Source organism: Triticum aestivum, chromosome 6A (genome assembly GCF_018294505.1).
Source record: "Triticum aestivum cultivar Chinese Spring chromosome 6A, IWGSC CS RefSeq v2.1, whole genome shotgun sequence".
In the NCBI taxonomy this organism is placed as follows: Eukaryota; Viridiplantae; Streptophyta; class Magnoliopsida; order Poales; family Poaceae; genus Triticum; species Triticum aestivum.
In genome coordinates this window covers 81689283-81833461 of record NC_057809.1, presented here as the reverse complement: position 1 = coordinate 81833461, position 144179 = coordinate 81689283, and positions in this window count along the sequence as shown.

Here is a 144179-nt window from a genome sequence, read left to right as displayed (position 1 = left end):
CAGTAGTAAAAGTAATGTTTTGGTATTTTGTAGTGATGATAGCAATAACAACGGGAAAGTAAATAAGCGAAGAACAATATATGGAAAGCTCGTAGACAATGGATCGGTGATGGAGAATTATGCCGGATGCGGTTCATCATGTAACAGTCATAACCCAGGGTGACAACGAACTAGCTCCAGTTCATTGATATAATGTAGGCATGTATTCCGAATATAGTCATACATGCTTATGGAAAAGAACTTGCATGACATCTTTTGTCCTACCCTCCCATTGTAGCGGGGTCCTAGAGGAAACTTAGGGATATTAAGGCCTCCTTTTAATATAGTACCGAACCAAAGCATTAACACATAGTGAATACATGAACTCCTCAAACTACGGTCATCACCAGGAGAATTATGCCGGATGCAATTCATCATGTAACAGTCATAACATAGGGTGACACAGAACTAGCTCCAATTCATCAATGTAATGTAGGCATGTATTCTGAATATAGTCATACGTGCTTATGGAAAAGAACTTGCATGACATCTTTTGTCCTACCCTCCCGTGGCAGCGGGGTCCTAGCGGAAACTAAGGGATATTAAGGCCTCCTTTTAATAGAGTACCGGACCAAAGCATTAACACATAGTGAATACATGAACTCCTCAAACTACGGTCATCACCGGTAAGTATCCCAATTATTGTCACTTCTGGGTTAACGGATCATAACACATAATAGATGACTATAGACTTGCAAGATAGGATCAAGAACACTCATATATTGATGAAAACATAATAGGTTCAGATCTGAAATCATGGCACTCGTGCCCTAGTGACAAGCATTAAGCATAGAAAAGTCATAGCAACATCAATCTCAGAACATAGTGGACACTAGGGATCAAACCCTAACAAAACTAACTCGATTACAAGATAGATCCCGTCCAACCCATCACCGTCCAGTAAGCCTACAATGGAATTACTCATGCACGGCGGTGAGCATCATGAAATTGGTGATGGAGGATGGTTGATGATGACGATGGCGACGGATTCCCCTCTCCGAAGCCCCGAACGGACTCCAGATCAGCCCTCCCGAGAGGTTTTAGGGCTTGGCGGCGGCTCCATATCGTAAAACGCGATGATTTCTTCTCTTTGATTTTTTTCTCCCCGAAACACAATATATGGAGTTGGAGTTGGAGTCAGAGAGGCAATAGGGGGCCCACGAGGTAGGGGGCGTGCCCTAGGGGGTAGGCTGTTGGGATCTACGGTAGGGTGCGTCGACTGCAAATTAAAATTTTCTATGCGCAGAACAACCAAGAACATGCTACGGGAGATGGATCATAGTTCGTTACCACTAGACACGCAGTGCCGTGCAGCGGAAGAAGAGTTGGGGTAGCACGTCCGCGTGGATCATGTCCTCCTCATCCAATCTCCCTTGTACAACCGGTGGTCGGTTCCCACGTACAGGTTCGCTGGAGCGGCGCAAGTGCACCGCCTCTAACAGTATCCACGCATGCAGGAGGAACGTCGTGCGGCAGACTGCTAGGTCCGATCACACAACCGGCACTGAGTGGAGGTGTCTTTTCGCAACACATGCAAACCCTAGTGACAGCGCTGAAGCAATCAACCACGTGAGTGTGCGGTACCTCCACTACATATAGGCGTCCGTCGCGGGCTCAACACTTGGGCCTCGCATGGACCCTAAAGCCCATAAGTCTACTCGGTCACAATCCAATTATAGTTCGGATCACATCCGACCAGTGTCCTCGTATCCGACCTCGTAGGTTCTTTCCCTTAAGCGCGCGACCCCTTAGGTTCAAGTCGGCTTGGTCGCAGTTCGGATCACCTCTGAACTGCACGGTTGGTAGCGGCCTCTAGCAAGGCATGCCGAACACCAAGCAGACTATGAAGCTGGTTAGTGAACCAGTACATCACACTTCCATTCCTTTTGCCACACGATATATGTTGTCGAGCTCAAGGCTAGACTGTCATGCTTGTGCTAGCCCGACCTCTTTCTCGTTCCAGTGATGCCGACCACAAACCGGATTATCTCATAATCCATGTCGCATGGCCATGCTTATCCTGGACGGATCACATGAGGGGCCCAGAGTATATCTCTCCTGGTTGGAGGGGCAAATCCCATCTTGCTCGACCACATCTCGCAGCATGGTTCTGGACAAACCCGAAACCTACCTTTATAACTACCCAGTTACGGAGTAGCGTTTGGTCGGCCCAAAGCAAGTCTGTCACCATCCCGAGTACATGCGTCAGCTCAGGTCTTAGTACATAGAACATATGTTGTACTAGAGACTCATAGATGACATTACGTTGCGTCTCATAGTTGGGTCTGTCCGACTTGGACCTGATCTCAACTCAGATCCGACTACATCGAATCCGACCAGATCCTTCCAAGTCCATATTATCCGGTTAGCATCCAATGCTCCATGGCTAGTGAGACCAAGCCATCGACCGTGTCATATGCTAGTCTGGTTGGCTGCGCGTCCACACATCCCTTTTTACTAGGGACCTTTTAGGACAGTCATCATACAATGCATAGTCCCACAAACAAGTCACGTACTTGCTGATACACATCATTGATAATGTCCAAGGACTATTTTTATTCATAAACACATAGGAAATATCATCATGCATGATTGCCTCTAGGGCATATCTCCAACAATCTCCCACTGGCACTAGAGTCAATCAAATAGACATGGAATGCCCATAGCTCTAATGTGCCCCTCATGCTTGGGTTGTGGAAGCGGCTTAGTCAACGGATCGGCAACATTTGCATCCGTGTGAATTTTGCATAACTCTACATCACCACTCTTTACGATCGTTCATATCAAGTGATATTTCCGATATATGTGTCTGACCTTGTGGTGATTCCTTGGCTCCTTGGCTTGTGCGATGGCACCAGAATTATCACAATAAAGGTCCAATGGTTTTACCGAGGCTAGGAAAATACCAAGATCATCCAGAAAGTTCCGGATCCAAACACCTTCCTTTGCAGCTTCACAAGCCGCAATGTATTCAGCTTCTGTAGTAGAATCGGCCACCGTATCTTACTTGGAACTCATCCAGCTCACTGCTCCTCCGTTCATGACGTACACGAATCCGGACTGTGATCGACAAGCATCTCTGTCGGTTTGGAAACTAGCATCGGCGTAACCCCTTACGACGAGCTCTTCCTCACCTCCATAAACTAGGAACATCTCTTTAGTCCTTTTCAGGTACTTCAAAATAGTCTTTACCGCTGCCCAGTGACTCTCACCAGGGTTGGCCTGGTATCTACTTGTTAGGCTTATTGCAAAAGCAGCATAGGGACACGTACATATCATGGCATACATGACAGATCCGATTGCCGAGGCATATGGAATCCTACTCATCCTGCTTCGCTCATCAGATGTCGAAGGACTCTGAGTCTCGCTTAGCCTTATACCATGTGAGAGTGGCAAGAACCCTTTCTTTGCCTCACTCATGTTGAACCGCTCCAACACTTTATCTATGTACGCGCTCTGGCTTAAGCCGAGCAGCCTCCTTGATCTATATCTATAGATCTTAATGCCTAAAATGTACATTGCCTCACCAAGGTCCTTCATCGAAAACTTGCCATTCAATGAATCCTTGACTGAGTTCAGCATCGAAATATCATTTCTGATCAGTAGTATGTCATCCACATACAAGATCAAAAACACTATCGAGCTCCCACTTAACTTCTTGTATAAACAAGAGTCCTCTTCGCTTTTGATGAAGCCGAAACTAGTGATGACCTCATCAAAACAAATATTCTAGCTCCGAGATGCTTGCCTCAACCCATAAATGGATCTCTTGAGCTTGCATACCTTACTAGTGCTAGTCGGATCGACAAAACCCTCCGGCTGTATCATATAAACGTCCTCGGTTAAATTTCCATGAAGGAAAGCCGTCTTGACATCCATCTGCCATATCTCGTAATCGAAATATGCAGCTATAGCTTATACAATGCTCACCGACTTCAGCATCGCTACCGGAGAGTAAGTCTTGTCGTAGTCAATTCCTTGAACTTGTCCATAACCCTTAGCAACAAGCCGAGATTTGTGGATCTGAACATTTCCATCCACATCGGTTTTCTTCTTAAAGACCCATTTGCAACCAATGGTCGTTACGCTAGACGGCGGATCAACCAAGTCCCAAACTTGATTCTCATCCATGGACTTTAACTCGGATCTCATGGCCTCCAGCCATGCCTCAGAATCTGGGCTCATCATCGCTTCCGCATATGTGGCCGGCTCGTCACTTTCTAGCAACAATACATCACGCACTCTGTGCAATCTTTCCGACCTCCGTGGTTCCGGTGCCGCTTCCACTATGGGTTCCCTGACTGACTCCGGTATGATCTCATCACCAGCCAAGCCGTCCCCGAGTGGTCCTCAAATTTCTTCGAGTTGGACCGTCTTCCCGCTGGCCTCCCGACTGAGAAACTCTTTCTCAAGGAAAACCCCGTTCCGAGCAACAAACACTTTGTTCTCTTCCCGGTTGTAGAAGTTATATCCCAAGGTTTCCCTCGGATATCCCACGAATATGCATTTATCTGACTTGGGTGTAAGCTTGTCTGACATAAGTTTCTTGACAAATGCTTCACAACCCCAAATCTTTAGAAAAGACAAACTGGGACTCTTCCCGGTCCACATCTCATGTGGTGTCTTGTCTACGGATTTTGATGGTACCCTGCTAAGTGTGAAAACTGCAGTTTCTAGAGCGTATCCCCAGAATGACAAGGGTAAATCCGAATTTCTCATCATAGATCGAACCATGTCCAACAAGGTGTGATTCCTTCATTCTGATACACCATTTCTCTGTGGCGTACTCGGAGGTATGAGCTGAGGTATGATACGCCCATTTTGCATCATGCTTTTATATCGATATTTATTGCATTATGGGCTGTTATTACACATTATGTCACAATACTTATGCCTATTCTCTCTTATTTTACAAGGTTTACATAAAGAGGGAGAATGCCGGCAGCTGGGATTCTGGGCTGGAAAAGGAGCAAATATTAGAGACCTATTATGCACAGCTCCAAAAGTCCTGAAACTTCACAGAAGATGTTTTCCAAATATATAAAAAAATACTGAGAGCAAGAACTTCACCATTATTTGGGCCTAGAGGAACGAATTGGGGAGTAATAAGTAGATGATGGGTTGCTAGAGTGACAGAAGCTTAAACCCTAGTTTATGCATTGCTTCGTAAGGGGCTGATTTGGATCCATATGTTTCATGCTATGGTTAGGTTTACCTTAATACTTTCGTTGTAGTTGCGGATGCTTGCAATAGATGTTAATCATAAGCGGGATGCTTGTCCAAGTAAGGGTAGTACCCAAGCAGCGGTCCACCCACATACCAAATTATCAAAGTACCGAACGCGAATCATATGAACATGATGAAAAGTAGCTTGACGATATTCCCATGTGTCCTCGGGAGCGCTTTACATCTTATAAGAGTTTGTCCAGGCTTGTCCTTTGCTACAAAAAGGATTGGGCCACTTTGCTGCACCTTATTTACTTTTTTTACTTGTTTCTCGTTACAAATTATCTATTCACAAAGCTATCTGTTACCACTTATTTTAGTACTTGCAGAGAATACCTTGCTGGAAACCACTTATCATTTCCTTCTGCTCCTCGTTGGGTTCGACACTCTTACTTATCGAAAGGACTACGATAGATCCCCTATACTTGTGGGTCATCAAGACTCTTTTCTACCGCCGTTGCCGGGGAGTGAAGCGCCTTTGGTAGGTGGAATTTGGTAACGAAAAATTCATATAGTGTGCTGAAATTTACTACCATGGAAGGTAATCCTCTGAGGGGCTTGTTCGGGGTATCTTCACCCCGACCAGTAGAGAAAAGAGTTGCTCATCAACCTACTGAACCTACTGAAGATGAATATGAAAATGAAAATGTTTGCTTTGAAGTTCCTTCGGGTATGATAGAAAAACTGCTAGCTAATTCTTTTTTAGGAGATGGAACAAAACATCCTGATGAACATTTGATATGTGTGGATGAAGTTTGTGGATTATTTAAGCTTGCAGGTGTACCCGGAGATGTTGTTAAGTAGAAGGTATTCCCCTTATCTTTTAGGGGAGATGCATCGACATGGTATAGGATATGTGATGATATGAGGTCTTGGAATTACAAACGATTGAAATTGGAATTTCATCAGAAGTTTTATCCTATGCATCTTGTTCATCGTGATCGCAATTATATATATAATTTTTGGCCTCGCGAAGGAGAAAGCATCGCTCAAGCTTGGGGGAGGCTTAAGTCAATGTTATATTCATGCCCCAATCATGAGCTCTTAAGAGAAATTACTATTCAAAAATTTTATGCTCGGCTTTCTGGTAACAATCGCACCATGCTTGATACTTCTTGTGTTGGCTCTTTTATGATGAAGACTATTGAATTCAAATGGGATTTATTAGAAAGAATTAAACGCAACTCTGAAGATTGGGACCTCGACAATGGTAAGGAGTCAGGTATGACACCTAGTTTTGATTGTGTTAAATCTTTTATGGATACCGATATTTTTCGTAAATTTAGCACTAAATATGGACTTGACTCTGAGATAGTAGCTTCTTTCTGTGAATCTTTTGCTGCTTATGTTGATCTCCCCAAGGAGAAGTGGTTTAAATATCATCCTCCCATAGAAGTAAAATTAGCTGCACCTATTAAAGTTGAAGAAAAGACTATCACTTATAATGATCCTATTGTTCCTACTTCTTATGTTGAGAAACCACATTTCCCTGTCAGGATAAAGGATCATGCTAAAGCTTCAATTGTAGTTTGTAAAAGCAATATTAAAACATATACACTTCCTAAGCAAGTTAAAGTTGAACCTAATATTGCTATTGTTAAAGATCTCTTGTCTGATAATATAGATGGGCATGTTATTTATTTCTGTAATGAAACTGCTAGAATTGCTAAACCCCATGATAAAGATAAACCTAGACCTGTGCTAGGCATGCCTGTTATTTCTGTTAAAATAGGAGATCATTGTTATCATGGCTTATGTGATATGGGTGCTAGTGCTAGTGCAATACCTTATTCCTTATACCAAGAAGTTATGCATGATATTGCACCTACTGAGATGGAAGGTATTGATGTCACAATTAAACTTGCCAATAGAGATACTATTTCACCAATGGGAATTGTTAGAGATGTTGAAGTCTTGTGTGGGAAAACTAAATATCATGCTGATTTTCTTGTTCTTGATTCCCCACAAGATAGCTTTTGTCCCATTATATTTGGTAGACCCTTCCTAAATACTATTAATGCTACCATAGATTGCAAAAGGGATGTTGTTACTATCGGTTTAGATGATATGACTCATGAATTTGATTTTTCTAAATTTAGTAGACAACATCGTGAAGAAGAATTACCTAGTAAGGACGAAATTATTGGTCTTGCTTCTATTGTCGTACCTCCTATTGATCCTTTAGAACAATATTTGCTAGACCATGAAAATGATATGTTTATGAATGAAAGAAGGGAATTAGATGAAGTATTCTTTAAACAGGAACCTATTCTGAAAAATAATTTACCTGTTGAAATCCTAGGGGATCCTCCTCCACCCAAGGGTGATCCCGTGTTTGAGCTTAAACCGTTACCTGATACACTTAAATATGCTTATCTTGATGAGAAAAAGATATATCCTGTTATTATTAGTGCTAACCTTTCAGAACATGAAGAAGAGAGATTATTGAAAACTCTGAAGAAGCACCGTGCTGCTATTGGGTATACTCTTGATGATCTTAAGGGCATTAGTCCCACTCTATGTCAACATAAAATTAATTTGGAAGAAGATGCTAAACCAGTTCGTGATCATCAACGCCGACTGAATCCTAAAATGAAAGAAGTGGTAAGAAAGGAGATACTAAAGCTCCTTGAGGCAGGTATAATTTATCCCATTGCTGATAGTCAATGGGTAAGCCCTGTCCATTGTGTCCCTAAGAAGGGAGGGATTACTGTTGTTCCTAATGATAAAGATGAATTGATTCCTCAAAGAATTATTACAGGTTATAGAATGGTAATTGATTTCCGCAAATTAAATAAGGCTACTAAAAAATATCATTCCCTTACCTTTTATCGATCAAATGCTAGAAAGATTGTCCAAATATACACATTTTTGCTTTCTAGATGGCTATTCTGGTTTCTCTCAAATACCTGTGTCAGCCAAAGATCAATCAAAGACTACTTTTACATGCCCTTTTGGTACTTTTGATTATAGACGTATGCCTTTTGGTTTATGTAATGCACCTGCAACCTTTCAAAGATGCATGATGGCTATATTCTCTGACTTTTGTGAAAAGATTTGTGAGGTTTTCATGGACGACTTTTCCGTCTATGGATCTTCTTTTGATGACTGCTTGAGCAACATTGATCGAGTTTTGCAGAGATATGAAGAAACTAATCTTGTATTGAATTGGGAAAAGTGCCGCTTTATGGTTAATGAAGGTATTGTCTTGGGGCCTAAAGTTTCTGAAAGAGGTATTGAAGTTGATAAAGCCAAGGTTTATGCTATTGAAAAGATGCCATGTCCCAAGGACATCAACGGTATAAGAAGTTTCCTTGGTCATGCCGGTTTTTATAGGAGGTTCATTAAGGACTTCTCAAAAATCTCTCAGCCTCTGACTAATTTATTACAAAAAGATATACCATTTGTTTTTGATGATGATTGTGTAGAAGCATTTTAAATACTTAAGAAAGCATTGATCTCTGCACCTATTGTTCAGCCACCTGATTGGAATTTACCCTTTGAATTATGTGTGATGCTAGTGATTATGCTGTAGGTGCTGTTCTAGGACAAAGAGTTGATAAGAAACTAAATGTTATTCAATATGCTAGTAAAACTCTAGACAATGCTCAAAGAAATTATGCTACTACTGAAAAAGAATTCTTAGCAGTTGTATTTACTTGTGATAAGTTTAGACCTTATATTGTTGATTCTAAAGTAACTATTCACACTGATCATGCTGCTATTAAATATCTTATGAAAAAGAAAGATGCTAAACCTAGACTTATTAGATTGGTTCTCTTGCTACAAGAATTTGATTTGCATATTGTTGATAGAAAAGGAGCTGAGAACCCTGTTGCAGACAACTTGTCTAGGTTAGAAAATGTGCTTGATGACCCACTACCTATTGATGATAGCTTTCCTGATGAGCAATTAAATGTCATAAATGCCTCTCATACTGCTCCATGGTGTAACATCCCAAATTTTCAATTTGGAATGTTATACATTAGAGCATCATTGCATATCCTATTTTATTGCATTTTGGTTGATCCTAGAAATTCTACGCAACTCAAGGACCCTCTGAGAGAGTTGGGGTCTCGTTATTTTCATATTTGAGTTTCTCAAAATTTTGAAAATAGGATCATTTGATTTTATTTATTTTATCTCCAATTATTTCAATCACAAAATATGAGAGAGGGAATAAAATGGCTTTCCCAAAACAAAGAAATACTGTGGATTTTATAATAAAATCAAATAAGATTTTATTTTGGTTTTATTTGCTATTTTATTTGAATTTAGGAAAAATGCGCGGTTTCCAAAATTGCATTTAGGCCCCAAATAAATGGTCATCCTGTGCGGCTTGATTTTAGAAGCCGGGGAAAATTTATTTCGGGATTTGTGTAGTCCGTTTAGTATTTATTTTGTTTGTTTTTCTGCGCGTAATTATTAAAAAAAGAACCGACTTCGGGCCGGGATCGGACGGGACTCCTCCGGCCGGGCCCTTTATATAGCGCCACCCCGGGGCCCGATTAGCCCAAGCCGCCGCCGCCCCGCAAACCCTAACCCTAGCCGCCGCCGCCACCGCCGGAGCCGCCGCCGGACCCGCCCGCCGAGGTTGCCCCGCTGCCGTTTTTTTTGAAAAACCGTTGGTTTTCGCCGGTTTTCGTTCGTTTTTTTAGTTTCCATTTTTTTTCTTTGATCGGTTTTTCCCGGTTTAGGTTAATTAGCGAGCGTTCGCTCGTTCGTTTGTTTTAACGAATGCGTTCATCATTTAGATCCAGATAACGAACATTCGTTCGTTAATCTGTTCGTCGTTTTTCTTTTTCTCGGATTATTCCGCGATTATTTCTGATCGCGAATTTTGATCCGATTTTCGATCTAGTATAACTTTTCGATCGTTTATCAGAATCAGGCGATTCAAGCGCCCGGAGTTTCATCTCGAAACCCTCTTTCTGTTTAACCAACTCAAACAAGTTTTTGCTTCAGTAAAATTTGACCTAGATCCAGAACAGTAAACGAAGTTTGTTTCTTTTGCCATTTGTTTTTCGTTGCTTCGTTTGATTTGATTCTTTTTGCCAACCGAAGTTCTTAAGTTGAACTTTCTGGTTAGATCTCTTATTTGAGTTTTACATGTACATTAGTTGAGTACTTATTGTATGTTTGTTTTTTTGCGATAGAGTACCCGGAGTGCGTCGCTTGCTACTTCGAATCGCTAGGTTTCGCGGATCATCAGCAAGGCAAGTAACACTTTGATCATACCTCCTACTACCCAGTTTTATTGCATTAGATCAATCCTCACACATTGCATGATTAGGATCTAATTAAATTGTGGGTTTTGGGAAGTAGATGAGGTAGTACCTATTACCTGTTTCTTTATCAAACCTTTGGGAGTTACTTCTACGTTTGCTTATTGCCCTGCTATGCTAGTAGACGTGGATTGGGTGAGTGTTTCCATGACAGATGTGAGATTGTTAATTAATGGTTTATCTAAGGTGGCAACTTAAATACACATCTGGGTGGATTGAGGCACCTGGGTATTCCAGCGATTGCCTGTTTTTCTTTTGGACCGCCACCCAGGCTCAAAGGGATCATGAGATTATTCATACTAGAAACTTCCGTGTGTAGCCACAAGCTACTATGGGCTCTAGCATAGTTGATTAAGTCGTGCGAACTCTTACAGTGGTAGACTAGCAGATGTAGGGGAAAGTAGGTGTAACGGTCTACCCGATCGTAAGGTGCTAGCGCTTCTGAAAGACTATGTCTCAGTCACCCGCTTCTCAAACACCATGTAGTGCGAGAATCCCAACGGAGGAGATCGAGTCTTGTGGGGAAAAGTGCGCAAACCTCTGCAGAGTGTATAAACTAATCATGGTTAGCCGTGTCCCCAGTTATGGACAACTTGCGTATCTAGTACTTGGATTATCATGTGAATCTCATCATGGTACTTTAATTAATATTGTTGGGTTTTGAATGATGATGCTTAATTGGGATTGAGAGGGTGTCTACACTCTCAATATTTAACAACTACCATGATAGTTAAATAAAATTTATTCCTTTGCAGTAGGGAAAAATTGGCTTTACGCAAAACTGTAACCATAGAGCTTTCCACCAGCCAAATATGCATGTAGTATAGCCTATGCTTTCATTGCTATCTATGTGTTACTTTGCCAGCATATTCCATGTGCTGACCCGTTTCGGGCTGCAACGTTCATGTTGCAGACTTTTCAGATGACGAGTAAGGTGCCTTAGGTCGTGGTTCTATACTCAGTGATGCCGTTGGAGTTGATGGACTCACTTATCTTCCAAGACTTCCGCTGTTATCATTATTAGATGGCCTTAAGCCATATTTATTGTCATAAGTTCTCTTCTGAGACACTCGTTGTAATAAGTGTGTGATTGCTACTCTGTTATAAATCCTTCAAGTATTGTGCGGTGTCAGTATTACTGATCCAGGGATGACACTGGAACACAGAGATTGGACCGTTTGAGGTCTAGTTGCTACACATGGTATGCTGATTATGCTAATTACATTGTTGCTAAGTTTATACCACCTAGTTTCACATACCAGTAGAAGAAAAAGTTCTTCTATGATTTGAGGCATTACTTTTGGGATGACCCACATCTTTATAAAGAAGGAGTAGATGGTGTTATTAGACGTTGTGTACCTGAGCATGAACAGGAACAGATCCTACGCAAGTGTCACTCTGAAGCTTATGGAGGACACCATGCTGGAGATAGAACTACACATAAGGTACTACAATCAGGTTTTTATTGGCCTACTCTCTTCAAGGATGCCCGTAAGTTTGTCTTATCTTGTGATGAATGTCAAAGAATTGGTAATATTAGTAGATGTCAAGAAATTCCTATGAATTATTCACTTGTTATTGAACCATTTAATGTTTGGGGCTTTGACTATATGGGACCTTTTCCTTCCTCTAATGGTTATACACATATTTTAGTTGCTCTTGATTACGTTACTAAGTGGGTATAAGCTATTCCAACTAGTAGTGCTGATCATAACACTTCTATTAAAATTCTTAAAGAAGTTATTTTTCCAAGATTTGGAGTCCCTAGATATTTAATGACTAATGGTGGTTCACATTTTATTCATGGTTCTTTCCGTAAAATGCTTGCTAAATATGATGGTAATCATAGAATTGCATCTCCTTATCACCCTCAGTCTAGTGGGCAAGTAGAATTGAGTAATAGAGAACTCAAATTAATTATGCAAAAGACTGTTAATAGGTCTAGAAAGAATTGGTCCAAGAAACTTGATGCATTATGGGCTTATAGAACTGCATATAAAAATCCTATGGGTATGTCTCCGTATGAAATGGTCTATGGAAAAGCATGTCACTTACCTCTCGAACTAGAACACAAGGCTTATTGGGCTATTAAAGAACTTAATTATGATTTTAAACCTGCCGGTGAGAAGAGGTTATTGCTATTAGCTCACTTGATGAATGGAGAACCCAAGCCTATGAAAATGCCAAGTTGTTTAAAGAAAAAGTTAAAAGATGGCATGACAAAAGGATACAAAAGCGTGAGTTTAATGTAGGTGATTATGTATTGCTATACAACTCTCGTTTAAGATTTTTTGCAGGAAAACTTCTCTCTAAATGGGAAGGTCCTTACATTATCGAGGAGGTCTACCGTTCCGATGCCATAAATATTAACAACTTCGAAGGCACAAATCCGAAGGTGGTGAATGGTCAAAGAATCAAACATTATATCTCAGGTAATCCCATAAATGCTGAAACCAATGTTATTGAAACCGTAACCCCAGAGGAATACATAAGGGACACTTTCCGGAACGTTTCAGACACCGAAAAGGAATAGGTATGTGGTACGGTAAGTAAACCGACTCCAAAACGGTTTTTAAGGCAATATTTCTCCATTTTGGAATATTTAAAAGAATAGAAAAATAAGCATTAGTTCGGGAAGGACACGAGGGCTCCATGAGGGTGGAGGGCACGCCCTACCCTACTGGGCGCGCCCCCCTACCTCGTGGGCACCTCGTGTGCTCTCCGGACTCCGTTTTCGTACACGACACGCATTTTGGTCGGTAAAAATTCATTATATAATCTCCCGGAGGTTTTGACTCCCGTATCACGCAATTATCTCCTGTTTGTGTTTCGAGCTGTTGCTGCTGCAGATTAGAGCAAGATGTCTTTGCAAGAGTCAGTCGGGGAGAGCCGGGTGTCTCATCTGGCACCGAGATCAACGACAAACAATCATGTTGACCCCTTTGGGCCAGCAACAGAGGAAGAGATGGAGGCTGATTTGAAGAAGATAGATGCCATGGAAGAGGATCAAGAAGTCACTTCTCGCCTCCAAGCTGGATTCACAATGGGAGAACTGCAGAGCTCAGCTATTCCAAACTTGGTTATCCCTTCCAATGTTAGATTTCTTTCTTATGAGAATATTAAAAAGAGTGTCACTGGTTCTCCCACAGCTATGCAACACCCTTGGGTGCAGGGAGCTTTGGCTGTTACAGGAAAACTCCAAAAGGAAATAATGGACCTCAAGCAGCAAGTCAACAAGCTTGAGGAGGAGAACCGTATCTTGAGGGGCGTCATCGCCAAGAATATCACATCACCATCCCCGAAAAGAGAGACATAATCACATGGGTATGGGCACTCCACTTGGAAACTGCCAAGCTTGGGGGAGTGCCCCGGTATCGTATCACCATCACTTTTATCTTTACTGTTTTTCTTAGTTCGATCCTTTTGGTAATATCTTGATCTAGTAGAATAAAAGTTCTTAGTATGATCTAGTTGTGAGTTTTGCTTTATTATCCTTCTATGTAATCGAGTCCGTGAGCTATATAATAAAGATTAGTATTGAGTCAAGGGCTTGATTATTTTGCCATGATCCTAAGTGAATAAAAGAAAAGAGAAAGAAATAAAAAGAAACAAAGAGATCATATGAGTCTTATGGAGAGTAATGAGTTCACATAGAAAGAGTATGATGAATAAAAGTTGTTGAGAGTTGACAAACACAGTTTTGGTCATCGTTGCAATTAATAGGAAGTAATAAAGAAAGAGAAGTCTTCACATATAAATATACTATCTTGGACATCCTTTATGATTGTGAGGACTCATTAAAATATGACATGCTAAAGAGTTGACATTGGACAAGGAAGACAACGTAATGGGTTATGTTTTCTTACATCTGAGATAAATTATATTGTCTTGGATTTTCCAACATGATGAGCTTGCCTTTCCCCCTCATGCTAGCCAAATTCATTGCACCAAGTAGAGATACTACTTGTGCTTCCAAATAGCCTTAAACCAGTCTTGCCATAAGAGTCCACCATATCTACCTATGGATTGAGCAAGATCCATCAAGTAAGTTGTCATCGATGCAAGCAATAAAAATTTCTCTCTGAATATGCATGATTGATTGGTGTGGAGGAAATAAGTTTTATACGAGCGTGTGATATGGAAGTAATAAAAGCGACAGACTGCATAATAAAGGTATATATCACAAGTGGCAAGATAAAGTGACGTTCTTTCGCATTAAGATTTTTTGCATCCAACCATAAAAGCGCATGGCAACCTCTGCTTCCCTCTACGAAGGGCCTATCTTTTACTTTTATCTCCTACATTTCATAAAGAGTCATGGTGATTTTCACCCTTCCTTTTTACACTTTATCCTTTGGCAAGCACAATATGTTGGAAAGATCCTGGTATATATGGCTAATTGGATGTGAGTTTTCATGAACTATTACTGTTGACATTACCCTTGAGGTAAAACGTTGGGAGGCAAAACTATAAGCCCCTATCTTTCTCTGTGTCTGATTAAAACTCCGTACCCATAAGTATTGCGTGAGTGTCAGCAATTGTGAAAGATTATATGATAGTTGAGTACGTGGACTTGCTGAAAAGATCTTATACATTGACTCTTTCCTATGTTATGATAAATTGCAATTGCTTTAATGACTGAGATTGTAGTTTGTTTGTTTTCAATAAAGTTTACGATTCATACTTGATATTGTGATTGAATTATTACTCTAGCATTAGAGATCATATGACAAGAATTATATAAGTTGTTGTTCTAAGAATGATCATGATGCCCTCATGTCCGTATTTTATTTTTATCGACACCTCAATCTCTAAACATGTGGACATATTTTTCGATTTCGGCTTTTCGCTTGAGGACAAGCGAGGTCTAAGCTTGGGGGAGTTGATACGTCCATTTTGCATCATGCTTTTATATTGATATTTATTGCATTATGGGCTGTTATTACACATTATGTCACAATACTTATGCCTATTCTCTCTTATTTTACAAGGTTTACATAAAGAGGGAGAATGCCGGCAGCTGGGATTCTGGGCTGGAAAAGGAGCAAATATTAGAGACCTATTCTGCACAGCTCCAAAAGTCCTGAAACTTCACTGAAGATGTTTTCCAAATATATAAAAAATACTGAGAGCAAGAACTTCACCATTATTTGGGCCTAGAGGAAGGCATTGGGGAGTAATAAGTAGATGATGGGTTGCTAGAGTGACAGAAGCTTAAACCCTAGTTTATGCGTTGCTTCGTAAGGGGCTGATTTGGATCCATATGTTTCATGCTATGGTTAGGTTTACCTTAATAATTTTGTTGTAGTTGCGGATGCTTGCAATAGAGGTTAATCATAAGTGGGATGCTTGTCCAAGTAAGGGCAGTACCCACACCGGACCACCCACATACCAAATTATCAAAGTACCGAACGTGAATCATATGAACGTGATGAAAACTAGCTTGATGATATTCCCATGTGTCCTCGGGAGCGCTTTACATCTTATAAGAGTTTGTCCAGACTTGTACTTTGCTACAAAAAGGATTGGGCCACCTTGCTACACCTTATTTACTTTTGTTACTTGTTGCTCGTTACAAATTATCTATTCACAAAACTATCTATTACCACTTATTTCAGTACTTGCAGAGAATACCTTGCTGGAAACCGCTTATCATTTTCTTCTGCTCCTCATTGGGTTCGACACTCTTACTTATCGAAAGGACTATGATTGATCCCCTATACTTGTGGGTCATCAAGGTACTATACCTCTGCTTTTCAGATGATCATCAAACTCCTGGCTCATGTACTCACCTCCACGATCATATCGCAGAAGTTTTATAGTCTTGCCGAGATGATTCTCCACCTCGTTTTGAAACTCTTTGAACTTTTCAAAAGTCTGTGACTTGTGCCTCATCAAATAGATATATCCATATCTACTCAAGTCATTGGTAAAAGTCACGAAGTACTGATAGCCACCTCTGGCAGTTGTGCTCATTGGTCCACACACATCACTGTGTATCGGTTCCAACAGCTCGGATGCCCTCTCGCAACTCTTTGCGAAAGGAGACTTAGTCATCTTGCCGATCAAGCATGATTCGCATGTCTCAAACGACCCAAAGTCGGTCGAAGTTAGGAGTCACCATCATGGAGCTTCTTCATGCATTTCAGACTAATGTTTGCAAGCCGGCAATGCCAGAAGTATGTTGGATTTATCTCATTGGGCTTATGCGTCTTGACATTCACGTTATAGACCGGTTCCTGTTCTAGATTCAATATAAATAATCCATCAACAATGTGCGCATAGCCGTGGAACATACCATTCAAATAAATCGAACAACCATTGTCCTTTAAATTGAATTCATAACCCTGACTCATCAAGCATGAGACAGAAATAATGTTCTGACTAAGTGCAGGAATGTAATAACAATTATTCAATTCCAAAATAAACTGAGAAGGAAGTTGGAGGTGCATCGTGCCGACCTCCAACGCTGCAACTCTTGCTTTGTTGCCGACCCTGATGTCAATCTCCCCTTGTGCCACACGCCTAGTTCTTACCAGCCCCTGCATTGAGTTGCAAATATGAACAACCGACCCGGTATCAAATACCCAAGAGCTACTAGGTATGTCAGCAAGGTAAATGTCTATAACATATGCAACAAGTGTACCTTTGCCTGAAGCAGCATTCCCGGCCTTCTTGCCATGCTCTGCAAGCCACTTGCTACAGTTCCTCTTCAAGTGACCAGTTTCCTTGCAATGATAGCAAATGGTCTTTGAGTCCGGTCCAGACTTCGGTGCAGCGGCGGAGGTTACCATCTCCGTGCCCTTTGCCTTAGCCTTCTTCTTAGACCAAATCTTCTTGAACTTAGCCGATTTCTGCACCATCAACACTTGATGCGTGCCTTTCTTAATATCCTGCTCAGCCACTTTGAGCATCCCATGCAATTCAGTGAGCTTCTTATCCATGCCATGCATATGATAGTTCGAGATGAACGTCCCATAGCTGGGCGGAAGAGAACCCAGAACTGTATCAGTAGCTAGCTCATCCAAGAGCGAGAAGCCCAAACGATCCAAAGCTTGCACATATCCGATCATCTTTATCACATGTGGGCTCAGTGGATCACCTTCCTTCAGCTTACAATCCATCAAGGATCGCGAGACGTTGAACCTTTCGGTCCTAGCCTGCACCTGAAACATGCTCTTGAGACTCTCGATCATATCGAAAGCCCCAACGTCTTCGAAATGCTGCTGCAAATCGGGCTCCATACAAGCCAGCATGAGGCAGTTGATCTCGTTTGATTCATCAACGAATTTCTGGTAGGCATTCTTGGTTGTGGTACTAGCATTATCGGCAGGTTCCTCTGGAAGCGGATCCTCTAGAACATGTTCCTTTTTATCATGCTTGAGAACAATTCTCAAATTTCTATACCAGGTAGTAATGTTTGTTCCATTCAATTTATCCTTTTCCAGAATTGATTTCAATGCAAAGTTGGGTTGAGCAGGTGGTGCCATTGATATACAATAGAAAAATATGCAATCACTAAGCAATGTGTTTATGTAGAGTAATTTTAGCCTTAAACAAAAATACTCCCACTGAAGTCAGCATCCCTCCGCAAACTCTCAGTGATTCAGGATCCGACTAGCACATGCGACTAGTGAGCTTTAGCATCACTGCTGGACAACATGCCTATCCGGTAAGCAACTCCTTGCTAATCGTATCTCTATACGACTCCTGTCGGTCGGGTAGGTATCTCATACCCCGGCTCCCGATCTCTTTTGCCACAAGGCCCAAAACCGTTTTGATAGCCTTGTCAAGTCAACCTAATGCAGTGCATGTCCGTGTCCGACATGAACCCTTCAGTTCAAGGACACCTAGCAGCACCCCAATTTTATGAGCCCACTACTAGATGTACTTGACGTGCGAAGGTGCAACACCGGGGATGGCAATTCGCTTGATATTCATGAGGGATCTTTATACCATTCTAACATGCATAGAAAACAAGGAAGCATAACAATCACAAATAAACACATATTGTGAAATAGTATGGCTCCTTCATGGATGTTCTTCCGGGTTGGCTCCGACTCAGATGACCATCTAGGAACTCCATCTTGTTTGTCACGCCGGGACGCCAAGCCACCAACCTGATCTCTATTATCCAACTACTACATCTAGTAATGAATTTTACATAGAGTCACAAGTCGACACGCAGATCATTATACAATATAATGACAGCACTTTGGCTCCTGTCGGCTGACAAACATGACATGCAGGCCATGTATAATTTACACACATGCATCACATACACATGAGCGATACTATTCACATCAAACCCTGCAAAATAAAGTTATGCATAGAATCGCATTCTACCGGTTTGAGTGATCGTGTACGAAATACAAGGCGCTACGCACACGGCAGTCCCGCTAGCCGGTTAGCGGGTGGGGTTCAAAGGGGCAGCTCCCCTCGCAGGTGCGGGCAGCGCCCGACATTTTCGGAAATTACAGATCACATCTGAACTCCGATCACGCCGAATTCTCTAATCTGACCGATCTGATCGATTATCGCAAATCCGATTCAGATTTACGTTTCACTGTTAACCCAGATGGCGGATAACCGACCGGTAGGGGTAGATCGTGTCACGACCTCATCGATCCTAATCAACAGAAAACATAGCCAGATCGATCCACATGTGTAGTTGATCTCATCAACCGTGCACACAGCCAATCTTATCAATGACAACAGATCTCATCTATTGCCTCCACATATCTAATATGCATATGATCTGAATCCAAATCCTATAGCAGAGGCTCTGATACCACTGTTGGGATCTACGGTAGGGTCCGTCGACTGCAAATTAAAATTTCCTACGCGCAGAACAACTAAGAACATGCTACGGGAGAGGGACCGCAGTTCGTTACCACTAGACGCGCAGTGCCGTGCAGCGGAAGAAGTGTTGGGGCAGCGCATCCGCGTGGAACGTCTCCTCCTCGTCCGATCTCCCTCGTACAACCGGTGGTCGGTTCCCACGTACAGGTTCGCCAGAGAGACACAAGTGCACCGCCTCTAATGGTATCCGCACGTGCAGGAGGAACGTCGCGCGGCAGACTGCTAGGTCTGATCACACAACCGGCGGCGAGTGGAGGTGTCTTTTCGGAACACATGCAAACCCTAGTGACAGCGCCGAAGAGATCAACCGCGTGAGTGTGAGGCACCTCCACTACATATAGGCGTCCGTCGCGGGCTCAACACTTGGGCCTCGCATGGACCCTAAAGCCCATAAGTCTACTCGGTCACAATCCGAATACAGTTCGGATCACATTCAACCAGTGTTCTCGGATCCGACCTCGTAGGTTCCTTCCCTTAAGCGCGCGACCCCTTAGGTTCAAGTCGGCTTGGTCGTAGTTCGGATGACCTCGGAACTGCACGGTTGGTAGCGGCCTCTAGCAAGGCATGCCGAACACCAAGCAGACTAAGCTAGTTAGCGAACCTGTACATCACACTTCCATTCCTTTTGCCACACGATATATGTTGTCGAGCTCAAGGCGAGTCTGTCATCCTTGTGCTGGCCCGAACTCTTTCTCGTTCTAGTGATGCCGACCACAAACCAGATTATCTCATAATCCTTGTCGCATGGCCATGCTTATCCTGGTCGGATCACACGAGGGGCCCCTCGACCACGTCTCGCAGCATGGTTCTGGATAAACCCGAAACCTACCTTTATAACTACCCAGTTACGGAGTAGCATTTGGTCGCCCCAAAGCAAGTCTGTCACCATCCCGAGTACATGCGTCAGCTCAGGTCTTAGGACATAGAACATATGTTGTACTAGAGACTCACAGATGACATATCGCTGCATCTCATAGTTGGGTCTGTCCGACTCGGACCTTATCTCAACTCGGATCCGACTACATCGAATACGACCAGATCCTTCCAAGTCCATATTATCTGGTTAGCATCCAATGCTCCATGGCTAGTGAGACCAAGCCATCGACCGTGTCATATGCTAGTCTAGTTGGCTGCGCGTCCACACAGCACTTTCGACTAGGGACCTTTTAGGACAGTCATCATACAATGCATAGTCCCACAAACAAGTCACGTACTTGCTGATACACATCATTGATAATGTCCAAGGACTATCTTTATTCATAAACACATAGGAAATATCATCATACATGATTTCCTCTAGGGCATATCACCAACACAGGCGCGCCCCCACCCTCGTGGAGAGGTGGTGGGCCCCTGTCCTTCATCTTTTGCAGGTATTTTTCATATTTTCTAAAAAGTGGCTCCGTGAAGTTTCAGGTCATTCCGAGAACGTTTGTTTCTGCACATAAATAACACCATGGTAATTCTGCTGAAAACAGCGTCAGTCCGGGTTAGTTCCATTCAAATCATGCAAGTTAGAATCCAAAACAAGGGCAAAAGTGTTTGGAAAAGTAGATACGACGGAGACGTATCAGGGGGCACCGCACACGGCTAAAGATCAATGATCAACTTGTGTGTCTATGGGGTGCCCCCTCCCCCATATATAAAGGAGTGGAGGAGGGGGACGGGGTCGGCCTCTCTAGGCGCGCCCCAAGGAGTCCTACTCCCACCGGCAGTAGGATTCCCCCGTTCCCTTTGTTGGTTCTAGGAGAGAAGGAAGGAGAGGGAAGAAGGAAGGAAAGGGGGGCCGGCCGCCCTCCCAATTCGGATTGGGATTATGGGGGCTGCCCCCTACTTTGCTTCTTTCTCCCCTCTTCCACTAAGGCCCAATAAGGCCCATATACCTCTTGGGGGTCTTCGGTAACCTCCCGGGACTCCGGTATATTCCCGATTTCACCCGGAACCATTCCGATGTCCAAACATAGGCTTCCAATATATCGATCTTTACATCTCGACCATTTCGAGACTCCTCGTCATGTCCGTGATCAAACCCGGGACTCCGAACTACCTTCGGTACATCGAAACACATAAACTCGTAATACCGATCGTCATCGAACGTTAAGCGTGCGGACCCTATGGGTTCGAGAACTATGTAGACATGACCGAGACATGTCTCCGGTCAATAACCAATAGCGGAACCTGTATGCTCATATTGGTTCCTACATATTCTACAAATATCTTTATCGGTCAAACCGCATAACGGTATACATTGTTCCCTTTGTCATCGGTATGTTACTTGCCCGAGATTCGATCGTCGGTATTCCAATACCTTTCAATCTCATTACCTACAATTCTCTTTACTCGTTCTCTAATGTTACATTCCGTAACTAACTCATTAGCTACATTGCTTGCAAGGCTTATAGTGATGTACATTACCGAGAGGGCCCAGAGATACCTCTCCGACAATCGGAGTGACAAATCCTAATCTTGATCCATGCCAACTCAACAAACACCATCGGAGACACATGTAGAGAACCTTTATAATCACCCAATTACGTTGTGACATTTGGTAGCACACAAAGTGTTCCTCCGGTATTCAGGAGTTGCCTGATCTCATAGTCATAGGAACATGTATAGTTATGGAGAAAGCAATAGCAACAAATTAAACGATCATCGTGCTAAGCTAACGGATGGGTCAAGTCAATCACATCATTCTCTAATGATGTGATCCCGTTAATCAAATGACAACTCATGTCTATGGTTAGGAAACATAACCATCATTGATTCAACGAGCTAGTCAAGTAGAGGCAAACTAGTGACACTCTGTTTGTCTATGTATTCACACATGTACTAAGTTTTCGGTTAATACAATTCTAGCATGAATAATAAACATTTATCATGATATAGGGAAATATAAATAACAACTTTATTATTGCCTCTAGGGCACATTTCCTTCGGAAACTTCTTGAAGACATCTTATGTGTGCTACTAATCCATGCAACTCTCTCTCTCTCTCTCTCTCACTCTCATGGAAAACCCTCATCGCAATACAACCCCATGGGAGAGAACTTTTGCATCCTGGTGTTGTATAAGTTTTTTGGCTTTTCCTTATTTTCAGACATGTTTGAAATTTTGTTACTTTATTAATCTCATAAACACCACATATGCATTCTAATTATTATTTATGTTTTTTTCAAAGACTAATAATAAATCATCGTACCATCACTAAGCGTGGCTTCATATTGCCACTTGCTGATGTTGTTATGTCAGTCACTTTGACTATTAAAGGCAGTGGTTCTACAAAATAAGACATATTTCTTACTTTTGTTAGAAACACCTAGTATAGCATAGATGCATGTGCACACTCTTGCCATCATCATATGCATGTCTCATAACACACCCCATGGGAGAGAACTTTTGCATCCTGATGTTGTATACGTTTTTTGGCTTTTGCTTATTTTCAGACGTGTTTGGAATTTTATTACTTTAATAATCTCATATGAAACACCACACATATGCATTCTACTTATTATTTATGTGATTTTTTCAAAGACTAATAATAAACCATCGTACCATCACCAAGCGTGGCTTCAATTGCCACTTGCTGATGTTGTTATGTCAGTCACTTTGACTATTAAAGGCAGTGGTTCTATAGAATAAGACATATTTCTTACTTTTGTTAGAAACGCCTAGTATAACATAGATGCATGTGCACACTCTTGCCATCACCACATGCGTGTCTCATAACATGACAACTAGTCCAAACATAGCAGCTTAAGATCTAGTTTCTAAGCCCTCGTCGAGATGAACTCGCCAACGAAAAAGGATCGCTAATCTGATTAACTTTATGAGATAAATCAGCAGTAAAAATCAGATTTAACAGTTTATACTATTCCAGATTTTATTGTTTTGGAACGAAGGCTCAAGAAGAGCCCGGTTTTGAATTAACAAAGCCATCAATCGGCCAGGCATTACAAAGTACCAACAGAGCTAACAAAGATGAAAAAGACACAAGGGGTTGATGGAGTATCTTACAACGCAACACTCACTAACAAGCACAAAATAGGAAAATGGAGCACACCTTGCTAATGTTGCTGCCCACTACACTTAGGGTCAGGGACAACCATACAAAATAGATTGCAATGGATTGGCCGTTTGCTAAGGGACGGACCAAGATTGTGTCTGTATCATCGGGTGGAGAAGGGACAGCTTGTACCTCCTCAGATGCCGAAGAGGGCCCTTACCCTCTTGTCCTGGCTCGAGGACGCCGCACCGTCGGCAAGAGAGACGCTCACTCGAGAGCTAGGATAGGAGCCAGCTTCACGGCCACTCGTATAGAACACGCGACCTGACCTTCACGAACCCAAAAGCACACCACACCAGCTACAACGTCGCCGCCCGTGGACACTCAGCAGGGAGGGAAAGCCACCTGGGGCAATCGAATAGGATGAAACAACACCGAGCCAAGCCACATCAGCAAGCATCACAAGAGTAAAATCAGACGCCGAAGAGAAGAGTCGGGTACTCAACAACACGGCTAACAGTCACACCGGAGAGAATACCACCAAAGGGGACGCCGCATCTACAAATCATGGCATTGCTAGCCACTGTAGAGAGGACAAACCAGCTGCCAGACGCCTTGACACCAAGGCAACACTCACCCAAACCTGCAGCATCCTCAGGCGGCGTATCCTTGGAGAGGACGATGCGCACTGCGACGATGCTGCCCAATCCAGAGAGGATTTTGAGCTTTCGCTCGGGAGCAAGGTAGGGTAGGCAGGGAGGGTCCTCAATGCTGCCTCCAAGGATGGAAATCGGCGCCCTTGGGCGTCACCGCCGCTGAGGCTAGATCAGCCGGCCTAGGGTTTCCCCCGGACCCACTGTGCCAGCAGTACCTCACCAGCCAGAGCGCCAGCAACCAAGGCCATCAGACACCATGGATGGGGGAGGAGGAGTGAGCTAGAAAGGTGGAGGATTCATACCTTCAGTTCTGACGAAGAAGAAGGCCTCCTGCTGCGACCACCAACCACCAGGGGCCTCGCCGCCCGAGTGGCAGAGGAACCTGGCCACCAGCACCAATGAAGGCCGCTAGTCGTCACACCGAGCCTCGCCACCCGAGGCCACCGCCCCGATAATTGCTGCCCTCCACGAGGTAAACAGAGTGGCAAGATCCCGCCACCACTGTCACCGGCGGCCTCCTCGGGTGGCCGTGAGGGAGAGAGGAGGGGGGGAATGGGGTGGTGGCGCAAGGAATCCTAGTTGCCACCCAAGCCGGACGACATGGGGGCAGGGGGATTCTGGTCTTCAGATAAATGAATATTGGGGGAGGGATGAATATGGAGTTGGATGGTGGATGTTCAAGATGGCGCGGATGTAGTTTGATACATCTGGAGTTTGATATACTATTCCAGATTGAGGTTAAAGATTTTTCTTGCAAGTGCTTTCTCTCTCTCTTTCTCAGCAGGTTGAAGATTTTGCATGTAAGTGTTGTCTATCTCTCTCCCTCCTCACTCTCTCTCTCTCTCTCTCTCTATTATCGAAAAACTCCTTGCAATACCACAACATGGGAGAGAACTTTTGTATTTGTATGTTGTATATTTTTGGCTTTTGTTTATTTTTCAGACTTACAAGAAAATTTTCAGATAGATACGTGGAACCCTCAGCCCGACCCAGTGCAGCCGCCGCCAGGCCGCACCGGGTGGCCATCACCCAACCTCCCCTCGACCCCTGCACACCTTCCTCCATCTGCCGCCGCTGGAGACGCCGCTGAGCGAAGGCCCTGTGGCGCGGCGGCGGCGGACCTCCTCTGGCGTCCCAAGACCCGAGGAGGCGACAACCTAATCTGGATCTCCTTGCGACGAGGATGGCGGGCAGTGGCGGCCGGGGTGCGACGGGAGGCTTGGCTGCAACCGGCGGGATTAGTAGGAGATGACGGCAGCGGTGGCCAGGGCGCGCGCCAGGCTCGATCTAGGACCTTCGGGTCTAGGCGGGCGGCTGACATTACGTCCTCAAACTGCCTTATCTCATCGGATTCAGCGACGGCTTGCTGAAGCACTCCGGGTTTGCATCACATCACAAGGATTATGACAGTGGAGGTCGTCTCCTACGTCGGAGCTAGTCGGCCTGAGGCTGGGTGATCGGGTCTCGAGATCTGTAATCTAGTCCCGGCTACGAGTCAGGGAGACATAGTTGCCGGTGAAAACCGAGCCGACGGCGGATGATGGCGGCGTTTTGTGACGTTACCTTGATCAAGGCATCTTCCTATAACTACTGTCGACCCATTCGTGCTGCCCCGGGGAAACCCTAGGATCTGGTTTTCCAGATCGGACGATGGCAGCACTGCGGTGTCGTTTCTTTCTTGGGAGCATCGTTCATGTAGCAGCGCTGGAAGTCAGAGACAAGAGGTGGAGCGGCTTCGTCTTGTACAGAGCTTCGATGAAGATGTCAAGCCAGCCTGACTGACAGGTGCTACGCTTTGTCATGCCTGGTCGGCAGGTGCTACTCGGACTCGGATCCAGGCCGAACAGATTTTGGGCTTTAGGGTCCGTGTGAGTCCCAAGTGTTGAGCCCGCGACGGATGTCTATATAAAGTGGGGGTGCGGCATACTCATTCGGTTGATCGCTTTGGCGCCGTCACTAGGGCTTTGCATGTGTTGCGAATAGCCACCTCCACTCACCGCAAGTTGTGTGATCGGACCTAGCAGTCCGCCGCATGACGTTCCTCCTGCACGCGAGGATACCGTTAGAGGCGGTGCACCTGCGCCGCTCCGACGAACCTGTTCGCGGGATCCGATCGGCTACGTGGGAGATCGACGAGGAGGAGACGAATTCGAAGACGCGCTGCCCCAACTCTATTTCCGCTGCACGACACTGCGCGTCTAGTGCTAACGATCTGTGATCCATCTTCCGTAGCATGTTCCTGTTTGTTCTGCGCGTAGGAAAGATTTAATTTGCAGTCGACGCACCCTACCATAGAACCCAATAGTATGTGTGTCTTTGTGTGCATGTACTCGTCCGTGCTGCGTGTGTGTGTATGTGTACATGTCTTTGTACATGTATGCATGTGTGCTGCGTGTCTACACGTTTGCTTGTGTGTACGCGTACACATGTGAACACGTGTACACGAGTTGTGCTAGTATACGTGTGATGTGTCTATGATAAACTGTCCCAAAATATCATTGTGTGATTTGTGCAAATATAGCAATCCGATATACAAAAGCTACCAAAGCAAAAAAAACATGTTGGTTTTGTAAACCTTCTCTTTCCTCTTGCTATAACATGTTTTTAGCAATCCAATTTACAAATGCTGTTGGAGATACTCTTATGTTGTATAAGTTTTTTGGCTTTTGCTTATTTTCCAGACGTGTTTGAAATTTTGTTATTTTATTAATCTTATATACATTCTAATTTTTTTCCACTATATTCCTCGAAGAGTAATCATAAATCATCCTACCATCACTTCTAATTTTTTTTCTTGTGTAGATTTGTACCATTGTTCCAAATTCTAGCTGATAGTTATGGTTTATTCGGGTGTTTCGTGGCGATCAAAGGACTGTTTGTAGCTCTTTTGAGAGGAAGGGTAGGAAAAACATATAATTCAACAAGTACAGTATTTGTTTTCTCGGATACAACAATTACATTTTATTGAATTTCCCTGCATGAACTAAATCCCATCGTGCATAGAAAACTATCCCCCTCACTGACCAAATCTTTCTAGCACATGACAAAACATATCATCTTCATCCAAATTAAATGGATGCTTTCGATTGAAGGTTTGTATTAAATGGGTTCGCAGCTTTTGCGAGATCTGCTAGAGTTGCTCTTACTTTTGACAGCAGCAAATGCCACTAGAGTCTGCTGCGCAATAGCTTTTATCCTTGTCGTAACCTTGGCGTCCGCAATCAACCTTGCACACATGATCACCGTTGGGTTTGGTGCAGGCTTTCTGGGCTAGGCAGAACTTCGTCCACCCACCTGTTGTACCTATGAACAATGAAGCAGATCAGCGCACAGGGTCGACCACAAGGTTTTTTTTTTTGAGCATCCAAAAGTGTGTGCATGAAAGAGGAAATTGATATACAGAGAAACTAAGAAACATGTGTTTGTCGACAAATAGAGCTGCGACGCACACAAGGGTGTCGACTTGGCTGGCCCATTTGCAGCGCCGTGCTCGACACTGCAGCGTGATTTTCTACCACTGTAGCGGTCCGACTACTGTACCCACCCAATTCGCTGTAGCGGCTCGTCTACTCTAGCGAAACAGTTCATTTTGGTCTTCATTTCTATTTCAAATAGTTTTCGACAATTTAAACCTTTTTTAAAATTCCTGAACATTTTTCTAAAGCACGAATATTTCTAAAATTTGTGAAAAAATATCAGAAATCGGAGCACATTTTTTAAAATGTGATCATTTTTTAATTCCAAATTTTTTTTGAAAATCAAAAAATGTTTTAATATATCTATAAAATTTGAAAACTATATCATTTTTTGAAATTCTGAACAATTTTAGAAAAGATGAACATTTTTGAAATTCCCAAACATCTTGGAAAACTTGGACATTTTATTTGTTTTCAGAACAAAATTTGAAAACAGGACACTTTTTAAATTATGAACAACTTTCACAAAACTATAAATTTTATTAATTTCCGAATATTTTCTGATAATATGATCATTTTTGAAAATTTGAATAAATATTTCAAATTCCTAATTTTTTTGTAAAAGTTACATAAACCTGGAAAATAAAAAGGAAAAATGCAAACAAGAAAGGAAGCAAAAAAGAAAAAAACAAACCAAAATTAAAATAAAAGAAAAAAAACCATAAAAGCGGTTCATGGACCTTCTAGAAAGTTATTAAAACCGGCCAGGTTCCTTTCAAAAGGTTCCCAAAATCAAATTCCATAGAATTTACCAGTCGATGGTAAAATGGGTCAGCCCATCTCAGATGACTGCTCACTCGCATGTATGTCGCAGCAGCAGCAGTTTGGCAGCGAGCAGCAAGAAAATGCGGTCATCCCGGCCCTTGCCGACGGGAGGACTCATGCATCATTTAAGTATTTTTGGTCTGTTTTGGGTTTGTGTCTTATTCCATTGGAATTCAAGCTGGCAATGGGGTATATCCAGACGGGTATTAGACTCCCATATCTGTCCTCATGACAGCCTCCCCATGCCTATCCCCGTCCTCGTCCACACCCACGGGGATAAAAATATTCCCATCCCCGCCACCGTCGGGTTTTTCATCCCCATGGGGAAACCCATACTCAGAATGAGCAACAACATTCAGTAGCATTTCAGCATAAAAATATTACTTCACAACAATAAACATGTAAGGCCTTCTGGGGCATGTGTTGTGACTAGGTTAGGTTTTCTATGGTGTTTTTGGGCCAAATAGCTCGGATGGTAGAAATTTTGAATTACCTAGGGTGGCTATTGTCGGAACTACCTAGGGTCTAAGTTTAGGGTTCACATATAAGGCCTTCACAAGTAAGGCGGGTAACAGGGTACATGTAATGATATCTTGCTGGGTAAGGTATTTTAACCAACAACTTTCCATGGACATTAGAATTGTCCCATCCATGTCCCCTAATGAAGTAATTATCCATAGGGGTGCGTGTAACAGTTAAACATTGGCAGCTTGAATTAGAATGCCATCCCATTGGGCAGAAATCACCATTCTGACCTTAAACGTGAAGATTAATATGATTTGACCTTGGGTGGATTTTTTCTTCAGATCTAGCCTCTTTTTGGTCACACCAACATCCCTAGTGTTTCCATTGTGTAGGAAACACCATGGTTTGTGGCGTTTGGCCTCGGTGTTTCCTCCAAGAGCCTTGGTGTCTCTGTCTAGGGTGAAAGGCCATAGTCCATGATGTTTGGGCCAGGGAAACGCCATGGGCCATGGTGTTGGCCGATGGCTTTTTCCGCCCAACACAAATGCTAGTGATGTTGGTGTGTCCATGCAAAATCATGAAAACATTAGGGATTTTAGAACACCCGCATCTAAAGTTTACAAAGCTTGACTTTGATCAAAGCTAATATGCGAACTAAATAAAAACGGAGGCCAAAATCCCTATTTCCCTAGTCTAATATGAAACACCCGCATCTAAAATTCCCTTCACTAAATCAATTTAGTTGTATGCAAACCTAGAGAAATAGCATGATGACCAAGAAATCCCTAGGTCCTATTGTTAAGAAAAGGGAATTACTACTTATTAACAACATTCAACAATCTGGGCAACGATAGGCTTTGACCCGCATTGAAAATGGGGCCACTCATTGAAGATAAGAACCTATATGCCTTCTTGACATGAGTAGATTGTATCCATTCTGAAATATAGGTTCGATCAATATTTGTTTTCTGGAGTACCAAAATCAAGCATGAAGTCATTATGAACATAAAGGCCCAAGGTATGGTGTCCTAGAAATAGGCTAGAACAACTTGAATGAGATGTGATAGCTTCTTTGTGGTCTAACATTCTTGCCAATACATTACCCTCCGTTCTGTTCTGGATTGTAATCCCTACTCAAAAATTAGCTCCATGAGCAAAATCCCCATAATGAACCCTGCAATTTTTTGTGATGAGTATATAAAGCATCTTGAGTAGAGTAAAATGCATTTTAAGTATTATTTCCTGCTATCCTTTTCAGAGAATAGTCATGAATCATCCTACCATCGATTTGATTTTATTCTGATTTGTATCATTGTTCCAACTGATAGTTATGGTTTATTCTGGTGCTTCATGGCGATCATAAGTTTGTCCGTTATTCTTTTTATGAGTGGAGGGTAGGAAAACATATAACTAAATCAACCATTACAATCTTTGTTTTCTAGGATACAACCATTACGTTTTACTACTAATAGTTTCTGCATGAACCAAATCCTTGGGGGTTCATAAAAACTAGTTTCCCCTCTCTCTGAAGTATCGTTGTAGCAAATGACAAAACATATCATCTCCATCATCATGCACTGGTCCATTCGATCTACGGCGTAGAAAACCTGCATGCTTACATTACTTTTCGCAGCAGCAAAAGCCGCTACCGTCTGGTGTGCAGTGGCTTTTATCCTCGTCATAACTTGGTGTCCGCAATAAACCTTGCAGACATAGTTGCCCCAGGGTTCTATGGACCACTTCGGCTTGCAGGCTTTCTGGGCTACACACAACTTCTGCGAACCATCTGCTGTACCTATGAACAATGAAGCAGGTCAGTACGCAACAGACGATCAACAGGTGATTCGTTTTACACATCCAAAATTATGTGCAGGAAAGGGAGAATGAATACAGAGAGAAACTAATAGGACGCATATAAACCTGCTGCATGACAGGACGAGAGGGTTGTAGACATGACAAGGACAACCACCAAACACAAGGCCCGATGAGTGTTACTTCCGGTAGGAGCCATGATAAGCTAACCGTTGGGTATTGCTTCTTCTTTTGTTTGCGAGAATTTGTAGTTCGCTATTGCTATTTTTCTAGTGTCACTGGTAATAGGTGGTGTCACCGATGGAAGTATTATTTCATCATGCATGTTTCTCTTGTGTTTATATAGAGCAAAGAGCGAATCGGAAAATTATTCATGTATCAATGGGCAAATTCTAGAATCGATCAGTGCTAATTGTAAAAATACTGTATTAATGTTCATAGATATTGAGCATGGCAGAATACCTAATTTTGGTAAACAAATGAGTGCAATTAATTTCGGTGAATGATACAGATTAACCAGTTGGTTCGCTTTAGCCCCTTTGTGTGTCGTCTGCATGGTCTCGACCAATGGCCAGGATTACATGTCCCGGGTCCTCATCCTGCAGCTCTAGCACCACACAAAGCTACCAACTCCTCCCAGCAGGGACTCCTGCTATCCTGCGATAGCTCCTCCCCTTGGCGGTGTCTTCTCACTCTAGCTCTGCTCCTCTTCTCCTCCTCCTTTATCCCAGATGGCAGCCACAAATGCTTGTGTCATGATGAGCTCACGCAGTGAAAGTCGAGTGGAGACCTTCAAGGCCTCCTTCCCTCATGTTGCATAGTGAATGTTCATATAATACAGTAAAACAAACAAACAAATCTATTTGGGGTTTATTGTCTCCTATAGGTAGGGTTCGGTCGATTAGACGAATAGATGGGTTGAGGTGCCAAAAAATATTGCCACTTAACATAAAAATATATGTTTTGTTGTATTAACGAGTTTAATGAAAGAGGCTAGTACCCCGCTTTATAGATAAAACAAATCACCGCATACCAGCAAGTCCAATTGATGACGAAAGAGTAAAAGAAAATGTAGAAGCTCAAAGAGGAATAGAAATAGACTACATGCTGAAGCGTCAGCTTAATACAAGCCCAAAACACAGAACCGGCCTCAAGGAGGATCAAAGACTAAAATAAGACGGAAAGCTAGGTCCTTGTGGTTCCTAGTCAACGGATCGATGGCTAGTCAATCACACTGCTTGCTCAGGGGCATCCAATGCTGCAGGAAACCATAGATGTTGAAGATAGCATTAGTGGCATGCGTGGGAAAAGAGTGTTCAATAACTACGTTGTTTCCAGTACACCGCAACGTCCTTGCCAAGGCCCCGAAGTTCACCCACATCAACTTTTGGGCCTGCTAATTGCACGAAGCTGGCCCCTGGTAGAGGGAAGTTGGAAAGGCACTGCTACCTCTTGAGCATGCATTGGTTTTTTTCTTAAAGAGGAAACACCGGTAGAAAAAGGGTCTGTTGTTCCGGTTCGTAAGGGCATTTTGTCCCGGTTCTGGAACCGGGACTAAAGGGTCGGTACTAATGCCCTATCCCTTTAGTCCCGATTCAATCCAGAACCGGGACAGATGGGCCTCCACGTGGCCTGTGCGCGGAGCCCAGGCAGGAAACCCTTTGGTCCCGGTTGGTGGCACCAACCGGGACCAATAGGCATCCACGCGTCAGCATTTTTGTGGTTGGGGTTTTTGTTTTTTTTTTGAAAGGGGGGGGGGTTGGGGGTTTTGGGGGGTTAATTTAGGTGTTTCATATATTGTGTTAGCTAGCTATAATTAATAGAGAGAAGTGTCCTCTCTTATGTCCGTGCTTGGTCGACGCTACGTACTATACATACGTATAGAGAGGACTAGACACGCTAGCTAGCTAGTAAGCAAACGAAGGAAACAGAAGATCGTCATGAACATATATGCATACAGAGAGAAGTGATATCGACCACCTCTCCTTCTCCGAGAGATTGGTCGAACAACAAGTTCTCGTATATCTATCCGACACTACCGGCTACATATATACAATAATTATCTCTTACAAATATAATCATACGGACTCAGGGTCCACATAGTATTCTCCGTATTCAGGGATCACGTGGTCAAGAAAGAATGCCACCAATTCCTCTTGAATTGCTCGCATGCGAGCTGGTGCTAGGAGTTCATCCCGCTTCCGAAACATCTAATTTAAAGAAGGGGGTCAATACATATATATATGAATGAATGAAACTCAACACAAATGATGGTAATAAAATAAAATTGTGAATGTTGTTATTTACGTACTTCATATTGTTCGTCAGTGTAGCCCCGCTCACAGGTCGTGTGGCGGATGGACTCGCAAACGTAGTATCCACAGAAATCATTCCCTTGTTCCTGCCACAACCACTTTACAAGAAATAGAGGTCAATCAAACTGATAAGCAAGAATGCCAAATGGTATTGATGAAACTAGCGCTTGAATGACTAGTAGATGCGCGGAACATGCTACTATAGTACTTACTTTCGGGTGTCTAAATTGCAGCTCCTTCGGCAGTCCCGGAGCTTTTCTGGTGAATTTTCTCCAAACCCTGCCGGACAAAGAAAACAATTACTTGATATATCAGGAAATGAACAAAGTTGCTGATATGGTGGATAATGATCGATTTAACTTACTTCTCGAGTATTTGAGTCATGTCTGCATAGTCCTGGGGATCTTTTCGTCTTGAGTCTAAGACGGTTACTAGTCCCTGCTCAAGCTTAATCTCTAGGAGAATATAGTGGAAACTGCACACGCATGCATAACTCATCAATTACATTACTATAACCTTGACTAATATATAAGGGAAACCGAATACGCACAAGACAGTAACACTCACTTGAAGTTGTAAGGAAAGAGTATTATATCTTTGTTTTCATTTATTACCAACGATCGTAGCAAGTTGGCCTCGGTAGCTGCGGCATGAAATTTAACCTGAGTTGCATCTATGAGATATGTGTTAATGAACCCAATATCACTAACTTGTCTTTTCTTCAATTCGGCGATCTTCAATCTGCATAATATAGTGAGGATGATTATAAATACATGCAATGAAAGAGCTGAGCTATATAGAGAGACTTAATGACAGAAGTAGTACTACTTACAGACAATAGCAGGCGACCGTTGTTTTATCGAGGGCCAATTGATTGAAAAACTGATAGAACTCCTCAAATGGAACAGGCAACAGTTCAATTCCAACGAGGTCATGCTCCTTTTTAACTTTCACACACAAAGTACTCCTCCCCCCAGAGTCTCTGCAGATTTTCAAGTACCAATCATGCAATCTTCGCATCATCGTTGATAGAGATCTTTCATCTTTGATGAGAGGCTTTCCGTACTCGTATCTTTGTATCTGCACCTCCATGGGTTCATAATGTACATCGTCGGGTAGGTAATCTGCAAGATTGCTATAACCGGGCACCATCCTCGGATCATTAGCGACGCTGTGGCTAGGCACCTTGAGCGGGGGGCACGATTGCTTCGCTTGTTCGCCGAGCTGGGCAATTTGTTTCCCAGCTCGTTGTTCTTTCAGCCTTTGATCACTAACAATACTTGCCGACCGCTCCGCTTCGGCAAATTCCTTTCCAATAATGCGCTCATAGTTTCCTTTCGGCGGAGACTTGGGTGGTTTTGTCAGGGCAGCCAGAGTGCGCTTCGCTTTCACCGGATCTACCTTCTCCTCCGGAAGTGGATGTCTCTTTGCTTTCAACCCTTGAAACCATTCATCCACTTCGGTTCGTGCGATCTCGGTGTTCTCCTCCGGGGTCCTCTCGTATGGTAACTTCTCTGGAGTCTTCAAAGAAGGACCGAATCTGTATGTCATCCCGCCTCCCGCTGTACTGCTAGACGCCGGCCGAGCAGACGGAGCGGTTGTCTTCTTTACTTGCTTACGAGGCGGAGGAGAAGGACTACTACGCGCCGGAGTAGCCGGAGCGGCGGCAGGTCTCTTCCGCCCTTGCTGACGAGGCGGAGAAGGAGGAGGCTGGCTGCTCGGGCGCGTCGGCGCAGGCGGAGAAGGAGGCGGAGTGCCGCCACGCGCTGGAGAAGGAGCCGGTCGAGTGCCCTGATCGTCACTCGCCAGAGGAGGAGGCGGTGGAGGAGGCGGAGTGCCCTGACTCGCCGGAGGAGGAGGCGGTGGAGGAGGCGGAGTGCCCTGACTTGCCGGAGGAGGAGGAGGAGGCGGAGGCGTCCAGTTCGGAAGGTTGATGAGCTCCTTCCGCCATAGGCATGGAGTCTTCAGAGCAGACCCCAGCCTAGTCTCCCCTTCACCGGTAGGGTGGTCAAGCTGGAGGTCCTCAAATCCCTCCGTTATTTCATCCACCATCACCCTAGCATATCCTTCTGGAATCGGCCGGCAGTGAAAAGTTGCGCCGGGTTCAGTAGGATAAACAGAGCCAACAGCCGCCTTGACCTTCAAATTCATCCATTGCGTCATAAGGTGGCAATTTTGAGACTCCGTGATAGCATCCACGGGATAGCTGGCAGGAGCCGTCAAGGCATGCTCCGGCTGAAGCAGCTCGGTGGAAGCCACGCTGCTTCTCCGCTGAGATGGCGGGGTAGCTTCGGGGGAAGCTTCGGCAGTACGTTTGCTGCGATTTGCTTCTCGTTCCTCTATCGCTTGTACCCTTGCTTGCAGCGCCTGCATTTGGGTCTGCTGCACTTTTTTCCTCCTCTCATGGGATTTGTAACCGCCTGCGTCCGGAAACCCAACCTTCCACGGAATGGAGCCTGGCATGCCTCGTGTCCATCCAGGGTGCTCAGGATTCCCGAGGTCCATTGTGAGCTCGTCGTTCTCTCTGTCTGGAAAGAACGTCCCTTGCTGTGCTGCTTCGATATAGTGCTGAAGCTTCCTGACTGGTATGTCCATTTGATCGTTCGTCCAAATGCACTTCCCTGTTACAGGGTCCAAGGTTCCGCCAGCCCCGAAGAACCAAGTCCGGCAATGGTCTGGCCAGTTAATTGTCTCTGGTTCGATCCCTTTATCAACCAGATCATTCTCAGTCTTGGCCCAATTAGGCCGGGCTACGAGGTAGCCACCTGACCCCGTGCGATGGTGATGCTTCTTCTTCGCAACATTTTGCTTGTTTGTCGCCGACATCTTCTTACTCTTTTCCGATGTCTTGTGAGCCACAAATGCGGGCCAGTGATCTCTGATCTTCTCATATCTGCCCTTGAATTCTGGTGTCTCATTATTTTCGACAAACTTATTCAGCTCTTTCTTCCACCTCCTGGATAGTTCTGCCATCCTCTTAAGAGCAAAAGACTTGATTAATTGCTCTTTAACTGGCTTCTCTGGATTATCCTCTGGCGGTAGGGTGAAATTTGACTTGAGCTTAGTCCAAAGATCATTTTTCTGCATATCATTGACATAAGACACCCGAGGGTCTTCTATAGCCAGCTTAAACCATTGTTGGATGCTGATCGGGATCTTGTCCCTAACCAAAACCCCGCACTGAGCAACAAACCTCAAACTTTTCATCCGAGCTCAACTTTTTCTTCGGGCCTCGTCTCTTTACCGAAGTTGTGCTCGATCCAGAGGGCTAGAAAAAAGAACAAAGACTTAATTAATATGTGTACATACCAAAACAATGAATGCATCAATTAGCTAGTCAGCAGAAGCTTAACTAATATATATACCTGGCTGGACTCGGTTCGGTCACCGGAGACGTCATCACGGTCTCCTTCTTGCACCGGCATTGGGTCACCGGAGCCGTCCTCACGGTCTCCTTCTTGCACCGGCATTAAGTCACCGGAGCCATCATAATCAGCTGCTTCCAGACCATTGGTCTCATTGAGAAACAACGAGCAGATGGCATCACTTCCTCGTGCGATTATGTCCCCCAACAACTCTTCTTGTACTTCGCCTCGGGCGGTGTCCATAGTTTCTACAAATATTGACAACATGGCAATTATTATTCAAACATGACAGATGGATATATTAGTGGCAAAAACGTAGAACTAATATTAATTAGTGGCCTCGACGCTGCTTCTCTAGGGTTTGGGGTGGCCTCGACGCTGCTTCTCTAGGGTTTGGGGTGGCCTCGACAATGCTTCAAGGATAAAAAAAGAAGAGGAAGAAGAAAAAAAGAGGAGAGAACTCCTCTATTCTTTCTTCTCCTCTTTTTTTCTTCTTCTTCCTCTTTTTTTTATCGGGAACGAGGGTCGTCGAGGGTCACCGAGCGATAGAGGAAACCCTAAATAGCAAGTATCATGGGTGTGAGATACATGTGGCCGTCGGTGTTGGACACTACATCCACGTCCCACAAGTGACATGGGCGTCGAAGCCCGCGCCACTTGTGGGACGTGGATGTAGTGTCCGACACCGACGGCCACATGTATCTCACACCCACGATACTTGCTATTTAGGGTTTCCTCTACCGTTCGGCAACCCTGACCCTCGACGACCCTCGTTCCCGATAAAATAAAGAGGAAGAAGAAGAAAAAAAGAGTAGAAGAGAAGAAAAAAAAAAGAGGAGAAGCGACCCTGACCCTCTTCTTCTCCTCTTTTTTTTTCTTCTTCTTCTCTTCTTCTCTTTTTTCTTCTTCTTCCTCTTTATTTTATCGGGAACGAGGGTCGTCGAGGGTCAGGGTCGCGGAACGGTAGAGGAAACCCTAAATAGAAAGTATCGTCAGTGTGAGATACATGTGGCCGTTGGTATCGGACACTACATCCACATCCCACAAGTGACGTGGGCGTCGAAGCCCGCGCCACTTGTGGGACGTGGATGTAGTGTCCGACACCGACGGTACATGTATCTCATACCGATGATACTTTCTATTTAGGGTTTCTCATCTACCGCTCGGCGACCCTCGACGACCCTCGTTCCCGATAAAAAAAGAGGAAGAAGAAGAAAAAAAGAGGAGAAGGAAGAATAAAGGAGAATCTCCTCTATTCTTTCTTCTCCTCTTTTTTTTCTTCTTCCTCTTCTTTTTTTATCCTCTTCTTCCTCTCATGTTCGAGAGGATCGCCGAGGGGTCAGGAGGTTACCTAGTGTCAAAGGATTCAACAAAACCATGTCTTCATCATTAGGCGAAAGTAACAGGTGCATGATGGTACGAAGCTCTCCAAAGTTATTTTGGAACGGAGTCCCAGATAAGATAATTTGCTTTTTGGTACAAAGTTCAGCAAGAACCTTCCAAATATCATCATTTGGAAGGCCTTTGCTGAAATTCATACAAAAGGCAAATTATCCTATCCGGAACACCATTCCAAAATAACTTTGGAGGACTTCGTCATGCCCTGGTTACTTCCGGCTAATGATGAAGCCATGGATTTCTTCAATACTTTGACACTAGGAAACCTCTCTCGACCCCTCGGCGATCCTCGACCCCTCGAACCATCGACGACCCTGGAACCCTCGACCCCTAGACGACCCTGGAACCCTCGACCCTTGATCCCTCGACCCTATAGAACCCTCGAAGAAAGGAATAGCTAGAGGAGAAGATCGAAGAAAAGAAAGAAGAAAAAAGAGGAGAAGAAGAAAGGAATAGTGGAGAAGAAGAGAAAATAGAATATTCTATTTTCTCTTCTTCTCCACTATTCCTTTCTTCTTCTCCTCTTCTTTTCCTTCTTTTTTCTTCTTCTTATTTATTTCTCCTCTTCTTTTCCTCTCCTCTTCTTCTTTCTTTCCTCTTCTTATTTTATTCTTTCCTATCCTTCATTTTCTAAAATTGTAACTTTTGCATATATAAAACTTTTCTAAAATTGTAACTTTCTATATATGAACAAACAACTTTCTATGAACAAAAAAACATTTTTAACATATATATTTAGCAAATTCTAGCCACATACATCACATACACATATACATTATAGCCACATACACATAATCATCACATATGAACAAAAAAATAAACTAATAAAAATAAAAAAACATATTGCAACATATGAACAAAAACATATAGCCACATACATACACATACATTATATATATATATATGAAAAAATTAAACTAATAAAGGCAGGGGCGCGAGAGTGGTGGCGCCGGCGGGGCAGAGGGGCATGGCGGCAGCGGTGGCGCCGGTGGGGCAGGGCAGGGCAGGGGCGCGCGGGGGGGGGGGGGGTGGCCTGACAGGGCAGTGGCGGCTGGGCGGCGCGCGGTGCCAGCGCAGGGCAGGGGCAGCACACGGCAGCCGCGCAGGACAGGGGCGGCGGCACGGCGGCCGCACAGGACAGGGGCGCAGGGGGCGCGGGACGGGAGGGGCTGTGCTCACAGGGGGTGGCGGCGAAGGCGAAGGCGATCAGCGTGACGGCGTCGGTGGCGGCGGCGGCGGCGAAGGCGAGCAGCCTGACAGCGTCAGTGGTGATGGCGACGAGGAGGAGCAGGGGCGTCGGGCGGCGACGGCGACGAGGAGGAGCAGGGGGCGTCGGGGGAGAAGTGGGTGATTTGGTCGAAAACTGCTAAGTGCTGTATATATAGCAAGAGCATTGTTCCCGGTTCGTGAAACTAACCGGGACTAATGCCACCTTTAGTCCCGGTTGGTGCCACCAACCGGGACCAAAGGCCAATTTTCAGCAGCCCAAAGGGCGGGAAGCGGCGGCCTTTGTTCCCGGTTAGTGGCACCAACCGGGACTAAAGGGGGCATTGGTCACGGTTGGTGCCACCAACCGTGACCAATGCCCCTCTTTAGTCCCGGTTGGTGCCACCAACCGGGACCAAAGACCTTGTGCTGCCCCGCGCCCAAATGTTTAGTCCCACCTCGCTAGTTGAGAGGGAGCCGCACCTGTTTATAAGGTGCGGTGCGCCTTCCCTCTCGAGCTCCTCTCTAAAGCAGGCTTTCGGGCCTAACCATGCAATCTGTGCCTGTGGGCCTACTGGGCCTCCCGCGGGCCTGAATCCTGGCCCATGGTAGGGTTTCTAGTCGTATTCAGGCCGTGGGTGCCCAGTAGGTGGCACTTTTTTTGTTTTTTTGTTTTTTTGTTTCTACTTACAACAAAATACTTATTGTTGCTATATTTAATTTTTTTTCCAGTTTTTTGTTTTGTTTTCTGCATTATTTATTTTCTTTTGTTTTTTGCTTTATTTTTAATTCTTTTTGCTTTTAGTTTTAGAAAAATTATAAACTTATGTTAGTGCCATTAGTTTTCAAATTTGAAAACACTTTTTTTGTTTTTTGTTTTCTTTGTTGCTTTATTTATTTTATTTTGTTTCTACTTACAACAAAATACTTATTGTTGCTATTTTTATTTTTTTCCAGTTTTTTTGTTTTGTTTTCTGTATTATTTATTTTCTTTTGTTTTTTGCTTTATTTTTTAATTCTTTTTTCTTTTAGGTCAGCAAAATTATAAACTTTCTGTTACTTTATTTATTTTATTTTGTTTCTACTTACAACAAAATACTTATTGTTGCTATTTGTTTCCAGTTTTTTTGTTTTGTTTTCTGCATTTATTTATTTTCTTTTGTTTTTTGCTTTATTTTTTTTATTCTTTTTGCTTTTAGTTTTAGAAAAATTATAAAGTTTCTGTTAGTGCCATTATAGAATTTTTGCTTTTAATTTGAATTCTTTGAAAATTGTTTGAATCACAAGTTTGTGATTAACTTACTAAAAAATGAGAATAGATGCGCTTATAGAGAAAATTCAACCTAAATTCCTAGTAAATTTCTATGAATTTCAGAGAAATTCACTATGAATTTAGGTTAAACTTTTCTCTATTAGGGCATCTATTTTCACTTTGAGAGGAGCTCAACAAGGCAGAGAGGGAAGGGCTTATAAACCGGTGTGAGCCCCCTTCGGTTGGCGAGGTGGGACTAAACTCTGCCCGCAACGAGGACCAACCCTTTAGTCCCGGTTTGTGGCACAAACCGGGACTAATGGTCATGGGCGAGGGGCGAGGAGCAAAATTATAAACTTTCTGTTAGTGCCATTAGTTTTAGAAAGTTGAAAGTTGAAAGTTGGCATGGGCCAGGGACTAATGGTCATGGTATTACGAGGGCCGAACCATAAGACATGAAAGCATTTCAAATGAACTCTGAAAAAGTTGAAAGTTGGCATGGTATCATAATTTCACCCACATAGCATGTCCATGTACAAAATGGACAATGGTAGCATGTTCGTGTGTTACAAAGTTGGCATGGTATCATCATAATAGTTGCGGGAGAAAGTCTTCACTTTTTCTTCGCTTGTGTCATTTGCTTATTGCACCGTAACCATGGATAATCTTCATTGTTAATCAGGATGGTTGGGTCAGCCTTGACATTGAAGGGAGAAATTTCATGAAACTTCTCATAATCTTCAGACATGTCTGTCTTGCCGTCCACTCCCAGGATATCCCTTTTTCCTGAAAGAACTATGTGGCGCTTTGGCTCATCGTATGATGTATTCGCTTCCTTATCTTTTCTTTTTCTCGGTTTGGTAGACATGTCCTTCACATAGATAACCTATGCCACATCATTGGCTAGGACGAACGGTTCATCAGTCTACCCAAGATTTTTTAGATCCACTGTTGTCATTCCGTACTGTGGGTCTACCTGTACCCCGCCGCCTAACAGATTGACCCATTTGCACTTAAACAAAGGGACCTTAAAATCAGGTCCATAGTCAAGTTCCCATATGTCCACTATGTAACCATAATATGTGTCCTTTCCGCTCTCGGTTGCTGCATAAAAGCGGACACCGCTGTTTTGGTTGGTGCTCTTTTGATCTTGGGCGATCATGTAAAATGTATTCCCATTTATCTCGTATCCTTTGTAAGTCAATACAGTCAAAGATGGTCCCCTGGACAACAAGTACAACTCATCACAAACAGTGTTGTCACCTCTGAGACGTGTTTCCAACCAACTACTGAAAGTCTTGATGTGTTCACATGTAATCCAGTCGTCGCACTGCTCCGGGTGTTTGGAGCGCAGACTGTTCTTGTGTTCATCGACATACGGGGTCACCAAGGTAGAGTTCTGTAGAAATGTGTAGTTTGCTTGAGACCAAGAATATCCGTCCCTGCATATTATTGAGTCTCTTCCAAGAGTGCCTTTTCCGATCAGTCTCCCCTCATACCGCGATTTAGGGAGACCTATCTTCTTAAGGCCAGGAATGAAGTCAACACAAAACCCGATAACATCCTCTGTTTGATGGCCCATGGAGATGCTTACTTCTGGCCTAGCGCGGTTACGGACATATTTCTTTAGGACTCCCATGAACCTCTCAAAGGGGAACATATTGTGTAGAAATACGGGCCCCAGGATGACAATCTCGTCGACTAGATGAACTAGGACGCGCGTCATGATATTGAAGAAGGATGGTGGGAACACCAGCTCGAAACTGACAAGACATTGCGCCACATCACTCCTTAGCCTTGGTATGATTTCTTGATCGATCACCTTCTGAGAGATTGCATTGAGGAATGCACATAGCTTCACAATGGCTAATCGGACGTTTTCCGGTAGAAGCCCCCTCAATGCAACTAGAAGCAGTTGCGTCATAATCACGTGGCAGTCATGAGACTTTAGGTTCTGAAACTTTTTCTCTGGCATATTTATTATTCCCTTTATATTCGACGAGAAGCCAGTCGTGACCTTCATACTGAGCAGGCATTCAAAGAAGATTTCTTTCTCTTCTTTCGTAAGAGCGTAGCTGGCAGGACCTTTATACTGCTTCAGAGGCATGCCGTGTTTTTCGTGCAAACGTTGCAGGTCCTCCCGTGCCTCAGGTGTATCTTTTGTCTTCCCATACACGCCCAAGAAGCCTAGCAGGTTCATGCAAAGGTTCTTCGTCACGTGCATCACGTCGATTGAGGAGCGGACCTCTAGGTCTTTCCAGTAGGGTAGGTCCCGAAATATAGATTTCTTCTTCCACATGGGTGTGTGTCCCTCAGCGTCATTCGGAACAGCTAGTCCACCGGGAGCCTTTCCAAAGATTACGTAGTGTAAATCATTGACCATAGCAAGCACGTGATCACCGGTGCGCATGGCGGGCTTCTTCCGGTGATCTGCCTTGCCTTTGAAATGCTTGCCTTTCTTTCGACATTGATGGTTGGTCGGAAGAAATCGACGATGGCCCAGGTACACATTCTTCCTGCATTTGTCCAGGTATATACTTTGTTTGTCTGTCCTGAAAGGTTACTGAGAGTGGGCCAATCGTTGATGGTAACGAACAACAACGCCTTAAGGTTAAATTCCATATGTCTGTGCTCATCCCACGTACGTACACCGTTTCCATTCCACAGCTGTAAAAGTTCTTCAACTAATGGCCTTAGGTACACATCAATTTCGTTGCCGGGTTGCTTAGGGCCTTGGATGAGAACTGGCATCATAATGAACTTCCGCTTCATGCACATCCAAGGAGGAAGGTTATACATACATAGAGTCATGGGCCAGGTGCTGTGATTGCTGCTCTGCTCCCCGAAAGGATTAATGCCATCTGCGCTTAAAGAAAACCATACATTCCCTTGGGTCCTTTACAAACTCATCCCAGTACTTTCTCTCGATTTTTCTCCACTGCGACCCGTCAGCGGGTGCTCTCAACTTCCCATCTTTCTTTCGGTTCTCACTGTACCATCGCATCAACTTGGCATGCTCTTCATTTCTGAACAGACGTTTCAATCGTGGTATTATAGGAGCATACCACATCACCTTCGCAGGAACCCTCTTCCTGGGGGGCTCGCCGTCAACATCACCAGGGTCATCTCGTCTGATCTTATACTGCAATGCACCGCATACCAGGCATGCGTTCAGATCCTTGTATGCACCGCGGTAGAGGATGCAGTCATTAGGGCATGCATGTATCTTCTCCACCTCCAATCCTAGAGGGCATACGACCTTCTTTGCTGCGTATGTACTATCGGGCAATTCGTTATCCTTTGGAAGCTTCTTTTTCAATATTTTCAGTAGCTTCTCAAATCCTTTGTCAGCCACAGCATTCTCTGCCTTCCACTACAGCAATTTCAGTACGATACCGAGCTTTGTGTTGCCATCTTCGTAATTGGGGTATAACCCTTTTTTGTGATCCTCTAACATGCGATCGAACTTCAGCTTCTCCTTTTGACTTTCGCATTGCGTCCTTGCATCGACAATGACCCGGCGGAGATCATCATCATCGGGCACATCGTCTGGTTCCTCTGGATCTTCAGCAGCTTCACCCATTGCAGCATCATTGGGCACATCGTCTGGTTCCTCTTGATCTTCACCAGCTCCCTCCGTTGCAGCATCACCGTATTTAGGGGGCACATAGTTGTCATCGTACTCTTCTTCTTCGCCGTCTTCCATCATAACCCCTATTTCTCCATGCCTCGTCCAAACATTATAGTGTGGCATGAAACCCTTGTAAAGCAGGTGGGAGTGAAGGATTTTCCGGTTAGAGTAAGACCTCGTATTCCCACATTCAGTGCATGGACAACACATAAAACCATTCTGCTTGTTTGCCTCAGCCGCATCGAGAAACTCATGCACGCCCTTAATGTACTCGTGGGTGTGTCTGTCACCGTACATCCATTGCCGGTTCATCTGCGTGCATTATATATAATTAAGTGTCCAAATTAATAGAAGTTCATCATCACATTAAAACCAAAGTGCATACATAGTTCTCATCTAACAACATATAGCTCTCCAGAGCATCTAATTAATTAAACCATACATTCAAACTATGTAAAACATTTCAATGCAAAAACAAATGCAATCATAATCGCAACCAAGGTAACAATTGATCCAACGGCATAATGATACCAAGCCTCGGTATGAATGGCATATTTTCTAATCTTTCTAATCTTCAAGCGCATTGCATCCATCTTGATCTTGTGATCATCGACGACATCTGCAACATGCAACTCCAATATCATCTTCTCCTCCTCAATTTTTTTATTTTTTCCTTCAACAAATTGTTTTCTTCTTCAACTAAATTTAACCTCTCGACAATAGGGTCGGTTGGCATTTCCGATTCACATACATCCTACATAAATAAAATCTATGTCACATTGGTCGGCATAATTTTCATAAACAATAAATGAACCAATAGTTATAAAGATAATATATATACCACATCCGAATCATAGACAGGACGAGGGCCGACGGGGGCGGATACCAAAACCATCGCACTATATAAGATGCAATAATAAAAGTAAGAAAATAATACAAGTATCTATGTAAATATACAAGTAAGAATATTTTTCCTTTCAGAAAGAAGATAAAACAAGAGGCTCACCACGGTGGTGCCGGCGATGAGCTCGGCGCGGGTGATCGGTGGCGGTGAAGACGGGGACGGGGCATGACAGACCGCTAAACCTAGACAAATATTATGGAAAATGGAGCTTGGAGGTCGAGCTTGGAGAGGAGAAAGCTTAGGTAGTGTGGCTCGGGCATTCCATCGAACACCTTGTGTGCATAGGAGGTGAGCTAGAGCACCACCAAGCCCTCCCCCCCTCGGCCAGAGAAAAACAGAGCACTAGGGTGCTCTGCTCACGAGCGAGGGGTATATATAGGCACCTCATTGGTCCCCGTTGGTGACATGAGCCAGGACTAAAGGGGAGCCTTTGGTCCCGGTTCAAGCCACTAACCGGGACCAATGGTGGTGGGCCAGGAGCGAGGCCCATTGGTCCCGGTTCATCCCACCAACCGGGACCAAAAGGTCCAGATGAACCGGGACCAATGGCCCACGTGGCCCGGCCGCCCCCCTGGGCTCAGAACCGGGACCAATGCCCACATTGGTCCCGGTTCTGGACTGAACCGGGACTAATGGGCTGACCCGGCCTGGACCAAAGCCCTGTTTTCTACTAGTGAAAGGGTGATGCAGTAAAGTAGCGTAAGTATTTCCCTCGGTTTTTGAGAACCAAGGTATCAATCCAGTAGGAGGTAACACGCAAGTCCCTAATATCTGCACAAACAAGCAAGAACCTCACAACCAACGGATAAAGGGGTTGTCAATTCCTTCATGGTCACTTACGAAAGTGAGATCTGATAGATATAATAAGATAAATATTTTTGGTATTTTTATTGTATAGATTGGAAAATAAAGATTGCAAAATAAACAATGATAGAAATAGCAAATTGATAGAAAAATAATATGATGGAAGATAGATTCGAGGGCCATAGGTTTCAGTAGTGGCTTCTCTCAAGATAGCGAAATTCTACGGTGGGTGAACAAATTACTGTCGAGCAATTTATAGAAAAGCGAATAGTTATGAGAATATCTAGGCATGATCATGTATATAGGCATCACGTCCTCGACAAGTAGACCGAAACAATTTTGCATCTACTACTATTACTCCACACATCGACCGCTATCCAGCATGCATCTAAAGTATTAAGTTCATAAGCACAGAGTAACGCATTAGGCAAGATGACATGATGTAGAGGGATAAACTCAAGCAATATGATATAAACCCCATCTTTTTATCCTCGATGGCAACAATACAATACGTGACTTGCTACCCCTGCTGTCACTGGGAAAGGACACCGCAAGATTGAACCCAAAGCTAAGCACTTCTCCCATTGCAAGAAAGATCAATCTAGTAGGCCAAACCAAACTGATAATTCGAAGAGACTTGCAAAGATATTAAATCATACATAAAAGAATTCAGAGAAAAATCAAATATAGTTCATAGATAATCTTGATCATAAACCCACAATTCATCGGATCTCGACAAACACACCGCAAAAAGAACTACATCGAATAGATCTCCAAGAGAATCGAGGAGAACTTTGTATTGAGATCCAAAGAGAGAGAAGAAGCCATCTAGCTAATAACTATGGACCCAAAGGTCTGCGGTAAACTACTCACACATCATCGGAGAGGCTATGGTGTTGATGTAGAAGCCCTCCGTGATCGATTCCCCCTCCGGCGGAGCGCCGGAAAAGGCCCCAAATGGGATCTCATGGGTACAGAAGTTGCGGCGGTGGAAATAGGGTTTCGTGGTGCTCCTGGATGTTTTCAGGATATATGGGTATATATAGGAGGAAAAGTAGGTCGGTGGAGCTGCGAGGGGCCCATGAGGGTGGGGGGCGCGCCCACCCCCCGGGGGCGCACCCTCCTGCCTCGTGGCCTCCTCGCTTCTTTCTGGAGGTCCACTCCAAGTCTCCAGGATAATGTTTGTTCCAAAAATAACTCTCCCGAAGGTTTCATTCCGTTTGAATTCCGTTTGATATTCCTTTCCTGCGAAACACTGAAATAGGCAAAAAAACAACAATTTGCACTGGGCCTTTGGTTACTAGGTTAATCCCAAAAATAAAAAAAGGTATATGAAAGCCCATTAAACATCCAAAACAGATAATATAATAGCATGGAACAATCAAAATTATAGATACGTTGGAGATGTATCAAGCATCCCCAACCTTAATTCCCGCTCGTCCTCGAGTAGGTAAATGATAAAAACATAATTTTTGATGTGGAATGCTACCTAGCATAATTCTCAATGTAATTTTCTTTGTTTTGGCATGAATGTTCAGATCCGAAAGATTCAAGACAAAAGTCTAATATTGACATAAAAATAATAATACTTCAAGCATACTAACAAAGCAATCATGTCTTCTCAAAATAACATGGCCAAAGAAAGTTATCCCTACAAAATCATATAATCTAGCTATGCTCTATCTTCATTACACAAAGTATTTAATCATGCACAAGCCTAATGACAAGCCAAGAAATTGTTTCATACTGACGTTCTCAAACTTTTTCAATCTTCACGCAATACATGAGCGTGAGCCATGTATATAGCACTATAGGTGGAATAGAATATAATGGTTGTGGAGAAGACAAAAAGGAGAAGATAGTCTCACATCAACTAGGCATATCAACGGGCTGTGGAGATGCCCATCAATAGATATCAATGTGAGTGAGTAGGGATTGCCATGCAACGGATGCACTAGAGCTATAAGTGTATGAAAGCTCAACAAAAAAAACTAAGTGGGTGTGCATCCAACTCGCTTGCTCATGAAGACCTAGGTCATTTTGGGGAAGCCCATCATTGGAATATACAAGCCAAGTTCTATAATGTAAAATTCCCACTAGTATATGAAAGTGACAACATAGGAGACTCTCTATCATGAAGATCATGGTTCTACTTTGAATCACAAGTGTGGTAAAAAGATAGTAACATTGTCCTTTCTCTCTTTTTCTCTCATTTTTTATTTGGGCCTTTTCCTCCTTTTTTATGGCCTCTTTTTTCGTCCGGAGTATCATCCCGACTTGTGGGGGAATCATAGTCTCCATCATCCTTTCCTCACTTGGCACAATGCTCTAATAATGATGATCATCACACTTTTATTTCCTTACAACTCAAAAATTACAACTCGATACTAGAAGAAAATATGACTCTATGTGAATGCCTCCGGCGGTGTACCGCGATATGCAATGAATCAAGAGTGACATCTATGCAAGAATTATGAATGGTGGCTTTGCCACAAATACGATGTCAACTACATGATCATGCAAAGCAATATTGGTATTTTGATAAGACATAATTGCTTGATTAGCACACTTAGAGTATTACTATTTTTATGTCAACAATAAACTTTTATCTTGAATCTTTCGGATTTGAACATTCATTCCATAATAGATAAAAATAGATTGAAGTACATGCTAGAAAGAATTCCACATCAAAAATTCTGTTTTTATCATTTACCTACTCGAGGACGAGCAGGAATTAAGCTTGGGGATGCAGATACGTCTCCAATGTATCTACAATTTTTTATTGTTCCATGCTATTATATTATCTGTTTTGGATGTTAATGGGATTTATTTTACACTTTTATATTATTTTTGGGACTAACCTATTAACCGAAGGCCTAGTGCAAATTGTTGTTTTTTGCCTATTTCAGTGTTTCGCAGAAAAGGAATATCAAACGGAGTCTAAATGGAATGAAACCTTCGGGAGCGTGACTTTTGGAACAAACGTGATCCAGAGGACTTGCAGTGGACTTCAAGAAACAGACGAGGTGTCCATGAGGCAGGGGGCACGCCTACCCCCTGGGCGATCCCTCCCCCCTCGTGGCTCAACCAAACTACTTCTTCCTCCTATATATGTTCACATATCCCGAAAACATCCAGGAGCACCACGAAACCCTATTTCCACCGCCGCAACCTTCTGTACCCAAGAGATCCCATCTTGGGGCCTTTTCCGGAGCTCCGCTGGAGGGAGCTTTGATCACGGAGGGCCTCTAGATCAACTCCATGGCCCCTCTGATGATGTGTGCGTAGTTCACTTCAGACCTTCGTGAAGGAAATATGCCCTAGAGGCAATAATAAATTTGTTATTTATATTTCCTTATATCATGATAAATGTTTATTATTCAATCTAGAATTGTATTAACCGGAAACTTAGTACATGTGTGAATACATAGCCAAACAAAGTGTCACTAGTATGCCTCTACTTGACTAGCTCGTTGATCAAAGATGGTTATGTTTCCTAGCCATAGACATGAGTGGTCATTTGATTAACGGGATCACATCATTATGAGAATGATGTGATTGACTTGACCCATTCCATTAGCTTAGCACAATGATCGTTTAGTTTGTTGCTACTGCTTTCTTCATGACTTATACATGTTCCTATGACTATGAGATTATGCAACTCCCGTTTACCAGCGGAACACTTTGTGTGCTACAAAACGTCACAACGTAACTGGGTAATTATAAAGGTGCTCTACAGGTGTCTCCAAAGGTACTTGTTGAGTTAGCGTATTTCGAGATTATGATTTGTCATTCCGATTGTCGGAGAGGTATCTCTGGGCCCACTCGGTAATGCACATCACTATAAGCCTTGCAAGCATTGTAACTAATGAGTTAGTTGCGGGATGATGTATTACGGAATGAGTAAAGAGACATGCCGGTAACGAGATTGAACTAGGTATTGAGATACCGACAATCGAATCTCGGGCAAGTAACATACCGATGACAGAGGGAACAACGTATGTAGTTATGAGGTTTGACCGATAAAGATCTTCATAGAATATGTAGGAGCCAATATGAGCATCCAGGTTCCGCTATTGGTTATTGATCGGAGATGTGTCTCGGTCATGTCTACATAGTTCTCGAACCCGTAGGGTCTGCACGCTTAACGTTTGGTGACGATTTGTATTATGAGTTATGTGATTTGATGTACCGAAGGTAGTTCGGAGTCCCGGATGAGATCGGGGACATGAAGAGGAGTCTCGAAATGGTCGAGACGTAAAGATCGATATATTGGATGACTATATTCGGACATCGGAAAGGTTCCGATTGATTCGGGTATTTTTCGGAGTACCGGAGAGTTACGAGAATTCGTATTGGGCCTTAATGGGCCATACGGGAAAGGAGAGAAAGGCCTCAAAAGGTGGCTGTGATAACCCACAAGTATAGGGGATCACAACAGTTTTCGAGGGTAGAGTATTCAACCCAAATTTATTGATTCAACACAAGGGGAGCCAAAGAATATTCTGCCACACTTGGAAACTTAATATCTGCAGCAAAGTATTTAGTAGGAAAGTAATATGATAGTAGTGGTAACTGTAGCAAAAGGTAATGATAGCAAAAATAATGTTTTTGGTATTTTTTAGTGATGATAGCAATAGCAACGGAAAAGTAAATAAGTGAAGAACAATATATGGAAAGCTCGTAGGCAATGGATAGGTGATAGAGAATTATGCCGGATGCGGTTCATCATGTAACAGTCATAACATAGGGTGACACAGAACTAGCTCCAATTCATCAATGTAATGTAGGCATGTATTCCAAATATAGTCATACATGCTTATGGAAAAGAACTTGCATGACATCTTTTGTCCTACCCTCCCGTGGCAGTGGGGTCCTAGCAGAAACTAAGGGATATTAAGGCCTCCTTTTAATATAGTACCGAACCAAAGCATTAACACATAGTGAATACATGAACTCCTCAAACTACGGTCATCACCGGGAGTGGTCCTGATTATTGTCACTTGGGGGTTGCCGGATCATAACACATAGTAGGTGACTATAGACTTGCAAGATAGGATCAAGAACTCACATATATTCATGAAAACATAATAGGTTCAGATCTGAAATCATGGCACTCGGGCCCTAGTGACAAGCATTAAGCATAGCAAAGTCATAGCAACATCAATCTCAGAACATAGTGGATGCTAGGGATCAAACCCTAACAAAACTATCTCGATTACATGATAAATCTCATCCAACCCATCACCGTCCAACAAGCCTACGTTGGAATTACTCACGCACAGCGGTGAGCATCATGAAATTGGTGATGGAGGATGGTTGATGATGACGATGGCGACGGATTCCCCTCTCCGGAGCCCCGAACGGACTCCAGATCAGCCCTCCCGAGAGGTTTTAGGGCTTGGCAGCGGCTCCGTATCGTAAAACGCGATGAATCCTTCTCTCTTATTTTTTCTCCACGAAAGCAAATATATAGAGTTGGGGTTGAGGTCGGAGGAGCTCCAGGGGGCCCACGAGGTAGGGGGCGCGCCCAGGGGGCAGGCGCCCCCCAACCCTCGTGGCTAGGGTGTGGGCCCCCTGGTCTTCATCTTTTGCAAGGGTTTTTTATTATTTGCAAAAAGATGTTCCGTGAAGTTTCAGGTCATTCCAAGAACTTTTGTTTCTGTACATAAATAACACCATGGCAATTCTGCTGAAAACAGTGTCAGTCCGGGTTAGTTCCATTCAAATCATGCAAGTTAGAGTCCAAAACAAGGGCAAAAGTGTTTGGAAAAGTAGATACGACGGAGACATATCAACTCCCCCAAGCTTAAACCTTTGCTTGTCCTCAAGCAATTCAGTTAACAAACTGAAAGTGATAAAGAAAAACTTTTACAAACTCTATTTGCTCTTGTTGTTGTAAATATGTAAAGCCAGCATTCAAGTTTTCAGCAAAGATTATAAACTAACCATATTCACAATAACGCTCAGGTCTCATGTTTCCTCATATCAATGGCATAATCAACTAGCGAGCAATAATAATAAATCTCGGATGACAACACTTTCTCAAAACAATCATAATATGATATAACAAGATGGTATCTCGCTAGCCCTTTCTGAGACCGCAAAACATAAATGCAGAGCACCTTTAAAGATGAAGGACTGAATAGACATTGTAATTCATGGTAAAGGAGATCCAATCAAGTCATACTCAATGTAAACTAACAGTAATGAATGCAAATGACAGCGCTGCTCTCCAACTGGTGCTTTTTAATAAGAGGATGATGACTCAACGTGAAAGCAAATAGATAGGCCCTTCGCAGTGGGAAGTAGGGATTTGTAGAGGTGTCAGAGCTCGGTTTTGAAATAGAGGTGAATATTATTTTGAGCGGTAAAGTTTATACTCCCCCTCCACCAACAAGCATCAATCCATGTCTAGCTCGAAACAACGAGTGCCTCCAACTAACAGTCCCCGAGGGAGTTTTGTTTGCAATTATTTTGATTTGATTTGCATAAAGCATGGGACTGGGCATCCCGGTGACCAGCCATTTTCTCGTGAGTGAGGAGCAGAGTCCACTCCTCTTGAGAATAACCCGCCTAACATGGAAGATACGGACAACCCTAGTTGATACATAAGCTATTCGAGCATACAAAACAGGATATTTATTTGAAGGTTTAGAGTTTGGCACATACAAATTTACTTGGAACGGTAGGTAGATACCGTATATAGGTAGGTATGGTGGACTCATATGGCATAACTTTGGGATTTATGGGATTGGATGCACAAGCAATATTCCCGCTTAGTACAGGTGAAGGCAAGAAAAAGACTGGGAAGCGACCAGCTAGTGAGCGACAACAGTCATGAACCTGCATTAAAATTAATCAACACAGAATGCAAGCATGAGTAGGATATAATTCACCATGAACATAAATATCGTGAAGGCTATGTTAATTTTGTTTCAACTACATGCATGAACATGTGCCAAGTCAAGTCACTTAAATCATTCAGAGGAGGATACCACCCTATCATACCACATCACAACCATTTTAATAGCATGTTGGCACGCAAGGTAAACCATTATAAGCTTCTAGTTAATCAAGCATGGCACAAGAAACTATGATCTCTAGTTGTCATTGCAAACATGTTTATTCATAATAGCCTGAATCAGGAACGATGAACTAATCATATTTACAAAAACAAGAGAGGTCGAGTCCATACCAGCTTTTCTCATCTCAGTCAGTCCATCATATATCGTCATAATTGCCTTTCACTTGCACGACCGAATGATGTGGATAATAACAATAGTGCGCGTGCATTTGACTAAGCTGGAATCTGCAAGCATTCGATAAACACGATAAGACAAGGCAGTATGGGCTATTTTGTCAGATCAACAATAATGCATATAAGAGCCACTTCAACAATTTAATCATGGTCTTCTCCTATCAACCCCCAAAGAAAAGAAAATAAAGAAAACTATTTACACGGGAAAGCTCCCAACAAGCAAAAGAAGAACATGAAATCTTTTTGGGTTTTCTTTTTAATTCCTACTACAAGCATGGAAATTAAAACTAGCTAAAAGCTACAAGTAATTTTTTTGGGTTTTCTTAAAGTTTATTAAACACACAAGAAGAAAGCATAAAAAGGAAATAAACTAGCATGGATGATACAATGAAAAAGTATGAGCACCGACATCTAGCAATGAGTGTGTGAACATGAATATAATGTCGGTGAGAAATACGTACTCCCCCAAGCTTAGGCTTTTGGCCTAAGTTGGTCTATGGCCATGGCTGTCCTGGCGGATATCCATAGTAATAGTTGTTGTCGTATTGCGAAGAAGATGACTCTGATTGCCACTGGTTGGCAATCATCTCCAAATCCCACTAGTAATTAGACTGTCGTGGAGGATCAACTTATCGTTCCGACTCTGGCTCTGTGGCTGATGTAGGGTTCCGGTAGGCGTGAATAGCCTCTAACGGAACAAGGTACTTGCCTGGAGATAAATCAAACAAGGAAGGAGTAGGCAGGGTAATAGTCTCAGGATGATGTTTATCAAAGAACAATTTGTATTTAAGCTCCCCTTCCCTATTCTTAATAATAAAATCATGTGCCACCATACTTTTATAATCTAAATAAATGGGGGGCAGCAATTTTTCTTCCTTCTCATAATGCCTAATAGGTATGTTAAAATGTGCAGCTAGGCGTGAAGCATAGATGCCTCCAAAGATGGGGCCCTTTTGTACGGTTCAGACTTATCCGTTTAGCAATAATACCGCCCATACTAACAGATTTATCACAGAATAAACCGTGGAACAAAATAATAATATCAAGAACACTAAGGTTTCCACAGTTTCCGCGACCAATTAAGTAACGACTAGCAAATATTGCAAAGTAGCATAAAACAGGAAAATGTATGCTAGTGATTCGTGCATCGGAAACCTTCCTAGTTTCCCCTACAGTGATGGTATCAATATACCCATCCACATCACCGCGGTGTGGTTCCTCTATTGTTCCCTCGAAAGGGATCAAACAAACCCGACAAAAATCATAAAGTGACATCTCCTTATGCTCATCATATAAATAAAACTCCACCGTAGGTGGTCGGCTCCTAGCATGGAAATGAAAGTTTTGCACAAAGATATTGGTGAGTAAGAGATATTGTTCGCGTTGGTCGTGGAGGAAGGCGGTGAGGCCTGCATTCTTAGCCAATTCATAAAAATCATCATAAATCCCGGCTGCTCTCAAGAAATCATCGGAAGGCCATTCACACGGCTGAACCTCCGCGGTGCGAGGTAGATTATATTTGGGCCTCTCTGCTTTTTCATTTTGCTTTTCGTTCGAGCTTCGGCTCGATGAGCCCCTCAAAAATCTCTTCATTATTTTCTGAAAAATTCTGAAATTTTTAGTAACTTCAAATAAAAGTGAGCCAAGCTCAACAAAATTGATAGCAACAACTCCTACAAGTGCCTAGAGCCTACATCATGCATCAAGACTACTTGGAACCACATAAATTTGACATGTAAGCTCAAGAACAGGGTCACCTAGGCAGCACAAATTTGCAATGAATAAAGCACTAGAACAAAAACTAATTGGACCAATGGAGAATTCACATACCAAGGAACAATCCCCCCAAGCAGTTTTGTGAGAGGTGCTTTGAGCAAGGAGATCAAAAATGGCAGCAAAATGAGCTTGGACTTGGGTTTGAACTGGATAAACGTGTTTGTGGGAGGAAGAAGGAGTGTGTGGGTGCAGGAATAAGTGGAGGAGGGCCACCGTGGGCCCATGTGGCAGGGGGCGCGCCCAGGGGGGTAGGGCGCGCCCTCCACCCTCGTGGCCAGGTGGATGCCCCCCTTGCTATGTTCTCAGTGTCAAATATTCTCAAATATTCTAGAAAAAATCATATTTAAATTTCAGGGCATTTGGAGAACTTCTTTTCGGGGTATTTTTATATTGCACGGATAAATCAGATAACAGACGGAAAATACTTATTTTTATTTTATTTAATATAAATAACAGAAAGTAAAAGGAGGGTACAGAAGGTTGTGCCTTCTAGTTTCATCCATCTCATGCTCATCAAAAGGAATCCACTAACAAGGTTGATCAGGTCTTGTTAACGAACTCATTCCGAATAACATGGAACCGGAGAAATTTTGAATAACACTATGTTACCTCAACAGGGATATGCACATCCCCAATAATAAAAATATCATATTTCTTCTTGACAGTAGGAAGAGGAAATTCAAAACCTCCAAAAATAATCGATGGAATTTTTCCAATAGAATTGATACTGTGGACTTGAGGTTGTTTCCTCGGAAAGTGTACCGTATGCTCATTACGATTAACATGAAAAGTGACATTGCCTTTGTTGCAATCAATAACAGCCCCTGCAGTATTCAAAAAGGGTCTTCCAAGAATAATGTACATACTATCGTCCTCGGGAATATCAAGAATAACAAAGTCCGTTAAAATAGTAACGTTTGCAACTACAATAGGCACATCCTCACAAATACCGATAGGTATAGCAGTTGATTTATCAGCCATTTGCAAAGATATTTCAGTAGGTGTCAACTTATTCAAATCAAGTCTACAATATAAAGAGAGAGGCATAACACTAACACCAGCTCCAAGATCACATAAAGCAGCTTTAACATAGTTTCTTTTAATGGAGCATGGTATAGTGGGTACTCCTGGATCTCCAAGTTTCTTTGGTATTCCGCCCTTAAAAGTATAATTAGCAAGCATGGTGGAAATTTCAGCTTCCGGTATCTTTCTTTTATTAGTAATAATTTCTTTCATATACTTAGCATAAGGATTCATTTTAAGCATATCAGTTAATCGCATACGCAAAAAGATAGGTCTAATCATTTCAGCAAAGCGCTCAAAATCCTCATCATCCTTTTTCTTGGATGGTTTGGGAGGAAAAGGCATGGGTTTCTGAACCCAAGGCTCTCTTTTCTTACCGTGTTTCCTAGCAACAAAGTCTTCCTTATCATAACGTTGATTCTTTGATTGTGGGCTATCAAGATCAACATCAGGTTAAATTTCTATATCATTATCATTACTAGGTTGAGCATCATCATGAACATTATCATTAACATTATCACTAGTTTCAGGTTCATTACTAGATTGTGTTTCAGCATTAGAAATAGAAATATCATTTGGATTCTCAGGTGTTTCAGCAATAGGTTCACTAGAAGCATGCAAAGTCCTATCATTTTTCTTTTTCTTCCTTTTAGAAGAACTAGGTGCATCTATATTATTTCTCTAAGAATCTTGCTCAATTCTCTTAGGGTGGCCTTCAGGATACAGAGGTTCCTTAGTCATTCTACCAGTTCTAGTAGCCACTCTAACAGCATAATCATTATTCTTACTATTCAATTCATTGAGCAAATCATTTTGAGCCTTAAGTACTTGTTCTACTTGAGTGGTAAACATAGAAGCATGTTTACTAATAAGTTTAAGTTCACCTTTGACATTAGCCATATAATAACCCAAGTGTTCAAGCATATTTGAATTGTATTTCAATTGTCTACCAAAATAAGCATTAAAATCTTCTTGCTTCACCATAAAATTATCAAACTCATCTAAGCATTGGTTATCAAACTTAGTAAGAGGGATTTCAGCTTTATCATATCTATAGAGAGAGTTTACCTTTACTACCTGTGTCGGGTTATCAAGACATTGTATTTCTTCAATAGGAAATGGATTAAGATCATATGTTTCTTCAACGGGCGGTAAATTAAGACTGTGTATTTCTACAATAGGAGGTAAATTCTTAACATCTTCAGCTTTAATACCTTTTTCTTTCATAGATTTCTTTGCCTCTTGCATATCTTCAGGACTGAGAAATAGAACACATCTTTTCTTCGGAGTTGGTTTAGGAATAGGCTCAGGAGCTGGCTCAGGAAGTGTCCAATTATTATCATTTGTCAACATATTATTCAATAGAATTGAAGCTTCATCCGGTGTTCTTTCCCTGAAAACAGAAACAGCACAACTATCCAGGTAATCTCTGGAAGCATCGGTTAGTCCATTATAAAAGATATCAAGTATTTCATTTTTCTTAAGAGGATGATCAGTCAAAGCATTAAGTAATTGGAGAATCCTCCCCCAAGCTTGTGGGAGACTCTCTTCTTCAATTTGCACAAAATTAAATATATCCCTTAAAGCAGCTTGTTTCTTATGAGCAGAGAAATATTTAGTAGAGAAGTAATAAATCATATCCTGGGGACTACGCACACAACCAGGATCAAGAGAATTAAACCATATCTTAGCATCACCCTTTAACGAGAACAGAAATATTTTAAGGATATAAAAGTAGCGAGTTCTCTCATCATTAGTGAACAAGGTGGCTATATCATTTAATTTAGTAAGATGTGCCACAATAGTTTCAGATTCATAGCCATAAAAAGGATCAGATTCCACCAAGGTAATTATATCAGGATCAATAGAGAATTCATAATCCTTATCAGTAACATAGATAGGTGAAGTAGCAAAAGCAGGGTCAGGTGTCATTCTAGCATTAAGGGATTGCTGCTTCCATTTAGCTAATAACCTCTTTAGATCGTATCTATCTTTGCAAGCAAAAATAGCTTTAGAAATTTCGTCATCCATAACATAGCCCCAGGCACAACAGGCAATTCATATTTATTAGGGGGAGAGTCCTCATCATCACTATCTTCAATATTATCAGTTTCAATAATTTCATTCGCTCTAGCCCTAGCAAGTTGTTCATCAAGAAATTCACCAAGTGGCACAGTAGTATCAAGCATAGAAGTAGTTTCATCATAAGTATCATGCATAGCAGAAGTGGCATCATCAATAACATGCAACATATCAGAACGAATAGCAGAAGCAGGTTAGGTGTCGCAAGCTTACTCAAAATAGAAGGTGAATCAAGTGCAGAGCTAGATGGCAGTTCCTTACCTCCCCTCGTAGTTGAGGGATAAATCTTGGTTTTTGGATCTCTCAAGTTCTTCAGAATGATATGCAGATATAAATCCCCAGTGACTCAAAGAATAGAGCTATGCTCCTCGGCAATGGCGCCAGAAAATATTCTTGATAACCCACAAGTATAGGGGATCACAACAGTTTTCGAGGGCAGAGTATTCAACCCAAATTTATTGATTCGACACAAGGGGAGCCAAAGAATATTCTCAAGTATTAGCAGCTGAGTTGTCAATTCAACCACACCTGGAAACTTAATATCTGCAGCAAAGTATTTAGTAGCAAAGTAATATGATAGTAATGGTAACGGTAGAAAAAGGTAATGAGAGCAAAAGTAATGTTTTTGGTATTTTGTAGTGATGATAGCAATAGCAACGGAAAAGTAAATAAGCGAAGAACAATATATGGAAAGCTCGTAGGCAATGGATCGGTGATAGAGAATTATGCCGGATGCGATTCATCATGTAACAGTCATAACATAGGGTGACACAGAACTAGCTCCAATTCATCAATGTAATGTAGGCATGTATTCTGAATATAGTCATACATGCTTATGGAAAAGAACTTGCATGACATCTTTTGTCCTACCCTCCCGTGGCAACGGGGTCCTAGCGGAAACTAAGGGATATTAAGGCCTCCTTTTAATAGAGTACCGGACCAAAGCATTAACACATAGTGAATACATGAACTCCTCAAACTATGGTCATCACCAGGAGTGGTCCCGATTATTGTCACTTCAGGGTTGCCAGATCATAACACATAGTAGGTGACTATAGACTTGCAAGATAGGATCAAGAACTCACATATATTCATGAAAACATAATAGGTTCAGATCTGAAATCATGGCACTCGGGCCCTAGTGACAAGCATTAAGCATAGCAAAGTCATAGCAACATCAATCTCAGAACATAGTGGATACTAGGGATCAAACCCTAACAAAACTAACTCGATTACATGATAAATCTCATCCAACCCATCACTGTCCAGCAAGCCTATGATGGAATTACTCACGCACGACGGTGAGCATCATGAAATTGGTGATGGAGGATGGTTGATGATGACGATGGCGACGAATTCCCCTCTCCGGGGCCCCGAACGGACTCCAGATCAGCCCTCCCGAGAGGTTTTAGGGCTTGGCGGCGGCTCCGTATCGTAAAACGCAAATCCTTCTATCTTATTTTTTCTCCCCGAAAGCAAATATATAGAGTTGGGGTTGAGGTCGGAGGAGCTCCAGGGGGCCCACGAGGTAGGGGGCGCGCCTAGGGGGCAGGCGCGCCCCCAACCTCGTGGCTAGGGTGTGGGCCCACTGGTCTTCATCTTTTGCAAGGGTTTTTTATTATTTCCAAAAAGATGTTCCGTGAAGTTTTAGGTCATTCCGAGAACTTCTGTTTCTGCACATAAATAACACCATGGCAATTCTGCTGAAAACAGCGTCAGTCCAGGTTAGTTCCATTCAAATCATGCAAGTTAGAGTCCAAAACAAGGGCAAAAGTGTATGGAAAAGTAGATACGACAGAGACGTATCAGGCCGCACCCCTCCCCATGGTCTGGTCCAAATTGGACTAGGGAGGGGGCGCCCCCTTCCTTCCTTCTCCTTTTCCCTTCCCTTTTTCCTATCCCATGTGGGAGGAGGAATCCTACTAGGACTAGGGAGTCCTAGTAGGACTCCACACTTCTGGCGCGCCCTAGGGGCTGGCCGGCCTCCCATCCTCCATCCTTTATATACGGGGTTAGGGGGCATCTCTAGACACACAAGTTGATCAGTTGATCTCTCCCAACCGTGTGTGGTGCCCCCTCCACCTTAATCCACCTCGGTCATATCATAGCGGTGCTTAGGCCAAGCCCTACATCGGTAGCATCATCATCACCGTTACCACGCGTCGTGCTGACAAAACTCTCCTGTGAAGCTTTGCTGGATCGGAGCTCGCGGGACGTCATGGAGTTGAACGTGTGCATAACTCGGAGGTGCCGTGCGTTCGGTACTTGGATCGGTCGGATTGTGAAGACGTACGACTACATCAACCGCGTTGTGCTAACGCTTCCGCATTCGGTCTTCGAGGGTATGTGGACACACTCTCCCCTCTCGTTGCTATGCATCACCATGATCCTATGTGTGTAGGAAATTTTTGAAATTACTACGTTCCCCTACAGTGGCATCCGAGCCAGGTTATTGCGTAGATGTTATATGCACGAGTAGAACACAAGTGAGTTGTGGGCGATACAAGTCATACTGCTTACAAGCATGTCACACTTTGGTTTGGCAGTATTGTTGGATGAAGCGGCCTGGACCGACATTACGCGTACGCTTGCGCGAGACTGGTTCTACCGACGTGCTTCGCACACAGGTGGCTGGCGGGTGTCAGTTTCTCCAACTTTAGTTGAACCGAGTGTGGCTACGCCCGGTCCTTGAGAAGGTTAAAACAACACTAACTTGACGAACTATCGTTGTGGTTTTTGATGCGTAGGTAAGAACGGTTCTTGCTCTGCCCGTAGTAGCCACGTAAAAATTGCAACAACAAAGTAGAGGACGTCTAACTTGTTTTTGCAGGGCATGTTGTGATGTGATATGGTCAAGACGTGATAAGATATAAGTTATTGTATGAGATGATCATGTTTTGTTGAAGTTATCGGCAACTGGCAGAAGCCTTATGGTTGTCTCTTTATTGCATAAGATGCAAGTGCCATGTAATTGCTTTACTTTATCGCTATGCAATAGCAATAGTTGCAAAAGCAATAGCTGGTGAGACGACCATGTGACGACACGTTGATAAAAGATCAAGATGATGGAGATCATGGTGTCATGCCGGTAACAATGGAGATCATGACAATACTTTGGAGATGGAGATCAAAAGCATAAGATGATGATGGCCATATCATGTCACATATTTGGATTGCATGTGATGTTTATCTTTTATGCATATTATTTTGCTTTGATTGACGGTAGCATTATAAGATGATCTCTCACTAAATTTCAAGATAAAAGTGTTCTCCCTGAGTATGCACCGTTGCCAAAGTTCGTCATGCCAAGACACCACGTGATGATCGGGTGTGATAAGCTCTGTGTTCATCTACAACGGGTGCAAGCCAGTTTTGCACATGCAGAATACTCGGGTTAAACTTGACGATCCTAGCATATGCAGATATGGCCTCGGAACACTGAGACCGAAATGTCGAGCGTGAATCATATAGTAGATATGATCAACATAGTGATGTTCACCATTGAAAACTACTCCATCTGACGTGATGATCGGACATGGTTTAGTTGATATGGATCACGTGATCACTTAGATGATTAGAGGGATGTCAATCTAAGTGGGAGATCTCAAGTAATATGATTAATTGAACTTTAAATTTATCATGAACTTAGTCCTGATAGTATTTGCATATCTATGTTATTGATCAATAGCTTGCGATATAGCTTCACGTTTATTTTTGATATGTTCCTAGAGAAAATAAAGTTGAAAGATGTTAGTAGAAATGATACAGATTGGATCCGTGATCTAAGGATTATCCTCATTTCTGCACAGAAGAATTATGTCCTTGATGCACCACTAGGTGACAGACCTATTGCAGGAGCAGATGCACACGTTATGAACGTTTGACAAAGCTCGGTATGATGACTACTTAATAGTTTAGAGCACCATGCTTTACGGCTGAGAACCGGGACTTCAAAAACGTTTTGAACGCCACGAAACATATAAGATGTTCTAAGAGTTGAAATTGGTATTTCATACTCATGCCCGTGTCGAGAGGTATGAGACCTCTGACAGTACTTTGCCTACAAGATGGAGGAGAATAGCTCAGCCAGTGAGCATGTGCTCAGATTGTCTGAGTACTACAATCGCTTGAATCAAGTGGGAGTTAATCTTCCAGATAAAAAGGTGATTGACAGAGTTCTCTAGTCACTATCACCAAGTTACTGGAACTTCGTGATGAACTATAATATGCAAGGGATGACGAAATTAATTCCCAAGCTCTTCGCGATGCAAAAATCGGCGAAGGTAGAAATCAAGAAATAGCATCAAGTGTTGATGGTTAACAAGACCACTAATTTCAAGAAAAGGGCAAAGGGAAAGAAAGGGAACTTCAAAGAAGAATAGCAAGCAAGTTGCTGCTCCCATGAAGAAGCCCACAGCTAGACCCAAGCCTGGAACTGAGTGCTACTACTGCAAAGGAAATGGTCACTAGAAGTGGAACTGCCCTAGATACTTGGTGGATAAGAAGGATGGCATAGTGAACAAAGGTATATTTGATATACATGTTATTGATGTGTACTTTACTAGTGTTTATAACAAACCCCTCGGTATTTGATATTGGTTCAGTTGCTAAGAGTAGTAACTCGAAACGGGAGTTGCAGAATGAACATAAACTAGTTAAGGGTGAAGTGACGATGTGTGTTGGAAGTAGTTCCGAGAATGATATGATCATCATCGCACACTCCCTATACTTTCGGGATTAGTGTTGAACCTAAATAAATGTTATTTGGTATTTGTGTTGAGCATGAATATGATTTGATCATGTTTATTGTAATACTATTATTCATTTAAGTTAGAGAATAATTGTTGTTCTGTTTACATGAATAAAATCTTCTATGGTTATACACCCAATGAAATTGGTTTGTTGGATCTCGACCATAGTGATACACATATTCATAATATTGAAGCCAAAAGATGCAAAGTTAATAATGATAGTGCAACTTATTTGTGGCACTGCCGTTTGGGTCATATTGGTGTAAAGCGCATGAAGAAACTCCATGCTGATGGGCTTTTGGAATTACTTGATTATGAATCGGTTGGTGCTTGCGAACCATGCCTCACGGGCAAGATGACTAAGACTCTGTTCTCCGAAACAATGGGGCGAGCAACAAACTTGTTGGAAATAATACATACTGATGTATGCAGTCTGATGAGTGTTGAGACTCACGGTGGGTATCATTATTTTCCGACCTTCACATATGATTTGAGCAGATATGGGTATATCTACTTGATGAAACATAAGTCTGAAACATTTGAAAAGTTCAAAGAATTTCAGAGTGAAGTGGAAAAACATCATAACAAGAAAATAAAGTTTCTATGATCTAATCACGGAGATGAATATTTGAGTTACGAGTTTGGTCTTCATCTAAAACAATGTGGAATTGTTTCACAAATTCATTCCACCTGGAACACCACAATATAATGGTGTGTCCGAACGTCATAACCGTACTTTATTGGATATAGTGCAATCTATGATGTCTCTTACCGATTTTCCACTATCGTTTTGGGGTTATGCATTAGAGACAGCTACATTCACGTTATATAGGGCACCGTATAATCCGTTGAGATGACACCGTATGAACTATGGTTTGGCTAGAAACCTAAGATGTCGTTTCTTGAAGTTTCGGGTTGTGATGCTTATGTGAAAAAGTTTCAGCCTGATAAGCACAAACCTAAATCGAAAAAGTGCGTCTTCATTGGATACCCAAAAGAAACTATTGGGTACACCTTCTATCACAGATCCGAAAGGAAATATCTTTGTTGCTAAAGAGTGGATCCTTTCTTGAGAAGAAGTTTCTTTCGAAAGAAGTGAGTGGGAGGAATGTAGAACTTGATAAGGTGAGTGTACCTTCTCCAGAATTGGAAAGTAGTTCATCACAGAAATCAGTTCTAGTTATCTCTACACCAATTAGTGAGAAGCTAATGATGATGATCATGAAACTTCAGATCAAGTTACTACCGAAGCTCGTAGGACAACCAGAGTATGGTCCGCACTAGAGTGGTATGGAAATCCTTTCTGTAAGTCATGTTACTAGACCATGACGAACCTACGAACTATGAGGAAGCGATGATGAGCCCAGATTCCATGAAATGGCTTGAGGCCATGAAATCTAAGATGAGATCCATGTATGAGAACAAAGTATGGAGTTTGATTGACTTGCCCGATGATCGGTGAGTCATTAAGAATAAATGGATCTTCAAGAGGAAGACGGATGCTGATAGTAGTGTTGCTATCTACAAAGCTTGAATTGTCGCAATTTTTTTGACAAGTTCAAGGTGTTGACTACGATGAGATTTTCTCACTCGTATAGATGCTTAAGTCCATCTGAATCATGTTAGCAATTGCCAAATTTTATGATTATGAAATTTGGCAAATGGATGTAAAGACTGCATTCCTGAATGGATTTCTGGAAGAAGAGTTGTATATGATGCAACCTAAAGGTTTTGTCGATCCTAAAGATGCTAACAAAGTGAGCAAGCTCCAGCGATCCATCTATGGACTGGTGCAAGCATCTCGGAGTTGGAATATATGCTTTGATAAAGTGATCAAAGCATATGGTTTTATACAGACTTGCGGTGAAGCCTGTATTTACAAGAAAGTGAGTGGGAGCACTACAACATTTCTGATAAGAATGTTTGAATGACATATTGTGGATCGGACATAATGTAGAATTTTCTAAAAAGCATAAAGGAGTGTTTGAAAAAGGTTTTTCAAAGAAAGACCTCGATGAAGCTGCTTACACATTGAGCATCAAGATCTATAGAGATAGATCAAGACGCTTTGTAAGTTTTTTTTCAATAAGTACATACCTTGACAAGATTTTCAAGTAGTTCAAAATGGAACAGTCAAAGAAGGAGTTCTTGCCTGTGTTGCCAGGTGTAAAGTTGAGTAAAGACTCAAAACCCGACCACGGTAGAAAATAGAAAGAGAATGAAAAGTCATTCCCTATGTCTTAGTCATAGGTTCTATAAAGTATGTCATGCTATGTACCAGACCTATTGTATACCCTGCCCTGAGTTTGGCAAAGGAGTACGATAGTGATCTAGGAGTAGATCACTGGACAGCGGTCAAAATTATCCTTAGAGGACTAAGGAAATATTTCTCGGTTATGGAGGTGATAAAAGAGTTTGTCGTAAAGACTTACGTCGATACAAGCTTTTGACACCGATCTAGATGACTCTAAGTCTCGATCTAGATACATATTGAAAGTGGGAGCAATTAGCTAGAGTAGCTCTGTGCAAAGCATTATAGACATAGAAAATTTGCAAAATACATATGGCTCTGAATGTGGCAGACCCGTTGACTAAATTTCTCACAAGCAAAACATGATCATTCTTTGGGTGTAAATCACATAGCGATGTGAACTAGATTATTGACTATAGTAAACCCTTTGGGTGTTAGTCACATGGAGATGTGAACTAATCACATAAAGATGTGAACTATTGATGTTAAATCACATGACGATGTGAACTAGATTATTGTCTCTAGTGCAAGTGGGAGACTGAAGGAAATATGCCCTAGAGACAATAATAAAGTTCTTATTTATATTTCCTTATATCATGATAAATGTTTATTATTCATGCTAGAATTGTATTAACCGGAAACTTAGTACATGTGTGAATACATAGACAAACAAAGTGTCACTAGTATGCCTCTACTTGACTAGCTCGTTGATCAAAGATGGTTATGTTTCCTAGCCATAGACATGAGTTGTCATTTGATTAACGGGATCACATCATTAGGAGAATGATGTGATTGACTTGACCCATTCCATTAGCTTAGCACAATGATTGTTTAGTTTGTTGCTACTGCTTTCTTCATGACTTATACATGTTCCTATGACTATGAGATTATGAAACTCCCGTTTACCAGAGGAACACTTTGTGTTCTACCAAACATCACAACGTAACTGGGTGATTATAAAGGTGCTCTACAGGTGTCTCCAAAGGTAGTTGTTGAGTTGGCGTATTTCGAGATTAGGATTTGTCACTCCGATTGTCGGAGAGGTATCTCTGGGCCCACTCGATAATGCACATCACTATAAGCCTTGCAAGCATTGTAACTAATGAGTTAGTTGCGGGATGATGTATTACAGAATGAGTAAAGAGACTTGCCCGTAACGAGATTGAACTAGGTATTGAGATACCGACGATCGAATCTCGGACAAGTAACATACCGAGGACGAAGGGAACAACGTATGTTGTTATGCAGTTTGACCGATAAAGATCTTCGTAGAATATGTAGGAGCCAATATGAGCATCCAGGTTCCGCTATTGGTTATTGATCAGAGATGTGTCTCGGTCATGTCTACATAGTTCTCGAACCCGTAGGGTCCGCACGCTTAATGTTCGGTGACGATTTGTATTATGATTTATGTGATTTGATGTACCGAAGTTAGTTTCGAGTTCCGGCTGAGATCGGGGACATGACGAGGAGTCTCGAAATGGTTAAGACGTAAAGATCGATATATTGGACGACAATATTCGGACATCGGAAAGGTTCCGAGTGATACGGGTATTTTTCGGAGTACCGGAGAGTTACGAGAATTCGTATTGGGCCTTAATGGGCCATACAGGAAAGGAGAGAAAGGCCTCGGAAGGTGGCTGCACCCCTCCCCATGGTCTGGTCCGAATTGGACTAGGGAGGGGGCACCCCCTTCCTTCCTTCTCCTTTTCCCTTCCCTTTTTCATATTCCATGTGGGAGGAGGAATCCTACTAGGACTAGGGAGTCCTAGTAGGACTCCACACTTCTGGCGTGCCCTAGGGGCTGGCCGGCCTCCCCTCCTCCATCCTTTATATACGGGGGCAGGGGGCACCTCTAGACACACAAGTTGATCAGTTGATCTCTCCCAACCGTGTGCGGTGCCCCCCTCCACCATAATCCACCTCGATCATATCGTAGCGGTGCTTAGGCGAAGCCCTACGTCGGTAGCATCATCATTACCATCACCACGACGTCGTGCTGGCGAAACTCTCCTGTGAAGCTTTGCTAGATCCGAGCTCGCAGGACGTCATCGAGTTGAACGTGTGCAGAACTCAGAGGTGCCGTGCGTTCGGTAGTTGGATCGGTCGGATCGTGAAGATGTACGACTACATCAACCACGTTGTGCTAACGCTTTCGCATTCGGTCTATGAGGGTACGTGGACACACTCTCCCCTCTCGTTGCTATGCATCACCATGATCCTGTGTGCGTAGGAAATTTTTGAAATTACTACGTTCCCCTACACTTCGGGTCCATAGTTATTAGCTAGATGGCTTCTTCACTCTCTTTGGATCTCAATACAAAGTTCTCCTCGGTCTTCTTGGAGATCTATTCGATTTAACTCTTTTTGTGGTGTGTTTGTCGGGATCCGATGAATTGTGGGTTTATGGTCAAGTCTATCTATGAACAATATTTGATTCTTTTCTGAAATCTTTTATGCATGATTGGTTATCTTTGCAAGTCTCTTCGAATTATCAGTTTGGTTTGGCCTACTAGATTGATCTTTCTTGCAATGGGAGAAGTGCTTAGCTTTGGGTTCAATCTTGTGGTGCTCGATCCTAGTGACAGAAAGGGAAATGACACGTATTGTGTTGTTGCCATCGAGGATAAAAAGATGGGGTTTATATCATATTGCTTGAGTTTATCCCTCTACATCATGTCATCTTACCTAAGGCGTTACTTTGTTCTTATGAACTTAATACTCTAGATGCATGCTCGATAGCGGTCGATGTGTGGAGTAATAGTAGTAGATGCAGGAAGGAGTCGGTCTACTTGTCACGGACATGATGCCTATATACATGATCATGCCTAGATATTCTTATAATTATTCGCTTTTCTATCAATTGCTCGACAGTAATTCGTTCACCCACCGTAATACTTATGCTATCTTGAGAGAAGCCACTAGTGAAACCTATGGCCCCTGGGTCTATTTTCCATATTATAAGTTCCCAATCTATTTTACTTTGAAATCTTTACTTTCAATCTATATCATAAAAATACCAAAAATATTTATCTTATCATTATTATCTCTATCAGATCTCACTCTCGTAAGTGACCATGAAGGGATTGACAACCCCTTTATCACGTTGGTTGCGAGGTTCTTATTTGTTTTTGTAGGTACGAGGGACTTGCGTGTGGCCTCCTACTGGATTGATACCTTGGTTCTCAAAAACTTAGGGAAATACTTACGCTACTTTGCTACATCACCCTTTCCTCTTCAAGGGAAAACCAACGTAATGCTCAAGAGGTAGCAAGAAGGATTTCTGGCACCGTTGCTGGGGAGTTTACGCACAAGTCAAGACATACCAAGTACCATCACAAACTCTTATCCCTCGCATTACATTATTTGCCATTTGCCTCTCGATTTCCTCTCCCCCACTTCACCCTTGCCGTTTTATTCGCCCTCTTTTTCGTTTGCCTTTTCTTTCGCTTGCTTCTCGTTATTGCTAGTACTTTATCTACTCCTTTATCTCCCGAGAATGAGGTCCTTAATTTGAAACAAAGGGAGGGAGAAAATCTAAAAGATGCTTGGTTCAGAATTTGCAATGCGCAAAATAGATCTACTAGGAAGCAATCTACTTTCGTTCTTCTTCACAATTTTTATGTAGGCATCATTCCTTGGAATAGATATATTCTTGATACCATTACCGGAGGAAATTTCTTGGGTAGGCACTCTTTTGATTCTTACAATGCTATGATAGGTTTGTTTGGCACACCACCTCTCTTGGTTAATGGAACTATGTTAACTTTGGAACATGTTATGCAAAGGCTTGATATTATTGAAAATAAAGTTTCCACTGTTGAATTGATTGAGAATTTGGACAAAAAGATCCATAACCAAATTACCCAATATGGATCTAAGGTAGGAGTAGCTCTGGAAAGTTTTAAAGAAAAAGAACCTGTAGTTAATGAAAGAAATGACTAAGATTCCACTAGAATTGATATACTTGAGGGTATTATTACCAACTTGGGGTCCGCTTTTTCTGCTGTAAGGAATACTTAAAATCCTCCTACCAAAGTTCCCAAACTAATGTACATTCCTAAGAATAAGGGTGAAACTTCTAGTAAGGAAAATGCGGATCTCAAATCCATAAGTGTTCACCCCAACTTTCTCACTATCATTAAGGAACCTTTTGCTACAAATGATTTTCTTGATTTCTTGCCTAGGAGCGTAATCATTAATAGAAAGAAGGAAACTCCTAAGGGTTATAAGTGTTCTCTTGAAGAATTGCCTACCAAAGATGACAATACTTAGATCTATCCTTGCTGTTATGCCTAGCAAGGGGTGTTAAACGATAGCTCTTGTTGGGAGGCAACCCAATTTTTTTTGTTTCTTGCATTTTGATTCTGTTTAGTAATAAATAATTCATCTAGACTCTATTTAGATGTGGTTTTATGCTTTTATTAGTGTTTGTGCCAAGTAGAACCTTTGGAAAGACTTGGGGAAAGTCTTTGCGATCTTGCTGTAAAAAACAGAAACTTTAATGCTCACGAGATTTGCTGCCATTTTTACTGGAGAGTGCTATTTAGTTAATTCTTTTTGAAGATGATTAATAGATAAATTACTCACATCCAGCAATTTATTTTAGAATTTTTTGGGTTCCAGAAGTATTCGAAACCAACAGATTACTACAGACTGTGCTGTTTTTTACAGATTCTGTTTTTCATGTGTTGTTTGCTTATTTTGATGAATCTATGGCTAGTAATAGAGTTTATGAACCATAAAAAATTTGGAATACAGTAGGTTTAACACCAATATAAATAAATAATGACTTCATTGCAGTACCTTGAAGTGGTGGTTTGTTCTCTTTTACTAATGGAGCTCACGAAGATTTTCTTTTAAGTTTTGTGTTGTGAAGTTTTCAAGTTTTGGGTAAAGATTTGATGGATTATGGAACAAGGAGTGGCAAGAGCCTAAGCTTGGGGATTCCCAAGGCACCCAAGGTAAAATTCAAGGACAAACAAAAGCCTAATCTTGGGGATGCCCCGGAAGGCATCCCCTCTTTCGTCTTCGTCCATCGGTAACTTTACTTGGAGCTATCTTTCGTCTTCGTCCATCGGTAACTTTACTTGGAGCTATATTTTTATTCGCCACATGAAATGTGTTTTGCTTGGAGCGTCTTGTATGATTTGAGTCTTTTCTTTTTAGATTACCACAATCATCCTTGATGTACACACCTTTTGGGAGAGACACACATGAATTGGAATTTATTAGAACACTCTATGTGCTTCACTTATATCTTTTGAGTTGGATAATTTTTGCTCTAGTGCTTCGCTTATATCTTTTAGAGCACGGTGGTGGTTTTATTTTATAGAAATAATTGATCTCTCATGCTTCACTTATATCATTTTGATAGTCTTTTAGAAAAGCATGGTAATTTACTTTGGTTATAAAATTTAAATGCTAAGAGAAGTTGGATGCTTGATAGTTGTTTTGAGATATAAAGGTGGTAATATTAGAGGTGTGCTAGTTGAGTAATTGTGAAATTGATGAATACATGTTGAAGTTGGCAAGTCCCGTAGCATGCACGTATGGTAAACGTTATGTGACAAATTTGAAGCATGGGGTGTTCTTTGATTGCTTTCCTTATGAGTGGCGGTCGGGGACGAGCGATAGTCTTTTCCTACCAATCTATCCCCCTAGGAGCATGTGCGTAGTGCTTGGTTTTGATGACTTGTAGATTTTTGCAATAAGTATGTGAGTTCTTTATGACTAATGTTAAGTCCATGGATTATACGCACTCTCACCCTTCCATCATTACTAGCCTCTTCGGTACCATGCATTGCCCTTTCTCACCTTGAGAGTTGGTGCAAACTTCGCTGGTGCATCCAAACCCCGTGATATTATATGCTCTATCACACATAAGCCTCCTTATATCTTCCTCAAAACATCCACCATACCTACCTATTATGGCATTTCCATAGCCATTCCGAGATATATTGCCATGCAACTTTCCACCGTTCCATTTATTATGACACGCATCATCATTGTCATATCGCTTTGCATGATCATGTAGTTGACATCGTATTTGTGGCAGAGCCAATATGCTTAATTTTTCATACATGTGACTCTTGATTCATCGCAATCCCGGTACACTGCCGGAGGCATTCACATAGAGTCATATTTTGTTCTAAGTATCGAGTTGTAATTCTTGAGTTGTAAGTACATAAAAGTGTGATGATCATCATTAGAGCATTTTCCCATGTGAGGGAAGGATGATGGAGACTATGATTCCCCCACAAGTCGGGATGAGACTCCGGACGAAAAATAATTAAAAAAAGAGGCCATAAAAAGGAGAGAAAAGAAGGCCCAAACAAAAAATGAGAGAAAAAGAGAGAAGGGACAATGTTACTATCCTTTTTCCACACTTGAGCTTCAAAGTAGCACCATGATCTTCATGATAGAGAGTCTCTTATTTTGTCACTTTCATATACTAGTGGAAATTTTTCATTACCGACCTACTTCTTCCTCCTATATATGTTAACATACCCCGAAAACATCCAGGAGCACCATGAAACCCTATTTCTGTTGGGGAACGTAGTAATTTCAAAATTTTCCTATGCACACGCAAGATCATGGTGATGCATAGCAACGAGAGGGGAGAGTGTTGTCCACGTACCCTTGTAGACCGAAAGCGGAAGCGTTAGCACAACGCAGTTGATGTAGTCGAACGTCTTCATGATCCGACCGATCAAGTACCGAATGCACAACAGCTCCAAGTTCAGCACATGTTCAGCCGGATGACGTCCCTCGAACTCCGATCCAGCTGAGTGTTGAGGGAGAGTTTCTTCAGCACGACAGCGTGGTGATGATGATGTTGTTCTACCGACGCAGGGCTTCGCCTAAGCACCGCTACAGTATTATCGAGGTGGACTATGGTGGAGGGGGGCACCGCACACGGCTAAAAGATCAAACGATCAATTGTTGTGTCTATGGGGTGCCCCCTGCCCCCCGTATATAAAGGAGAAAAGGGGAGGTGCGGCCGGCCAGGAGGAGGCACGCCAGGAGGAGTCCTACTCCCACCGGGAGTAGGACTCCCTCCCTTCCTTGTTGGATTAGGAGAAGGGGGGACAGAGGAGGGAGAGAGGAAGGAAAGCGGGGCTGCCCCCTCTCCTTGTCCTATTCGGACTAGGGGGGAGGGCGCGCGGCCCTGCCCTGGCCGCCTCTTCTCTTCTCCACTAAAGCCCACTATGGCCCATTAATCCCCCGGGGGGTTCCGGTAACCCCTCGGTACTCCGGTAAAATCCCAATTTCACCCGGAATACTTCCGATATCCAAATATAGGCTTCCAATATATCAATCTTCATGTCTCGGCCATTTCGAGACTACTTGTCATGTCCGTGATCACATCCAGAACTCTGAACATCATTCGGTACATCAAAACTCATAAACTCATAATATAACCGTCACCGAAACTTTAAGCATGCGGACCCTACGGGTTCGAGAACTATCTAGACATGACCGAGACACGTCTCCGGTCAATAACCAATAGCGGAACCTGGATGCTCATATTGGCTCCCACATATTCTATGAAGATCTTTAAAAGTCAGACCGCATAACAATATACGTTGTTCCCTTTGTCATCGGTATGTTAGTTGCCCGAGATTCGGTCGTTGGTATCTCAATACCTAGTTCAATCTCGTTACCGGCAACTCTCTTTACTCATTCCTTAATACATCATCCCACAACTAACTCATTAGTTCCAATGCTTGCAAGGCTTATAGTGATGTGCATTATCGAGTGGGCCCAGAGATACCTCTCCGACAATCGGAGTAACAAATCCTAATCTCGAAATACGCCAACCTAACAAGTACCTTCGGAGACACCTGTAGAGCACCTTTATAATCTCCCAGTTACGTTGTGATGTTTGGTGGCACACAAAGTGTTCCTCTGGTAAACGGGAGTTGCATAATCTCATAGTCATAGGAACATGTATAAGTCATGAAGAAAGCAATAGCAACAAACTAAATGATCAAGTGCTAAGCTAACGGAATGGGTCAAGTCAATCACATCATTCTCCTAATGATGTGATCCCATTAATCAAATGACAACTCATGTCTATGGTTAGGAAACATAACCATCTTTGATCAACGAGCTAGTCAAGTAGAGGCATACTAGTGACACTCTGTTTGTCTATGTATTCACACATGTATTATGTTTCCGGTTAATACAATTCTAGCATGAATAATAAACATTTATCATGATATAAGGAAATAAATAATAACTTTATTATTCCCTCTAGGGAATATTTCCTTCAGTCTCCCACTTGCACTAGATTCAGTAATCTAGTTCACATCGCCATGTGATTTAATACCAATAGTTCACATCACCATGTGATTAACACCCATAGTTCACATCGACATGTGACCAACACCCAAAGGGTTTACTAGAGTCAATAATCTAGTTCACATCCCTATGTGATTAACACCCAAAGAGTACTAAGGTGTGATCATGTTTTGCTTGTGAGAGAAGTTTTAGTCAATGGGTCTGCCACATTGAGATCCGTAAGTATCTTGCAAATTTCTATGTCAAAAATGCTCTGCACGGAGCTGCTCTAGCTACTTGCTCCCACTTTCAATATGTATCTAGATTGAGATTTAGAGTCATCTGGATCAGTGTCAAAATTTGCATCGACGTAACCCTTTACGACGAACCTTTTTTTTGTCACCTCCATAATCGAGAAACATATCCTTATTCCACTAAGGATAATTTTGACCACTGTCCAGTGATCTACTCCTAGATCACTATTGTACTCCCTTGCCAAAAACAGTGTAGGGTATACAATAGATCTGGTACACAGCATGGCATATTTTATAGAACCTATGGCCAAGGCATAGGGAATGACTTTCATTCTCTTTCTATCTTCTGCCATGGTCGGGCTTTGAGTCTTACTCAGTTTCACACCTTGTAACACAGGCAAAAACTCTTTCTTTGACTATTTCATTTTGAACTACTTCAAAATCTTGTCAAGGTATGTACTCATTGAAAAACTTATCAAGCGTCTTGACCTATCTCTATAGATCTTGATGCTCAATATGTAAGCAGCTTCACCGAGGTCTTTCTTTGAAAAACTCCATTCAAACACTCCTTTATGCTTTGCAGAATAATTCTACATTATCTCCGATCAACAATATGTCATATACTTATCAGAAGTGTTGTAGTGCTCCCACTCACTTTCTTGTAAATACAGCTTCACCGCAAGTATGTATAAAACTATATGCTTTGATCAACTTATCAAAGCGTATATTCCAACTCCGAGATGCTTGCACCAGTCCATAGATGGATCGCTGGAGCTTGCATATTTGTTAGCAACTTTAGGATTGACAAAACTTTCTTGTTGCATCATATACAACTCTTCTTTAATAAATCCATTAAGAAATGTAGTTTTGTTTATCCATTTGCCAGATTTCATAAAATGTGGCAATTGCTAACATGATTCGGACAGACTTAAGCATAGATACGAGTGAGAAACTCTCATCGTAGTCAACACCTTGAACTTGTCGAAAACCGTTTGCGACAATTCTAGCTTTGTAGATAGTAACACTACTATCAGAGTCCGTCTTCCTCTTGAAGATCCATTTAATCTCAATGGCTCGCTGATCTTTGGGCAAGTCAATCAAAGTCCATACTTTGCTCTTATACATGGATCTCATCTCAGAATCTGGGCTCATCATCGCTTCCTCATACTTCATAGGTTCGTCATGGTCAAGTAACATGACCTCCAGAAAAGGATTACCATACCACTCTGGTGCGGATCTCACTCTGGTTTACCTATGAGGTTCGGTAGTAACTTGATTTGAAGTTACATGATCATCATCATTAGCTTCCTCACTAATTGGTGTAGTAGTCACAGGAACAGATTTCTGTGATGAACTACTTTGTAATAAGGGAGTAGGTACAGTTACCTCATCAAGTTATACTTTCCTCCCACTCACTTCTTTCGGGAGAAACTCCTTCTCTAGAAAGGATCCATTCTCAGCAATGAATATCTTGCCTTCGGATCTGTGATAGAAGGTGTACCCAACATTTTCTTTTGGGTATCCTATGAAGAAGCACTTCTCCAATTTGGGTTTGAGCTTATCAGGTTGAAACTTTTTCACATAAGCATTGCAACCTCAAACTTTAAGAAATGACAGCTTAGGTTTCTTGCCAAACCATAGTTCATACGGCGTCGTCTCAATGGATTTAGATGGTGCCCTATTTAACGTGAATGTAGTTATCTCTAATGCATAACCCCAAAACTATAGTGGTAAATTGGTAAGAGACATCATAGATCACACCATATCTAATAAAGTACGGTTACGACGTTCAGATACACCATTACACTGTGGTGTTGCAGGTGGCGTGAGTAGTGAAACTATTTCACATTGTTTTAACTGAAGGCCAAACTCGTAACTCAAATATTTTACTTCTGCAATCATATTGTAGAAACTTTTATTTTTGTTACGATGATTCTCCACTTCACTCTGAAATTCTTTGAACTTTTCAAATGTTTCAGACTTGTGTTTCATCAAGTAGATATACTCATATCTGCTCAAATCATCTGTGAAGATCAGAAAATAATGATACCTGCCGCCAGCCTCAATATTCATCGGACCACATACATCAATATGTATGATTTCCAACAAATCTGTTGCTCACTCCATTGTTCCGGAGAATGGAGTCTTAGTCATCTTGCCCACGAGGCATGGTTCGCAAGCATCAACGGATTCATAATCAAGTGATTCCAAAAGCCCATCAGCATGGATTTTCTTCATGCGCTTTACACCAATATAACCTAAACGTCAGTGCCACAAATAAGTTGCACTATCATTATTAACTTTGCATCTTTTGGCTTCAATATTATGGAAATGTGTATCACCACGATCGATATCTAACAAACCATTTTCATTGGGTGTATGACCATAGAAGGTTTTATTCATGTAAACAGAACAACAATTATTCTCTAACTTACATGAATAACCGTATTGCAATAAACATGAACCAATCATATTCATGCTCAACGCAAACACTAAATAACACTTATTTTATGTTTAACACTAATCCCGAAAGTATAGGGAGTGTGCGATGATGATCATATCAATCTTGGAACCATTTCCAATACACATCGTCACTTCACCCTTAACTAGTCTCTGTTCATTCAGCAACTCCCGTTTCGAGTTACTATTCTTAGCAACTGAACTAGTATCAAATACTGAGGGGTTGCTATAAACACTAGTAAAGTACGCATCAATAACATGTATATCAAATATACATATGTTCACTTTGCCATCCTTCTTATCCGCCAATTACTTGGGGTAGTTCCGCTTCCAGTGACCAGTCCCTTTGCAGTACAAGCATTCAGTTTCAGGGTTAGGTCCAGACTTGGTTTTTTTTCACTTGAGCAGCAACTTGCTTGCCGTTCTTCTTGAAGTTCCCCTTTCTTCCCTTTGTCCCTTTACTTGAAACTAGTGGTTTTGTTTACCATCAAGACTTGATGCTTTTCTTGATTCCTACCTTCGTCGATTTCAGCATCACAAAGAGCTTGGGAATCGCTTCCGTTATCCCTTGCATATTATAGTTCATCCCGAAGTTCTACTAACTTGGTGATGGTGACTAGAGAATTCTATCAACCACTATTTTATCTGGAAGATTAACTCCCACTTGGTTCAAGAGATTGTAGTACCCAGACAATCTAAGCGCATGCTCATTGCTTGAGCTATTCTCCTCCATCTTTTAGCTATAGAACTTGTTGGAGACTTCATATCTCTCAACTCGGGTATTTGCTTGAAATATTAACTTCAACTCCTGGAACATATGATATGGTCCATGACGTTCAAAACTTCTTTGAAGTCTCGATTCTAAGCCGTTTAAGCATGGTGCACTAAACTATCAAGTAGTCATCATATTGAGCTAGCCAAACGTTCATAACATCTGCATCTGCTCCTGCAATAGGTTTGTCACCTAGCGGTGCATCAAGGACATAATTATTTTGTGCAGCAATGAGGATAAACCTCGGATCACGGATCCAATCCGCATCATTGCTACTAACATCTTTCAACTTAGTTTTCTCTAGGAACATATCAAAAATAAAACAGGGGAGCTAAACGCGAGCTATTGATCTACAACATAGATATGCTAATACTACCAAGACTAAGTTCATGATAAATTTAAGTTTAATTAATCATATTACTTAAGAACTCCCACTTAGATAGACATCCCTCTAATCCTCTAAGTGATCACGTGATCCAAATCAACTAAACCATAATCGATCATCACGTGAAATGGAGTAGCTTTCAATGGTGAACATCACTTATGTTGATCATATCTACTATATGATTCACGCTCGACCTTTTGGTCTCAGTGTTCCGAGGCCATATATGCATATGCTAGGCTCGTCAAGTTTAACATGAGTATTCTGCGTGTGCAAAACTGGCTTGCACCCATTGTAGATGGACGTAGAGCTTATCACACCCGATCATCACATGGTGTCTGGGCACGACGAACTTTGGCAACGGTGCATACTCAGGGAGAACACTTTTATCTTGAAATTTAGTGATAGATCATCTTATAATGCTACCGTCAATCAAAGCAAGATAAGATGCATAAAAGATAAACATCACATGCAATCAATATAAGTGATATGATATGGCCATCATCATCTTGTGCTTGTGATCTCCATCTCCGATGCACCATCATGATCACCATCGTCACCGGCGGGACACCTTGATCTCCATCGTAGCATCGTTGTCGTCTCGCCAATCTTATGCTTCCACGACTATCACTACTGCTTAGTGATAAAGTAAAGCATTACAGGGCGATTGCATTGCATACAATAAAGTGACAACCATATGGCTCCTGCCAGTTGCCGATAACTTGGTTACAAAACATGATCATCTCATACAATAAAATTTAGCATCATGCTTTGACCATATCACATCACAACATGACCTGCAAAAGCAAGTTAGACGTCCTCTACTTTGTTGTTGCAAGTTTTACGTGGCTGCTATGGGCTGAGCAAGAACCGTTCTTACCTACGCATCAAAACCACAACGATAGTTTGTCAAGTTGGTGTTGTTTTAACCTTCACAAGGACTGGGCGTAGCCACACTCGATTCAACTAAAGTTGGAGAAACTGACACCCGCCAGCCACCTATGTGCAAAGCACGTCGGTAGAACCAGTCTCGCGTAAGCGTACGCGTAATGTCGGTCCGGGCCGCTTCATGCAACAATACCGCCGAACCAAAGTATGACATGCTGGTAAGCAGTATGACATGCTGGTAAGCAGTATGACTTATATCGCCCACAACTCACTTGTGTTCTACTCATGCATATGACATCTACGCATAAAACCTGGCACTGATGCCACTGTTGGGGAACGTAGTAATTTCAAAATTTTCCTACGCACACGCAAGATCATGGTGATGCATAGCAACGAGAGGGGAGAGTGTTGTCCACGTACCCTCGTAGACCGAAAGCGAAGCGTTAGCACAACGCGGTTGACATAGTCATACGTCTTGATCAAGTACCGAACGCACGACACCTCCGAGTTCAGCACACGTTCAGCCCGATGACGTCCCTCGAACTCCGATCCAGCCGAGTGTTGAGGGAGAGTTTTGTCAGCACAATGGCGTGGTGACGATGATGATGTTCTATTGACGTAGGGCTTCGCCTAAGCACCGCTACAGTATTATCAAGGTGGACTATGGTGGAGGGGGGCACCGCACACGGCTAAAAAATCAAACGATCAATTGTTGTGTCTATGGGGTGCCCCCTGCCCCCGTATATAAAGGAGCATGGGGGGAGGTGCGGCCGGCCAGGAGGAGGCGCACCAGGAGGAGTCCTACTCCCACCGGGAGTAGGACTCCCTCCCTTCCTTGTTGGATTAGGAGAAGGGGGCAAAAAGGAGGGAGAGAGGAAGGAAAGGGGGGCGCCACCCCCTCTCCTTGTCCTATTTGGACTAGGGGGAGGGGTGCGCGGCCCTGCCCTGGCCGCCTCTCCTCTTCTCCACTAAGGCCCACTATGGCCCATTAATCCCCCGGGGGGTTCCGGTAACCCCTCGGTACTCCGGTGAAATCTCGATTTAGGGTTTACATCATCCCGATTTCACCCGGAACACTTCCGATATCCAAATATAGGCTTCCAATATATCAATCTTCATGTCTCGACCATTTCGAGACTCCTCGTCATGTCCGTGATCACATCCGGAACTCCGAACATCCTTCGGTACATCAAAACTCATAAACTCATAATATAACCGTCACCGAAACTTTAAGTGTGCGGACCCTACGGGTTCGAGAACTATCTAGACATGACCGAGACACGTCTCCGGTAAATAACCAATAGCGGAACCTGGATGCTCATATTGGCTCCCACATATTCTATGAAGATCTTTATCAGTCAGACCGCATAACAATATACGTTGTTCCCTTTGTCATCGGTATGTTACTTGCCCGAGATTCGATCGTTGGTATCTCAATACCTAGTTCAATCTCGTTACCGGCAAGTCTCTTTAATCATTCCGTAATACATCATCCCACAACTAACTCATTAGTTCCAATGCTTGCAAGGCTTATAGTGATGTGCATTATCGAGTGGGCCCAGAGATACCTCTCCGACAATCGGAGTGACAAATCCTAATCTCAAAATATGCAAACCCAACAAGTTCCTTCGGAGACACCTATAGAGCACCTTTATAATCACCCAGTTACGTTGTGACGTTTGGTGGCACACAATGTGTTCCTCCGCTAAATGGGAGTTGCATAATCTCATAGTCATAGGAACATGTATAAGTCATGAAGAAAAGCAATAGCAAGAAACTAAACGATCAAGTGCTAAGCTAACGGAATGGGTCAAGTCAAACACATCATTCTCCTAATGATGTGATCCTGTTAATCAAATGACAACTCATGTCTATGGTTAGGAAACATAACCATCTTTGATCAACGAGCTAGTCAAGTAGAGGCACACGAGTGACACTCTGTTTGTCTATGTATTCACACATGTATTATGTTTCCGGTTAATACAATTATAGCATGAATAATAAACATTTATCATGATATAAGGAAATAAATAATAACTTTATTATTGCCTCTAGGGCATATTTCCTTCAATTTCCACCGCCGCAACCTTCTGTACCCAAGATATCCCATCTTGGGGCCTTTTCTGGAGCTCCGCTGGAGGGGGCATTGATCACGGAGGGCCTCTACATCAACTCCATGGCCCCTCCGTTGATGTGTGAGTAGTTTAGTTCAGATCTTCGGGTCCATAGTTATTTGCTAGATGGCTTCTTCTCTCTTTGGATCTCAATATAAAGTTCTAACTCTTTTAGTGGTGTGTTTGTCGGGATCCGATGAATTGTGGGTTTATGATCAAGTCTATCTGTGAACAATATTTGATTCTTCTTTGTAATCTTTTATGCATGATTGGTTATCTTTGCAAGTCTCTTCGAATTATCAGTTTGGTTTGGCCTACTAGATTGATCTTTCTTGTAATGGGAGAAGTGCTTAGCTTTGGGTTCAATCTTGCGGTGCTCGATCCCAATGACAGAAAGGGAAACAACATGTATTGTATTGTTGCCATCGAGGATAAAAAGATGGGGTTTATATCATATTGCTTGAGTTTACCCCTATACATCATGTCATCTTACCTAAGGTGTTACTTTGTTCTTATGAACTTAATACTTTAGATGCATGCTGGATAGCGGTTGATGTGTGGAGTAATAGTTGTAGATGCAGGTAGTAGTCGGTCTACTTGTCACAGACGTGATGCCTATAAACATGATCATGCCTAGAAATTATCATAATTATTCGCTTTTCTATCAATTGCTCGACAATAATTCGTTCACCCACTGTAATACTTATGCTATCTTGAGAGAAGCCACTAGTGAAACCTATGGCCCCGGGGTCTATTTTCCATCATATAAGTTTTCAATCTATTTTACTTTGCAATCTTTAATTTCAATCTATATCATAAAATACCAAAAATATTTATCTTATCATTATTATCTCTATCAGATCTCACTCTCGTAAGTGACCGTGAGTGGATTGACAACCCCTTTATCGCGTTGGTTGCAAGGTTCTTATTTGTTTGTGTAGGTACGAGGGACTTGCGTGTGACCTCCTACTGGATTGATACCTTGGTTCTCAAAAACTGAGGGAAATACTTACGCTACTTTGATGCATCACCCTTTCCTCTTTTAGGGAAAACCAACACATTGCTCAAGAGGTAGCACCCCGCCCCCACGATGTCGTCCTCGACTCTTCTTCCTCGCTACGTCCGTTGCCGTTTGACGTCAGATTCGCCGCGTCCTGACCACCTCTGGCCTCCCCGACCACGCCCTCGGGTGCGCTGTGAGCACCACCTCTGATTCCCAGCCTTTACACCGTCGATCCGTCGCCGTAGTGTCACCTCATGAGTGCAAGCCCGCCGTGGCCGAAGCCTGTCGTACCCGCACCTGGAGCTCTGCTCCCGCGCTCTGGTCACATCACCTGCTGCGCTCTACCTACCCCGGGGCCGCACCCGCCTCCGAACGCCACTCCAGACGTCCGCCTCTGGCCTCACCCAGTTGCGTCGCCCCCGCCCGCCGTTGCCTGCCTAGCTTCTGCTATCACATGCTGCTGCCTTCCCCTGCTGCTGCTTGCTCTGCTAGTGCTACTGCCTGCTGCTACCACTGTCGATCTGCTGCCACTGCTCCCCGCACGCCGCTGCCATCTGGCCACATCCTGGTCGTGTCCACCGTTGCTAGCCGGCGATGTCCATGCATGCGATGCCACGCTCGGCGCTGCTTGTTGTCGTGCCTACTGTGCTCTTAGATGACTACTTTCTGCAACTACATGCCACTGCTATTGACTACTGTCGCTACTGTCTCTACTATCTCTGTGTGGTACTGCGCTACTTCTGCTGCCGCTGCTAGAACTGCGTACTGCTGCTGATAGCTCCTGCCCGTTGCCAATTGCTAATGCGCTTAGTGTTGCCTGCTGCTGCTATCGGCCATGGCCATGGCCATGGCTGAGTGTGTGATGTGTGGTGTGTGTGGCGTGTGTGTGATGTGTGTGTGGGTGGCCGGCCCAAGAATTAGTTAGGGCTAATTTTGTTACTAGTTAGGGTAATCAGTACTACTACTTAAATCAGTTGCTACCCTAAGACATGTGGCCTCCCCTCTAATTAGGATTGCTTTATTTATCTGATTAGGTAAATAGTCTATGACAATGGATCACTACTAAATTAAACTAAACAAGTAAATCTGTTAAAATTCAGTCTATGACATGTGGGTCCGTTGACCCTGTTGACCAGTCAAAGTTTGACTGGTCAACTGTTTGACCGGCCTGCTGATTGGACCCCATAGACCCCATTGTATTACACTTAGGCTAACCGTTAGTGGGTATAAAAAGTAATCTGACATATTTAATGTTTGAATTAACTAGTTAAAGAAAATTCCAAAAAAATAATAAAACTTTGAAAATTAATAGAAAATAATTCGTAACTCGGATGAAAATACTTTGTACATGAAAGTTGCTCAGAACGACGGGATGAATCCGAGTATGCAGTCCGTTCATTCACCACACGTCCCTAGCATAGCAAACATGCAACCATCCCCTCCATTTCATCTGTCCGAAAATACCAAACATCGGGAATACTTTCCCGGATGTTTTCCCCCCTTTGCCGGTGTCACCTACTACTACGTTAGGTCATCTCTAGCACCGCATATTGCCATGTTATGCTTTGATTGCTCTGTTATTTATTGTGTTCCCCCTCCTTCTTTCCGGTAGACCCCAAGACCAACGTACATACCCCCGTGATCGACTACATTGACGACGACCCCTCCTTGCCAGAGCAACCTGGCAAGCCCCCCTCCCCCTCCCTTGATCACCAGATATCGCCTATTCTTCTCTCTACTGCTTGCATTAGAGTAGTGTAGCATGTTACTACTTTCCGATAATCCTATCCTGATGCATAGCATGTCTTTGCTACTACTGTTGTTACCTTTACCTGCAATCCTAAATGCTTAGTATAGGATGCTAGTATTCCATCAGTGGCCCAACATTCTTGTCTATCTACCATGCTATACTATCGGGCCGTGGTCACTTGGGAGGTGATCATGTGTATATACTTATATACATAATATGTGATACTTGGTGACTAAACTCGGGTCGGCTCACAGAGTACCCACGAGTGATTTCGGTGTGGGGGTTGAAAGGACAGGTGGTTCCATCCCGGTAGTGGTCGGCCTGGGTTCCCGAAGGCCCCCGATTGTTACTTTGTGGCAGAGCGACATGGCAGGTTGAGACTACCTAGGAGAGAGGTGGGCCTGGCCCTGGTCGGCGTTCGCGGTTACTCCAAAATAACACTCTTAACGAGATCTTGGTATTTGATCTGAGTCTGGCCAATGGCCTATACGCACTAACCAACTACACACGAAAAGTTATGGGCACTCGACGTCGTGGTATCAGTCAAAGCCTTCGTGACATCAGCAACTGAGCGGTGCACGCTGGGTTGGACCGCGTAATGCAACTTCCTTTGTAATGGAGGTTGCTAGGTCTACTCACCGGCCGCGTACGCAACATGCAGGTGTGCAATGGGCGATGGGCCCAGACCCCTGCGCGCATAGGATTTAGACCGGCGTGCTGACCTCTCTGTTATGCCTAGGTGGGGCTGCGACATGTTGATCTCCCGAGGCCGGGCATGACCCAGGCAAGTGTGTCCGGTCAAAGGGGATCGGGCGTGTTGGGAAATGTGGTGCACCCCTGCGGGGAAGTTTATCTATTCGAATAGTTGTGTCCCTCGGTAAAAGGACGACCTGGAGTTGTACCTTGACCTTATGACAACTAGGACCGGATAATTAATAAAACACACCCTTTCACATGCCAGATACAATCCGGTGATCGCTCTCTCACAAGGCAACGAGGGGAAGATCGCCGGGTAGGATTATGCTATACGATGATACTTGGTGAACTTACCATCTACTCTCTTCTATATGCTTCAAGATGGAGGCTGCCAGAAGCGTAGTCTTCGATAGGACTAGCTATTCCCCTCTTGTTCTGGCCTTCTACAGTTCAGTCCATAGATACTACCCACTTCATTGATACCAATGCATATGTAGTGTACATCCTTGCTTGCGAGTACTTTGGATGAATACTCACAGTTGCTTTCCTACTTCTTTTCCCCTTTTTTCCCGGTTACTGCGATCATATGATGGAGTCCAGGAGCCAGAGGATCCTGAGGATGTTTGTACGTGGAGTTCGAGTTTGAGGAGTAGTTAGGAGGTCCCAGGCAGGAGGCCTTGCCTTTTCGATCATTGCTACTTTTGTGCTAGCCTTCTTAAGGCAAACTTGTTTAACTTATGTTTGTACTCGAATATTATTGCTTCCGCTGACTCTTGTGTATTCGAGCTTATGTATTCGAGCCCTCGAGGCCCCTGCCTTGTAATATAAAGTTGTATTATTTTAATTTGTGTCTAGAGTTGTGTTGTGATATCTTCCCGTGAGTCCTTGATCTTGATCGTACACATTTGCGTGCATGATTAGTGTACGGTCAAATCGGGGGCGTCACAAGTTGCTATCAGAGCCAATTGCCTGTAGGAATCCCCCTTCCACACTCCTTGGCCGAAGTTGAGTCTAGTCGATGAAAATTGTTTTACTAACACGGCTGTGCGGCCTATGGGCCCACATCGCCATTGGGTGGTATTAGGATCTTTTATTCCTCGTCTATACTCTGGGACTCCGATCTCCCTTCTATTAGGGTTAAATAAATTTTACTAAATCTAACATTAGGATCTCGTGTTCACTTTCATCCGGAGAGCACCTTATTACCGATGATTGTGTGCTGCACCAGAAGATTCCGAGGATACTCTATGATGTTCTATCGAGACTTTGTGCCCATTGCCTTTTCAATTCTCTACCATCGAAATAGCCCTATGGATAAATACATACACTTTTCATTCTTACTTTTATTCCCAGTTGATCTTGTTATCACAAGATACCCCAAAATTCTCTCTATTTGATCCGAGAATACCTTGTGCCTACTACCATGCAGTTCTTTGCCACTTGAATACCCCTATGGATAATTTCTCGCACTTATCGAGTATCCGCTCATCCCAGTTGATTCATGTATTTCACAAACGTCTTCAACATACCATTCGATCTTCTGAAAATCCTCTGCAGCTTATGGCTCTTGAAATTCTTGCTTTCTTGCATTATGGTTAATCCCGTAAGTATAGTAATCTTATTGGCATCCTTTGCCACTATCATTTTGAGCCCATTGATTCAATAAGTATGAATGCTCACAATCCTCAACCAGATCCTAGAATTGATTCTTCCGGCTCAGACGTCATTTTAAACATGAGCTGGTTCTCGACTAATCAAATTGCCATCGATTGTACCCCTAAGCCTATTCAACTTATCCATCCTTGATCAGAGTGTTTGCTTCTGCTCTCTTGATTTGGAAATCATAATTCCTTTGCACTTGATTGAATTAGTCAGTTGTTTCTTGTAACGCCCGAATAATCATGCTACAGTAATCCCATGTTAACGGTGCCATGTCACCACGGTTACTGTTGCTAATCTCGCATTGGATCAAAACTTTTCAAATTCAACATTTTAAAAAATGTCAAACACCAAACTTTTCAAAAGTTAAAACAAAAATGTTCTGAAGGTGCCATATTTTGCATATGAAATATGGTGTAATAAACGTATTTTTATAAAATGCCTAAATAATTTAAATTGAAATAAAACAGAAAAGAAAATAAATAAAAGAAAGAAAATACAAAAGAGAAAAACAAACTAACAAAAAAGAAAAGGAAAAGACCCCCCCCAAACCCCTTGGGCCAGCTGGCCCAGCTAGCCAACAGCCAAACTGGCCCAGCCGGGTCGTCCCACTCCCCCCTGTTCCCCTGGTCGCCTCCTTCCCCGCGCCCTGTTCCCCCGACCGCGCCATGAGCAGGAGGAACAGGGGCGCGTCTCCGTTGCACCACCTCGCCGACCCCGCCGAGGGGATAAGATCGCCAGCGCCGCGCCTCCTCGGGTCTCCTCCCCACTCCACCTCGCGCTCCCTCTCGGCCTCTCCCTCTCCCCTCGTCTCCCCCCCCCACTCGCCCGTTAGCCTCCGCCGTTCGCCGCCGTCGATCCCGCGCTCTCCGATGACATCGAGCCCCGGCGAGATGTCGCGGAGCTTCGCCGCCCTCCGCTGCGTCGCCTAAGCCAAGCCACTGGAGATGACGGGCTCGGCATCACACGGATTGAGCTCTTCCCGTCTTCTTCGTCGTCGATGACCGCTACCGTCTTCGTCATCCCCTGCTGCTACTAATCCCACCATGGGCCACCGTTTGTGCCGCTCGGTGAGCTCCACCCCCTTCTGCTCCCCGTTCTTGCTCAGTTTCCATGTCGTAGCTATTCGTGTGCGACGCACCACCATTGCCAAGATACGGCTCCGACGTCGAGCTCGCCGTTGCGGTCACCGCACGCGCGGCTCGCGTCCGACTTCATAACCGTGCTCCCTACAACGGTGCGACACCGGTGCTCTCTCCAGCGCATCCTCTCGCTACTCCTGGCTCTGTCCCCGTCGAGCTCCGACTCCGGCTGTCGCCAGATCTTGAAGCACCGCTCAACCCCGGCCACCCCCGTGTCTGCGACCATTGCACTCGACGCGCTCTGTCGCGTGCGTTCGAACGCACCTAGCCCCACAGTGAACCGTGCCCCACAGCCTTGTCATAGAACTCGCCCGAGCCCGACATCCGCCCCGCTCGTCGCCGGCGACGCTGCGGTACACCTCCAGCCAAGCCTCCGCCCCCATCCAATGCGCCATGGTGCAGGCGTTTGAAAGGACGCACTGGCGTCTCCTTACTTGCACCGTGGCGTAATTCCAGCGGGGTCCGCGCGACTCCGCCCCGTTTTCGGTCGCCGACGGTGAATCTGCGTCGCCCGCCGACGTGGCCTGCTGCTGGGGCTCGTCTGGGTCACTGCATGGTGTCCCCACGGGCCCAGTTGGCCCAGTTGACCATGGTCAACTTGCTGAGTGGGCGGGTCCCAGTAGCTGACCAGTGGCCCCCACCCTATAAGCTAATTAAATTAGTTAGTTTATTAATATAGGTTAATTAGTCACTGACTAATGGGGGCCACACTTAGTTAATCATAATTAGTATAAAACAAATCCTATTTTACCTCTGTCTCAATGACATGTGGGTCCCACTGGACCCACCTGTCTGGTTTGACTGGTCAACCGACCATTTGACCTGTTGACATCACTCTAATGTCATGCATGCGTCATTGTTCACCGTTCTGGATAATGTTGGATTTAAATAAATAATTAAAATCAAAAAATGATTAAATCTTTAGAAAATCATATAAGATAATCCGTAACTCGGATGAAAATACTTTCTACATGAAAGTTGCTCAGAACGACGAGATAAATCTGAATACGGAGCCCGTTCGTCCGCCACGTATCCCTAGCATAGCAAAGATGCAACTTTTCCCCTCTGATTCATCTGTCCCAAAATGCGAAACACCAGGGATATTTCCCGAATGTTTCCCCCCTTCACCGGTATCACCTCATACCGCATTAGTGCACACCTAGCACCGCTACTTGTCATGTCATGCATCGTTATGCATCTGTTTGCATTATATTCATTGTTTCTTTCCCCTCTTCTCTCCGATAGACTACGAGACTGACGCCGCTGCTGGTGCCCCGTCCGACTACGTTGTTGACGACCCCTACTTTCCAGAGCAACCAGGCAAGCCCCCCTGTCGTGGTTCTAAGTCTGATAGTAGAATGGGGTAGGGATGTAGAGGCAAGATCCTAGCTATGGAGGAGTTGTACACGCGAGTTTTACTAGTTTAGGCCCTTCTCGAAGGAAGTAATAGCCCTACGTCTCAGAGCCCTGAGGCGGTCGACTAGATTATATGCGTGGGTGTTACAGGGGGTGCGAACCCTTGTGCCTGTGGAGGGGGTGGCTTATATAGAGTGCGCCAGGACCCCAGCCAGCCCACGTCACAGAGGGTTTAAGGTACATTGAAGAGGGAACGTTACTGGTAACGCCCACACTAAAGTGCTATAAATGACCATTAAGCCTATAAATAAATGCCCGACCGTTGTTCATGCAGAGTGGCTTTAGCTCTTCTGCCCGTCGAGTGACTTCTGCGATGGTCGAGGGACATTGATTCTTCAGAGTGGAACGTCTCTGGTCGAGTGGGTGATGGTACCCTTTGAATGATCCTAGCTTTAGGGTGATGTCCTAGGGGAGGATGTCTAGGTTAGTTCTATGACCCTACCCTAGATACATAGCTTCATCATTAGCCCCCGAATGGTTCAGGGTTCGAGTGGAGAAGGAGTTAATAATCCCTCCGATTCAGCTTTTGTGCTTTGAGAATGTCTTGCCCAGAGGTCGAATGAACATTCATGATGGCTTCAACTGCTTGTTCAGTTGCCTTGATCCATTCTTGGTTTTGTCGAGTGAACTTGCGTTGTTAAGTTTCGAGTGTTGATATGGAAAAAGTCTTCCGTCTGACAGGTTGTTCTGCCGTTTGTGAATTTCACGGGATTTGAATTTTGGGAAGCACGCCGGGTGGGGGAGGCTGCAGTAATCGGGACGGATTAGGCAGGCCGCCTTGCTCAGCGCCACCTTTTTTGCCACTATCGCGCGCTCGACTGTTGCGGGATTTCATAAGATCGTCTGGGCCTACAAGTCAGTCACTTGGAAGTGACCTTATATAAGGCGCCAGACCGGGGCTTTTGAACAGTGCGCCCCCATTCTTCTTCCTCCTCCTCAGATTTCTCCGCTGCGCCTAATTTTGCTCTCGGCGTCGTCGCCCTGCTCAAACTCGATTCGCTGCCATGGGGAAGGAGAAGACGGTGGCGTTGGAGCGTGCGAAGAAGGCGACAGCGAAGGCGAAAGGGAAGAGGACCAGCCGGGGCGGATCTTCGTCGAGGTCCAGCCTGCCGCCTGGCTGGATCCAGGGCGATTGGATCTGCTCGACAATCAGTCAAGATGACATCGATGACCTGGTTGAGGGGGGACTGATCCCCCACGAATCAGCGCGGCTTCCGGGGAATGAGATGAACCGCAGCCGCAGGAGGGTGAGTGCGTTCTCCATGCCACCCATGTCGACCGCGGGTTTTCTTTGCCTCCCCACCCTTTCTTTCACGGTTTCTTGAACTTCTTTGGGGCTCTACTCCACCACTTTTCTCCAAACACCATCGTGTACCTTGGCCCTTTCGTGTCCATGTGCGAGAACTTCTTGGGTTGTCGACCACACTGGGTCTCTTCAAGCACATATTCACATGTCGCTCTCAGACGGTCAAGAAGGCCAACCCGAGAGACGAGAGGACGCACGTGATACAGATGTGCGGGGGTCTTGGAATTCAAATGAGGAACAAAAGCACTTTCCCAACTATGATCCTTCCCGACTCAGTCCGGGGTTGGCAGTCGACCTGGTTCTATTGCAAGGACAAGCCGACTCCAGGCCAGTCGACTGGACTTCCCTCCTTTTCCATGGCTCGAGCGGAGAAGCCCTCCACCTTGAGAGTGATCTTGGAGGAGAAGGTGAAGGTGTTGGTCGAGCGGGTTGTCCAACTTGTCCGCGACTGAGTGACCGGTATGGACCTGCTGGAGGTCTTCCTCAGTCGACGCATCCAACCACTCCAAGCTCGTGACCATCCGATGTGGATGTACTCGGGACTCGAGAATTCCACTCGGATCCACCTGGAGGATGTCAGTCAGGACACGGTGGAGAAGTGGCTGAGAGGTATTACCAGCTACAAGGATAATCCCCGGGGGTCCAGGAGAGTGGTTCCATTCGACCATTTGCGCCAGCCGAAATAGGTACGATTCTGCATTGTCGATTGTCTTCTTGATTTACTATGTAGCATCTTGTTGACGGTCGACTGTCTTTATTTTGTTCGTTGTCTTTCAGGCTCTTGTTGATATGTACTCAATGCCCAATGGAGTGCAGGAGCAAAATGTCGAGGGAGAGGCGAGCGGGGGCGAGAGTGGTGAGTGGCACTCGGATGCAGAGGAGGACGAGGAGAGCGATGACCCGAGTGATGAAGAAGAGGCTGACTCGCCTCCTCGCATAGAAAGGAGGTCCAAGCACACTCACGACCCGGCAAGCACCCCTGACCTGGTGGCCGCACCACTGGGCAGTCTTCAAAGCGCCCTCAGATGTCTTCTCCAGTGCCGACCGAGAAGGTATCGAAACAGCCCAAGACTGCGCCGCCTCTAGCGCCGAAACCACTGAAGGCCGCATCCTCTAAACTGCCGAAGGCTTTGCCCAGAATCAAAGTGACCATTCCCACCATCTCTGGGTAACCATCTGACCTGATCCTTTGGTCGACTCGAGCAACAGAACGTAACCAACTGAATGTAGACATTTGTAGTGCTGCTACCTCTGGAACTTCCTCCCGCCAATACCGAGACGAGGAAATGGAAGATGCGGTTACCTCCAACCCAGGTACAATTCTCGTGATCTTGTTCTTAATTATTTGGTCGATTAAATTCTGGCGATTCACTTGGGGTCGACTGATTTATTGGCAGCCCCACTCAACGTTATTGAGCTTCCGGATGATGATGAAGATGTGGCCCCGAGGCCCAGAAGGAACAAAAAAGTAGCGGCTGGCAAGACATCTCAGCCGGGACTGACGACAGAACCAACCGTCCAACAGCCTAAAGATGCAGGTGGAGCCTTTGTAACTTTTGCTGTCCCATTGTCGAGTGAGCGCCCCGCACCGTCGATTGTACCAGTGTTTCCTTCAGTCGTCCAACCTCATGCCTCGGAGCTCCAAGCCGCCGCATCTGGGCCATCTGCCCGCTTCTTCACCAACTATCATGTTCCGGAAAGCCAGTCAGACGCCGCTGCGGAGGCCATCCGTCAGGCTAGCGTGATGATGGAGCGGATGAAGATGGTGCACGACAACAGCCAGGCTGCTTACGATGCCAGCGCGGCTCTTCGGGCCAATGTCCAAGTAAGTTGACTTTCAACTGATCTTGTTCTATTAGGATATGCTACTTGAAATATTTTCTTTCATACAATATCTTATTGTTTGCGTCGAATCTGTACACCCACTGGGTGTTTTGTTGTCTTTAGTATTTGCACTCTTCCACTCGGTCTGGTCGAGTGGGATCTGAACCGGTGGGGGCACGCTAACTGCACCCACTAGGTGTAGTCCCCGAGACCGCAGTCGACTGCGGGCAGTCGGCTGGGGTCTGAGTACTTATTTTACTTTCCTTTCTTCCACTCGACCCGGGCAGACCGGCCGAGTGGGATCTAAACCAGTGGGGGCACGTCAAGTGCACCCACTGGGTGTAGTCCCCGAGACCGCGGTCGACTGCTGGCAGTCTGCCGGGGTCTGAATAGTTCTTCTCTCTCTTTTTTTATTACTCGACCCGGGCGGACCGGCCGAGTGGAATATGAATCAGTGGGGGCATGCCAAGTGCACCCGCTGGGTGTAGTCCCCGAGACCGCGGTCGACTGCGGGCAGTCGGCTGGGGTCTGAGTAAACTTTGAAGTTTTATTCACTCGGAAGTAAATAATCTTTGATCTTGTCGATTGATATGTCTTTTACTCTCTGCAGAAATCTTGTACTATCATTTCCAAGTTCGCCGAATTTGAGGAGAAGCAGAGGCAACTCAACCTTGACTTGGAGCTGGCCCAACAAAAATTGAAGAAAGCTCAAGATGAAGTTGCTGGTATGGAAGGTAACTTCCTGTCAACTGCTCACGTTTGATCTGATTGCTTATTTTGTAGAGAAAATGAGGTTGGCTCTGGAGAAGAAGGACTTGGACCTTGCAGCTACGCAGAAGGAGGCTCAAGATAAGACTGCCCTTGCTGACCAGAAGCTGGCTTCAGTCATAGCGCTGGAAGAAGAAGTAAGCAAGCTGAAGTCCTCTCTCACTAAATCCAACCGAGAGGCAACTCGTCTGAAGAAGGATAAGGTGGCTCTGAATGAGAAGCTGGAATCCATGGCTCGTAAGAGAAATGACGTGGAAGCTTATCTGAGAACTCTCGTCAAGAAGCTCTTTCTTATGCTGGAAGGTACTCCTTTTAACCCGACTGCTTTACTGCTTGCAAGTTAGTCCTCTCTAGTCGACTCACTAACTACTTGACTACAGAATTCTGCCAAAACTTTGACGAGGAGACTGGACAGATCGAGACGGGTTTGGACCCTATTGTTTCTCCAGTCGGCGACGAGGCTGCCATGAATGTGCTTCGACTGGAATCCCGCGTCGCCAGTGTTACAAGTTACCTCGCTCGCCTGAAGGTGGCAGTTTCACGGATCGACACATCACTCTGGCCAAGGGCGACGCTTCAAAATGACCTCGAGTCTCTGATGGCTCGACTCAACGAGGTCCCTCGTCGAGTGCAAGAATGGAATAAGTCATCTGCCCGGTGTGGTGCTGACGTGGCGTTGTCCTTGGTAAGAGTCCGCTGCAAGGAAGCCCGTGAAGACAAGCTGGCCGCGATCAAGGTCGCCAACACCAAAAGACATGATTTCCAGTCCTTTATGGAGACTTTCATCACTGCTGCCACTGGGATTGCAGATGGAATTGACTTGGACGAATTCATCAAACCTGCCAGCCGAACTCCTGCCGAATGAACAAACTTTGAGATTTAAACCTGCCTTAAATTTGCCTCGGAATGCCGAGTGGTTGTTGTAACGTTAAACTCCTTCGGGCTTGATGCTCGAATATTTTTGATCCGTTGTCCGGAACTTTAGGATTTATCTGAACTTGGTTTATTTCTGAATATGCTTGTATTTGCCTTCGAGTGGAATTTGCTCTTTACTCTGAATAATCTTTCGATCTGCATCTCGTTGTCCTTGCGGACAGGGATGGAGCGCACATTGTATTTGTGGCACAGCTCCGAGGGAGAAGGTTGCAGTCAACCTGCACCTCGTCGTCCTTGCGGATGGGGATGGAGCACAAATTATATTTGTGGCACAGCTCCAAAGGAGAAGGTTGCAGTCGACCTGCACCTCGTCGTCCTTTCGTATAGGGATGGAGCGCACGTTGTATTTGTGGCGTAGCTCAGAGGAAGAAGGTTGTGGTCGACCTTCACCTCGTCGTCCTTGCAGATAGTGATGGACTTTAAATCTTAGGCGAGTACTGGACTGCAGTTAAGCCCCTGAGTGGGAGGGTTGCTCATCACTTGGCAGGATTTTTTTAAACTTAGGCGAGTACTGGACTGCATCTAAGCCCCCGAGTGGGAGGGTTGCTCACCACTCGGTAGGATTTTTTAAACTTAGGCGAGTACTGGACTGCAGCTAAGCCTTCGAGTGGGAGGGTTGCTCACCACTCGGTAGGATTTTTTTAAACTTAGGCGAGTACTGGACTGCAGCTAAGACCCCGAGTGGGAGGGTTGCTTACCACATGGTAGGATTTTTTAAACTTAGGCGAGTACTGGACTGCAGCTAAGCCTCTGAGTGAGAGGCTTGCTCGCCACTCAGTAGGATTTTTAAACTTAGGCGAGTACTGGACTGCAGCTAAGCCTCCGAGTGAGAGGCTTGCTCGCCACTCGGTAGGATTTTTTAAACTTAGGAGAGTACTGGACTGCAGCTAAGCCCCCGAGTGGGAGGGTTGATCACCACTCGGTAGGATTTTTTAAACTTAGGTGAGTACTGGACTGCAGCTAAGCCACCGAGTGGGAGGGTTGATCACCACTCGGTAGGATTTTTTAAACTTAGGTGAGTACTGGACTGCAGCTAAGCCCCCGAGTGGGAGGGTTGCTCACCACTCGGTAGGATTTTTTAAACTTAGGCGAGTATTGGACTGCAGCTAAGCCTCCGAGTGAGAGGCTTGCTCGCCACTCGGTAGGATTTTTTAAACTTAGGCGAGTACTGGACTGCAGCTAAGCCCCGAGTGGGAAGGTTGCTCACCACTCGGTAGGATTTTTGAAACTTAGGTGAGTACTGGACTGCAGCTAAGCCCCCGAGTGGGAGGGTTGTTCACCACTCGGTAGGATTTTTTTGACCTTAGGCGAAACGGATTCATGACTAAGCCCCTGAGTGGGAGGCTTGCTCACCACTCGGTAGGATTTTTCGAACTTAGGCGATACGGATTCGCGGCTAAGCCCCCGAGTGGGAGGCTTGCTCACCACTCGGTAGGATTTTTCAAACTTAGGCGAAACGGATTCGCAGCAAAGTCACCCACTTGGGGATTTCAAACACAAACAAAAGCGATAACAATCATTTAAGAAAACTGTAAAGTTCTCGTCTTTGATAACAAACTACAAAGGTATTTCTTATTACACCTCACCCGAATGAGTACTTATGTATAAAAGGGGCGGAGAAGCTCCGCATTCCAAGCCCGTGGCTCGTCTTTCTTATGCTCGATATTGTAAATATGATATGCTCCGTTGTGGAGAACTCTGGTGACAATGAAGGGACCTTCCCAAGTAGGGGCGAGCTTGTGTGGTTTCTGCTGATCCACTCGAAGAACCAAGTCTCCCTCTTGAAAGGCTCGACCTCTCATGTTTCTAGCGTGGAATCGACGCAAGTCTTGCTGATAAATGGTCGACCGGATCAAGGCCATCTCTCTTTCTTCCTCTAGGTGGTCGACTGCATCTTGCCGATCTTGTTCTACTTCATCTTCAGAGAAGAGCTCGACTCGTGGTGCATTGTGAAGGAAGTCACTCGGTAGAACAGCTTCAGCTCCATAGACCAAGAAGAATGGAGTTCGGCCAGTCGACCGATTGGGAGTTGTCCTCAATCCCCAAAGAACTGATGGAAGTTCATCAACCCAAGCGCCCGCTGCGTGCTTGAGATCTTGCATCAGTCGGGGTTTCAGTCCTTTGAGAATTAGGCCATTTGCTCTTTATGCTTGTCCATTCGACTAGGGATGGGCGACTAAAGCATAGGTTACTCATGTGCCTTGGGAGGCGCAGAAGGTTCTGAACTCATCAGAATCGAAGTTCGATCCATTGTGAGTGATGATGTTGTGCGGAACCCCATATCTGAATGTCAACTCTCTGATGAAGCTGACAGCAGTACTGGCTTCAAGATTCTTAGTAGGCTTGGCTTCAATCCATTTGGTAAACTTGTCGACTGCTACAAGCACATGAGTGAAGCCGCTCCTACCAGTCCTCAGTGGTCCAACCATGTCCAATCCCCAAACAGAAAAGGGCCAGACGAGTGGAATGGTCTTTAGGGCTGACGTAGGCTTGTGCGACATATTGGACTAAAACTGGCAGCCTTCACATCTGTCGACTATATCTTTCGCCATTTCATTTGCTCGAGGCCAATAAAATCCAGCTCGGTATGCTTTAGCCACAATGGTTCGAGAGGACGCATGGTGACTACAGGTCCCCGAGTGGATGTCGTTGAGGATCACTCAACCTTCTTCTGGTGTTACGCATTTCTGGCTGACTCCGGTTGCGCTTTCCCTGAGCAGTTGTCCTCTTATCACCGTAAAGGCTTTGGATCAACGGATGATCTGTCGAGCCTCTTCTTCATCCTATGGGAGTTCCTTCCTAAGGATATATGCAATGTATGGCACTGTCCAATCGGGAGTGATGACCAAAACCTCCATGATCAGGTCGACCACGGCTGGGACTTCGACTTCAGTCGGATCTGTGGCACTCTTAGGTTGCGGGAGCTCTTCAGTGAAAGGATCTTCTTGAACTGTCGGTGTGTGAATGTGCTCCAAAAACACATTGCTGGGAATGGCTTCTCTCTTGGAACCTATCTTTGCTAAATCATCGGCTGCTTGATTTTTCAGTCGGGGTATATGATGGAGCTCTAACCCCTCAAACTTCTTTTCCAACTTCCTCACCGCGTTGCAGTAGCCAGTCATGGCTGGGCTTCTGATGTCCCACTCCTTCATCACTTGATTGACTACCAAATCTGAGTCACCATAGACCATGAGGCGACGGACGCCGAGTGAGATGGCCATACACAACCCATACAAGAGTGCTTCATATTCTGCTTCATTATTGGAGGAATCAAAGTGAATTTGGATGACATATCTGAGCTTGTCTCCTCGGGGGGATACCCAGTACCACCCCAGCACCGGAACCATTCAGCATCTTGGAACCATCAAAGAACATGGTCCAGTGCTCCGAGTGAACTTGAGTCGGCAGTTGCTGTTAGATCCACTCGGCGAGGAAATCTGCTATAGCTTGGGACTTGATAGCTTTCTTTGCCTCAAACTTGATATCTAAGGGAAGGAGTTCAATCGCCCATTTTGCCACTCGACCAGTTGCATCTCTGTTGTTCAGAATCTCTAATAATGGAGCGTCACTGACGACTGTAATGGAGTGGTCAGAGAAGTAGTGTGCAACCTTCTTCGTGGTCATATAAATCCCATAAACAAGCTTCTGATAATGTGGATATCTTTGCTTTGATGGAGTCAAAACTTCAGAGACATAATATACTGGGCGCTGAACTTTGTAAGCTTTTCCTTCTTCTTCCTGCTCGACCATAAGTACTGTACTAACGACTTCTCCAGTGGCTGCAATGTAAAGCAGTAAAGGCTCTTTGCTGATTGGGGCAGCAAGCATCGGCTGGGTGGAAAGCAGGGCTTTAAGCTCTGCAAATGCTGCATCAGCTTTAGGAGTCCACTCGAACGTATCTGACTTCTTCATCAGTCGGTAAAGAGGTAGTGCCTTTTCACCGAGGCAAGAAATGAATTGACATAGAGCGGCCAAATAACCAGTAAGCTTCTGGACATCATGCACACGCACTAGGTGTTTCATCTGGAGTATGGCACCCACTTTCTCCTGGGTTAGCATCGATCCCTTGTTCGTAAATGAGAAAACCGAGTAATTTTCCACCTGGAACTCCGAACGTGCACTTTGATGGATTAAGCTTGATATCATACCTTCTGAGGTTGGCAAAAGTTTCAGCAAGGTTAGCCAGTAGGTCAGAACCTTTACGTGACTTGACCACAATGTCATCCATGTATGCTTCCACATTCCGACTGATCTGAGTGAGTAAACACTTCTGAATCATCCGCATGAATGCGGCTCCAGCGTTCTTCAAGCCGAATGGCATAGTGACATAACAGAAGCACCCAAATGGGGTGATGAAAGCTGTTTTTATCTCATCGGGTTCATACAGACGGATCTGATGATACCCGGAATAAGCGTCCAAAAAGGACAAACGCTCACACCCCGCAGTCGAGTCAACTATTTGGTCGATGCGAGGGAGAGGAAAGTGATCTTTTGGGCAGGCCTAATTGATATGCTTGAAGTCAATGCACATGCGAAGTGAGTCGTACTTCTTTGGGACCATGACAACATTAGCTAACCACTCGGAGTGGTAAATTTCTCGGATAAACTCAGCTGCTAGAAGCCGAGCCACTTCTTCACCGATTGTCTTTCTCTTCTGTACGCGGACTGTCGAAGATGTTCTTTGACTGGTTTCACTTTTGGGTCGACTCGCAAAAGATGCTCAGCCAGTCCCCTGGGAACACCTAGCATGTCAGAAGGTTTCCATGCAAAGATGTCCCAATTCTCATAGAGGAACTGGATGAGCCCTTCTTATTATTTGGAGTCGAGTGTTGTTGAAATGTGAGTCGGATCAGCATTGGGATCCGTTGGGTGAATATGAATCGGCTTTGTTTCACCAGACGACTGAAATGTTGAATCTGAGGTAGGCTTCTTAGCTAGCAACAAATCACTCGGATCTGCATTTTTTATACTCCTGCAATTCCACTACCGCCATCTGTGCATCGACGATCTTTGGGCCCTTCTGGAAGCACTCTTCTACCTTCTTTCGATTACCAGTGATAGTGATCACTCTTTTAGGACCTGGCATCTTCAATTTGAGATACACGTAACATGGTCGAGCCATAAAACGTGCATAAGATGGCATGCCCAGAATAGCATGATAAGCACTCTGGAAATCCACAACTTCAAATGCCAACTTTTCTTTGCGGTAATTCTTGGAATCACCGAAAACTACACCAAGGGTGATCTGGCCGAGTGATTCAGCCTTCTTGCCAGGAATAACTCCATGGAAACATATTTCTTTCATTGAGTCTAGACATCGGAATGCCCATTCCTTTCAACGTCTCTGCATATAGTATATTCAGGCCACTTCCACCATCCATCAGAACTTTAGTCAAACGAGTGCCTTCGATGACTAGGTCGACCACCAACGCTTGCCTCCCAGGGGTGGCTATGTGTGTCGGGTGATCATACTGGTCGAATGTAATGGCAGTCTGAGACCATTTCAAATAACCGTGCGTTGCCGAAGCGACCATGTTTACTTCCATGTTGATGATTTTCAATCGACTTTTACTCTCAACATCAGCAAAGATCATCAGAGTGGAATTGACGTGGGGGTAACCATCGTCACTTTCCTCTTTGTCCTCAACTTTGTCTGACTCCTTTTCCTTTTCTTTGGGTTGTTTCTCTCGGAACTGCTGGATCAGGAGTCGACACTGTCGAGTGGTATGCTTCGGGTAAATGAGATTACCCTCTTCATCTTTCTTTGTGTGAATGTGGCACGGCAAATCCAACACATCATTTCCGTCTTGATCTTTTATTTTCTTGGGATTCCACGATCCTTTGGGCTTCCCCTTGAACTTTCCCTGAGTCACAGCCAAGGTTTCTCTACGAGCAGCTGGCTCGGCTTTACGCTTCTGCTTCCGACTGGAGTTCCTCCTTCAGTTTGTTGGACGATTGTTTTGTGTCTGCCACTCCGGAGCCAATCCTCCTCTTCACCATTGGCATACCTAGTGGCAATCTCCATCATTCAACTCAGAGACATATCTCCGGTCCGACCGAACTTCAGATTCAACTCTCGATATCTGACACCTTCTTTGAAGGCACAAACTGCTTGGTGATTAGACACATTCTCCACCGTGTGGTGCAACGTGATCCATCTCTGGATATAATCCCTCAAAGTTTCATTTGGCTTCTGCACACAAGATTGCAGCTCTGTTAGCCCTGCTGGCCATTTGCATGTTCCTTCGAATGTTCTGACAAACACTCGGGCCAGTTCTTCCCAGCTATAAATAATGTCAGGTGGTAACTAATTCAACCATGCTCTGGCCGAGCCCTCCAACATCAGAGGAAGGTGCTTCATGGCCACTACATCATTGCCGCCTCCAATCTGAACAGCCACTTGGTAGTCCTCAAGCCACGTGTCAGGCTTGGACTCACCAGTGAACTTACTGACTCCAGCCGCCAACCTGAAGTTGGGAGGAATCACCGCAGCCCTGATGGCTCTGCTGAAGCACTCTAGACCTGAGACATGCACTCTGCTGCTGGTTGGAAAATCTCTGTCGTGGCCTTCTTTGTGAGCTCTGTTTCTGTTGACCAGACCCTAAACGAGAATAGATCTCGCATCAAAGCCCGGTTCCTTGGGGTCGACTGGAATCCTTCGCCCACCACTATGAGGGCGTTTGTCATCACGCTGCCGAGGCACGTATGACCCACTCCTTGGGGGAGGCGTGGGCACTCGACGATGATCATCGTGATCGAGTCGGTGATCATACTTGAGGGAGTCCTGGATAAGGGGGTCTCCGGACAGCCGGACTATATCCTTTGGCCGGATTGTTGGACTATGAAGAAACAAGATTGAAGACTTCGTCCCGTGTCCGGATGGGACTCTACTTGGTGTGGAAGGCAAGCTGGGCAATACAGATATGTATATCTCCTCCTTTGTAACCGACCTTGTGTAACCCTAGCCCCCTCCGGTGTCTATATAAATCGGAGGGTTTTAGTCCGTAGGACAACAGACAATCATACCATAGGCTAGCTTCTAGGGTTTAGCCTCTCCGATCTCGTGGTAGATCAACTCTTGTACTACTCATATTATCAAGAATAATCAAGCAGGACGTAGGGTTTTACCTCCATCAAGAGGGCCCGAACCTGGGTAAAACATCGTGTCCCCTGCCTCCTGTTACCATCCGCCTTAGACACACAGTTTGGGACCCCCTACCCGAGATCCGCCGGTTTTGACACCAACATTAGTGCTTTCATTGAGAGCTCCTCTGTGTCGACGCCGTTAGGCTTGATGGCTCCTTCGATCATCGATGGTGATGCAGTCCAGGGTGAGACTTTTCTCCTGGACAGATCTTTGTATTCGGCGGCTTCGCACTGCGGGCCAACTCGCTTGGCCATTTGGAGAAGATCGAGAGTTATGCCCCTGGCCATCAGGTCAGGTTTGGAAGCTTAAACTACACGGCCGATATCCGCGGAGACTTGATCTTTGATGGATTCGAGCCCCTGCCTAGTGCGCCACACAGCCACGATGAGCATGATTTAGCTCTGCCATCGGACAGTGTCTAGGAGATCACGCCGGCAACCGCTCCGACCCTCAATTCGGAGTCAGCTGTGCCATCCATGGGCGGGTGGATAGACCCCACCACGGAGGCCACACTCTCATCGGCGATCAAGCCGACTATTGACCTTACCCTTCACAAGAGACGTGGCGCCGAACTACCGGATTCCTCCCCGGCCACGGACTCCGAACTGCTTGCGCCCGTGCCTATCGAATCCGATTGGGCGCCGATCATGGAGTTTACCTCCACGGATATTTTCCAGCACTCGCCCTTCAGCGACATACTGAACTCATTAAGGTCTCTCTCCTTGTCAGGAGAATCCTGGCCGAACTATGTCCGGCAGGATTGGGATGTAGATGACGAAGAAATTCGCCGCCCACCCACCACCCACTTAGTAGCCACCGTCGTCGACTTAACCGACATGCTCGACTTCGACTCCGAAGACATCGACGGTATGGACGACGATGCGGGAGACGAAGAGGAATGACTGCCCTCGGGGCACTGGACAGCCACCTCATCATATGATATATACATGGTGGACACACCCAAAGAAGGCAATGGCGATGAGACAGCGTAGGATGACCCCTCCAAGAAGCAACCCAAGCACCGACGTCAGCGACGTCGATCTAAGTCTCGCCAAAGCAAAAGCGGTGACACCGGCACATGAGATAATACCACTCCAGACAGTGCCGAAGACGACAACAATCCCCTCCAGCAAGATTTAGGGCAGGAGGATGGAGAAGCCAGCCCTCCTGAGAGAGTGGCAGATGGAGAGGCGGAGGATGATAATTACATGCCTCCCTCCGAAGACGAGGCAAGCCTCGACGATGACGAATTCATCGTGCCTGAGAATCCCGTCGAACAAGAGCGCTTCAAGTGTAGGCTTATAGCCACGGCAAATAGCCTTAAGAAAAAGCAACAGCAACTTCAAGCTGATCAAGATTTGCTAGCTGACAGATGGACTGAAGTCCTTGCGGCCGAGGAATATAAACTCGAACGCCCCTCCAATAGTTACCCAAAGCGTAGGTTTCTACCCCGACTGGAGGAGGAAGCACTCAAACCTACATCTCCAGCATATGATGCGGCTGACCGGCCACCTCATGGCTGCGATAGAGAGGCATTTCAGCCAAAAGCTCAGCCTGCACTCCGACGCCACTCAAATAAAAATGTCAAGGAATGGGGAAATACGCCAGACCTGCAAGACGTATTGGAGGACAAAGCAAACCATGCAAGATCGATCTACGGATCACGAGGGCGCGCACTATCCGAGATGATAACCGTCACGCCAGATACAGTAAAAGTAAGTCCGGCCGGGCCGAACACAGCGGGCAAGACTCATTTGAGCTGCGTCGTGATATAGCCCAGTACAGAGGCGCCGCAGACCCCCTATGCTTCACAGACGAAGTAATGGATCACCAAATCCCAAAGGGTTTCAAATCCGTAAATATCGAATCATACGACGGCACAACAGATCCTGCGGTATGGATCGAGGATTTCCTCCTGCACATCCACATGGCCCGCGGTGATGATCTACACGCCATCGAATACCTCCCACTCAAGCTCAAAGGACCAGCTCGGCATTGGCTCAACAGCCTGCCAGCAGAATCCATTGGCTGTTAGAAAGATCTGGAAGCCGCATTCCTCGACAACTTGCAGGGCACTTATGTGCGACCACCGGATGCCGATGACTTGAGCCACCTAATTCAACAGCTAGAGGAATCGGCCAGGCAATTCTGGACACGGATCCTAACAAAGAAAAATCAAATCGTCGACTGTCTGGATGCAGAGGCCCTAGCAGCTTTCAAGCACAACATCCATGACGAGTGGCTCGCCCGGCAACTTGGCCAGGAAAAGCCGAAATCCATGGCAGCCCACACGACACTCATGACCCACTTTTTGCGCGGGAGAAGACAGCTGGCTGGCTCGCAGCAATAACATATCAAAGAACCATGGTACTTCGGATACCAAGGACGGCAATGGAAGGTCACGTCGCAACAAACACAAGCGCCGCATTAACAGCTACAATACCGAGGATACGACAGTTAATGTCGGATTCAAAGGTTCTAAACCCGGTCAGCGGGAAAAGCCATTCAAAGGAAGCACTCCGGGCTCGTCCAGTTTGGACCGTATACTCGACCGCTCGTGTCAAATACACGGCACCCCCGACAAGCCAGCCAACCACACCAACAGGGATTGTTGGGTGTTCAAGCAGGCCGACAAGTTAAATGCCGAAAACAAAGATAAGGGGTCACATAGCGAAGACGAGGAGGAGCCCCGGCAGCCAAACACCAGAGGACAGAAGAGGTTCCCCCCAGAAGCGCGGACAGTGAACATGATATACACAACCCACATCCCCAAGAGGGAGCGGAAGCGTGCGCTAAGGGACGTATATGCGTTGGAGCCAGTCGCCCCAAAGTTCAACCCATGGTCCTCTTGTCCGATCACCTTCGATCGCAGGGACCACCCCACTAGTATCCGTCATGGCGGATTCGCCGCATTGGTCCTAGACACAATCATTGATGGATTTCACCTCACTCGAGTCCTTATGGATGGCGGCAGCAGCCTGAACCTGCTTTACCAGGACACAGTGCGCAAAATGGGTATAGACCCCTCAAGGATCAAATCCACAAAAAAGACCTTTAAAGGCGTCATACCAGGTGTAGAGGCCCATTGCATAGGCAGTGGTCTTCGGATCCTCGGATAACTTCCGAAGCGAAGAGTTAATCTTCGATATAGCCCCGTCTCGCAGTGGCTATCATGCACTGCTCGGGCGAACCGCATTTGCGAGATTCAATGCGGTACCGCATTATGCATACCTCAAGCTCAAGATGCCAGGACCTCGGGGGGTCATCACAGTTAATGGAAACACAGAGCGCTCCCTCCGCACAAAGGAGCACACTGCAGCCCTCGCAGCAGAAGCGCAAAGTAGCCTCTTAAGGCAATCCGCTAGTTCGGCAATTAAGGACCCGGACACCTTCAAGCGCGCCCAGAGTAATCGGCAACAAGACCGCCTGGCACATTCCGAGCTCGCATAGCAATGTGGCCCCCACCCCGGTCCCAGCCAAATGGCGAAATCTGTGCCACGCATACATAATTACGCATTAAAAATACCATGGGCGCAGGTGGGGAGGGGGCACAACTACGGCACACCCCAAGACGCGGCTCAACCGCACTAGGGGCTTCCCGCTTTGTTATTTTTCTCGTTCAGGACTTTAATCTCTGGAAACCCTGTTCGGCAGTATGATTGCCGGACACATGATGCAGCAACCAAGGAGGCAAAAAGCTACGTCGCACCATGGAACTCCCAGGTGGATTACGATAACGAGTAAAATACTTGCTTTAATACCATTCCTCAACTTGTCCTTGGAGGGGACATGTCAAATAGTCCTACTTTTTGCTTATCACACTACTTGTATCATTCTGCTTTAACGCACCTTTTTGAATAAACAATGCATAGCACTAAGACTATTATTGCATTCTTCTTTATATATATATATATATATGTGTGTGTGTGTGTGTGTGTGTGTGTGTGTCCATTCATGACATCCAGCACCCGTACACTATGGTACGGCCAACATGCTAGGGGCTTAAGCATACCCCATAATACGGCGTCAGAAGTCCGAACACTTTCAACAGTGCGGCACCCCGAACTTATAGCATTATATGCACCAGCTCCGAATCATGTCTTGGGTCAATAGTTGGGTTTGTCCGGCTCCCATGTTTTGGTACCTTATGTTCCGCTATGTCGGCTAAGGTAGAACTGGGAAAACTACTGCGATTGTGCCCCGGTTCAGCTGGGCTAAGCACCTCAGTAGAGAAAGCTAAAACTAACTGTCATGATAAGGCGAGAGACTGGTCGTTGTTCGAGAGGTTTCGAGTCTCTAAAGACTTATGCCGCTTAGAGCGAGGAGTCGGCTTTGTCCGGCTTAAGGCGTGTATAGCACCCCAAATTCGGCCTTCCGAATACTAGGGGCTTCGCCAAAATTTAAAATTATAGATTTATATGGCTAAGTGAGAGTAATAAAGCATTATAGTCTGATTGCCTTGTTCGTTGCGCTAAGCATCTCCCTCGAAGGACCCAAAAATGGGAACAAGAGTGCTCAGGTTTATCCCGAACACCCCAGCACCCGTGGCATGGGGGCAGAAGCCGACGACTAGCCATCTCTCAGATTTGATAAATAGCCGAACATAAGGTAATATTTTAAATTCAAACAAGCGTTGCATAGCGCATATGAACAAGTTTTCATACCACAGGATCACACGAGCAAGTTCATTCAAATATTACATCTTTCACATACTCGTCCGCTACAAGACGGGCACCCTTCAGGACACCCTCATAATACATCTCGGGGTGGCAATGCTCCTTGCCCTGCGACGGCCCCTCCTTCACCAGCTTCTCGGCGTCCATCTTGGCCCAGTGCACCTTCGCACGGGTGAAAGCCCGGTGTGCACCTTCGATGCAGACGGGCCACTTGATGACTTCCAGCCATGGGCAGGCATTCACAAGCCGCCTCACCAGGATGAAGTAGCTGTTGGGAAGGGCGTCGCCAGGCCACATCCGGACTATAAAGCCCTTCATGGCCTGTTCGGCTGCCTTGTGTAGCTCGACCAGTTGCTTCAGCTGGTCACTCATAGGCATCGGGTGTTCAGTCCCAGTATAATGAGACCAGAACAGCTTCTCCGTCGAGCTTCCCTCCTCGGCCAGGTAAAACTTTGCGGCATCCGACACGCTGCGAGGCAAATATGCGAATGCTCGTGGAGAGCTCCGGACTCGGGTAAGTAACAAGTAATTTACTTTCACATGCTTGCTTTGCATATTGAATGCCTTACCCGCCGCTCTCTTCCTCATCGCCTCAATCTCCTGGAGGGCCTTTTGGGCTTCAGCCTTGGCACTCTTTGCGCTCTCAAGGGCCGCGGCAAGCTCAGACTCTCGCGTCTTTGAGTCAAGCTCCAACGCCTCGTGCTTCGTCACGAGTGCTTGGAGCTCTTGCTGCACCTCGCCCACCCGTGCCTCTTGCTTTTCCTGCTCGGTGCGCTCCTGGGCCGCATTGTTTTCGGCCTCAGACAGCGCTTTTCTTTGTTATTTGATCCTATATTCGGCTTTTCTTTGTGAACACCAAACAGAGCATCAGGGGCTACTATCTATGCGGTAATATTTTTCCTATATTTTAAATACTTACCTCAAAGCCTGTTAGAAGGCTGGCACAGGCTTCAGTCAGTCCGCTCTTGGCGGACTGAACCTTCTTGATCACCGCACTCATAATAGTGCGGTGCTCTTCATCGATGGAAGCGCCGCGAAGCGCTCCCAGCAGGTTGTCCGGCGCCTATGGATGGACAGAGGTCACCGGCATGGGCGTCTTGCCCCTTTTGGAAAGGAGCCACCTGCCCGAGTCTGGAACCACTAGAGGTTCCGGCGCGGTGTTCGGCTGGGAGCCGAACTTGGAGCCCCCGGGAGCCTTGCTCCCTTTTCTCCTGGAGTCCGGAAGGTCGCCTTGAGGCGCCTCCAGGACTGTCTCCCCCCGGCTCGGTGCCCCTTGAGACAATACCTCGGCATTGTCCTTAGGGCAAGGGGAGGAGGCGGTCGGAAGTGGATCGCTATCCATGTCCGACGAGTCCAAGGAACCGTCCGACGAGGATACGTCGATACGGGCTTGGGGGGGTCTGCATAATTATATTCGGCGTTAGGAGAAGTAGTGCGACAACGGTATGCTATGAGTTACTCTGGTATCCGAATACTTACGACTTCGCCAGGGGCTTGGCCCAGAGCAGCCACTCGTCTTCGCCTTCGACGGCGGTGGCGGAGCTGTGCGGAAGAAGAGTCCTTCCCTTCTTGGACCATTCGGCCTCCCCTGTTGGGGCGGCCTTCCTTTTCTTGTCTCCCCTGGCTGGAGGGGGAGCATCTTCATCTTCCTCCTCGTCTTCATGGGAGGAGTGTGTCGCGGAGTTATCGGACGATGAGTCCGATACCACCTGGCGCCGGGAACTCTTTCGGGTTCCCTTGGCCTTCTTCTTAGTCTTCTCTGGCACCTTATAAGGAGCTGGAGTCAGCATCTCCGTCAGGAGAGCGTCCGCGGTGTCTTCGGGCAGGGGGGCCGGATAGTCGATCTGCTCCGATGCCTCCACCCAGTCCTGTTAAAGGCATGAGAGCTCAGACCCCGCACATGGTTAAGCTATGGGAAATAAATATCCTACCAGATGTACAGAACTTACCGAATTCGCAGGGCACTTCACGCTTAGCCCGCGGTCCTCGGTGAGAGAGGGAGGGACCTCGGCGCCCTTGAACAGCACCCTCAAGATGTCTTTGTGCGTTGTGTCGAAGAGCTCGCTTAGAGTCTGGTGCCGGGCCGGGTCGAACTCCCATAAGTTGAAATCCCGTTGCTGACATGGGAGGATCCGGTGGAAGAGCATGACCTGGACTATATTGACAAGCTTAAGTTTCTTGCTTGTCATGTTCCGGATACATTTCTGGAGTCCGTCCAGCTCCACCGATGAACCCCAGGACAGGCCCTTCTCCTTCCAGGAAGTGAGCCGCGTGGGGATTCCGGATCGAAACTCGGGGCCGCCACCCAGTTGGTGCCGCGTGGCTCGATGATGTAGAACCACCCCGATTGCCACCCCTTTATGGTCTCCACGAAGGAGCCCTCGAGCCATGTAACGTTGGGCATCTTTCCCACCATGGCTCCGCCACATTCCGCTTGTTGGCTGCCCACCACCTTCGGCTTGATATTGAAGGTCTTCAGCCACAGGCTGAAGTGGGGCCGGATGCGGAGGAAAGCCTCGCACACGACGATGAACGCCCAGATATTGAGGATGAAGTTCGGGCCAGATCATGAAAGTCCATCCCATAATAGAACATGAGGCCGCGGACAAATGGATGAACGGGAAACCCCAGTCCGCGGACGAAGTGGGGGAGGAAGACCACCCTCTCGTGAGGTTCTGGGGTAGGGATGACCTGCCCCGCGGCTGGCAGCCGGTGCGCGATATCCGCAGCTAAGTACCTGGCTCCGCGTAACTTTTTGATGTGCCCCTCCGTGACGGAGGAGGCCATCCACTTGCCTCCCGCTCCGGACATGTTTTGGAGAGAGTTGATGAGGAAGATGCGGACTTGGGCGCTGGAGATCGAGTGCGCGAGAATGGATGAGCAAGGAGGAAGAAGGCGTGGGTAGAAAAAGGTGAGATCTTATCCCTTTATAAGGGCGGACTAAACTATGCGCCCCCACTAGCCTGGTAAAACTCGCTTATCCACCAAGCGCCGTAATTGATGGCGCGGTTGGGTTACCCACGTCCGTATTGATGAGAATCCCGTAATAAGGGGAACACGATCTCTGCTTTGAGAAGACGTGTCAAGAAACCGCCTCGCGTTATGTGTGGGGATGGTTAAAGAAAAACGGTTCAAATAATTACCAGGCCGAGGCGTGATGTCATGCTGCCAAAACATGTCAGCAGATTAGATTTGTATTAATATTATTCTCTCTATGGTGGTATGTGGAACTTATTTTGCAGGGTCGGACACTATCCTTGTATTCAAATTCTTCCATGGTGTATTCAGGGGAGGAACCCGCCTTGCAATGCCGAAGACGACACTGCGCGCCAGACTCATCGTTATTGAAGCCTAGTTCAGGGGCCACTGAGGGAGTCCTGGATAAGGGGGTCTCCGGACAGCCGGACTATATCCTTTGGGCGGATTGTTGGACTATGAAGAAACAAGATTGAAGACTTCATCCCATGTTCGGATGGGACTCTACTTGGCGTGGAAGGCAAGCTGGGCAATACGGATATGTATATCTCCTCCTTTGTAACCGACATTGTGTAACCCTAGCCCCCTCCGATGTCTATATAAACTGGAGGGTTTTAGTCCGTAGCACAACAGACAATCATACCATAGGCTAGATTCTAGGGTTTAGCCTCTCCGATCTCGTGGTAGATCAACTCTTGTACTACTCATATTATCAAGAATAATCAAGCAGGACGTAGGGTTTTACCTCCATCAAGAGGGCCCGAACCTGGGTAAAACATCGTGTCCCCTGCCTCCTGTTACCATCCGCCCTAGACGCACAGTTCGGGACCCCCTACCCGAGATCCGTTGGTTTTGACACTGACAATACTGCTCACGGTTTCTGTACTGATCTCGCTGGTCCCCACGTCCCTCACGCCTCAGGGGCGATCTTGGGCAGTGAGCCGAGTGGACTGTATCTGCCACAATGGATTTGCTATGGATCCTATTCCACGACTATGACACAGCTGTATTCTATTCTCCCGCTGCTCGAAGTAAAGCCCTGATCTGCATCAAACCTCTACCAGCTTCTGACTAGGAAGGCTGGATTAATTCTGCTATTCGGGCTGCAGCTGTGAGATTCTAGATCGGAGTTCGATATACCTGAGTTGGAGGCGGAAAAAGTTGTCATCGACTGGATTCTGGGATCCGCTGCCGAGCATGCTCGTCGAGTGCGCGCTGGAGGTTCTCCAGTCGAGTGCGCTCAGCCAAGTTAGCCAGGCGCGCGTCCTCCAAGGCTCGGTCCTCGGGTGTTTCTCCAATGATAGGAGTGTGAAGTGCATCCATGTTCCGGCAGCGAAGTTCTTCCCTCTGACGGTACTCCTCGTCAACACGCGACGGATCGCCTCCGCCATTGCCACCATCGCCGCGGGGGAAGCTAGGAGGACTGCGAGGTCCATTGACCATCAGGACTTCCACTGCGGGGTCATTGATGTCGCACTCGGATGCAATCTCTACGGAGCCAGTCGAACAGGCCGTAGAGAGTTTTGTCGGGCTCGATTGCCGCGACCTGGGGGTGGCTGACTGGCGAGCCACCGCGTGCCTCACCCACCACTGAAGCCTCGATCGACCGGAACGTTTGCGCTAGCGGGCTACAGGGAGGGAGGACAGCACAAGAGCCGACCGATACAGAGTCGATGGCTGCCGTAAGAGGACGCCACGGACACACGCGCGAAAGTGCGTTGCCCTGCCGACGGGGAGCGCCTCGACATCAAATGGAGCTTCTTGGAGCCAAACGGAGTCGTCGGCGACGAACACAAGCGCGCCGAGACGGATCTCGCGGCCCTCAGCAAAACCTCCGCCTGAAACCATGTTCATGGGGATTGGAAAAATCGCAAATTCTCCAACAAGTCGCTAAGAAACCTGCCCCACGGTGGGCGCCAACTGTCGTGGTTCTAAGTCTGACAGTAGAATGGTGGGTAGGGATGTAGAGGCAAGATCCTAGCTATGGAGGAGTTGTACACGCAAGTTTTACGAGTTCAGGCCCTTCTCGTAGGAAGTAATAGCCCTACGTCTCAGATCCCTAAGGAGGCGACTGGATTATAGACGGTGCGAACCCTTGTGCCTGTGGAGGGGGTGGCTTATATAGAGTGCAACAGGACCCCAGCCAGCCCATGCCACAGAGGGTTTAAGGTACATTGAAAGGGAACATCACTGGTAACACCCACACTAAAGTGCTATAAATGACAATTAAGCCTATAAGTAAATGCCCAACTGTTGTTCATGTAGAGTGGCTTTAGCTCTTCTGCCTGTCGAGTGACTTCTGCGACGGTTGAGTGACATTGATTCTTCCAAGTGGAACGTCTCTGGTCGAGTGGATGATGGTACCCTTTGAATGATCCTGGCTTTAGGGTGATGTCCTAGGGGAGGATGTCTAGGTCAGGTCTATGATCCTACCCTAGGTACATAGCTTCATCACCCCCCCTTGTGTTGGGGAACGTAGTAATTTCAAAACAAATCCTACGCACACGCAAGATCATGGTGATGCATAGCAACGAGAGGGGAGAGTGTTGTCTACGTACCCTCGTAGACCGGAAGCGGAAGCGTTAGCACAACGCGGTTGATGTAGTCCTACGTCTTCACGGCCCGACCGATCAAGCACCGAAACTACGGCACCTCCGAGTTCTAGCACACGTTCAGCTCGATGACGATCCCCGAACTCCGATCCAGCAAAGTGTCGGGGATGAGTTCCGTCAGCACGACGGCGTGGTGACGATCTTGATGTTCTACCCTTGCAGGGCTTCGCCTAAGCACCGCTACAATATTATCGAGGATTATGGTGGAGGGGGGCACCGCACACGGCTAAGAGATCAATGATCAATTGTTGTATCTATGGGGTGCCCCCCTGCCCCCGTATATAAAAGAGTGGAGGAGGGGGCCGGCCAAGGAGGGTGGCGCGCCCAAGGGGGGGAGTCAAACTCCCACTGGGAGTAGGACTACCCTTTTTTCCTATTAGGAGTAGGAGAGGGAAGGAAGAGGAAGGAGGAAGGAAGGAAAGGGGGGCGGCCCCCCTCCCAATTCGGATTGGGCTTGGGGGGGGCGCCCCCTCCCTTGCTCCTTTCCCCTCCTTTCCACAAAGGCCCAATAAGGCCCATATACCTCCCGGGGGGTTCCGAAAACCTCCCGGTGATCCGGTATTGTCCCAATCTCACCCGGAACCTTTTCGGTGTCCAAATATAGTCGTCCAATATATCGATCTTTATGTCTCAACCATTTCGAGACTCCTCGTCAAGTCCGTGATCACATCCGGGACTCCGAACAACCTTCGGTACATCAAAATATATAAACTCATAATGAAATTGTCATCGTAACGTTAAGCGTGTGGACCCTACGGGTTCGAGAACAATGTAGACATGACCGAGACACGTCTCCGGTCAATAACCAATAGTGGAACCTGGATGCTCATATTGGCTCCTACATACTCTATGAAGATCTTTATCGGTTAGACCGCATAACAACATATGTTGTTCCCTTTGTCATCGGTATGTTACTTGCCCGAGATTCGATCGTCGATATCTCAATACCTAGTTCAATCTCGTTACCGGCAAGCCTCTTTACTTGTTCTGTAATACATCATCTTGCAACTAACTTATTAGTTGCATTGCTTGCAAGGCTTAAGTGATGTGCATCACCGAGAGGGCCCAGAGATACCTCTCCGACAATCGGAGCGACAAATCCTAATCTCGAAATACGCCAACCCAACATGTACCTTTTGAGACACCTATAGAGCACCTTCATAATCACCCAGTTACGTTGTGACGTTTGGTAGCACACAAAGTGTTCCTCCGGTAAACGGGAGTTGCATAATCTCATAGTCATAGGAACATGTATAAGTCATGAAGAAAGCAATAACAACGTACTAAACGATCGGGTGCTAAGCTAATGGAATGGGTCATGTCAATCACATCATTCTCCTAATGATGTGATCCCATTAATCAAATGACAACTCATGTCTATGGTTAGGAAACATAACCATCTTCGATTAACGAGCTAGTCGAGTAGAGGCATACTAGTGACACTTTGTTTGTCTATGTATTCACACAAGTATTACGTTTCCGGTTAATACAATTCTAGCATTAATAATAAACATTTATCATGATATAAGGAAATAAATAATAACTTTATTATTGCCTCTAGCTAGGGCATATTTCCTTCAGTCTCCCACTTGCACTAGAGTCAATAATCTAGATTACACAGTAATGATTCTAACACCCATGGAGCCTTGGTGCTGATCATGTTTTGCTCGTGGAAGAGGCTTAGTCAATGGGTCTGCTACATTCAGATCCGTATGTATCTTGCAAATCTCTATGTCTCCCACCTGGACTAGATCCCGGATGGAATTGAGGCGTCTCTTGATGTGCTAGGTTCTCTTGTGAAATCTGGATTCCTTTGCCAAGGCAATTGCACCAGTATTGTCACAAAAGATTTTCATTGGACCCAATGCACTAGGTATGACACCTAGATCGGATATGAACTCCTTCATCCAGACTCCTTCGTTTGCTGCTTCCGAAGCAGCTATGTACTCCGATTCACATGTAGATCCCGCCACGACGCTTTGTTTACTGCACCAACTGACAGCTCCACCGTTTAATGTAAATACGTATCCAGTTTGCGATTTAGAATCGTCCGGATCAGTGTCAAAGTTTGCATCAACATAACCATTTACGATGAGCTCTTTGTCACCTCCATATATGAGAAACATATCCTTAGTCCTTTTCAGGTATTTTAGGATGTTCTTGACTGCTGTCCAGTGATCCACTCCTGGATTACTTCGGTACCTCCCTGCTAGACTTATAGCAAGGCACACATCAGGTCTGGTACACAGCATTGCATACATGATAGAGCCTATGGCTGAAGCATAGGGAACATCTTTCATTTTCTCTCTATCTTCTGCACTGGTCGGGCATTGAGTCTTACTCAACTTCACACCTTGTAACACAGGCAAGAATCCTTTCTTTGCTTGATCCATTTTTAACTTCTCCAAAACTTTGTCAAGGTATGTGCTTTGTGAAACTCCAATTAAGCGTCTTGATCTATCTCTATAGATCTTAATGCCCAATATGTAAGCAGCTTCACCGAGGTCTTTCATTGAAAAACTCTTATTCAAGTATCCCTTTTTGCTATCCAGAAATTATATATCATTTCCGGTTAGCAATATGTCATCCACATATAATATCATAAATGCTACAGAGCTCCCACTCACTTTCTTGTAAATACAGGCTTCTCCAAAAGTCTGTACAAAGACAAATGCTTTGATCACACTATCAAAGCGTTTATTCCAACTCCGAGATGCTTGCACCAGTCCATAAATGGATGGCTGGAGCTTGCACACTTTGTTAGCTCCCTTTGGATCGACAAAACCTTCCGGCTGTATCATATACAACTCTTCTTCCAGAAATCCATTCAGGAATGCAGTTTTGACATCCATCTGCCAAATTTCATAATCATAAAATGCGGTAATTGCTAACATGATTCGGACAGACTTAAGCATCGCTATGGGTGAGAAGGTCTCATCGTAGTCAATCCCTTGAACTTGTTGAAAACCTTTTGCGACAAGTCAAGCTGTGTAGATAGTAACATTACCGTTAGCGTCAGTCTTCTTCTTGAAGATCCATTTATTTTCAATTGCTTGCTGATCATTGGGCAAGTCAACCAAAGTCCACACTTTGTTCTCATACATGGATCCCATCTCAGATTTCATGGCTTCAAGCCATTTTGCAGAATCTGGGCTCACCATTGCTTTTTCGTAGTTTGTAGGTTCATCATGATCTAGTAGCATGACTTCCAGAACACGATTACCATACCACTCTAGTGCGTATCTTACTCTGGTTGATCTACGAGGTTCGGTAGTAACTTGTTCTGAAGTTTCATGATCATCATCATTAGCTTCCTCACTAATTGGTGTAGGTGTCACAGAAACCGGTTTCTGTGATGTACTACTTTCCAATAAGGGAGCAGGTATAGTTACCTCATCAAGTTCTACTTTCCTCCCACTCACTTCTTTTGAGAGAAACTCCTTCTCTAGAAAGGATCCATTCTTAGCAACAAATGTCTTGCCTTCGGATCTGTGATAGAAGGTGTACCCAACAGTCTCCTTCGGGAATCCTATGAAGATACATTTCTCCGATTTGGGTTCGAGCTTATCAGGTTGAAGCTTTTTCACATAAGCATTGCAGCCCCAAACTTTCAGAAACGACAACTTTGGTTTCTTGCCAAACCATAGTTCATAAGGCGACATCTCAATGGATTTTTATGGTTCCCTATTTAACGTGAATGCGGCCGTCTGTAAAGCATAACCCCAAAACGATAGCGGTAAATCTATAAGAGACATCATAGATCGCACCATATCAAGTAAAGTACGATTACGACGTTCGGACACACCATTACGCTGTGGTGTTCCGGGTGGCGTGAGTTGCGAAACTATTCCGCATTGTTTCAAATGTAAACCAAACTCGTAACTCAAATATTCTCCTCCACGATCAGATCGTAGAAACTTTATTTTCTTGTTACGATGATTTTCAACTTCACTCTGAAATTCTTTGAACTTTTCAAATGTTTCAGACTTATGTTTCATTCAGTAGATATACCCATATCTTCTTAAATCATCTGTGAAGGTGAGAAAATAATGATATCTTCCACGAGCTTCAACATTCATTGGACCACATGCATCTGTATGTATGATTTCCAACAAATCTGTTGCTCTCTCCATAATACCGGAGAACAACGTTTTAGTCATCTTGCCCATGAGGCATGGTTCGCAAGTACCAAGTGATTCATAATCAAGTGGTTCCAAAAGTCCATCAGTATGGAGTTTCTTCATGCGCTTTACACCGATATGACCTAAACGGCAGTGCCACAAATAAGTTGCACTATCATTATCAACTCTGCATCTTTTGGCTTCAACATTATGAATATGTGTATCACTACTATCGAGATTCATCAAAAATAGACCACTCTTCAAGGGTGCATGACCATAAAAGATATTACTCATATAAATAGAACAACCATTATTCTCTGATTTAAATGAATAACCGTCTCGCATCAAACAAGATCCAGATATACTGTTCATGCTTAACGCTGGCACCAAATAACAATTATTTAGGTCTAATACTAATCCCGATGGTAGATGTAGAGGTAGCGTGCCGACCGCGATCACATTGACTTTGGAACCATTTCCCACGTGCATCGTCACCTCGTCCTTCACCAGTGTTCGCTTAATCTGTAGTCCCTGTTTCGAGTTGCAAATATTAGCAATAGAACCAATATCAAATACCCAGGTGCTACTGCGAGCTCTAGTAAGGTACACATCAATAACATGTATATCACATATACCTTTCTTTACCTTGCCATCCTTCTTATCCGCCAAATACTTGGGGCAATTCCGCTTCCAGTGACCAGTCTGCTTGCAGTAGAAGCACTCAGTTTCAGGCTTAGGTCCAGACTTCGGTTTCTTCTCCTGAGCAGCAACTTGCTTGTTGTTCTTCTTGAAGTTCCCCTTCTTCTTCCCCTTGCCCTTTTTCTTGAAAATAGTGGTCTTCTTGACAATCAACACTTGATGCTCCTTCTTGATTTCTACCTCCGCAGCTTTTAGCATTGCGAAGAGCTCGGGAATTGTTTTATCCATCCCTTGCATATTATAGTTCATCACGAAGCTCTTGTAGCTAGGTGGAAGTGATTGGAGAATTCTGTCAATGACGCAATCATCCAGAAGATTAACTCCCAGTTGAATCAAGTGATTATTATACCCCAGACATTTTGAGTATATGCTCACTGACAGAACTGTTCTCCTCCATCTTGCAGCTATAAAACTTATTGGAGACTTCATATCTCTCAATCCGGACATTTGCTTGAAATACTAGCTTCAACTCCTGGAACATCTCATATGCTCCATGACGTTCAAAACGTCGTTGAAGACCCGGTTCTAAGCTGTAAAGCATGGCACATTGAACTATCGAGTAGTCATCAGCTTTGCTCTGCCAGACGTTCTTAACGTCGTCAATTGCATTAGCAGCAGGTCTAGCACCCAGCGGTGCATCCAGGACGTAATTCTTCTGTGCAGCAATGAGGATAATCCTCAAGTTACGGAGCCAGTCCGTATAATTGCTACCATCATATTTCAACTTTGCTTTCTCAAGGAACGCATTAAAATTCAACAGAACAACAGCACGGGCCATCTATCTACAATCAAACATAAACAAGCAAGATACTATCAGGTACTAAGTTCATGATAAATTTAAGTTCAATTAATTATATTACTTAAGAACTCCCACTTAGAAAGACATCCCTCTAATCTTTTAAGTGATCACGTGATCCAAATCAACTAAACCATAACCGATCATCACGTGAAATGGAGTAGTTTTCAATGGTGAACATCACTATGTTGATCATATCTACTATATGATTCACGCTCGACCTTTCGGTCTCATTGTTCCGAGGCCATATCTGCATATGCTAGGCTCGTCAAGTTTAACCTGAGTATTCTGCGTGTGCAAAACTGGCTTGCACCCGTTGTAGATGGACATAGAGCTTATCACACCCGATCATCACGTGGTGTCTGGGCACGACGAACTTTGGCAACGGTGCATACTCAGGGAGAACACTTTTATCTTGAAATTTAGTGAGAGATCATCTTATAATGCTACCGTCAATCAAAGCAAGATAAGATGCATAAAAGATAAACATCACATGCAATCAATATAAGTGATATGATATGGCCATCATCATCTTGTGCTTGTGATCTCCATCTCCGAAGCATCGTCATGATCACCATCGTCACCGGCGCGACACCTTGATCTCCATCGTAGCATCATTGTCATCTCGCCAATCTTATGCTTCTACGACTGTCGCTACCGCTTAGTGATAAAGTAAAGCATTACAGGGCGATTGCATTGCATACAATAAAGCGACAACCATATGGCTCCTGCCAGTTGCCGATAACTTGGTTACAAAACATGATCATCTCATACAATAAAATTTAGTATCATGCCTTGACCATATCACATCACAACATGCCCTGCAAAAACAAGTTAGACGTCCTCTACTTTGTTTGTTGCAAGTTTTACGTGGCTGCTACGTGCTTAGCAAGAACCAATCTTACCTACACATCAAAAACCACAACGATAGTTTGTCAAGTTGGTGTTGTTTTAACCTTCGCAAGGACCGGGCGTAGCCACACTCGGTTCAACTAAAGTTGGAGAAACTGACACCCGCCAGCCACCTGTGTGCAGAGCACGTCGGTAGAACCAGTCTTGCGTAAGCGTATGCGTAATGTCGGTCCGGGCCGCTTCGTCCAACAATACCGCCGAACCAAAGTATGACATGCTGGTAAGCAGTATGACTTATATCGCCCACAACTCACTTGTGTTCTACTCGTGCATATACCATCAACACATAAAACCTAGGCTCGGATGCCACTGTTGGGGAACGTAGTAATTTCAAAAAAAAATCCTACGCACATGCAAGATCATGGTGATGCATAGCAACGAGAGGGGAGAGTGTTGTCTACGTACCCTCGTAGACCGGAAGTGGAAGCGTTAGCACAACGCGGTTGATGTAGTCGTACGTCTTCATGGCTCGACCGATCAAGCACCGAAACTACGGCACCTCCGAGTTCTAGCACACGTTCAGCTCGATGACGATCCCCGGACTCCGATCCAGCAAATTGTTGGGGATGAGTTCCGTCAGCACAACGGCGTGGTGACGATCTTGATGTTCTACCGTCGCAGGGCTTCGCCTAAGCACTGCTACAATATTATCGAGGATTATGGTGGAGGGGGGTACCGCACACGGCTAAGAGATCAATGATCAATTGTTGTATCTATGGGGTGCCCCCTGCCCCCGTATATAAAGGAGTGGAGGAGGGGCCGGCCAAGGAGGATCGCGCGCCCAAGGGGGGAGTCCAACTCCCACCGGGAGTAGGACTCCCCTTTTTCCTATTAGGAGTAGGAGAGGGAAGGAAGAGGAAGGAGGGAGGAAGGAAAGGGGGCCTTGGCCCCCTCCCAATTCGGATTGGGCTTGGGGGGCGCCCCCTCCCTTGCTCCTTTCCCCTCCTTTCCACTAAGGCCCAATAAGGCCCATATACCTCCCGGGGGGTTCCGAAAACCTCCCGGTGATCCGGTATTGTCCCAATCTCACCCGGAACCTTTCCGGTGTCCAAATATAGTCGCCCAATATATCGATCTTTATGTCTCGACCATTTCGAGACTCCTCGTGAAGTCCGTGATCACATCTGGGACTCCGAAAAACCTTCGGTACATCAAAATATATAAACTCATAATGAAATTGTCATCGTAACGTTAAGCGTGCGGACCCTACGGGTTCGAGAACAATGTAGACATGACCGAGACACGTCTCCGGTCAATAACCAATAGCGGAACCTGGATGCTCATATTGGCTCCTACATATTCTACGAAGATCTTTATCGGTCAGACCGCATAACAACATACGTTGTTCCCTTTGTCATCGGTATGTTACTTGCCCGAGATTCGATCGTCGGTATCTCAATACCTAGTTCAATCTCGTTACCGGGAAGTCTCTTTACTCGTTCTGTAATACATCATCTTGCAACTAACTTAATAGTTGCATTGCTTGCAAGGCTTAAGTGATGTGCATTACCGAGAGGGCCCAGAGATACCTCTCCGACAATCGGAGCGACAAATCCTAATCTCGAAATACGCCAACCCAACTTGTACCTTTGGAGACACCTGTAGAGCACCTTTATAATCACCTAGTTACGTTGTGACGTTTGGTAGCACACAAAGTGTTCCTTCGGTAAACAGGAGTTGCATAATCTCATAGTCATAGGAACATGTATAAGTCATGAAGAAAGCAATAGCAACATACTAAACGATCGGGTGCTAAGCTAATGGAATGGGTCATGTCAATCACAACATTCTCCTAATGATGTGATCCCATTAATCAAATGACAACTCATGTCTATGGTTAGGAAACATAACCATCTTCGATTAACGAGCTAGTCAAGTAGAGGCATACTAGTAACACTTTGTTTGTCTATGTATTCACACAAGTATTACGTTTCCGGTTAATACAATTTTAGCACGAATAATAAACATTTATCATGATATAAGGAAATAAATAATAACTTTATTATTGCCTCTAGGGCATATTTCCTTCACCTTGATCACCAGATATCGCCTATTCCCTTTCTACTGCTTGCATTAGTGTAGCATGTTACTGCTTTCCGTTAATCCTATTCTGATGCATAGCCTGTCATTATTGCTACAGTTGTTGATACCTTACCTGCAATTCTAAATGCTTAGTATAGGATGCTAGTTTATCATTAGTGGCTCTACATTCTTGTCTGCCTGCCATGCTATACTATCGGGTCGTGATCACTCGGGAGGTGATCACGGGTATATATTATATACTTTATATATGATACTTGTGGTGACTAAAGTCGGGTCGGCTCGTTGAGTACCCGCAAGTGATTCCAATGTTGGGGGCTGAAGGGGCAGGTGGTTCCACCCAGGTAGTGGTGGGCCTGGGTTCCTGACAGCCCCCAACTATTACTTTGTGGCGAAGCAACAAGGCAGGTTGAGACCGCATATGAGAGAGATGGGCCTGGCCCTGGTCGGCGTTTGCTGTTACTTCAAAATAACGAGCTTAACGAGATCTTGGTATTTGATCTGAGTCTGGCCACTGGCCTATACGCACTAACCAACTACGCGGGAACAGTTATGGGCACTCGACGTCGTGGTATCAGCCGAAGCCTTCATGACGTCAGCGACTGAGCGGCGCGCACCGGGTTGGACTGGAACGCCTGCTCTTGTATAAGGGAGGCTAGGTCTGCTCGTCGGCCGCGTACGCAACGTGCAGGTGTGCAATGGGCGATGGGCCTAGACCCCTGCGCCATAGGATTTAGACCGGCGTGCTGACCTCTCTATTGTGCCTATGAAGGGTTGCGACGTGTTGATCTTCCGACGCCGGGCATGACCCAGAAAAGTGTGTCCGGACAAAGGGGATCGAGCGTGTTGGGAAATGTGGTGCACCCCTGCAGGGAAGTTAATCTATTCGAATAGTCGTGATCTTCAGTAATAGGACGACTTGGAGTTGTACCTTGACCTTATGACAACTAGAACCGGATACTTAATAAAATACACCCTTCCAAGTGCCAGATACAACCGATGATCTCTCTCTCCCAGGGCGACTAGGGGAGGATCATCATGTAAGTCTATGCTATGTGATGATACTTGGTGATCTTACCATCTACTCTCTTACATGCTGCAAGATGGAGGCGGCCAGAAGCATAGTCTTCGATAGGACTAGCTATCCCCCTCTTATTCCGGCATTCTGTAGTTTAGTCCACATATGTTATCCCTTTTTACATTTGATACCAATGCATGCATATGTAGTGTAGCTCCTTGCTTGCGAGTACTTTGGATGAGTACTCACGGTTGCTTTGCTCCCCCTTTTCCCCCTTTCTATACCCGATTGATGTGACCAGACGATGGAGTCCAGGAGCCAGACGCCATTGTCAATGACGACTGCTATTACTCGAGAGGTGCCTACTACTACGTGGAGGCCGCTGACGACGACCAGGAGTAGTTTAGGAGGATCCCAGGCAGGAGGCATGGGCCTCTTTCGATTTGTATCCCCGTTTATGCTAGCCTTCGTAAGGCAAACTTGTTTAACTTATGTCTGTACTCAGATATTGTTGCTTCCGCTGACTCGTCTATGATCGAGATCTTGTATTCGAGCCCTCGAGCCCCTGGCTTGTAATATGATGCTTGTATGACTTATTTTATTGTGTAGAGTTGTGTTGTGATATCTTCCTGTGAGTCCCTGATCTTGATCGTACACGTTTGCGTGTATGATTAGTGTACGATTGAATCGGGGGCGTCACAAGTTGGTATCAGAGCCGACTGCCTGTAGGAACCCCCCTTCCACACTCCTTGACCGAAGTCGAGTCTAGACATTACAAAACTTTTTACTAACATGGATGTGTGTCTTACGGGCCCACGTCGCCATTTGGGTGGTATTAGGATCTTTTACTCCTCGATCCTTACTCTGGGACTCTGAACTCTCTTCTACTTGGGTTAAACGAATTTACTAACTCTAACATTAGGATCCCGTGACCGCGTTCACCCCAAAGTTGGATAAGCCCTAGCTATTCCTTAGAGTAGTATATTGAACATTATCCACACTGTCACTTGACTCCTTTGAAACATCTTTGTTTTCAGATGGAACCCACGAGACAGGTCGTGGGCCACACGATGGCCATTGGTGCCTCAGGGTCACCTGTTGTGTTGGTTGAGATGATGACCTATCTGGGTTATCGCTGGCACCCTGAGTACACCGTCTATGAGGATTATCAAGACTTTAACCAAGAGCAGTATCGTGCCATCGTCCACCTCTACTCTCGGGAGTATGACTCCACTACCGTGCTGCACACTGCTCATGGTGTTGGAGTGACTATCAACATGGCGGTCCACGATGCTGCTTATGCTGCTCTGACACGTCTTCGTGGAGAGTATCGGGAGCTGGACACCTCCCCTTTCAGGCACATTGCTATCACATCAGATGTTCGTGCGGAGGGGTACTACACTGCTGCCTACTACCCTGTCACCCGAGAGCCCTTCTACCATCAGAACCTGGTTCTGCATGCTGATGGCATGGATAGAGCTAACCGAGCTCTTCGCCACGAGTTGTACATCACTGATACGTCTCCAACATATCTATAATTTTGATTGCTCCATGCTATATTATCTTCTGTTTTGGACATTATTGGGCTTTATTATTCACTTTTCTATTATTTTTTGGACTAACCTATTAACCAGAGGCCCAGCCCAGAATTGTTCTTTTTTGCCTATTTTAGGGTTTCGAAGAAAAGGAATATCAAATGGAGTCCAAACGGAATGAAACCTTCAGGAACGTGATTTTTGGAACGAACAAGATCCAGGAGACTTGGACCCTACGTCAAGCAACCAATACGGAGGCCACGAGGTAGGGGGCGCCTACCCCCCCCCCCCCAGTGCGCTCTCCACCCTCGTGGGCCCCCTGTTGCTCCATCGACGTACTTCTTCCTCCTATATATACCTACGTACCCCCAAACAATCAGATACGGAGCCAAAACCCTAATTCCACCGTCGTAACTTTCTGTATCCACGAGATCCCATGTTGGGGCCTGTTCCGGAGCTCCGCCAGAGGGGGCATCAATCACGGAGGTCTTCTACATCAACACCATAGCCCTTCCGATGAAGTGTGAGTAGTTTACCTCAGACCTACGGGTCCGTAGTGATTAGCTAGATGGCTTCTTCTCTCTTTTTGGATCTCAATACAAAGTTCTCCCCTTCTCTTGTGGAGATCTATTCAATGTAATCTTCTTTTGTGGTGTGTTTGTTGAGACCGATGAATTGTGGGTTTATGATCAAGTTTATCTATGAACAATATTTGAATCTTCTCTGAATTCTTTTATGTATGATTGGTTATTTTTGCAAGTCTCTTTGAATTATCAGTTTGGTTTGGCCTACTAGATTGATCTTTCTTGGAATAGGAGAAGTTCTTAGCTTTGGGTTATATCTTGCGGTGTCCTTTCCCAGTGACAGTAGGGGCAGCAAGGCACGTATTGTATTGTTGCCATCGAGGATAACAAGATGGCGTTTTCATCATATTGCATGAGTTTATCCCTCTACATCATGTCATCTTGCTTAAAGCGTTACGCTGTTCTTATGAACTTAATACTCTAGATGCATGCTGGATAGCGGTCTATGTGTGGAGTAATAGTAGTAGATGCAGGCAGGAGTCGGTCTACTTGTCTCAGACGTGATGCCTATATACATGATCATACCTAGATATTCTCATAACTATGCTCAATTCTGTCAATTGCTCAACAGTAATTTGTTCACCCACCGTAAAATACTTATGCTCTTGAGAGAAGCCACTAGTGAAACCTATGGCCCCCGGGTCTATCTTCATCACATTAATCTTCCAACACTTAGTTATTTCCTTTGCTTTTTACTTTGCTTTTATTTTACTTTGCATATTTATCATAAAAATACCAAAAATATTATCTTATCATATCTATCAGATCTCACTCTCGTAAGTGACCGTGTAGGGATTGACAACCCCTTATCGCATTGGTTGCGAGGATTTATTTGTTTTGTGTAGGTGCAAGGGACTGGCGCCTAGCCTCCTACTGGATTGATACCTTGGTTCTCAAAAACTGAGGGAAATACTTACCCTACTTTCCTGCACCACCCTTTCCTCTTCAAGGGAAAACCAATTAAGTGCTCAAGAGGTATCAAGAAGGATTTCTGGTGCTGTTGCCAGGGAGGTCTACACAAAAGTCAACATACCAAGTACCCATCACAAACCCTTATCTCCCGCATTACATTATTTGCCACTTGCCTCTCGTTTTCCTCTCCCCCACTTCACCCTTGCCATTTTATTCGCCCTCTCTCCCTCTACTCTCCCTCTCTTTCTCTATTTGCCTCTTTTTCCCGTTCCCCGTTTGATTGTGTGTTGGATTGCTTTCTTGTCATGATGGCTCAAGATAACACTAAATTGTGTGACTTTACCAACACCAACAACAATGATTTTATTAGCACTCCGATTGCTCCTCTTACCGATGTTGAATCTTGTGAAATTAATGCTGCCTTGCTGAATCTTGTCATGAATGGTCCGTTTTCCGGCCTTCCTAGTGAAGATGCCGCTACCCATCTAAATAGCTTCGTTGATTTGTGTGATATGCAAAAGAAGAAAGAAGTTGATAATGATATTGTTAAATTGAAGCTATTTCCTTTTTCGCTTAGAGATCGTGCTAAAGCATGGTTTTCGTCTTTGCCTAAAAATAGTATTGACTCTTGGAATAAGTGCAAAGATGCTTTTATCTCTAAGTATTTTCCTCCCGCTAAGATTATTTCTCTTAGAAACGATATTATGAATTTTAAGCAACTTGATCATGAACATGTTGCACAAGCTTGGGAGAGGATGAAATTAATGATACGTAATTTCCCAACACATGGTTTTAATTTGTGGATGATTATACAAAATATTTATGCCGGATTGAATTTTGCTTCTAGAAATCTTTTAGATTCGGCCGCGGGAGGCACTTTTATGGAAATCATTTAGGAGAAGCTACTAAACTCCTAGATAATATAATGGTTAATTATTCTCAATGGCACACTGAAAGATCTACTAATAAAAAAGTGCATGCGATAGAAGAAATTAATGTTTTGAGTGGAAAGATGGATGAACTTATGAAATTATTTGCTACTAAGAGTGTTTCTTCTGATCCTAATGATATGCCTTTTTCTACTTTGATTGAGAATAATAATGAATCTATGCGTGAATTTTGTTGGTAGGAATAATTTTGGTAACAACGCGTATAGAGGAAACTTTAATCCTATGCCATATCCTAGTAATTCCTCTAATAATTATGGTAATTCCTACAACAATTCTTATGTAAATTATAATAAGATGCCCTTTGATTTTGAATATAATATTAAATAATTTATTACTTTGCAAAATAATTTCAATGCTTTGATTGAAGAAAATTGCTTAAGATTGATGAGTTGGCTAGGAACATTGATAGAATTTCTCTTGATGTTGATTCTTTGAAACTTAGATCTAGTCCTCCTAAGCATGATATCAATGAGTCTCTCAAAGCCATGAGAGTTTCCATTGATGAGTGCAAAGAAAGAACCGCTAGGATGCGTGCTAAGAAAGATTCCTTTATAAGAACGTGTTCTTCTAGTTTCCATGATAATAAAGATGAAGATCTAAAAGTTATTGATGTGTCCCCTATTAAATCTTTGTTTTGAAATATTAATCTTGATAATTATGGGACTGAATATGATCCACATTTACCTAGAAGGCATTCCAAAAATTTGGAGTTTTTAGATCTTGATGCTAAAATTGATAAAAGTGGGATTGAAGAGATCAAAACTCTAGATGTTAATGAACCTACTATTTTGGATTTCAAGTAATTTAATTATGATAGATGCTCTTTGATAGATTTTATTTCCTTGTTGCAATTCTAAATTCTCCCCATGCTTATAGTCAAAATAAAGCTTTTACCAAACATATTGTTGATGCTTTGATGCAATCTTATGAAGAAAAACTTGAGTTGGATGTTTCTATCCCTAGAAAACTTTATGATGAGTGGGAACCTACTATTAAAATTAAAATTAAAGATCATGAATGCTATGCTTTGTGTGATTTGGGTGCTAGTGTTTCCACTATTCCAAAAACTTTGTGTGATTTGTTAGGTTTCCGTGATTTTGATGATTGCTCTTTAAACTTGCACCTTGCGGATTCCACTATTAAGAAACCTATGGGAAGAATTAATAATGTTCTTATTGTTGCAAATAGTAATTATGTGCCCATAGATTTTATCGTTCTTGATATAGATTGCAATCCTGCATGTCCTATTATTCTTGGTAGACCTTTCCTTAGAACGATTGGTGCAATTATTGATATGAAGGAAGGAAATATTAGATTCCAATTTCTGTTAAGGAAAGGCATGAAATACTTTCCTAGAAAGAAAATTAAATTACCTTATGAATCTATTATGAGATCCACTTATGGATTGCCTACCAAAGATGGCAATAGCTAGATCTATCCTTGCTTTTTATGCCTAGCTAGGGGCGTTAAACGATAGCGCTTGTTGGGAGGCAACCCAATTTTATTTTTTTCCTTGCTTTTTGCTCCTGTTTAGTAATAAATAATTTATCTAGCCTCTGATTTTGTTGTTTTTTTGTGTTTAATTAGTGTTTGTGCCAAGTAGAACCGTTGGGAAGACTTGGGGGAAGTCTTTTTAATCCTGCTGTAAAAAACAGAAACTTTCGCGCTCACGAGAACTGCTGCCATTTTTATCTGTAAAGTGATATTTAGTTAATTCTTTTCGCATATGATTAATAGATAAATTCCTCACGTCCATCAATTTATTTTAGAATTTTTGGGGTTCCAGATATTGCGCTAGCTACAGATTACTACAGACTGTTCTGTTTTTGACAGATTCTGTTTTTCGTGTGTTGTTTGCTTATTTTGATGAATCTATGGCTAGTAAAATAGTTTATAAACCATAGAGAAGTTGTAATAAAGTAGGTTTAACACCAATATAAATAAATAATTATTTTATTACAGTACCTTGAAGTGGTCTTTTGTTTTCTTTCGCTAACGGAGCTCACGAGATTTTCTACTTTAAGTTTTGTGTTGTGAAGTTTTCATGTTTTGGGTAAAGATATGTTGGATTATGGAACAAGGAGTGGCAAGAGCCTAAGCTTGGGGATGCCCATGGCACCCCCAAGATAATCTAAGGACACCTAAAAGCCAAAGCTTGGGGATGCCCCGGAAGGCATCCCCTCTTTCGTCTACTTTTATCGGTAACTTTACTTGGAGCTATATTTTTATTCACCACATGATATGTGTTTTGCTTGGAGCGTCTTGTATGATTTGAGTCTTTGCTTTTTAGTTTACCACAATCATCTTTGCTGTAAACACATTTTGAGAGAGACACACATGATTCGGAAATTATTAGAATACTCTATGTGCTTCACTTATATCTTTTGAGTTATATAGTTTTGCTCTAGCACTTCACTTATATCTTTTAAGAGCATGGTGGTGGATTTGTTTTATAGAAACTATTGATCTCTCATGCTTCACTTAGATTATTTCAAGAGTCTTAAATAGCATGGTAATTTTCTTAAATAATCCTAATATGCTAGGTACTCAAGATTAGTAAAAACTTTCTTATGAGTGTGTTGAATACTAAGAGAAGTTTGATGCTTGATAATTGTTTTGAGATATGGAGATGGTTATATTAAAGTCGTGCTAGTTGAGTAGTTGTGAATTTGAGAAATACTTGTGTTAAAGTTTGTGATTCCCATAGCATGCACATATGGTGAACCGCTATGTGATAAAGTCGGAGCATGATATATTTATTGATTGTATTCCTTATGAGTGGCGGTCGGGGACGAGCGATGGTCTTTTCCTACCAATCTGCCCCCTAGGAGCATGCGCGTAATACTTTGCTTTGATAACTTGTAGATTTTTGCAATAAGTATATGAGTTCTTTATGACTAATGTTGAGTCCATGGATCATACTCACTCTCACCCTTCCACCATTGCTAGCCTCTCTAATACCGCGCACCTTTCGCCGGTATCATACACCCACCATATACCTTCCTCAAAACAGCCACCATACCTACCTATCATGGCATTTCCATAGCCATTCCGAGATATATTGCCATGCAACTTTCCACCGTTCCGTTTACTATGACACGCTCCATCATTGTCATATTGCTTTGCATGATCATGTAGTTGATATTGTATTGTGGCAAAGCCACCGTTCATAATTCTTTCATACATGTCACTCTTGATTCATTGCATATCCCGGTACACTGCCAGAGGCATTCACATAGAGTCATATTTTGTTCTAAGTATCGAGTTGTAATTGTTGAGTTGTAAGTAAATAAAAGTGTGATGATCATCATTATGAGAGCATTGTCCCAAGTGAGGAAAGGATGATGGAGACTATGATTCCCCCACAAGTCGGGATGAGACTCCAGACAAAAAATAAAATAAAATAAAAAGAGGCCAAAGAAGCCCAAATAAAAAAACAAAAAATGAGAGAAAAAGAGAGAAGGGACAATGCTACTGTCCTTTTACCACACTTGTGCTTTGAAGTAGCACCATGATCTTCATGATAGAGAGTCTCCTTTGTTATCACTTTCGTATACTAGTGGGAATTTTTCATTATAGAACTTGGCTTGCATATTCCAATGATGGGCTTCCTCAAAAGGCCCTAGGCCTTCGTGAGCAAGCGAGTTGGGTGCACACCCACTTAGTTTCTTTTTGAGCTTTCATATACTTATAGCTCTAGTGCATCCGTTGCATGGCAATCCCTACTCACTCACATTGATATCTATTGATGGGCATCTCCATAGCCCGTTGATACGCCTAGTTGATGTGAGACTATCTTCTCCCTTTTTGTCTTCTCCACAACCACCATTCTATTCCACCTAAAGTGCTATGTCCATGGCTCACGCTCATGTATTGCGTGAAGATTGAAAAAGTTTGAGAATGTCAAAAGTATGAAACAATTGCTTGGCTTGTCATCGGTGTTGTGCATGATTTAAATACTTTGTGTGGTGAAGATAGAGCATAGCCAGACTATATGATTATGTAGGGGTAACTTTCTTTGGCCATGTTATTTTGACAAGACATAATTGCTTAGTTAGTATGCTTGAAGTATTATTATTTCTATGTCAATATTAAACTTTTATCTTGAATCTTACAGATCTGAATATTCATACAACAATTAAGAAGAATTACATTGAAATTATGCTAAGTAGCATTCCACATCAAAAATTCTGTTTTAATCATTTACCTACTCGAGGACGAGCAGGAATTAAGCTTGGCGATGCTTGATACGTCTCCAACGTATCTATAATTTTTGATTGCTCCATGCTATATTATCTTCTGTTTTGGACATTATTGGGCTTTATTATTCACTTTTATATTATTTTTGTGACTAACCTATTAACCGGAGGCCCAGCCCAGAATTGCTGGTTTTTGCCTATTTTAGGGTTTCGAATAAAACGAATATCAAACGGAGTCCAAACGGAATGAAACTTCGGGAACGTGATTTTTGGAACGAACAAGATCCAGGAGACTTGGACCCTACGTCAAGCAACCAACAGGGAGGCCATGAGTTAGGGGGCGCGCCTACCCCCCGCCCCTCCCAAGGCGCGCCCTCCACCCTCGTGGGCCCCCTATTGCTCCACCGACGTACTTCTTCCTCCTATATATACATGCGTACCCCCAAACGATCAGATACGGAGCCAAAACCCTATTCCACCGCCGTAACTTTCTGTATCCACGAGATCCCATCTTGGGGCCTGTTCCGGAGCTCCGCCGGAGGGGGCATCAATCATGGAGGGCTTCTACATCAACACCATAGCCCTTCCGATGAAGTGTGAGTAGTTTACCTTAGACCTACGGGTCCATAGTTATTGTCTAGATGGCTTCTTCTCTCTTTTTGGATCTCAATACAAAGTTCTCCCCCTCTCTTATGGAGATCTATTCGATGTAATCTTCTTTTGCAGTGTGTTTGTTGAGACCGATGAATTCTGGGTTTATGATCAAGTTTATCTATGAACAATATTTGAATCTTCTCTGAATTCTTTTGTGTATGATTGGTTATCTTTGCAAGTCTCTTCGAATTATCAGTTTGGTTTGGCCTACTAGATTGATCATTCTTGCAATGGGAGAAGTGCTTAGCTTTGGGTTCAATCTTGCGGTGTCCTTTCCCAGTGACAGTAGGGGTAGCAAGGCACGTATTGTATAGTTGCCATAGAGGATAACAAGATGGGGTTTTCATCATATTGCATGAGTTTATCCCTCTACATCATGTCATCTTGCTTAAAGTGTTACTCTGTTCTTATGAACTTAATACTCTAGATGCATGCTGGATAGTGGTCGATGTGTGGAGTAATAGTAGTAGATGCATGCAGGAGTTGGTCTACTTGTCTCGGACGTGATGCCTATATACATGATCATACCTAGATATTCTCATAACTGTGCTCAATTCTGTCAATTGCTCAACAGTAATTTGTTCACCCATCGTAAAATACTTATGCTCTTGAGAGAAGCCACTAGTGAAACCTTTGGCCCCCGGGTCTATCTTCATCATATTAATCTTCTAACACTTAGTTATTTACTTTGCTTTTATTTTACTTTGCATCTTTATCATAAAAATACCAAAAAAAGTATCTTATCATATATATCAGATCTCACTCTCGTAAGTGACCCAGTAGGGATTGACAACCCCTTATCGCGTTGGTTGCGAGGATTTATTTGTTTTGTATAGGTGCGAGGGACTGGCGCGTAGCCTCCTACTGGATTGATACCTTGGTTCTCAAAAACTGAGGGAAATACTTATGCTACTTTGCTGCACCACCCTTTCCTCTTCAAGGGAAAACCAACGCAAGTGCTCAAGAGGTAGCAACCACCCGTCAGCACTTGTACCGTGCTGTGACGCTGTTGCACCCCCTTGTCCGATCTGGTGATCTGTCGCATTCTGTGATCTACCCTGCCAGGACTGTGATGCCCCAAGGCATCGGCTGGCCAGATGTGAGAGGCTACTCTCCCGCACTTGGTCCTCTTCTGCCACCTACGCGTCGGGTTCTGCACCAGAGTATCTGCGGGCCCCAGGCTACTCACATGGAGGACTTCCTGTCGCGTCACTACCAGCTGTCAGGCTACACCTGCCTCCACAGTTCCTCCTGGGACTGATGTAGGCTTGCTTGTTAGTGTTAGATGCAGTCACCGCGAGCCTGTGTGCCTCCTATGATGTTCTTAGGCTATGTACTGAACTCTATGTATTGAACTCTGTGCATGATCTCTTTTGTAAGATATGCCAACTACTATGTAGTATCTATCGTGTTCCTTTCATTATGCATGTTTCATCATGAATGATTCTTGTCCTTGCAATTTCTCAATGCTGAACTACCCCTGTTATATATTAGCAGGATGGTTATACTAGGTGGTCGTGGTCGTGGTGGCCATCCCCCACCACCGCCTGAGTACATGGCTGGGATGATGCAACAATTTGAGCTGAATCGCCAGTTCATGGAGAATATTATGGCTCAGTTTCCTCTCCCCAATATGAATCAGTAGCCAGCCCAAGTGACTCTGCAGGATTTCATGCGCCTCAACCCAACTGTGTACCGCAGCTCAACTCAGCCTTTGGATGCTGATGACTGGCTCCGTGACATCACCTATGAGATGGAATCTGTTGATGTAGCCCCTACCAGCTATGTCACCTTTGCTTCCTTCTTCCTAAAAGGACCCGCTGCTCAATGGTGGGACAGCCACAGGCGTACTCTGCTGGTTGGAACAATCATCACATGGCCAGACTTCCAAGCTGCTTTTCGTGCCCGCTTCATTCCTCAGGGAGTCATGGACCGAAAGAAGCGCGAGTTCTGTAACCTCACCCAAGGCAACAAAACTGTGGAAGCTTATCAGCAGGAGTTTCTGAACTTGTCCCGCTATGCTGAAGAAGACATTGCAATTGATGCACGCAGACAGGAGAAGTTCCGTGATGGCCTCCAATCTGACATCAAGCTCGCACTTTTAGTGCATGACTTTGCTGATTTCGCCACCTTGGTGAACAAGGCCATCAATGTCGAAACTGGTCTGCAGGAACACCAGAGCCCTCATAGGCGCAACCATGACACGGGCTCATCTTCGGGCCCGTCCTCGCAGAAGCGTAGGATATGGATTCCCAACAGCATGTACCATCCAACTGCACCTGCTCCAAGGCAGTCCTATGCTGCACCACGTCTGCCTCCCCCACCAACTAGGCAGCCAAGACTTCCAGCTCCACTACCCCGAGCTCCTGTTCCCACTCCCAATAATGGTCTGCGCTTCAGGTGTGGTCAACCAGGACACCGTGCTAGGGAATGGAACCAGAACTAGAATCAACTGGCCCTCCCTGCAGCTGGCCGTGGAAGCAACCATCCCCACAACACCAATGCCAGGTCTTATGGTCGTGTTCATGCCAACTACGTTGATCTCAATGAAGCTCAAGACCAGCCTGCTACTGTGATGGGTACACTCCTCATAAATTCAGTACCTGCATCTGTTTTATTCAATTCAGGAGCATCGCATTCATTCATGTCAGAAGATTTTTCATACAAGCACGACATTAAATGTAAGGAGATGAACACTTCGGTAGTGGTAAAAAACCCCGTGGGACAATGTCAAATCTCACTGGTTGCCATCAACGTCCCCGTGGAAATCGAAGGGCTGGAATTCTATGCCTCTCCCATTATCCTGAAGTCGTCTAACATCGACCTCATTCTGGGGATGGATTTGTTGAAAGCGCATACTGCTTCTATAGTTTGCGCCACTAAGACCGTTCATCTGTTGCATCCTTCCGATGAAATAGTTACTTACCAGGCTCATCTAGTTCAAAATGCCAAGGCACGACTTTATGCCTTGAATGCATTGAACGCTGCACCACTAGAGGGCATTGAAAACATTCCCGTTGTCCGTGAATTCCAAGACGTCTTTCCGGAAGAACTTCCAGGGATTCCCCCTGCTAGAGTTGTCGAATTCATCATCGACTTGAAACCAGGCACAACCCCTATAGCCAAACGACCCTACAAGATGCCGCCACATGAACTCATAGAGCATAAGGAGGAAATCGACAAATCTCTTATCAAAGGTTTCATTCACCCTAGTTGATCTCCTTGGGGAGTAGCTTCTCTCTTTGTTAAGAAGAAGGGTGGGACGAACCGATTAGTCCAAGACTATCGACCTATTAACCAAGCCACTATTGAAAACAAATATCCCCTCCCTCGGATCAATGATCTTTATGATCAACTGGCTAGTTCATCAGTGTTCTCCAAACTCGACTTGAGGTTGGGTTACCACCAGAGCCGTGTTCGTGGAGAGGATATCCCAAAGACCGCCTTCATGACTCGGTATGGATCATACGAGTACATCGTCATGTCATTCGTCTTAACGAATGCTCCCGCCACCTTCTCTCGTCTGATGAACTATATATTCATGGATTACCTCGACAAGTTCGTAGTGGTTTATCTAGATGATATCCTTGTATTTTCCAAGAACAAGGAGGAACATGTTGAACATCTTCGTCTTGTGCTGGAAAAGCTACGGGAGCATGAACTATATGCTAAGTATCCCAAGTGTGAATTCTGGCTCCCCGAAATAACCTATCTTGGGCATGTCATCTCCAAGGATGTTATTGCCGTCAACCTTGAACAAGTTTAGGCTATTCTCGATTGGACTCCTCTGAAGGTCAAGCAAGTCCGAAGTTTTCTCGGTCTCGCCAGCTATTGCCGTCAATTCGTCGAGAACTTCTCCAAGATCGCTAGGCCTCTAACTAACCTATTGCATAAGGGCGTCAAGTTCCAATGGACAGACAAATGTCAGGAAGTTTCCAGGCACTCCAAGACAAGTTGACTTCTGCCCCAGTGCTTGCTCCACCTGATACTAAGAAGGACTTCGTCATTTACTGCGATGCTTCCCATCAAGGATTAGGCTGTGTCCTAATGCAAGAGCACAGAGTGATTGCTTATGCCTCTCATCAACTGCGCCCTCACGAAGAAAACTACCCAGTTCATGACCTCGAGCTTGCTCCTGTCGTTGTGAGATCTTCACCGACCACCAAAGTCTGAAGTATTTGTTTACTCAGCCAGACCTGAACCTCCGTTAGCAGAGATGGATGGAGACCGTTGCAGACTTTGACGTGGGTATATCCTATACCCCAGGCAAGGCTAATGTAATGGCTGATACCTTGAGCCGCAAGTCTTACTGTTGTTGGAAATATGCCCTAGAGGCAATAATGAAAGGATTATTATTATATTTCCTTGTTCATGATAATTGTCTTTTATTCATGCTATAATTGTGTTATCCAGAAATCGTAATACATGTGTGAATACATAGACACCAACATGTCCCTAGTAAGCCTCTAGTTGACTAGCTCGTTGATCAACAGATAGTCATGGTTTCTTGACTATGGACATTAGATGTCATTGATAATGAGATCACATCATTAGGAGAATGATGTGATGGACAAGACCCAATTCTAAACATAGCACAAGATCGTATAGTTCATTTGCTAGAGTTTTTCCAATGTCAAGTATCTTTTCCTTAGACCATGAGATCGTGTAACTCCCGGATACCGTAGGAGTGCTTTGGGTGTACCAAATGTCACAACGTAACTGGGTGACTATAAAGGTATACTACGGGTATCTCCGGAAGTGTCTGTTGGGTTGACACGGATCAAGACTAGGATTTGTCACTCCGTATGACGGAGAGGTATCTCTGGGCCCACTCGGTAATGCATCATCATAATGAGCTCAAAGTTACCAAGTGTATGGTCACGGGATCATGCATTACGGTACGAGTAAAGTGACTTGCCGGTAACGAGATTGAACGAGGTATTGGGATACCGACGATCGAATCTCGGGCAAGTAACATACCGATTGACAAAGGGAATTGTATACGGGGTTGCTTGAATCCTCGACATCGTGGTTCATCTGATGAGATCATCGAGGAGCATGTGGGAGCCAACATGGGTATCCAGATCCCGCTGTTGGTTATTGACCGGAGAGCCACCTCGGTCATGTCTACATGTCTCCCGAACCCGTAGGGTCTACACACTTAAGGTTCGGTGACGCTAGGGTTGTAGAGATATGAATATGCAGTAACCCGAAAGTTGTTCGGAGTCCCGGATGAGATCCCGGACGTCACGAGGAGTTCCGGAATGGTCCGGAGGTGAAGAATTATATATAGGAAGTGCAGTTTCGGCCATCGGGAGAGTTTCCGGGGTCACCGGTATTGTACCGGGACCACCGGATGGGTCCCGGGTGTCCATCGTGTGGGACCACCCATCCCGGAGGGCCCCATGGGCTGAAGTGGGGAGGGGAACCAGCCCATAGTGGGCTGGTGCGCCCCCCTTGGCCCACCCCCTGCGCCTAGGGTTGGAAACCCTAGGGTGGGGGGCGCCCCACTTGCCTTGGGGGCCACTCCACCCTTGGCCGCCGCCCCCCTAGGAGATCCCATCTCCTAGGGCCGGCGCCCCCCCCCCTTGGGGAGCCTATATAAAGGGGGGGAGGAAGGGGCAGCCGCACCCTTGACTCTTGGCGCCTCCCTCTCCCCTGCTACACCTCTCCCTCTTGCAGAAGAACGGCGAAGCCCTGCTGCGGTGACTGCTGCATCCACCACCACGCCGTCGTGCTGCTGGATCTTCATCAACCTCTCCTCCCCCCTTGCTGGATCAAGAAGGAGGAGACGTCACGCTGACCGTACGTGTGTTGAACACGGAGGTGCCATCCGTTCGGCGCTAGGATCTCCGGTGATTTGGATCATGTCGAGTACGACTTCCTCATCGCCGTTCTTTGAACGCTTCCGCGCGTGATCTACAAAGGTATGTAGATGCAATCCGATCACTTGTTGCTAGATGAACTCATAGATGGATCTTGGTGAAACCGTAGGAAAATTTTTGTTTTCTGCAACGTTCCCCAACAGTGGCATCATGAGCTAGGTCTATGTGTAGTTCTCTTTGCACGAGTAGAACACAATTTGTTGTGGGCGTAGATGTTGTTAACTTTCTTGCCGCTACTACTCTTATTTTGCTTCAGCAGTATTGTGGGATGAAGTGTCCCGTACCAACCTTACACGTACGCTTACGTGAGACGGTTCCACCGACTGACATGCACTAGTTGCATAAGGTGGCTGGCGGGTGTCTGTCTCTCCCACTTTAGTTGGAGCGGATTCGATGAAAAGGGTCCTTATGAAGGGTAAATAGAAGTTGACAAATCACGTTGTGGCTTTCACGTAGGTAAGAAAACGTTCTTGCTAGAACCCTATTGTAGCCACGTAAAACTTGCAACAACAATTAGAGGACGTCTAACTTGTTTTTGCAGCAAGTGTTTTGTGATGTGATATGGCCAAAGTTGTGATGAATGATGAATGATATATATGTGATGTATGAGATGTTCATGCTATTGTAATAGGAATCACAACTTGCATGTCGATGAGTATGACAACCGGCAGGAGCCATAGGAGTTGTCTTTATTTTTTGTATGACCTGCGTGTCATTGAGAAACGCCATGTAAATTAATTTACTTTATTGCTAAACGTGTTAGCCATAGTAGTAGAAGTAATAGTTGGCGAGCAACTTCATGGAGACACGATGATGGAGATCATGATGATGGAGATCATGGTGTCATGCCGGTGACAAGATGATCATGGATCCCCAAGATGGAGATCAAAGGAGCTATGTGATATTGGCCATATCATGTCACTATTATTATTTGAATGCATGTGATGTTTATCATGTTTTTGCATCTTGTTTACTTATAACGATGGTAGTGAATAAGATGATCCCTCATAATAATTTCAAGAAAGTGTTCCCCCTAACTGTGCACCGTTGCGACACTTCGTTGTTTCGAAGCACCACGTGATGATCGGGTGTGATAGATTGCAACGTTCACATACAACGGGTGTAAGACAGATTTACACATGCAAACACTTAGGTTGACTTGACGAGCCTAGCATGTACAGACATGGCCTCGGAACACAGAAGACCGAAAGGTCGAGCATGAGTCGTATAGAATATACGATCAACATGAAGATGTTCACCGATGTTGACTAGTCCGTCTCACGTGATGATCGAACACGGCCTAGTTAACTCGGATCATGTTATACTTAGATGACTGGAGGGATGTCTATATAAGTGGGAGTTCATTGAATAATTTGATTAGATGAACTTAATTATCATGAACTTAGTCTAAAATCTTTACAACATGTATTGTAGATCAAATGGCCAACATTGTCCTCAACTTCAACGCGTTCCTAGAGAAAACCAAGCTGAAAGACGATGGCAGCAACTATACGGACTGGGTCCGGAACCTGAGGATCATCCTCATAGCTGCCAAGAAAGATTATGTCCTACAAGCACCGCTAGGTGAAGCACCTGCTCTCCCTGCAGAACAAGACATTATGAACGCTTGGCAGACACATACCAATGATTACTCCCTCGTTCAGTGCGGCATGCTTTACAGCTTAGAGCCGGAGCTCCAAAAGCGTTTTGAGAGACACTGAGCATATGAGATGTTCGAAGAGCTAAAAATGGTTTTTCAAGCTCATGCCCGGGTCAAGAGATATGAAGTCTCCGACAAGTTCTTCAGCTGTAAGATGGAGGAAAACAGTTCTGTCAGTGAGCACATACTCACTATGTCTGGGTTACATAACTGCTTGACTCAGCTGGGAGTTAATCTCCCGGATGACGCGGTCATTGACAGAATCCTTCAGTCGCTTCCACCGAGCTACAAGAGCTTTGTGATGAACTTCAATATGCAGGGGATGGAAAAGACCATTCCTGAAGTATTTGCAATGCTGAAATCAGCAGAGGTAGAAGTCAAAAAGGAACATGAAGTGTTGATGGTGAATAAAACCACTAAGTTCAAGAAAGGCAAGGGTAAGAAGAACTTCAAGAAGGACGGCAAGGGAGTTGCCGCGCCCGACAAGCAAGCTGCTGGGAAGAAGCCAAAGAATGGACCCAAGCCCGAGACTGAGTGCTTTTATTGCAAGGAAAGTGGTCACTGGAAGCGGAACTGCCCCAAATACTTAGCGGACAAGAAGGCCGGCAAAACGAAAGGTATATGTGATATACATGTAATTGATGTGTACCTTACCAGTACTCGTAGTAGCTCCTGGGTATTTGATACCAGTGCAGTTCCTCACATTTGTAACTCAAAGCAGGAGCTGCGGAATAAGCGGAGACTGGCGAAGGACGAGGTGACGATGCGCGTCGGGAATGGTTCCAAGGTCGATGTGATCACCGTCGGCACGCTGCCTCTACATTTACCTACGGGATTAGTTTTGAACCTCAATAATTGTTATTTAGTGCCAAGTTTGAGCATGAACATTGTATCAGGATCTCGTTTAATACGAGATGGCTACTCATTTAAATCCGAGAATAATGGTTGTTCTACTTATATGAGAGATATGTTTTATGGTCATGCTCCGATGGTGAATGTTTTATTCTTAATGAATCTCGAGCGTAATGCTACACATGTTCATAGTGTGCGTACCAAAAGATGTAAGGTTGATAATGATAGTCCCACATACTTGTGGCACTGCCGCCTTGGTCACATATGTGTCAAATGCATGAAGAAGCTCCATGCAGATGGACTTTTAGAGTCTCTTGATTACGAATCATTTGACACGTGCGAACCATGCCTCATGGGTAAAATGACCAAGACTCTGTTCTCAGGAACAATGGAGCGAGCAACCAACTTATTGGAAATCATACATACTGATGTGTGCGGTCCAATGAGTGTTGAGGCTCGCGGTGGTTATCGTTATGTTCTCACCCTCACTGATGACTTGAGTATATATGGGTATGTCTACTTAATGAAACACAAGTCTGAGACCTTTGAAAGGTTCAAGGAATTTCAGAGTGAGGTTGAGAATCAACGTGACAGGAAAATCAAGTTCTTGCGATCAGATGGTGGAGGAGAATACTTGAGTCACGAATTTGGCACACACTTAAGAAAAAGTGGAATAGTTTCACAACTCACGCCGCCTGGAACACCTCAGCGTAATGGTGTGTCCGAACGTCGTAATCGCACTCTATTAGATATGGTGCGATCTATGATGTCTCTTACCGATTTACCACTATCATTTTGGGGCTATGCTTTAGAGACTGCCGCATTCACTTTAAATAGGGCTCCGTCGAAATTCGTTGAGATGACACCGTATGAATTATGGTTTGGGAAGAAACCTAAGCTGTCATTTCTAAAAGTTTGGGGATGCGATGCTTATGTCAAGAAACTTCAACCTGAAAAGCTCAAACCCAAGTCGGAAAAATGCGTCTTCATAGGATACCCTAAAGAAACTATTGGGTATACCTTCTACCTCAGATCCGAAGGCAAGATCTTTGTTGCCAAGAACGGATCCTTTCTAGAGAAGGAGTTTCTCTCAAAAGAAGTAAGTGGGAGGAAAGTAGAACTTGATGAAGTATTACCTCTTGAACCGGAAAATGGCGCAACTCAAGAAAATGTTCCTGAGGTGCCTGCACCGACTAGAGAGGAAGTTAATGATGATGATCATGAAACTTTAGATCAAGTTTCTACTGAAATTCGTAGGTCCACAAGGACACGTTCCGCACCAGAGTGGTACGGCAACCCTGTCTTGGAAATCATGTTGTTAGACAATGGTGAACCTTCGAACTATGAAGAAGCGATGGCGGGCCCAGATTCCGACAAATGGCTGGAAGCCATGAAATCCGAGATAGGATCCATGCATGAAAACGAAGTATGGACTTTGACTGACTTGCCCGTTGAGCAGCGAGCCATAGAAAATAAATGGATCTTTAAGAAGAAGACAGACGCGGATGGTAATGTGACCATCTATAAAGCTCGGCTTGTCACTAAGGGTTATCGACAAGTTCAAGGGGTTGACTACGGTGAGACTTTCCCACCGGTAGCGAAGCTAAAGTCCGTCCGAATCATGTTAGCAATTGTCGCATTCTATGATTATGAGATATGCCAAATGGATGTCAAAACGGCATTCCTTAATGGTTTCCTTAAGGAGGATTGTATATGATGCAGCTGGAAGGTTTTGTCGATCCTAAGAATGTTGACAAGGTGTGCAAGCTCCAACGCTCGATTTATGGGCTGGTGCAAGCATCTCGGAGTTGGAACGTTCGCTTTGATGAAATGATCAAAGCGTTTGGGTTTATGCAGACTTATGGAGAAGCCTGCGTTTACAAGAAAGTGAGTGGGAGCTCTGTAGCATTTCTCATATTATATGTAGATGACATACTTTTGATGGGAAATGATATAGAGCTTTTGGACAGCATTAAGGCCTACTTGAATAAGAGTTTTTCAATGAAGGACCTTGGAGAAGCTGCTTATATATTAGGCATCAAGATCTATAGAGAGAGATCAAGACGCCTCATAGGTCTTTCACAAAGCGCATACCTTGATAAGATATTGAAGAAGTTCAATATGGATCAGTCTAAGAAGGGGTTCTTGCCTGTGTTGCAAGGTGTGAAATTGGGCTCAGCTCAATGTCCGACCACGGCGGAAGATATAGAAGAGATGAGTGTCATCCCCTATGCCTCAGCCATAGGTTCTATTATGTATGCCATGCTGTGTACCAGACGTGATGTAAACCTTGCCGTAAGTTTGGTAGGTAGGTACCAAAGTAATCCCGGCAAGGAACACTGGACAGCGGTCAAGAATATCCTGAAGTACCTGAAAAGGACTAAGGAAATGTTTCTCATTTATGGAGGTGACGAAGAGCTCGTCATAAAGGGTTACGTCGACACTAGCTTCGACACAGATCTGGATGACTCTAAGTCACAGACCGGATACGTGTATATTTTGAATGCTGGGGCAGTAAGCTGGTGCAGTTGCAAGCAAAGCGTCGTGGCGGGATCTACATGTGAAGCGGAGTACATGGCAGCCTCGGAGGCAGCGCATGAAGCAATTTGGGTGAAGGAGTTCATCACTGACCTAGGAGTCATACCCAATGCGTCGGGGCCGATCAAACTCTTCTGTGACAACACTGGAGCTATTGCACTTGCCAAGGAGCCCAGGTTTCACAAGAAGACCAGGCACATCAAGCGTCGCTTCAACTCCATTCATGAAAATGTTCAAGATGGAGACATAGATATTTGTAAAGTACATACGGACCTGAATGTAGTAGATCCGTTGACTAAACCTCTCCCTTGAGCAAAACATGATCAACACCAGAATTCCATGGGTGTTCGATTCATCACAATGTAACTATATTATTAACTCTAGTGCAAGTGGGAGACTGTTGGAAATATGCCCTAGAGGCAATAATAAAAGGATTATTATTATATTTCCTTGTTCATGATAATTGTCTTTTGTTCATGCTATAATTGTGTTATCCGGAAATCGTAATACATGTGTGAATACATAGACACCAACATGTCCCTAGTAAGCCTCTAGTTGACTAGCTCGTTGATCAACAGATAGTCATGGTTTCCTGACTATGGACATTAGATGTCATTGATAACGAGATCACATCATTAGGAGAATGATGTGATGGACAAGACCCAATCCTAAACATAGCACAAGATCGTATAGTTCGTTTTCTAGAGTTTTTCCAATGTCAGGTATCTTTTCCTTAGACCATGAGATCGTGTAACTCCCGGATACCGTAGGAGTGCTTTGGGTGTACCAAACGTCACAACGTAACTGGGTGACTATAAAGGTATACTACGGGTATCTCTGAAAGTGTCTGTTGGGTTGACATGGATCAAGACTGGGATTTGTCACTCCGTATGACGGAGAGGTATCTCTGGGCCCACTCGGTAATGCTCATCATAATGAGCTCAAAGTGACCAAGTGTCTGGTCACGGGATCATGCATTACGGTACGAGTAAAGTGACTTGCCGGTATCGAGATTGAACGAGGTATTGGGATACCAACGATCGAATCTCGGGCAAGTAACGTACCGATTGACAAAGGGAATTGTATACGGGGTTGCTTGAATCCTCGACATCGTGGTTCATCCGATGAGATCATCGAGGAGCATGTGGGAGCCAATATGGGTATCCAGATCCCACTGTTGGTTATTGACCGGAGATCCATCTCGGTCATGTCTACATGTCTCCCGAACCCGTAGGGTCTACACACTTAAGGTTCGGTGACACTAGGGTTGTAGAGATATGAATATGCAATAACCCGAAAGTTGTTCGGAGTCCCGGATGAGATCCCGAACGTCACGAGGAGTTCCGGAATGGTCCGGAGGTGAAGAATTATATATAGGAAGTGCAGTTTCGGCCGTCGGGAGAGTTTCGGGGGTCACCGGTATTGTACCGGGACCACCGGATTGGTCCCGGGGGTCCACCGGGTGGGACCACCCATCCCGGAAGGCCCCATGGGCTGAAGTGGGGAGGGGAACCAGCCCATAGTGGGCTGGTGCGCCCCCCTTGGCCCACCCCCTGCGCCTAGGGTTGGAAACCCTAGGGTGGGGGGGCGCCCCACTTGCCTTGGGGGCCACTCCACCCTTGGCCGCCGCCCCCCTAGGAGATCCCATCTCCTAGGGCCGGCGCCCCCCCTTGGGGAGCCTATATAAAGGGGGGAGAGAGGGGCTGCCGCACCCTTGACTCTTGGCGCCTCCCTCTCCCCTGCTACACCTCTCCCTCTCGCAGAAGAACGGCGAAGCCCTGCTGTGGTGACTGCTGCATCCACCACCATGCCGTCGTGCTACTGGATCTTCATCAACCTCTCCTCCCCCCTTGCTAGATCAAGAAGGAGGAGACGTCACGCTGACCGTACATGTGTTGAACACGGAGGTGTCGTCCGTTCGGCGCTAGGATCTCCGGTGATTTGGATCACGTCGAGTATGACTTTCTCATCCCCGTTCTTTGAACGCTTCCGCGCGTGATCTACAAAGGTATGTAGATGCAATCAAATCACTTGTTGCTAGATGAACTCATAGATGGATCTTGGTGATACCGTAGGAATTTTTTTGTTTTCTGCAATGTTCCCCAACAACTGCAACCACCTCCAGGTTCACAAAGTTCAGCCCTCGCTTGTCGAAGAATTTAGAAAGCTAAACTTTCATATTGTTCCCCCTGGTGCACTCGCTCCCCCTCCCCCAGAGTTCCAAAAGATGAATCTTAATGTTGTTACTAAGGGTTCTCTAAATACCCTGTCTGTCGTACCAGATCTCATAGACGGTATAAAGACTATTCAAGGTTATGACTCTAAAGTCGAGAAGATTAGACGCCATCCCGCAGAAGGAAAGCCCTCATTCTTCACTATCACCGATGATGGCGCCTTGTACTTCAAAGGCCACCTAGTGGTACCATGTTTGAGGAAAAACCTGGATCAGACTAAAAAGGTTATGAAAGAAGATCATGATACGCCTCTGTCCATCCACCCTGGTAGTACAAAGATGTATCAGGATATTCGTCAGAGATTCTGGTGGTCTAATATGAAGCAGGACATTGCTCGTTATGTTGCTGAGTGTGACGTTTGCCGTCGTATCAAAGCTGAACATCAAAGGCCTGCTGGAACTCTGCAACCTATCTCTATTCTTGAATGGAAATGGGACCATGTTGAAATGGACTTCGTTACTGGGTTTCCCAAATCGCAGAAAGGTAATGATGCTATTCTTGTCGCCATTGACTGGCTTTCTAAAGTTGCACATTTTCTAGCGGTCAAAGAAACAATCAGTGCTAGTCAGCTTGCAACTCTCTACATGTCCAAAATTGTTTCACTTCACGGTATTCCACTGGTTATCAGTTCAGGCCATGGCAACTTGTTCACTTCATGATTCTAGGCAAGTTTCCAAGAAGTGCTTTAAGGACCCAATCCGAGCAGTTGATCATGAAGTGCTCGAATTGCAATAGGACCTCTCCTATAAACAGCATCCGGTCCACATTCTCGACCAAGCTGAACGTTGCACATTCAGAAGGCGATCAAATTCATCATGGTCCAGTGGTCGCATCACTCTGAAGATGAAGCCACTTGGGAACGTGAGGATCGCCTGCGTGATGAATACCCCGCACTGTTTCCCTCTACCTCCTAAAAGCCCGGGACGAGATTTCTTGTAGTGGAGGAGTTTTGTAACGCCCGGATAATCATGCTACAGTAATCCCACCTTAACGGTGCCATGTCACCCCGGTTACTGTTGCTAATCTCGCGTTGGATCAAAACTTTTCAAATTCAAAATTTAAAAAAAATGTCAAATACCAAACTTTTCAAAAGATAAAACAAAAATGTTCGGGAGGTGCCATATTTTCCATATGTATATATGGTGTAATTTACACATTTTTTATAAAATGCCTAAATAATTTAAATTGAAATAAAAAAGAAAATAAAATAAATAAATGAAAGAAAATACAAAAGAGAAAAACAAACTAACGAAAAAGAAAAGGAAATAAACCCCCCCAAAACCCCCTAGGCCAGCTGGCCCAGCTAGCCAACAGCCAAACTGGCCCAGCCGGGTCGGCCCACTCCCCCCCACCAGTTCCCCTGGTCGCCTCCTTCCCTGCGCCATGTTCCCCCGACCGCGCCATGAGCAGGAGGAACAGGGGCGCGTCTCCGTCGCACCACCTCGCCGACCCCGCCGAGGGGATAAGATCGCCAGCGCCGCGCCTCCTCGGGTCTCCTCCCCACTCCACCTCGCGCTCCCTCTCGGCCTCTCCCTCTCCCCTCGTCCCCCCACTCGCTCGTTAGCCTCTGTCGCTCGCCGCCATCGATCCCGTGCTCTCCGACGACACCGAGCCCCGGCGAGATGTCGCGGAGCTTCGCCACCCTCTGTTGCGTCGCCTGAGCCGAGCCACTTGAGACGACGGGCTCGACATCGCGAGGATCGAGCTCGTCTCCGTCTTCTTCGTCGTTGGTGACCGCCGCCGTCTTCGTCATCCCCTGCTGCTACTAATACCACCAAGGTCCACCGTGTGTGCCGCTCGATGAGCTCCAACCCTTCTGCTCCCCGTTCTTGCTCTGTTTCCATGCCGTAGCTAGTCGTGCGCGACGCACCACCATTGCCAAGCTACGGCTCCGACGTCGAGCTCGCTGTCGCGGTCACCGCACGGGCGGCTCGTGTCCGACTGCATAACCGTGCTCCCTACAACGTCGTGACACTAGTGCTCTATCCAGCGCATCCTCTCGCTGCTCCTGGCTCCGTCCCCGTCAAGCTTTGATTCCGGCTGTCACCGGATCTCGAAGCACCGCTCAACCCCGGCCACCCCCGTGCCTGCGACCACTGGCACTCGACGCGCTCTGTCGTGTGCGTTCGAACGCACCTAGCCCCGCAGTGAACCGTGCCCCACAACCCTGTCAACGAACTCGCCCGAGCCCGACGTCCGCCCCGCTCATCGCCGGCGACGCTGCGGTTCACCTCCAGCCAAGTCTCCGCCCCCATCCAATGCGCCACGGAGCGAGCATTCGAAAGGACCCACCGGCGCCCCCTTACTTGCACCTTGGCATAATTCTGGCAGGGTCCGCGCGACTCCGCCGCGTTTTCAGTCGCCGGCAGTGAATCTCTGCCGCCCGCCGATGTGGCCTGCTGCTGGGGCTCGTCTAGGTCACTGCTTGGTTGCCCCATGGGCCCGACTGGCCTAGTTGACCATGGTCAACTTGCTGACTGGGCTGGTCCCAGCAGCTGACCAATGGCCCCCACCCTATAAGCTAATTAAATTAGTTAATTTAATCAATCTAGGCTAATTAGTCACTGACTAATGGGGGCCACACTTAGTTAATCATAATTAGTTTAAAACAAATCCTATTTCACCTCTGTCTCAATGACATGTGGGTCCCACTGGGCCCACCTGTCTGGTTTGACTGGTCAACCAACCAGTTGACCTGCTGACATCACTCTGATGTCATGCCTGTGTCATCGTTCGCTGTTCTGGATAGTGTTGGATTTAAATAAATAATTAAAATCAGAAAATGATTAAATCTTTAGAAAATCATATAAAATAATCCGTAACTCGGATGAAAATACTTTCTACATGAAAGTTGCTCAGAACGACGAGGCGAATCCGAATACGCAGCCCATTCATCCGCCACGCATCCCTAGCAT